We start from the raw sequence: 119,856 nt of genomic DNA on the forward strand, positions 1-119,856 counted from the left end.
GCCTCCCGGTAGCATCTCCTTCCAAAATTTGCTAGAAAGTTCTCTTTCTTTTGACTAAAGCTAGCCCTTCCTTAGGGAGCTTACATCATTTACCTCACCCCCACCCCGACCCCCTTTAATGTCCCCCTCACTACCCGTTCTTCTCCAGGCTCCGACTCACCATTCTAATCTCTGTGACACTGGCCTGTCACCACTTCCTTTTATAAAAGTCAAGTACTTACAAGTACTGTTTGCAGTCGGTGTCTCTGGGGGATCCCCCGCCCCTTCTCAGCCGTGATGACTCACGTACTCTCTGTCGACCCTTTGGATTGCACCAAGACTGACTTTTGCATCACAGGTCCGGTGGACTCTAGTTTTCAGGTCTCAAAAGCTGGGAAAGGCTCATGGAGGGCTGGTCGCACAATGCAATTCTGCCTTGCCTTCCGGCGTGACAGCGCCACCTCCGCCCTTGCCTGTGATTTCCTAGCTGGTGGTTTCCCCCGTCTCCCCGTTGTCCTTTCTTCCCTGCCTCACTGGAAGACTGGAAGCTTGCGGACATCTTGTGGAAGCTTCCGACAGCTTCAGTCTGCAGTGCTTGTGACATGAATCACAGTTGTTTTTCCTGCCTGGAGTAACTCCACACCTCTGTCTTTTTTTCCTTTATTACCCGTGGTCTTGGTAAATACTGTCTCCAGCTGCTCGAGGTCCACATTTTATGGGGACCCTGACCAGTGCTCAGCCCAGCTGGCCACGTTCACAGCTCCTTCTCGTTTTGGTGACTCCTCTTATGTGGTCACTTGTCCCACTGGTTTCCCCTTCGGACTGCTCACAAGGGCTCTTCTTGTATGCCCGTCTGCATTGCCTAGCTTCCAGCTCACAGCCTCTTTACAACAGCCACCTCCTAACTCTTTGGGCCCTCAGTTTACCCACAGCACAGTGGGCAGTGTCACTAAGAATACAGATATTATGGCGCTTCCCTTCTATTTAAAACCCACTGGGGCTCCCAGGCGTCGGGATGAAGTGTAAACTCCTCCATGGGGGTGTCCAAGGGCCTTCCCCACCACACAGTGCTCCTGAGAATGGGCTTCAAAGAGACCCCATTTCTTAGCCTAGCCACATTTGTGCTGTGTGTCTTCGAAGGAGCTGCTGAAGCTTTGTGAATCTCTGGGTAAGGTTAGGATGCCTGCCTCCCCGAGCACCCAGAGAAGAGAATGAAGTCACGTAGGTGTTTATCTTTCTGTATACTCTGTTGGCATCTGCCTCACTTGTAAGTGCACAGTGAGTGGGGCCCACTCTTTCTATTCCACTCTCCTGCCCACTCTTCCTGGTAGCTTTGCACCCAATGTCTGCCCCTCTGCTGCTTCTACCCTGAGGGAGTTGGTCCTTCCTAGGAGTGGACATTTCCCTGTCTCCATCTATATGCAGGCCCCATGCCCATTCCCCATCTACCCCAAGCCCATGCTTAGTCCAGCAGCTTCCTCTTCTTAACTGTCCTCACTACTTAAGGTGGTTTTCAGGAGTTATATGACGGAAGTCTCTCTGAGATGCTATTCCTAGATGGCCTCCCAAGACCTTCACTTCCCTATCTGGCAATTACCTTTCAGTCAAGTGTTATTCCATGGGCAAAGGCTCTCTAGGACAGGGATCATGTCTTATTTATCTCTATATCCCTAGGACACCTGGCATTGCCCTTGGACATGCTAGGCTATCATAGACACATGAAAACGAAGCAGTTCCAACCTGGCAATGTTTCTAGGAGGCGTTCAAACTTCTACTCAATTGTTTCTTACTCACTTCTCTACTCCTCTTGGCGGCAAAGAATGGTCAGCTCAACTTTAGGTGAAGGAACTGCCATATCAGCTCAATTTTAGAAGGGCAAGTCCCCCCAGGGCCAGGCCCACTGCAGCAGCGTGGTGACCTGGAGAACTAGCAGTGGGAAACTCAGATCACCCATCACTGGCTGCTTGGTTAGTCCCAGGAAGGAGGAAACTCCTGATTGGTGACACCGAGTTCTATCTAACCTTTGTCCTGATTGGATCCAGTGGCTCCAGAGGGATCCTGGGTTGGCCTTAGATGTCCCAAGAGAGGGTTGGAGGAAGGTGGTGCTCATGGGTGCAGGGAAGAAGAAGCATAGACATTTGAGGGTTGAGGAGAGACTGAGCAGCGTTGGAGAGCGGAGGGAGGCTTCACATGCTGGCTGCCTGGGGTTCTCTGGAGGTGTGGCGGATCCTTGATTTGCCTCTGTGTTCTCCCATGGACAATTTGTCACAGAGGTTATTAAGCCTCCATCCCGGACTTTGATTTTGTTTTAAAAGGTTTGAGAGTCTCTGTCATGCTAGCCACTGCTAAGCCTAGCCCCCTTGGGAATCTCTTCAGCTTTGCCATCTGGCTAAGCCTCCTAGCCAGACCCCACCCTATGGGGGCCATTATATCATTTCCATGTTGCTAGACATGACTGGTGTTTGCTGCTTGGGTCTCTAGCAGAAGTGAGGGACAGATAGATGGCAAGTCTTGATCTATATTGTCTTCCTTTATGTCTACTGTCTTGCAAGGACCCAGTGGTGAGATAGCCTCTGGCCACAGTGGGAAAGCCAAGCTACCCCCTGCCCTGGAAATGAGCAGCTAGGGCAGCTGATTCTTAGGGCAGGTAGGTCGGGTTTCAGCCCAGTATCCTCTCATTCTCTTCCAACCAAATCTTACTGTTGCCAAAAACGGATGTGGGGGAAGAGGGGCTGAAGAGTCAGGAATTTTGTGCCTCGAGTTCTCTTTTTAGACACCTTTCTCCATGAAAGAGTTTTATTACCTGTCATAAATAAAGAAGAGAGACAAGTCTAGATGCTTTAAAATAATCATGATCTGGAGGGAAGCCCCTCCTTTGGGTAGCTGTTCCTAAGAGCAGCTTTAATCCAAATTCACTTTCTCTGCCTTCCCAACACTCTGAATGTCCAGGACAAAGACCCAAACATTCTCCAGTCCCTCTGAGGCCGAGTGTTAAGAGTATTTGAAGGGATCTCAGCTCTAAGGGATCGTGCCACCTTAGAGACACCAGATCTTCTTGCTGGGGCAGTCGTGTGTCTGGGCGTGGGGAAGTCCTTTTCTCTGGAGGTCCTTAAGAAAGAACACAAGTTCTCTTCTCTGAAGGGTGCCTGGCTGACTCATGGCCTTGCTGGGCCATGGTGTCTGAGCCAGCCAGTCCTAAGTAGACCATTTCCTTCAAAAAGTCTGTTTTCTTCCATTCAGGAGGCCAATAAACACTGAACCAGGGAAGTGCCTGCTAGCAGGTCCATGCCACGGCTTTTACTCTCTTGGCCTCTGGACCTTGTTCCTATCTTGTTGGCATACACATTCCCTATCTTTCTCTCATAATCTCTTAAAGTAAGAGTTTGTCTTAGTGTTTTTTAGAGAAGTCGCAAGATAAGGCAGAACAGACAAGTCCTTGCCAAAAAAAAAAAAAAACAAACATTTTGTTAAGCGTACTCCCATACTCCATTAAGACAGAACATTAAATTTGACAGCAACTCCTTGGGTAGCTTCTCTTTCCTACCTGTAAAGCATCTGCAGCTACGGCTGTGGTTCTGAACGTAAGCATCTAAGCATGCAGCCATACTGTGAGCTGATGGGAACTGGACTGAGAGTCTGTCTATCTGAAGGGAGATGGAAGGAAAAGGCTCTGCCTCTGGAGGAGCTGGTCCTCAAGAACCCCACCTGGGGAACCCGGGGTGGCAATGTGGTGTGAGAGGGGTGGTGGCGGCTATGGGGTCCTCAAATCAATACTCTTAAAACTGATTTATTGACAAGGCTTCCTAGTCCAAAAGTGTTTTAGAGTAAGGAGAGGAAGGCCTAAGTTACTGATATGTGTTCATTCATTCATTCATTCATTCATTCAACTGGTAAATTAAAGCACCTACTATGTGCATCATGCTGCTTTGAGTATTGAGATGGATAAAACGAAGGTGTGGTTCTGCTCTCTGGAGATTATAACTGAGGCCGTGACCAGGAGCTTGTGCAACACAGGAAGGGATTGGCTGGCTAGGCATTCATCTCCACTTGCATCTTGATTTTTTTCTGCAGTGGATATTATTGTCTTCTAGTTGTCTGATTGTCATATAAGAAAGTCCAGAAACATTTTATACAAAGACGTAGGATGGGAGCTTCAAAAAAAGATCGCCCTACTCTGACTTAGAAAACAGAGTTCTCAGGACAGTCTTAGCTGCTTTAGATAATGTGGTCCTAATTCAACCCCTCTTTGAATGTTCCTGAACTTTTTTTAATTGTTGGTTCTGTGAGTCTGAGAAGCACAGCCACTGTATTCTCATTGTACACGGCTCTCACCGTGGCTACCTCCCAACGGACTATCCCCATTAAGAAATGGCGACGGAGGCGCAACTATGAGAAATCTGCTTTTGATTAAAGAGCAAACTTAAAGTTTGTATCCAATGCCAGGTGAAGGAGCTTTGGTTTGGTCATGATGAATGCTTCGTGGATAAGCATAGCCAATCTTCCCTTCCTGTGTATGCTGTCTAGTTCATCCCCACTGTCCATGTTTTCCATAATCAGAGCTGAAGGACACAACTTTAGACTAAGGTTCCCCAACACTTTTGTGTCAAAGTGACTGTGGTAGCATCTATATTGATGGGCCAAGTAGGGCAAGGAGAGAACCCTCGTGTGCTGAGAAGGCAGCCCCTAGGGAAGGATTTACAGAAACAAAACTAACGGGATCTAACTAAGACAGGGCCCGGATGAGTTGAGAGAGGAGTGACTCACATTTTCAAGACAAGGGTAGACTATACTCTCCAATGGAATCAGATAGCATCACTGCAAGATGTTCATAGATATCTTCATGGAGCTACAAAGTGATACTATGCCACCATGTTGCCAGTCCATAGCTAAGGTTCGTCCTCTGGATTCTGGGAATTCAGGGAAATGCTTATACAACTTCCCTACAAATTAAGTAGCGTGCCCCTCATATTCTCCTCTGCAAAAAAGTCGTTATATGTCCACTTTTTGTTGAGCAATTTCCTTCAGTGTGTGCATGTGTATCTGTCTTTTGGGACATCTTGGTCCTTGGCTTGCCCCCCCCCCCTTCTGTGAGATGCCACAGCACATTAGCTGGTTCTGACCGCTGCCTGGTCAGGGAAGGTGAATGACAGAAAAAAAGAAGCCCTACATTTGACATTTGCTCAGATGCTACAAAGTGAGACATGACCTTCGACGTGTACCTCAAAACAAGGCTAGAGACTGGTTTCATCTACTTCTTGTGCTACCAAAGACCCATCTCACCCCTGGAACCAAAACTCCCCTAATACGTTAGGAAAGTTAAAAGTTGGCTTTGCAGTTGGGAGCCAACACACAGGGCACCTGTTTAGTGCCCTTAGGGTCTTTGCCAGGTTTATCCATGGGGAATCCAGAAATCCTTGGAGCAATTTCTAGAGATTCATGCAAACAAAAAACCTTCTGTCTACCTGGGCTCTTAGGATCCTACTAAGTTCTGCACTTAATCTGAGTGGCAAGAGAGGCAAAAAACCAGTTCTGTAAGTTAATGAAGCAACAATTCTTTTTCAAAGTTGAACAACTTTTAAATAGCAAGGAAGCATTAAATCCATTTATCCATCCAACAACTATTTATTGAGAACATATCTAGTATTTTCACCCTAGAGGAGGGATTAAACAAAAGTGACAGCCTCACCTTTCCATTCAAATTCCCCCAAGGAAGAGCAGTGTATGTTTTAAAACTATGAACAGGGGAGAGAAAACAGGAACTGCCATTGATGCAGTAAAACTGGGAGAAATCTCTGAAACATGGAAAGTCCATGGAGTCAGTTTCTGAAGGAAGTATTGCTTTCAGACCATTGACACACGTGAAGAATGTGTGTCGGGCTTGTGACAGAGCACAGGATGGAGTGAGTGGCTGTGGCTGTCAAGACAGATAGTGATTGTCCCATGACTGCCCTGGACCTGGATTTCTCAGACCTTGGGTCTCAGGATCCAAGTGGAGCTCTTCAGTCTACATAAGCCAAAACCAGACACCCCTGCTGCCTCCTCACTCTACCAGTGACAGGCACCTTGCCTTATATTGGACCGAAGGAAGCAAAACTTGCTCACAGTACACACAGCACCTTTCTCCTGGTTGCGAGGCGCACAGAACCTTTTATGCACACAAACGTTATGTATGAGGATGTACTGATTAACCAGAGTTTGCAGCAAAGGAAAAGGTGATAGTGTAAGCAGAATGGAGCTTTGAGAGAAACGTGGCTGGCAGATGCACAGAGAGGCCTTGGGAACCAAACAGCTCAACACTGAGAACCAACAGATCTGTCCAGATAGCAGAGCAAATAGAAGTGAAGAGAGACTCTGTGGAAACATAGTCTCTTTGACTATGTCACCTGAGAAGATGAGGACATATAGGGCTGGAAAGTTCAGAGTTGAGATGGGAAGTATATCTGGCCAGTTCACCATTTCTCTGTAAGGAGCTTTAGAGAGTAGGGTGGAGCAAAGAAGTAAAAGCAGGCACAGCAGAAATGAAATCCAAGCATAAATATCCGAGCATAAATTGCACGACCAAGTATCCAAGTAGGAAATAACCATGTCTGAACACATCATGGTGCCAAGACAAGGTGAGAGACAGGGTCGTCGGGGATTGAGGCAGGAAGGGCTTGCAAGAAGAAACAAGCTGAAGAGTGTCAACAGACCTTCCACAGTGTCCATGAAAAAGGGCGACGGAACCATAAAATCAGCGGGACTGGGGAAGACATATATCCATCAAAATGATCGCCAAATGTGTGACTGAAAAGCTACGTCCAGTAACAGGGGCTTAGAGCCTACCATTCCTTGGCTTGCACACACAAAATCACTAAAGGTCATTATTAAAGAGCAAAACAATGGGAATCAAGAGGAGTCAAGAGGTCACTCTGCTAGTTGTACATACACAGTTGTGCTTTACAGACAGCAAAAGCAAGGCAGCCTTCTGTACTCAGCAGCGGGATGATGGCTGAGGAGGTGTGAACTGAGTTCTGTTCAAGATCAGTGACTAGACTGTAGCAGTGTTTGTAAAAGGTCTTAGTCTCCATCAGTCTTGCAGCCGCACTGTATGAATGAAAACTGTAGAAAGGATTTATCTCTCGCTTAGCACTGAGGATTTTTTTGCACCTGGTGTGGAAAGGACTGGAGAGACAGCTCAGTGTTTAGGAACACATACTGTTCTTGCAGGGGACCTGCGATCAGTTCCCAGTCCCCACATCAGGTGGCTCATACAACTGCAAGTCCAGATCCAGAGGATTCCTGCACACACGAGTACATATAATTAAAATAATAATAAAAGATACTTTGGGGGGAAAAAGTGTTACAACTGCCTGTCTAGAATTGTACCATTTGTTAGATGTTTACTGTCCATTAAATTTACTTTGGAGCACCTAGAAGTAAGATTGGAAAAAAATGTCTCTCCCAAGATGGAAGTTGTGGTTTGCAGTAAATACACCTCAATAGCTTTTCTTATTGAACGAAGCATAGAGGCAGACTTGAGTGCCCAGGACCATAGGTACGTACAGCACTGGACGGAGAGAGGCATCAAGAGAGGCTTTTTAACACACCCAGTGGCTTAGCATCCTGGAGAAGGCTAGCCCTGCTGGATGGAGGCAGAGGCCAGTCAGAAAGTGGTTTGGGGAGATGTGGGGCCCATTTGGGGAAGCCTCTCCACAGAGCAGGCTCCATAACAACTTTTAACTGTTTAATTAAAATAATTCTTCACCTTCAAATTCTGCCCTCTGCTTCCCGTTTGTTGTGTTTGGGAGAGCCAAGCGGAGCTGTGTTTCCAGCTTGAGTCTGTGGTTCCCCGATGGTTTCTGCAGTTCATCACTGGCCCCAGCCGTTCACTTTGTCCTCACCTGTCCAGATGTGAGGGCAAGCAGACACTGTGCATAACTGGTTGTGCTCCAAGTTGTACCGTGCCCCTGGCCAATATTTTTTATGTACAGTACAGAAGGCGGCTTCAGAGCCATGCTGTCTTGTCCTAGCTCCAGACAGAATCAACTTGAAAGCATTTTTCCCTTGGCCACATCATCACCTCCTTTGCTTTTTGGCTTTTGAAACTCTCCTAAGGAAGCAGTTGCTATAGTATCTACCGGGAAAGCTTGCCCTCATTTCTTGCTGTTAATGGAGAAATTGAATGTCTCCCGTGAAGATCCACTATAACTTAGGATAGGACCTGCATTAGAATTATCCCATCTATCCAAGAGGACTGAAGGCATGAGCATGGTCTCCTGCCGGCTTTGCCCTCCTGGTTATTGCAGTTGCTATGGAGTGTTGTACATTACACATTAGTGTCAAGTTCATCCCCAACCCCTGTCCCGGCTTTGTAGGCATGCTTCAATGTGCCTGAGCCCCACTGAAAAGCCTCTGATTACAATGTGGTTGTGGGTGTTGTAAAGTGGAGTAGGAAGATGAAAGGGGCTGCCTTGTAGGATGGATACCCAGAAGCGCCAGTCTCCAGATGCATGTCTCTAATATCCCTTCCAGTGTACATGGACAATGGTCCAATTCCACAGGGTCCATCTCTTCAAGTCTGACTTGACAGCAAGGCAGATTATTTTTCTGGTATTTAATTTTTTTTTTTTTTAGAAAAAAGATAAACTTTGAAGACAGGTAATACTTCTGAGACCCCAATACCTGAGCTCCAGGTAGTCAAGCTTCCTAAATACTGCCTCCTCCCTCTTCCCTTTGCCTGCCTTAAGAGCTAGGAACAGTGTCTGTACTTTGAACATCAGTCACAGGGCTCATGCTACTACTACTGAAGACTTGAATAAGATCCACAAATCTGGCTTGACCAAACACCTCTAAATGTTGAAGAAGTGAAACTTGGTAGTATAGAGGACCTCAAGGGAAGACCCAGACTGCTGCCAGTCCCAATTTCCCAGAGGTCTTTCTGTCTTAACTGACCCAGTACCTTGGGGACTTCAGCTATGTGTGGTATACAACTGGGACTGTAATTTGCCTTTTTTTTCTGCTCCTATTCAGTAACCTCCTATAGCTTCCTGCTTTGTCTGAAGCTCATTCACCAGGGTACAACTTAGCAGTTGGCAAAAGAATTTAGAATTATGTAACTACAATTATATACAAGTATAAGATGCTTTTATGGGTTTGGGATCACTTGTGAGCACCTTTGGAAACCACTCCAAGTATCTGATGCTTTATGCTGCCCCACCATTAGAGATTCATTCTTTTGTGGAGGCTGGACAGTCTTCCAAAATGTCTTCATTACATGTCGACCCGTCAGCAGCAGATGGGAGCGGCTTGCAGATAAAAAGGATTGTTTCCCCGGGAGTCACTAGGCCTTGGTGGTGGTGAGACAGAGAAGAAACCATGACAAGAGGATTTTGGAAATTGCAATAGGAATGATTACAGAGCTTAAGAGAGAACGGTCCCCACTCTAGAATTTTCCACAAATGGGGTCACCCTAGAAATATAACATAGAATGTCACCCAGCTACATTGGGGGGGGGGATAACTTGCACATTACCTGAGCAAACCAGAAACCCAGAGGGAAAAGAGTGGCCACACCCACAGGCAACCAGAAGATGCCCAGGGCTCTATCTCCTACATACGGAGCCTGAGACTTGATGAGAACCAGGCCTCCCCTCAACCCAAAGCATCGTCCTCTGTGATTTGTATGAGCATGACATCAGTTACTTTGCTCAATGGCAAAGTGCTTGACAAAGTCAGCATCAGGAAGGGTTTTGAGGGTACAATCCATCGTGGTGCTGAAGGCGTGGCCGAGGGAGTGTGAGGTAGTGGGTCCCACTGCCTCCATACCCAGGATGTGGAGTGAGGTGAATGCTAGCTAGGATTTAGTTGGCTTCCTCCTTTGCCCCAGGATCCCAGCCCATTGGATGCTGATGCCCACATTCCGGGTAGGTCTTCTGTTAAACCTCTCTGGAAACATCCTCAGACACACGTGGAGGTGTGTCTCGTGGGTGATTCTAAGTCCCGTCGCATCGACAAGGTAGATGAACCATTAAAGGCACTTTTGGGTGTGGCTGAAAAAGAGCAGTGTTTGTGTTGAGTCTACTGTGTAAATAGAAGACAGGAGAGATGTCCATGAGAAAGGCCACGTGTTCTCTTTGTGTGTCTTCTGGACTGTGGCGTTTGCACTTGTTCTGAGGAATGGGTTAGGGGCAGAGATGGGATGAAATCGGTAGTTTCTGCAGGATACTTTTTGAGCCTCAGCACACAGGTGGATGCTGGAGCCTCACTTGATCATCTCACACTTCCGCACCACATTCAGCGGCTAAGGGCCTCCATATTCTTATGAAAGGTCATTGTCAATGCAGGTGGCAGCCGGGCAATCTGAATTTACAGAAGGTGACCCAGGGGAGTTCAAGGTCATTGTGAATATGCATGGTGTGAGTCTCCTAAAAGCCCCCCTGGAAGACCTTTACAGGTACCACATTAGAAGAGGGATTGAGGGGGTCCCTGGAGCATTGCTACTTAGTGTGATACAAGCTCTAGTATCCTAGTGATGTCATAGATCTGTACCTGAGATGTTGGAAGAAAAAGACCCAGGGGCCCATTTGTTCACCTGCGTGACTCCTCACAGCCAAATGCAGGCTGTGAGTCTACAGGTCTGGCCAGGCTGGGGAAGAGGAGTGCCAAGAGTGGTTGCAAAGACTCCACTGCACAACCAGGAGAAGGAAGAGAAAAGGTTCCTCTTTGTCCTTGCTGTTGAGAGACTAAAAGAGGCAGAAGGGAGAAGGCAAGATCTGGAGAGTCTTTGGGTTGGAAACTTTGAATCGAATGTTTCAAGGCATTGTTCTTGGACCAGGAAGAAAAAGTAACAGATACTGAGTGCAGCCTATGGTGTCTGCAAGGGTTGATGTTAGATTAGTGAAGAGGAGAGGGGGAGATGGAGTGGGAAGAGAAGAATGAAGAGGGAGATAAGAGAAGAAATAAGAAATAAGCCAAGTAGCAGGACCGTCTTTGCAAGCTGAGAATGGGCATGCAGGGGCACAATTTGTCCCGACACCACCATCCTCATTCTTTCACCCTTTTGTCCACGTGCTGGATCTTTTTCTTCCTTCTTGTGACAAATTCCACATTTTTCAGGATACATTAGCTAAATTCTGATGTCTTTGGATGGGCATTGTATAAGCTGAATTTTCCCAACAGATATATATATATATATATATATATATATATATATATATATATATATATATAATCAAGCAATGCCTTCCATACCTGCAAAGATATTATGCAATCTGAGTAACACCCCTGAGAGCAGGAACTTACTAAGCAGATGTGACAGACAGTGCTGAGGGCAGGAATGTAGGTTGATAGGTGTCAGTTAGGTGCAGTTGCTCTGTCTATAGCCATTCCCAAGTTGACAGGTGCTCTGGCCTTGGGGATAGGGTAGACTTTTTTTTTTTTTTTTTTTTTTTTTTTGCACTTGTCCCTGTGTGCCATAGTCCAACAGAAGATGCAGCTTTTCGGATCTGTCACATCCAGCTGTATGCTGTGTGCCCCCGCTCTCATTTACTGGGGACCACAACGAGCTTGGTTCTGGGTTATGTGCTTCATAGCAGCCACAAACAGCAGGCTTTCCCAGCCCTCTACTCCCTATCGTAGGCAAGCATGACAGTGCTGTAGAGAGGTTAGTGATGTGTCCAAGGTCAGAGTTACACACCAGAGCCCAAATTTAAGACCAAGCTAGTGCGGCTCCAAAGTCTGTGACATCATGGAAAACAGACCCCTCGAGGAATGTGAGAAATGTGACCTGGTCCTTTAGCTCAAGCCTCTCCTCTCAGCCTTTCTCAGCCATCTATCTGCCTTTGACATACACAATGGCCCTTTAGACTGTCAAGAGGATCTGGAAGCAGGAAGTGATTGGGGGACATGCTGCAGAGAGTCCTTGCCACCCCCCCCACAACACACACACCCGGCAGTCTCCACCTTTATGATACCTCTGGGTGGGCGTCAGGGAGAACCCCAGCCATGGAAGACAGCTTAGATCTACTTGGAAAAGGTCCATCCCAGGAGAAGACAGTCCTTGGCTACGGCGAATTGGAGATGTACTTGGATTCAGTGGATACAGGTAAGCCCAAGAAACAAAATGTTGTTATTCTACTGTGTGGCTTTCTAGTGTCCTCACATTGTTGTGCCGTTTCTACCGTGGAATAACTTTAACTACTACTAACCAGGCTGGGAGTGCTGGCTGAGGGCTTAGCAAGGAAAGTAAGCCATGTCTGTTTCACCTTCAAGTAGGCTAGCTACAGGAACATTGCTTCCAGAAAAGGAAGTCACTGCCCAACTCCCTTACCATCAGATGGCTGCTACTGGGAGCATCTTTGATGGCTTTCATTGTGTACACAGGGCAATACGGATGCCTCGATGAGTTTTGATGTCAACAATGATTGATTGGCAAGTTAAAAAAATAACAGCCACAACTTTTATTTTTATGTACCCAGATACTTGAAACAAGTTAATCTGTGGATTACTTTGTGTGTCAACCTGTATCATCAGGAGCTGTTCTTAGGTCCAATAGCCCTTGCTGCAGAAAAAGCCTTCAGTTTTCCCACTGAATTCTACTCTTGACCAGCCACAGGGAAGCTTGGTTGCTGTTACTGATGCTTCTCTTAACACAAAAGAAAAGCCTTTTGACCTTGGGAAAGGCTAAGGCATGGCTCACTGAGAATACACACTTTGGTTAACAGGCAGCGGGACCTCCATCAGCCTCTGACCACACTGGAGTTGGATTTCCTTTCTGTATTGATCCCTTTCTTCTCACAGCTGTAACCAAATAACTGACGAAAGCAACCGAAGAGAAAGATTTTATTTTGGCCCAAGTTTTGAGGGTACACAGTCCATGGTGGAGGGGGCATCATGGTGACAGCAGCTCCATGGCAGTGCAACCCTGTAGCTGGGAAGCCTTGCATTTGCAGAACATGGGGCAGAGATCAGAATGGGAGGGAGTGGGGCCGGTGGATAGACCTCAAGGCCTGCTGTCAGTGACCCACTTCGTCCATCAAGGCTCTACTGCCTAATGGTCCATGACCAGCTGGCAAACAGGTGTTAAGACACTGGAGCCTGTCAGTGCCCTGACAGCTGGGAGGGAGAGAGGGTCTCTGATCTTCATCCCTCATTTGGACTACTGGGGTTGACTTGGAGTGTAAGATGTGTCTGGTCAGACTTCGTGGTGACTAGAACATATGATCAGAGTTGTGATTGTCACAGAAGGCATAAGGTGACAGCAGAAACAGAAGTGTAGGCCCTTCTCAGGGAAACCCCTATTCTGAAGAGCTGGAAATGGGTTCTAAGGTGTCGGGTGACTTTCCCAGATTCAACCAGCACACAGGTCTTGCTGTCAGGATGAGCTGCTCTTTCCTTTACCCTCTAGAGTAGATATTATCTTCTGAGAATCCAAAGTAGGAAGGAAACACGCCTGTCTGGAAACACTGCAAGGAGGATCTGTGCTGCGTGCGCACCTTATCCTGGGAGCTCACTGTGCCTCGCACCCTCTGATTGCCAATGTCTGCCGTTTCCCCACGGCACACGGGCACAGTTGACTCACTGGCCTAAGCCATAAAACTTTCTCAGAGGCTCTGTTGAATGTCTCCTTCCTCTTACCGTCTTCTACGCCTGACCGCATATTTTGAGGCATAGACTCAAGTGAGCTTTCCTTGTATGGAGAAGTAACAGATGAGTCACACCTGACAGGGCCACCCTAAATACAGGGAGCATTGCTCCACAGAGGGCTGGAGCACAGCTCTCCCGGAGGTAGAAAGCAGTTCTCAGTGGTGAAGTTTCTATTAGCTACAAACACTAGTGGTAGCCACCATTGATCTAGACACTGCCTCAGCCTAGCCTGGAAGAAAAGGGAGCGGGGAGTGCCTGACTGGTTCTGGCTATCTTTTGACATAAAAGATTAATGTCAATTAAAAAAAAAGTTTTTATTGTTTTTCAGATCACAGAAGGACTTGGAAATATCAAAACCTGTTGTACAGCATTTGGGAACACTTGGAGCTCTGGAAAGTTGGCCACTGAAAAGCACCGCAGTGGCTCCCCGGAATCTCCTTAGCACTGAGAGGCTGGAGCTATGGACACTCCTTTCAGACAGGCTTGTGATGTCACGGATCTTCTGCCGCCAGATCCTGATCTCAGTTTTGAGTGCAGTATATGCTTTTGCACATGACTTTAGGGCAGATAGGGATGGAAGGTGGAGTTTTTGTCTTTTGAGGATTCAGGCTTTACCTCTAGATATCAGTGTGGTTAAGATTTGAAAATCTATAGTAAGACAATATTACTTTGGGGAAACCATCACATGGAGATAAAGGCTCCCATTCTCATGGTGTGTGTACATGAGCATTTACTATAAATTTCTCAGGATGACAGGAAACAGTGAACAACTTGAAACGAAATAAGGGGTTGTTTTTTTTAAAGTGGGGTTCATCTATGCAAGAGCTTTACAGTTTTAAAAATTATCTTGAGTGTATATGTGACAACCTGGAAAGGGGCTTGTTAGGAAGACAATCAAGTTCCAAATGATGCAATTGCCATAGCAATTGTATGTACTGCACACATGCCCATAAGCCCATGTGCATACATGCATACACATACACATTCATGTGTGGATGCACACAACAGGCATGCATGCACACAATACGTACATATGCAAACAATATGCATACATGCACACATGTGCCCCTGCATTGCATATTATTTCAGGAATGAAACTCCACACAGGAAAATGTCAATGGTGACACAGAGAGGTGTGTTTGTGTGTGTGTACATGCAGGTGTGCATGTGGTGACCAGAGGACAACCTCAGGGTCTTCTCAGGAGCTGTCACTTTCCTTTTGGGGTATGTGTCTCTCACTTCTCTGCTGCTTGCTAAGTGGGCTAGGATGGCTGACAGTGAGTCCAAGTGGTCTTTTGGGCCTTTACCTCTGCAGTGTGGGGCTATAAGCAAATAGTTCTCTCTCTCTCTGTCTCTCTCTCTGTCTCTCTGTCTCTCTGTCTCTGTCTCTCTCTCTCTCTCTCTCTCTCTCTCCATAAGGTCTGAGGATCAGGTTCAGCTTTTTATGCTCGCAAGGCAAGCACTTCACTGACTTATCTCTCCAGTGTGGCAGTGTGGTGAAGTCTTCAATGAAAATCTAACACAGTTTAGAAGAAAGTGATCATGGGATCTAGACAGTCCATGAAGAAAATGGGTGAGCTCGTTCATGACTTTATTTGGCTGCATGGGCTCACTGAGTTTTCAGGCTACCTGAGGTCAGTCTTACAGCATGTGTGATGATGAAACAAACTCAGAGTCCTTTTGGAGAATCAAGGCTGTAGCACTTCCTAGGATTATATCTTTATAATGGAATGTAGGGTTTTATTGCTGTGAACAGACACCATGATCAAGGCAACTCTTATATGGACCACATTTAATTGGGGCTGGCTTACAGGCTTAGAGGTTCAGTCCATTATCAAGGTGGGAAAATGGCAGTGGTCAGGCAGGCATGGGGCAGGAGGAGCTGAGAGTTCCACATCTTCATCTGAAGGTCACTGGGAGAAGACTGGCTTCCAGGCAACTAGGAGGGTCTTAAAGTCCATGCCCACAATGACACACCCACTCCAACAAGGCCACACCTCCTAGTAGTGCCACTTCCTGGACCAAGCATATTCAATCCACCACAGAGGATTAACTATGTTTTTGGTACAGACCTTACAGTTTTTAGGGTCTCCCCGTTCATTGCAACACCTGATAAGCCATTGATCATAGCTGTATTTAAGCAATAAGAACTAATTCACAAGACTCCAGAAGGATCTGAGCCTATTAGAACACAGACTGTACTAGAGTTGGCCATTTGACCAAGTCTTCCCAGAAGAGTGCCATCAGGCCGGGTACCCAGCTTTACATCATTTGGTCCAGAGGGCCCTCACACATGTGTGACCCATAGTCATTTTTGTACAGGTTTCTTAAGAAAAATATGCATTCACCCCGGGGGTGGCGAATGGTTGCCAGCTTGTATTGGTGGTGATAGGGAGTGCTTGGGCTTGCTGTAAAACAATATGAATGACTTGAAAAGGAAAGAAGACATGGTTTCAGCAAGTAGAAAAAGCCACGTCTGTTGTGACAGCATGTTGGAATATTTTGGTGCCTTCAAGCTCTTCTGTGTCTCCAATGAAGTTTAGACTCCACCATAAACCATTGAGAAAAATGAATATGTATCTTTGGGCTTTTCTCATCCAGAAGGAAAGGTAGGTAACCTGGGTATTAGATTGCAGAGGGTATATGTGGTTTGGATGTGTTCTATGTGCATGTTCGTGGGGGCACCTGCATGTGTGTGGATGTGCATGAATGTCTACATGTATGTGGAGGCTTGAGGTGGATATCAAATGTCTTCCTTGACCACGCCCCACTTGATTTTTTGAGATAGGGTTTTTCATTGAGCTCAGAGCTCATCAGCCTGCTAGTCTTGCCCCACTAGATTCCATAGATCCTCCGGTTTCTCTCCACTCTCTCTTCCAGCACTGCGGCTATAGTTGCCTGCCAGTGCTCCCAGCTTGTACATGGGGTTCTGAGATCCAGACTGAGCTCTCCATACTTATACAACAGGCACCATCCAGTGAGCCATCTCACCAGCCTCTGGAATTGTTCTTTTCTTTTTCTTTTTGTGGTGTTGGTGATTGGAGCCAGGGCTTAGGCATACCCTCTTCCCTGAGCTGCACTTCACCTCCAGAGCAGCTGGACTTTTAAGAGAGCGAAGCACCAAAGATTACCCTATCCGTGCAGAGCTATAATAAAATGCCTCCCAAATATCAAGTTTCCAAACCAAATAGTGCCACATGCAACACCAAACCACAATGACTTAAACCAGACACTGTCAGGGGAAGAAAGAAGTCATATTCTGGTTTTAATGTCAAAAAGGAAAAGAAGAAAAGCAATTGCTTTGTAGGCCCTGGTGGCACTTCTGCAGGTTTTTCTTTGGAATGTGGTTTAAAAAACAGTGGGGCTTAGGTCAGGGAGAAAGGCAGGCAGGCAGAGGCTTTTATGCAGACCTACCTAGGTGTGTGGTTGCTTGCAAGCTTAGCCAGGTAGCTGGACTGCTGCAGCCTTGGCTGGACGCCATCTGGCCCAGACAATACTTGGAATGCTCGCTGCTGGGTTAGCTGCCACATGTGGTGATGGATAATGGCTGTGGCCTGATTCTTGAGGAGACATGGACGCAGCACTACAGTGTGTGTGCGCGTCCTAGCTATGTGTGATGGGACAAGGAGGATAGCATGGTTTGAACTTACATGCCAGAGCAGACCAGAGTTTGCACCTGAATCTTCCTAAGTGGCCTGGTCTGTAGGCTAGGGAAGCTGTACCCTGATGCTGGCTCACTGGATTGGTAGTAGTGGAGAGGTAGACAAGGAAATGTTTGGTTCTGGGATCCCAGCATGGGCTCCCAGGCAGAATTACAGAGTTCCAGAATAGGAAGAGTGGGAACAGATAGGGCTCCTCTGTTTACCGGTCACCTCTTCAGTGGCATCTCACAACACTAGAGAGTCTTTTCCTATGATACCCTTCCCCAAGGGCTTTATTCCAATCCTACATGTCACCCCAGTCATCAACACAACTTCACAGATCTCAAGAACCAGTACTGGTATCAGCATCACAGAACATGCCTGCAGTTCCAGCACCATGGAAGCAAAGGAAGAGCCCATTGTGGACCACATAGAGAGACCCTATCTAAAAAACCCAGGGCTGAGACTGAGGCTTAGTGGTAGAGTGCCGATCTAGCACCTCCTCTGGCTGGAACTCAGCACTGGAGGAAAACATAAAGGTATGTGTGCTAGAGGCAGATCTTCCAATAGTGGGGCAGCCCCTGTGGTGGGAAGGATTTTTTCGTACCTCAGAGACTGTCTACAGTTCCTGTCCTCAAATATCTGTGAATGTTTGTCCTAAACATGGCACTCCACTAGAATTATACTCTTAAAAACTCTTGATGCCCTGATTCACTGAATAACAATCCCTGAAGGAGGAAACCAAATGTTGGTGTGTTTAAATCTCCCAGGTGGCTCTGTCATGCAGCCAAGGTTGAGAGCCATTGTCCTGTTCTTTAAGCTGATTTAACTTCTCCTAGAGTTGTATATGGAGTCAGGTACCCCGGACTTCCATCTTGACTGTATTCTGAGGGCAATATTTTTTGAGTTTTGTCTGTTTTGGGGAATCTTCTCTGTGTTGTGTTCAAGGAGAACATAAAATCTCAAAAAGTAGCCAAAGGACAGCAAGGAACCGTGTGCAGATGCAGACTGCAGCAGGCGGAAAGCCCTCTGTGAATCTGGACTCAGGCTACAGGACAAGTCACAGCAAATGTTCGCATAATATTTGTGCTCTTGCACATCAGGTCAGCCATGTTCCGAGCCCATTAAGTGTGTCATTGGACACATTCTGTTCTGTTGAAGGTCTAGTGCAAGGGGAATGAGCTAATGGATCTTGGGGACCACTTGACCACAGAACACATCAAACATACACCATGACAAATGCTGAACCCCTTTATCATCCTCTGTCTTCGCACTTGTCACTAAACTCTCTCCAACAGCCTTCCATTCTGCTCTTCACAGTCACGGTGATGAGAGATTGAGAACTCGTCACAGTCTGATGTGTTCTGTCGCCTTGTTAAGCCCAGTTCCTGCTATGAACGAAGCACTAAAAGATGCCCAGTGAGGATCATGTGGATTGAGATAATTAAGCTAACTTGATAAGAGAATATTCTGATACTCATGCAAAAGAGACAGAAAAGGGCTGGCTTCTAATAGTCCTACTGTGTGTTTTTCATACATCATGGATTTTTCACAATCCTGTGAGGTGAGTCTTCAGGTAATTCTTGTATGTTTGTATGGGCATACGTGTATGTGTGTGTGTATTTGTGTGAGTGTGTGTGTGTGTACGCACGCACATGGAGGCCTGAGCCTCCACATTTTTACCTGCAACATTCAAGAGTAACACGTCACCCCAAACTCTACCTTTCAATGATTTGTGAGTTTTTAATTAGGTGGGTGCACAGCAGGGACCAAATCTCAGATCCAAGAGTGTTCGAGGAGGGTCATAGCATCAACTGTGATAGGTCGCCATGCTTTCCTCAGGTCACTGCAGAGCAACCTTAGTGGCCTAGATACCTCTGTGCCCCAGGCTGCCTTTGAGTTGGCATAGCAAACTCTTGCTGTAAAAACACAGCTCTCCATGTCCCTTTCCCATTCCAACAGGAGCTGTGTCTGTACTTGGGGAGAAGCCAAGCACAGTAAAAAGATTTCAACAGAGAACTGAGGAAACACCCCCACTGAGGTTCTCATAGCAACATAATCACGCACAACAGCAGCCTATTTCGGTGGGAGCCTGTTTCAGCTCCCCTCCTCCCCTGTTAGTCACAGAATGGATGAACAAGCAGAAGGAGTGTGGGGTGGGGACAGTGTTGGGTTGGAAGTCGAGAGGCTGGGGAGCTGGTTTACAGAAGCTCCTGCAGCTTGTCGAGGGACCTTAGACAAATGCCCCTTTCTCTTTCATCCGGAGTCCTTACCTGTAAGAGGACTGGCCCAACGTGTGGGTGGGGAATCTTGCTATTCTAGTCTTATTTGATTGCACACGTACTAAGCTAAGCCTCTTTTGATCCAGCATCTCAGAGTCTTTTTATCTGAGAGAAGACGCGTAGGGGAAGAAAAGCAGGAGGTACCAGAGGGTAAAAGTCAGTTTTTAGATGCACTTATGTCCCCTCCTTTATACAGCGTGTGGCAGGATGGCAGGATGGGAGTGAAGAAGGATCAGGCATTGCCAAAGACTGCTCATTCATGCCCAACTCGAATTCAGGTCTGTGGTTTGAGAAGGTTGAGGGGAATTTACTCTTGTTCTGGGATTATCAATGAGGTTAACCCAATACAGTTAACAAAATACAGCTTCTTGCTGTATTTTCTTTAATCCTTCTCAACTCCCTCCTCTTCCCGTTTTTTCACTCCTCACCTCTGCTCAAGGCTGTGTCTCTTCTCTTGCCTGAGGATCTTGGTCTGATAGAAGTATCTATCATGGTGAGCGGAGCTGGGTTTTGGACCTTTTCCTCAATGAACCTGGGTTAGTTGAGGACAGTCACTCTTACACTTCTTAGCTATCAAAGGTTATGATCAGACTAAACAGGGCGTTTGGTTTAAATAACTAAGGACTGAGATGAAGCGGGAAGAAAGCTCCTGGCACATCTGTATGGTCCCTGACCTTGACCTGTGGGCCAGAATGCCTGAAGGTTCAGCTTTCCCTGAGATAGCCAGCTACAGAGTCCTGAGTATGGCCTCCCTCCCCCATTGTTCTATCCCTCAATGCCTGACAGATGGCCCGAAAGAGAGGAAAAAAAGCTCTCAAAGTGAAGACAGGAATGCATTGTATAAAAATTCACACCCCCCCGCTGCCGCCCAAACTCTCCCTTAAAAAAGGATCGAGAGAATCCTAATGGGTACGTGACATCCTCTCGGCTCTCTCCCATAAAAGGGACGTTAGGAGAGGGTGAAGGTGGGGGAAGGTCTGTAGGGGAGGGGGAGAGACGTGTGGGCGGGGGAGGGGGGGGGCTGACAGGCTAGACAGGGGTAGGGGAGCTAGACCGCGGACCCTTTTATTGATTTGTTCCTGGTTGTTTTCCCAAGCCACCTCAGGCAGCCACCTTCACTTCAACCCGGTCCTCCTGAGAGGGGTTTGAAGGCCTTCTGGTCTTGGGTCCTGAGGGTGAAGAAAAGCTAGATAGAGAGGACCTCGAGTTGAAGGAGTTGAGAACTGCCCCCTCCCATCCAGACACCCACCCTTTTCATGCCCCAAACATTAATCCGCGCAGGAAGGATCCAGGAATCCACCGTGTGGGGGGTGGGGGTGGGGTGAGGGGCGTAGACATTTGGTAACCGTGGCTGAGTCTTGTCCGGTGCTTGCCTTCGTTAGAAGGACTTGCACTGACTGGGCTGAGACCCTCCAACAGCCTCGTGGACGCCTGCTTCCCGGAGCCTGGCGCGCGGCCCCGCAGCGTGCGCGCAGCCCTAGCCCCCGCGCCAGGTGTGCGCCGCGCCAGGAGCGCAGCGGAGCGCAGGCGGCCCCCAGACCCCGCGGTCCCGGGCACGGGGGCGGGCTGGGGGTCTCCGCCGTCAGCGCCCCGCCACCGCTCGCTCCCGCGCACCTCCCACCCCGCCCCCACTCACCGGCTCAGCCCCCGGGAGCGCCGAGCAGGACGCGTGTTGCTTCGCCCAGCGATCGGCAGAAGTTGGGAGAGTTGCCGTCCGCCTCCCGCCTGCCGGACTTCGGAGCCGCTGCTCTCGTCGGCGAGCCCGCGGGGCCGCCTCCCTCCCTCCCGCCCAGCCCGCCGCGCAGGGGAGAGGGGCGCGGAGGGGGTCGTGAGCGCGACCAGAACTTGCAAGTGTGCGAAGGGATGCGAGGCAGATGAAGAGCGAGGAAACGTGAACAAAGTGGCGACCGCAGGAGGGACTCCACAGAGCTCGATTGTCGCGGAGGACGCTCGGGGAGAGGGGCTGGCTGGGATTTTTCCCCCCTCCTCTTGCATTCTTAGGCTCTCTTTTAAAGCCACATCAGCCGTCTCTCGTTCTTTACTATCTCGAATCCCCAAACCCTTGTTGGCTCTTATGGGCATGAAACACTCCTCCCGCTGCCTGCTCCTCCGGAGGAAAATGGCGGAGAACGCAGTCGAAAGCACCGAGGTAAGGAGGCGACCGGGCCGGGGTTTTCAGCGACCCTGCCTCCCACCGGGACCCCTGTGTGCCGCCGCTGCTTGCTGCCACCACCACCGCCGTGGTGCCAAACTTTCCCCATCCCGCTTGTCCCTTCCGAGAGAGAGAGAGAGAGAGAGAGAGAGAGAGAGAGAGAGAGGAGTGTAGGAGTGTGTGTGGGGGGCGACGGTGCACGTCTCAGTTCCTTTCCCCCTTGAAAATCTAAAATTTCATCCCCATCACCCTCTCCTGCCACCCTCTGCTCCCTTCCTGTTCCCCTAAGTCCCAAACCTTGGGCAGCCCGGCTCCCCTGTCCCTGTGCATAGGATTCCGATAGTGATCCCGGATCCCGGCTTTACGCAGAGCTGGGGTGGGTTATATTAGAGCCAGGTCTGCTCCCTGCAGTGCATCGACTATCTCCCACCGCTACCTGGGTTTTACCCTTCAAGCTCGAGGTGGTCCCCAAGCTACGGGTCCCTGCAACACGGCGGAGAGCTCCCGGCCTTAGGGGGCCGACCTGGTGGCAATACTAAGCACCTGCACCTGACCTCCCCCGCAGTCCCCAGTCCACAGCCGGGCCGGAGGTCTGCAGTCCTAGGGTGCTTAAGGCGCTCGGAGAGCGGAACCCTGGGAGGGCGCACCGACCGCGGCCCCATTCAGCACCAGGGACAGCGCCCGCGCCTGCCGCAGCCTAGCCCGCACAAGCAGCGGGGGTTGTGCGCCCGGGGCTGCAGCGCGAAACGGGTCTGCGGCCACTTGTCCCGCAGCAGGAGGCCGCTCTAGCTCCGCAGACGATACTCTTGCCCTCCGTCTTCGGCAGTCCTTACGGCCGCCCGTTTCTGCCCGTTCTCTACTCTGGAGTTGGCCTTGAGCTGCAGAGAGCCCAGCGGGCGGGTCTTTGCGTCCCGAGCAAGTGTGTTCTTTCGCCTCGCTCTGACCCAGCTGTCATCACAATGGGATTGTTCCCTGGCTCTGGGCACCTGTAGTCATGGAGGGGATCGGCATGGGCAGCCCCCTTACCTTCACAGAGGAACTGTGCGCCGAGGTGGGGGTGGAGTGGGGCGTGTGTGTGATCATCCCTTATTCGGTGGCAGGAAAAAGACACAGAGCAAACTCCGGGGCTCTATTAATAGCCCAGTGTCTGGTGGGGCTGCCGTACATTTCACATACGGTAACCCATATGCAGCGTGGGGCTGAGATGGGGGTGTGGCGCGGAGACTGTCCAGGCCTTGGGGGAATGCAAAAACAACATGAAGACCCTTCTGGGCCTTCTTTCGAAACTAGAGGTCACAACTCATTCCCCACCTCACGGTATAGGCAGCAAAGCTTAAGAATCCCCATTCCTTGGACACTAGAGGCAGCATGCTTCTGGCAACTGTCGATTTTGAAACAAACACGATCTGGGGCTGGAAGATGCGGGGCATACAGCAGTTAATGTCTTCTCCTTGAGTTAGGGCAAAGCCATTCTGCATGTCGTTCCTTGGACCATCCTCTTCCCCACCCCAACCTGGGAGCAGAGTCTTTGAAACCGAGTAATAGCACCAGACGCTCAGCATTCCCCTCCCCCTCCGCCCTCCGATCGCCCACCCGCGGAACAGGTTTCTAAAAATAGCTTGGAGTCTCAAGGCCGCGCACTGGTGAAGTGTTGGGCCAGCCAGCTTGTAGCAGTCCCTGCAACCCAGTAGCTATAGTTCTTCCTTGCTGTTTCCCTATCCCACCTCATCTTCACTTGTCTTTAAAAAAAAAATAGAAAATAAAAATAAAAAAGTTTTCGTGGGTCCTCGTCCACAATCACTGGGACTGGCGCGCGGGGTCTAGTGCAGACCCGGGCCACGTTTCGCAGTGTGCAGTGGCGGCTGCGGCTCTCTCCACCTCGGTGAGGGTTAAAGGCGTCCGGAGCAGGCAGAGCGAGGCGCGACAGGCTATTTTTACTTGCTTCCCCCGCTGCTCTGAGCTCCCCCTTCTCAGCAGTCGCACATGCCAGCTCTGCTCAAGGCATCAATGAAAACAGCAGTAGAAGCGGCGGTGGCAGGGGCGGGGGGGGGACGACGGAGTACGGGGGGGGGGGAGAGAGAGAGAGAGAGAGAGAGAGAGAGAGAGAGAGAGAGAGAGAGAGAGAGAGAAGAGAGAAGAGAGAAGAGCGAAGAGAGAGCAAGCAAAGACCCAGCTGGGTCCCCTTAGATGACAATGAATCAAAGCGGGACATGGGAAGGTTCAGCTCTCAGCAACTTCCTTGGAGAAAGGATGGAACCCAGACTTGGTCAAACGTGCCCAGTGAGGCATACAGGCCTCGTGACTACTGCTTGGTTTTCCTCCAGGAACGGGAGGGCTGTTTTTGGAATAAGCTAAGAGCAAAGCGGTGCTTCCAAAGTGGGGTATTGAGGGGTTGCATTGCCTGCACATCTTAGGGGTGGCAAGAGCACACTTGTGGATGCATGGAGTGTGTGGGTGGGGGGAGGGGAGCGGGGCAGGGAATGACAACGGTTTCTGTCCAGTCTCTAGCAGGTACTCACTCTGTACCCGGAAAAGTAGGTTTCTAAGACCCTAGTGGCCTGGCTTTTGCCCTCAAAGAGCTCACAAATTAGTGAACACAGTTGTGGCTGGAGAGCCCGGTTGCATCTTTCCCTGCTTCTTGCAGGTGGTAGCACACTACTTGTGTTCTGTGCTCATACTAAGGCTATGAGAGAAGCGAAGGTTAGTATTTGTTTCTCATATGAGAGAATCGAAGGTTAGTATTTGTTTCTCATTTTCTTGGAGACCACAGAGTAGCCTGAGGTCAGGCAGCGACTCCGGCCAGCTGGTGGGTTAAATCGGGCTTGAGGTATGGATTGCCCTCACTTTCAATCCATTGCTCTTTGCTCCACTCTTGCTATTTCTAGCAAGATGCCATGTGTGAATGGGAGTGCATGTGAGTGGGAGGAGACGATTGCTTTGGAAGGGAAAGGCAGCAGGGAGGGAAAGTAGGGAGGGGAGGCAGAGAGGATGGCAGTCATCAGGCAGGGGAGGGAGGTGGTGGTGCTGGTGGTGGTGGTGGTGCTGCTGCTGCTGCTGCTGGTGGTGGTGGTGGTAGTGGTGGTAGTGGTGGTGGTGAGGCATGTAGTATTGAGACTGAGGCTGTGACTCTATGTACTGTGACCACCATCTTCAGACCCGGAACAAGGTGAGATACTAGGGTATGGAGCCTCCAGTGTGAGACGTTGTGGCTTGAGTGCACCTTCCACCCCTTTGATTTTGGTCTCTTAAACTTGTTCATGAGCTGATTCAGTTTGTGGCCAATAATCTGTGTATGGTGTAGGGAAACATCAGGGCAGTCCCCGACCTCACTTCCTGCTCTGTCTTCCATCTCAGAATCTCCTAGGGCCACTTTTTTTCTTTCGAGACAGGGTCTCCCGTACCCCAGGCAAGCCTTGAGCTCTTGAAGACCTTGAACTCCTTATCTTTCTGACTCTACTTTCTGAGTGCTTAGGCACGAAACCACACTGCAGTGGGATTTACACAGTGCTGGAGATTAAACCCAGGGCTTTGTGAATGTTAGGCAAACTCTGCCAACTGAGCTACATCTTCAGTGTGGTGCTGGGGCTTCCTGTGACATCTGTAGAGCCTCCACTCCCACTCTCTGCACCCTACCCACAGTGCCCCAGGCAGGCCCTTTATCTCAATGCTAGAACCTTAGCTCCCAGCATCTGGCCATGTCTGGTCCAGTCTCCCCATCCTTGCAGGGCTAGCTCTTGAAAGGACAAATCTGCTTGTGGTAGGTCAGCTCTCTGAAAACTTAGGAGCTACCTCGTTTCCTACAGGGTTCTGGTGTTCTTAGCATAGTAAACAAGGCCCTTGAATACTTGCCCTATGGGAGACTCCAAGGCAGCCGAATTTATGCCGAATACTTTGGTGATCCTCCATCCATCTGAAATGCTTCTTCCCGTTCTCTTCTCTGGGGGAAAAAAGTCTTCCTCAACCTGCAAGATTCAAATCAAACGTTGCTTCCTCTGGGCAGCCTTCCCAGATCTCTCATTTAACCTCTCTCCCGAGGGAGATCAATCCATGGTTTCTTCTTAGGTATTTGTGCTGCCTGTCTCTGACTTTTCCTATCACAAGGTAATTGTCTTTTATATATGTTTGTTTCTCCAATTGAATAGGCAACCTTGTTTCTTTTTCTTTTTCACTTGTCTTATTTTTAGCATGGTTTCTGCCACAAGGCAAATAATAACTGATTTGTGGGATTATAAGACATTTTTAAAGCCTTCTGACTTTCCAGAAATTGTAAGCACCTGTGTTTACTTACCGGGCCAAGGTCATCTGATATGACTGTAAGGGATTAAAGCAGGCAGGTTGGAGGAGCCACAGTAAGACTGAGGCTGTGACAATTTTACTGAGAGCAATCAGACTTTTTATAACAGAATATAATGGCAATTTCTAGGATCAATACAGTTATAGTTGCCAGGATACAATCATGCTTGCAAACTTTACAGGATACACAAAATTAAAGTCTAAGACCAATTGTTCTGTCAGGCTTCCATGCTTCCTTGACTTCTGGGGGAACATAGAGGAAAACAAAGTGGCCAAAACATGTCACTGACCAAGGACTGTGTCAGTCTCTCAGGAACTGGAAGGCACATTAGCCCAAGAGCAAGGGACCCCAAGATGAGAAACCTATGGCTCTCAAGGCAGCTAGGTCACCATGGTTGCCTGCACCCATCTCTACTCTCATGATGTGCTTGAGCCAGTCCAATCCTTTAAAACTCACAATGGACAAAGATTCTGGGGATCCAGATGTTGTAAATCAGATAAGTGACCATACAGAGGAACCTGTATTTCATGTGGTATAGGCATCTGGCTAGTCAGGATACCATCAGGGTATTCCTGAAAGACCTAGGAAATATTGAGGGGAAAATGTTATATTTTACTCCTACCAATGTAATAGCGAAATGAGCTTTAGCTCATATATCATCTACCGTGTAGCCTGAAAATAGTGTGGATCAGTGAGCAAATCCAGAGCAAATACTGCTCAAACCCAAAAGCATTCTGGGATGTTGTTGTTATTCATGGACCTATTCAATACTCAGTAATCATTGCCTCTTGCCATGGGGTATTCATCTAAGAGAAGATAAATGTGTTCATCACAAGGTCCTCTTACGAGCCAGTAGGTTAATGGGCCCTTCTCTGTTCTTCTTGCTTTACTGATTCTCGGTGAAAACCTGGTGTGTTATTAACGGCTGGTAACTCCTTGTTTGGGGATCCATCCCCCTAAAGGAGAAGACCAGGGATAGAAAGAATAGCTTTAGCAATCCTCATTTCAAAGAATTCTTCTTGGAATGTTCTGTTGACTTGCTAACCCAGCAAGAGCATCATCACAGGCTGAGGAAGACCCAGTGATGACTTGGTCTGGGTACCCATGAGCGCTCCTAGAGTTACAAGTATAAGTGAGCTGATTTTCACAGTGGTATATATACTTGGAAGGTCAGGCTAATAAATCTTAGCTTCCGCTTCAGTTTCAGCTGAAGTATGTGGCCCCATTATACCAATGTCCGAGAACTGAGAGGCGGGGTAAGAGGCAGGGGTAGCTGGGTAGCTGTTTCTCTTAGGATGGTCTGCCTCTGTGTCTCTGAAAACACCAACTCCCTGCACAGGCCCTGGAGTCCAGCTGCTGGCTTTTCAATCCAGTTCTAGGATCCCTAGATGTGTTGCTGTGTTGAATCAGTGAGAAGTTGTTATGATTAAATACATTCAGGCTTGTTTCTGGCCAACACTTGGTGTTTGACCGCTATCCTGCTGGCTTATAAGAAACTCGCCTGCTAGGAGTTTCAGTCTTGGTGGGCTCTCTCTTCTTTGTTTCTCTTGTTGAAATGACCCCCCCCCTTTCCATTACCCACATCCATTTCCCTTCTTCAGCAAACACCGATTGCAACCCTGAAGTGAGCTCGGGAGAATTAAGAAGATACCCACATGTCCTCCCCCCACCCCCTGGCAAAGTTGGCTTTGTAGAGAGTCCTAAATTGGCTTTTGGCTGTCAAAGAGGGTGAAACACAACACTCCTGTCTCTGGAGTGAGCTTCATTTCCTCCTCTTTGCTAACTGCGACGTGAAGTGATTCTCACATACCAGTGTGGAACATGCAAAAAAAATCTGTAAACCCACTACTTACACCTCGGACTGTACTGTGCCAGCAGGGAAGAAATGGGCAGCCTGACAATGTGTGGGCTGCCAAGGTAACTGCAAGAGGCTATTGTGTGTAGGAGACACGGGGGTTCCATCGATGCAAACTGAAGCAGTGAGTGGATGGACAGGGACCTCCAAAAAGTTGCTATGCTGTTGCTCTTGTCTCTGAATGCTCTTACCCAAGATACCTAGTGGCCCACTCACAAGTTTCTTGTCAAAAGGTTTCAGAGAAAAATGGTTTCCCAAGTTTTCTAGTTATCTCATTGATTGAGGAGTTCTTCCTGGAATTGGAGTCTCTTCTCTTATATTCTGATGGCAGTTAACTTTGTAAAACTAGGTGGTTTGGTTTCTAGCTAAGGGCTTAGCGACTGCCTCCTAACCTTTCTTCCTTTTTGAGATAGGGTCTTACTATGTGCTTCCAGCTAGCCTAGAACTCTTTATGTAGACCAGGCTGGGCTTGAAGTCACAGAGCTCCACCTGCCTTTGCCTCCCAAGTGCTGGGATTAAAAGCATAAGGCACCATGCTAAACATGTTAACTTCTTTTCTAGATTGTGTTCAAATCCCACACCCTCTCTCCCTGTTACACAGTGATCGACCTTCTCACAGGGGCATTGTAGGTGGGAGCGTGTGAGAAGACTATTCTCTTCATCATCCAGCTGGTTGGCTCTTTCACACATCAAATGACTTTTCACATTTCACTTGTTATTAGAAGTTTCTCATGCAACATGGATTTCCCAGATTTTTAATGGGCTACCCATAAGTAAAGATCCACATCATTTAATGTGTTATTTGATGAATACAAACAGTTTGATCTGCTCCTTTTTACAATGTCACAATCTTAAAGTGGAAAGAAACTCATTTAGACAAAGAGAGAACACTATTCCATGTCATGGCTGTTGGTGAACTCCTTTAGTCTTAGAGCAATAATGCTTTCGCCCCTTCTAAAGACAGCATCAGACTCATGGGTCCAACTTTTTGTGCATGTTTTTTGGTACATTTTGACCCATAGCATCATCCAAAGCTTGATTTTTGTTTCCCCACAAAGACCTTGGCAATTGTGCACAAAGAGAGCTCTGTCATCTTTACCTGACCCTTAGACGCCCTATTACACATTCCATCCTATAGGGCACTGTGAGACGCATGCTGTTCCCATTGTGGAAATTACTATGAATGAGATTGTGATGGGACTAAGACCTCAAACTTTGACTATCCAATCACCAAGACCCATATTTTGTCCACTTTTGAGTCTGGCAAAACATGGTAAAAACCTAAACAAGAATCGAAAGGAGTCTAAACAAGAACTGAAAGATGAAGACAAAGGAAGGGAGAAATCACTAGAAGAAATAAGGACTTGTGAGCTTGGGAGACATCTAGAGAGAGATGTTTGGCTACTTCTCTTTGCTAGGAATCCTCCTGTGGTCTACACCCCTGTCTTACCGCCTTCACTTCCACAGTCCTCACAATATCCCAAGGATACATCATAACGTGTGGTGGAGACAACTCTCTCCCCTTCCTCTATGCACTCATCCTGGAGACTGTGTTGAGGGATCAGGAAAAAGCACTCCTGTCTACTAAAGCACACCCCTTTGGAAGTTAACCTCAAGGCCGTCATCATTACATCCAGACTCTAAGCTAGCTGCTGTTTGGTGGGGAAGCCATGTACACTAGAGACGGTTTTGCTGTTTGGTCTTTGAAAGATCTTTTTGGTTTCACCACATATTTGCATTTTCTAGTGGTGTTGTAGCAGAGTACCAAACACTGGGCAGCTTAAAACAGAATATATTTGTTTTTTCACAGTTCTGGAAGCCAGGAGTCTGCAATCCAGATGCCAGTGGAGTTGGTTCAGTCTGGAAGCTTTGGCGAGCATCCTTTCCTGTTCCTTCCCTTTCTCTTAGCTTTGTGGGGTTGCCAAGTGTGCTGGGCATTCTTTGGCTTGTAGACATAGCATTCCAGACTCTGCCTCCATCTTTACAGGGAGTGTGTGTGTGTGTGTAAGTCTTAAAAGGTCATGTGCCACATAGGATTAGCTCCCTCCCCCCATTGTAGTGGGACTTCATCCCAACTTGATCATTTCTGCTCCGATTACAATCCCAAACGAGGCCACTGTCTTAGTTAGGATTTCTATGGCTGTAGTACAATACTGTGATCAAAAACAACTCAGGGAAGAAAGGGTTTGTTTCATCTTAAAAATCCCAAGTCACACTATATCAACTGAAGGAAGTAAGGGCAGGAACTTAACGAAGGAACTTGAAGGCAGGAACTGAAGCAGAGGCCACTGAGGAACTATGCTAATTGGCTCATTTCCCAAAAGCTGGCTTTCTTACATAATCCAAGACCACCTGCCCAAGGGCAGCACCACCCATGGTGAGCCAGAGCCTCTCAAATCAATCATTAATCAAGAAAATGCTCCACAGTCTTGCCTACAGACAATATGATCGAGGTCTTTTCTCAATTAAGGTTCACTTCTCCCAGAAAACTCTAACTTATGTTGATAACAAAATAAACACACTAACAATCAACAAAAAAAACCCCGAAGATTATCCAGAACAGTCACTTACATAAAAACAGGGCTCAGAAATACAAAACATCTTTTGATCACCCAACATAATACTCGCACCATAGTAAGCCTAAGACCTGGCTGATGAATGCCTGGATGGTCAGTCTGCAAAGCAGCTTATTTCGTCACCCCTCCCCCTACCTCTCCTCCCAGTGATCTCTTTCCCTTCACTAAGCTGCCCACCTCACCCAGGGTCTCTTATTGTGTTTTTTTTTTTCTCTCCCTTGAGTCATAGCAATTATCATATGCGCTATCATGTTTAGTTAATGTTTATATTTTCATTTCCATTGGGCACAGTAAATGCTGTGTGGACACCATTTTCCTTACCAGCAGCAGTGCAAAGCAGCTCTTACCAACTGCAGTTTGTAGATGAGGAAATCGTAGCTTGTGGTGGTTAATTGTCTTGACCAAGGGTATACAGTTGGTGGGAAGCTGGGATGGGATGCTTTGAGTTGGAATGTGCTCTGTGGGTGACACAGGACTGTTTCTGTCTCTCCCTCCTCACTGTGCTTTTGGCACACGTGTGTGGTGTATGCATGGGGATGTGTCCAGTGTATGTTGCATGTGTGTACATATGGAGACCACGGTGCCTGTGTCAGGTGTCTTCCTTTATCTTTCTCCACCTTATTTTTGAAAAACAAAAAACAAAACAAAACAAAACAAAACAACCCTTCCCCTAAACCTGGAGCTTGCCAACCCAGCAAGATCAACTGGATCCCGGCAAGGCCAGGGATCCCTCTGTCTCCAGCCCCTCTTTTTAACTTAGGCACTGAGGGTCCAAATCCAGGTCCTCGTGCTTGCACAACAAGAACTTTACCTATAATTGAACTCCCAACTCTGTTCTCTCTTTTATTCACACTCCTAACCTCCATCTTGCCTTATCTTTTTTTTTCTCCCCTCCCCCACCAGCTCCTACCCACCAGGTAAATTTGTAGGCTTGGGAAAGAGCTCACAACTGATTGAAATCTGTAGAGCCTGTATCTGGAGTGGCAGAGGATTTGTTTTGGATTTGCTGGTAGAGTTGCTTTAGTGGCAGAGTTGTGAGCTCTCTGAGTAGTCCAGTTACTCCTGGACTGTCAGGATCAGCCTCTCAGTACTTCTTAAAAGTTAAAGCACGAGCTACTGATTTCTTGGCCTCGAGTGAAGGTTGACTGCAGCTCTGGGCCTCTCTGCCTGAGGTATGACCTTATCTATTTGCTTCTTGTCAGCTCTCACAGGTGACTCTGTGTATCCATGCCCAGCGTTCACCTATGATCTATAACAGGCACTTCATCCCGTGGGGCCATTCCGAGTGTTGTGGGCGCGGTCATACAAATACAGTGTTTAGCATGAGGTTTGTGCTTAGGAGCACGAGCTATCATTAATCACCTGGGCTTATCTGGTAGATTCTTAAAGTGGGAGCAGACAAATAAAGAGCCTTAGCTGGTGACATCATACAGTCATGGCAGCGGAGGGGAGAGCTGAGCAGCTGAGAAAAGGCTCAAATTCAGGCCTGCTGAAGACAGCTGGAGACAGGACTCGTTTCTTGTTGCCCTAGGGTCCACTGGGCCGGTGATAACAGCCTCATCATGGGAAGATGAGGATTCTCTGTGACCCACAGGCCAGCCTACTGCACTGGGGGCTCATATTCAGCTCTGGAGGGTCAGCACTGTGGTACCTTGTAACAGCTACAACAGAAGTAAAATCCCTGCAAACTCTGAGGGAAATAGAGATGGGGTGTTCGTCTGCCAAACTGTGACAAGGCTGAGGAAGCATACAATGCCCTTCCCCAACCTGTCCCCTAAAAATAAATAAATGAACAAATAAATAGGCAACCCCTGCTTGTTCATCACTGCACAAATGTAGCACTTTCGTGTTAACAGAGAGAACTGAGGCATGAGAGGAGGGGAGAAGAGTAACAGGAGCGGGAAGCCCAGTCTCCCAGGACAGATTGGATGGTTCATTAAGGAATTAAGACCCCTCCCCTCCTGACCATAAACCCTTAGGAGAAAATACTGTGTGCTTGGCCTGGCCCAGGCTAGCCTGGTTAAGTAGGACCAAATTGGGCTAATGGCACTACAAAGGGAGTGGCAATTAGCAAATTCATCAATTAGGGCCCTATTTGCCACTGCATCGTGGGAGATAATTTCCTGAGATGAAGCAAAGTGGTAGCCTTTCAAGAGTGGGGCTCCCAGAAAATGAAAGACTGGGAATCCCCGCAGATGCGTCCCATTCAAGGACTCCATCTCTCCCTGACAAGCAGTTATGACAGCAATCCTCTGAAGAGGCTTAATCAGAGAATCCACAAATGATTACAGCCCATCACAAGTGCAGATAGGATCTTAACTGAGGACTACCCCGTGTTAATATTAACGTACAGATGATAGGATCTTAACTGAGGACTACCCCGTGTTAATATTAACGTACAGATAGGATCTTAACTGAGGACTACCCCGTGTTAATATTAACGTACATGCATCCGTTCTTTTGCCTAGAGGTGCATAGGCAAACTAGACGATCTGAGGCCTAGTTAGTGCCTGAGGGGCGTTGCATCCAAGCCCCACACATATGGAACGACCTCCTTTTGTTATCATCTCTTTTTATGTTCAAGTTATAGCTGAAGGATCCAGTGTGCAGTAGGGTGGTTTGGGGCACCAGTTTTGAGCTTTTATCTCGTTTTCATCCCTGTGGGATTATAAAGCACATTTTATGGGGTAGCCAGAAGCACCACATTTAATAACAACTTTGGACATAAAGAAGCCTGACAAATCTTTTCTCCTTTTTCCTTCCTGTTGGAACTTTACTTGCCCAGCTTTTGTTTTGCTGTTAGTGGAAGATTTATAGTTCAGAGTGGGAGCAGTTGCTTTGGAGGTTCTGGGAGAGCTGATATGAATGAGAGAACCCGGTTGGGCTGTGGGGGTGGGGGAGGGGACGCATCTGCGTCTGAAGGGGTAGATACAGGGCGCAGATGAGCTCCCTCGCATCCTCACAGACGAGCTCCCTCGAATCCTTACACACTTGCAGACGAGCTCCCTTACATCCTTACACACTCGCAGACGAGCTCTCTCGAATCCTCACACACTCGCAGACGAGCTCTCTCGCATCCTTACACACTCGCAGACGAGCTCCCTCGCATCCTCACACACTCACAGATGAGCTCCCTCAGATCCTTACACACTCGCAGAAGAGCTCTCTCGCATCCTCACACACTCGCAGACGAGCTCCCTCGCATCCTCACACACTCGCAGGCGAGCTCCCTCACATCCTCACACACTCACAGATGAGCTCCCTCACATCATTACACACTCGCAGACGAGCTCCCTCGCATCCTCACACACTCACAGATGAGCTCCCTCACATCATTACACACTCGCAGACGAGCTCCTTCGCATCCTCACACACTCACAGATGAGCTCCCTCACATCCTCACACACTCACAGACGAGCTCCCTCACATCATTACACACTCGCAGACGAGCTCCCTCGCATCCTCACACACTCACAGACGAGCTCCCTCACATCATTACACACTCACAGATGAGCTCCCTCGCATCCTCACACACTCACAGACGAGCTCCCTCACATCATTACACACTCGCAGACGAGCTCCCTCGCATCCTCACACACTCACAGATGAGCTCCCTCACATCATTACACACTCGCAGACGAGCTCCCTCGCATCCTCACACACTCACAGATGAGCTCCCTCACATCCTCACACACTCACAGACGAGCTCCCTCACATCATTACACACTCGCAGACGAGCTCCCTCGCATCCTCACACACTCACAGACGAGCTCCCTCGCATCCTCACACACTCACAGATGAGCTCCCTCACATCCTCACACACTCACAGACGAGCTCCCTCACATCATTACACACTCGCAGACGAGCTCCCTCGCATCCTCACACACTCACAGACGAGCTCCCTCACATCATTACACACTCACAGATGAGCTCCCTCGCATCCTCACACACTCACAGACGAGCTCCCTCACATCATTACACACTCGCAGACGAGCTCCCTCGCATCCTCACACACTCGCAGACGAGCTCCCTCGCATCCTCACACACTCACAGACGAGCTCCCTCGCATCCTCACACACTCACAGACGAGCTCCCTCACATCATTACACACTCACAGATGAGCTCCCTCACATCCTCACACACTCACAGACGAGCTCCCTCACATCATTACACACTCACAGATGAGCTCCCTCACATCATTACACACTCACAGATGAGCTCCCTCGCATCCTCACACACTCACAGACGAGCTCCCTCACATCATTACACACTCGCAGACGAGCTCCCTCGCATCCTCACACACTCGCAGACGAGCTCCCTCGCATCCTCACACACTCACAGACGAGCTCCCTCGCATCCTCACACACTCACAGACGAGCTCCCTCACATCATTACACACTCACAGATGAGCTCCCTCACATCCTCACACACTCACAGACGAGCTCCCTCACATCATTACACACTCACAGATGAGCTCCCTCACATCCTCACACACTCGCAGACGAGCTCCCTCACATCATTACACACTCACAGATGAGCTCCCTCACATCCTCACACACTCGCAGACGAGCTCCCTCGCATCCTCACACACTCACAGACGAGCTCCCTCACATCCTTACACACTCGCAGACGAGCTCTCTCGCATCCTCACACACTCGCAGACGAGCTCCCTCGCATCCTCACACACTCGCAGGCGAGCTCCCTCACATCCTCACACACTCACAGATGAGCTCCCTCACATCATTACACACTCGCAGACGAGCTCCCTCGCATCCTCACACACTCACAGATGAGCTCCCTCACATCATTACACACTCGCAGACGAGCTCCCTCGCATCCTCACACACTCACAGACGAGCTCCCTCACATCATTACACACTCACAGATGAGCTCCCTCACATCCTCACACACTCACAGACGAGCTCCCTCACATCATTACACACTCGCAGACGAGCTCCCTCGCATCCTCACACACTCGCAGACGAGCTCCCTCGCATCCTCACACACTCACAGACGAGCTCCCTCACATCATTACACACTCACAGATGAGCTCCCTCACATCCTCACACACTCACAGACGAGCTCCCTCACATCATTACACACTCGCAGACGAGCTCCCTCGCATCCTCACACACTCACAGACGAGCTCCCTCGCATCCTCACACACTCGCAGACGAGCTCCCTCGCATCCTCACACACTCGCAGACGAGCTCCCTCACATCCTCACACACTCGCAGACGAGCTCCCTCGCATCCTCACACACTCACAGATGAGCTCCCTCACATCCTCACACACTCACAGATGAGCTCCCTCACATCCTCACACACTCGCAGACGAGCTCCCTCACATCATTACACACTCACAGATGAGCTCCCTCACATCCTCACACACTCGCAGACGAGCTCCCTCGCATCCTCACACACTCACAGATGAGCTCCCTCACATCATTACACACTCACAGATGAGCTCCCTCACATCCTCACACACTCGCAGACGAGCTCCCTCGCATCCTCACACACTCGCAGACGAGCTCCCTCACATCCTCACACACTCGCAGACGAGCTCCCTCGCATCCTCACACACTCACAGACGAGCTCCCTCACATCATTACACACTCGCCCTACGTGACTTGAGATCCATTTCACCCGGTGCAGGAGGGCAGTGTGAATCGCTGGCGGGAGCCTCTGAGAATAGAGGCGGTGTCTGATGTCTCAGCATGGGGGAGTATGTTGCATGTGGGGCATGGTTAGAGTAGGCTGGTGAATTAGTTATCTTTCCTGTCGCTGTGATAAAAATACCGGACAAAAGCAAGTTAAGGCAGGAAGGGTTTATTCTGGCTCACAGTTTGAGGACACAGCCCGCTGTGGCATTGGGGGAAGGGGCGGGGAAGGGGCAGAGAAGGAATGAATTTGAGGCAGTGGTCCCACTATGTCCACAGTCAAGAAAAGGAGCTGGATGCTGGTGTTCTGTCTGCTTTCCCCTTCTTATTCAATCCAGGCCCCCAACCCACGGGACACTGCCACCCATTTTTAAACCAATCTAGAAGCTCCCTTAAGACCCTCCTGGTGGTGTTGTAGGTATTTCTAGACTCTGTCAAGTTGATAGTCAAGACGGACTGTCACAGGCAGCTGTGGGAACAGCTGAGGAACAGCCTCATGGAAAGAAAGCTGAGTCTGGGGTGCAGAAGGCTTCGGAGCCTTAAATCTACATTTTTGTGTCGTAAGGTGCAATGGTCCTCCTGAGGTAAGGGCTGGGGTCTGGGCTGCCTGCTCTCACTCCCAGGTTTTCTCCAGGTGACCTCATCCTTGCTCCTGGTTTCTCCTGGTTTGTGTGTGGTTAGTTACAGAGGTTCATGCATTTGGAAGCTTTGTCCTCAGAATGGTGATAAGAGATGATGGACTTTTGAGAGGTGGGGTTGGGGAATAAAGATGATCAAATCGCGTGATGGATGTAAAAGAAATTATCTTCGTGAAACTCGTCTCTATGTGACAGTTACAGAAACAGAAAGATGGGGAAGAGTGTGGGGGGGTGGTATTTGAGTCTCCTGGGAAGTACTCTCAGCAGACTAGGGAACTATGGTCTTGTTCTGTTGCCTAATTTGAGATGAAGTGGTTTACTTCTATGTGTACCACAGCCATAGTGTGTTTGAACTGGTCTTCCCTCACCAGAGGCCAAGCCAGTGTGGCAGCCAACCTCAGACTCTGAAGCTTGAAACGGTAAGCTGTCTAAGTCCCTTTTCATGAGCAGCCTGTCTCAGGTGTTTTGTTATAGTACTGCACAGCTGACTTCTGCAGCTTCCTTTCTGGTCCATCTGCAACTGCTTCTCAACCTCAGAGCAGCATCTGAGCTTTCTCCTCCGAGGTCACCCCATATGTCTGACACCGACAGGCCCTTTCCCTCAGTTGTCTCATTGGAACCCCAAAATTCCTGAAGGCTGTATGTCTGGCCTTCCTTTCCTCTAACTCATACGGGATTGTGCTCTGTGCGTCCTCATCTTGCTGAGTATTAAGTCATCAAACCCAGAATCCTAGACGCTTCCCCTTCTTATCTCATCAGCATCAGAATCCTAGATGCTTCCCCTTCCTATCTCATCAGCAAGGCCTGAAGACTCTGCTTAAGAGTCTTCTGTATGCATGCACGCATATGTGCATACATTCCCACACACATCTGCATACATGCGTGTACATGCATGTGTACATGGATGTGCGTGTGTATACATGCATGTGTGTGTGTTTCATAGGTATGTGTGGTCTATGCTCATGCATATGCAGAGGCCAGAGCAAGACAGGTCATGGGGTGTCTTCCGCTGTCCTTTTGTGCCTTACTGCTTTGAAGCAAGGTTCCTCACCGCACTGGAGGCTTATTGGCTAAGAACAGCAGGCAATCAAGCTCTCAGGATCCCTTCCTAGCCCCTCCCAGTGTTAGACTTACAGACATGCTCAGTGCAGTTAGGAACATTGCTTCAAGGCAGTAAGGCACAAAAGGACAGCGGAAGACTTCACTTTTTACATGGTGCTAGGGATTTGAACTCAGGTTCCGGAGTTTGCATAGGAAGTGCTTTTGCCCATTTTGTAATCAACCGAACCTCATTTAGGCATCTTAGGTACTTGTTACCCCAAAGTCGCAGGTCTGTCTTCCATGTTCCAGGAGAGCTGTCAAGACACAAGGGTCAGCAAGAACCAGTGCTTCATCTGTGGTGACTGGGACTCCCTTGCCCTTTGGCCACAATAAGAGGCATAGAGAAAACCAGAGAGGCCCTGGAAAAGCCTGGCTGGAGGCAAGGGGCTAAGAGTTTGGATCTACCGTATGCCTCCTCTGCTGGTCTAGCATCCCTGGCCACGTAGAGATTGGACAATGGGATCTGCATTGTCCTGAGGCTCTGCCCAGGGAAGCGGATGTGATGCCCTGCACTGGTCACTGTCCTTGTCATTCTGACTTATACAGCTTAAGAGAGGAAACGTTCGTTCTGTCTCATAGCTTCAGAGGGTGCCGCCTACGATGGTGAGACAAGCATGGTGGACTAGGTCTGTGCTTGTGGGAGCAAGATGCTCACATCATGGCTGAATTAGGAAGCAGAGAGAACCAGCCTGGACTTAAGGGTCAAATACAACCTTCAAGGTGTACCACCAGCAACCCACTTCCACCAAATAGGGCTTATATCCCCAAGTTCCCATGACCCCTCAAAACAGTGCAACCAGTTGGGGATCAAGTGTTCAAACACGGGAGCTTGTAGGGGCCATTTAATACAGACAACATCAGACTTTGTTTCTACTTTGGTCCAGGCTTCTTTGATTCACACCTGCTCTCAGTTCAGTATTGCTTTTTGACTCTTTTATCTGCATAGTTAAAAATAGATCTTTGCTACTCTTCCATGTAAAGAAACCCAAACTGCGTGGGCAGCTAGCACTGCAGAGCACTGTGATCTCTGCCGCAGGCCACTCTGGTGACTTGTCTCGTAGGCTCTGTTGAGCCTGCACCCTGCACCCTGCTACACCACATGATCTGGCGAAGCCACTGGGGACCTGTCCTGAGCCCCAAGGATGAACTGCCTCCACTCCCCAGTTCATTCACTCCGGTGATGTGGTACCTGATACTATAATCAAAGCAGAGAACCAACTAAAAGGCAGAAGCCCTACTCTGGTGGTCTGGATTCTGTTGTTGGAGGCTATCAGACAGGGAGCATGGTGGCTTCTCTGTGAAACACAGGCATGGTGGTTCCTATCCATCCTGCTTTATGGAGTGACCCTTTAATAGCAAGGGACAATGGCGTCAGAACATTTGCAAAGTGTGATGTCATGGAAGACCACTGTCTGCCAGCTCATTAAGCCTTAGTAGGAATCAAATAATTTTAGAACGAGGTCCACAGGATTCAGAAACCAGAGTTAGATTCCCACTCAACGACTGCTTACTCTCTGTCAGGCCTTTGCCGAGACTATGTTTGCCCTGCAGAGTGCTGTGAAGCCAGGGGTCTTGGTGTCTGAGGTTTGAAAACCTCTGGCCTGCCATCAGAGTTCTGATGCTAGCCCAGTACTCAGTAGAGCATGTGCCCTCTGTACGGGTTCTGCCTGGTTAAGTCCCCTTACTTCTGGCGAGTAAAGAAACTTTCGAGTCTTTAGACCTGCTTTACATCTTACTCAAGAGCAAGACACAGGTCCCATGGTTTCTGAAGCCCCCTTTTGGAGTTCCCATGCATGAATCCGTTCTTTAATCCCTAGTAGAGCAGCCACCTCTTCGTGGTGCTGTCTATCAGATTGCCTGCATGTACTTCATTGTTTCCAGGCATCTTTGGAGATCCAGCTCTGAGCTTCTTGCATGTCATTTCCCCACTACTGGCCCCTTTCAAGCATTCTGACAAAGGGAGCCAGAATCCAAAGAAAGAAAGCATCAAATGTCAGTAGCTCTGGGAATATGTTTAATAATGGTGGTGAATTCAGTCCCATGCCTGGCTCAGGCAGACCTGTGCCCTACCGTATATACCTTTCGAAAGGCTTTTATCCCATCCAGCTTTAGCTAGTGAATACGGCACTGTGGCGTGTCCTCTAAGGAGCCTATAGTGACTTAGTGGATCTTGGGATCTTTCTCCAGCCTCAGTCCAGAAGGACAAGGAGGATCTGGACAGAGAATGGGGCAGGGCAGACGTGACTGCCCCTTGATGACAAATTGCTCTGTCTGAGTCAGAGAGTTGGCTTTGGGGCCACATTGTCAGGTGTTGTGTTCATCTTCCAGGCCCTTCTGAACTCAGTGAGCCCTGCAAAGAGGAGGTAGCTTGTCCCTTTTTTGAGGCCCAACCAGGCTAGCACCTGGCTGGCTTAGTGTTGGGATTGGCTGTGGCCCCAGGACCTTCCTGGCTCATCTTGTCAGAACTGCCAGGAATGCTGGGGAACAGACTGGTGCTGGCTGCTGCTGCTGCAGAGTCAGGGTAGTGGGGGGGGGGGAGTAGCTGGCCTAGCCAGTGGAGACTTTCTGACTACATAGTTTTCATGGAAGGAAATGAAGCAGGCTTGTCATTTTAAGTCTGCTCCTCCTGTTCACCCTCCATCTGTCACCAGGACATTCTGTGAAACTTCCTGTGGAAAGCTGGCCCCTGACCTGGGTTAGGGGCAGCATCAGGGATGGAAGAGAGTACAGTCAACTGTAAATAGCCCTTTGTCCCTTCTCTGTGTGGTCCCTACAGATCACTTTTATGAAGTGAAGTCACCTAGCTCTTTCCCCAAGGGACGTGGGCTCTGAGTCCACCTGAGACCTAGGGGTCAACTGTGGAGCTCCTACAGCTCTGGCTTCCACTAAGCCACGTTCACAAACAGGAATAATGAGCCTAACTCACTTAGCACACTCTGGACTAGGAGCAGGAGCCTTTCAAAGCACCTGGTAGGGGTCACCCTGTTTAAATCTTAAATAATCCCATGAGTGGATATGCATCCTAACTCCAGTTTATAGATGAGGATGAAGCTGTGACCCAGATAGGTTCAGACAATTTCCCAAGATCTAGCAGTCATGTAGCTGGTTTCAAGAGAGTCAGTCACCTTCTAGAACCTGCATGGCCCCTGGTTGCCCTGGTTTCCCCTGTGTCAGTCACAACAACATTTTCTGGAGCTTTTAGAAAAAAAGTCTTTCCCAGAGCAGACTGACTGGATTCAAAAGCTCTAGAGGTGGGGTCAGAAATCTACTCTGTAGGTGGTTCTCATGGTCACTCGATGATCAGCTTACAACAGTGAACTGCAATCTACCCGCATCCATCGCTAGCCTTCATGGGAGCCCACTGGCTCCATTATGCTAAGGACCTATACCATTCTCTAGCCTACTTAAGGGGACAGATTATCTGAAAGGTCACTCCTTGGCCTTGACCGTGGCCTTGGCAGGTTCTTGAATCTTGTGGTTTCTTAAGATGGAGCTCAAGTCCTCCTATCTGCTAATGCTACGGCCTTGAGTTAGCGAGTTATTTTCTCTGGATCTCGTTTCCCCTTCTTCTTCCTTCAGAAAGATTTGTGTGGGGGTCAGATTTGTGTGAAGGGACATTAACAAAGCCTTTAGCGCCAGGGCTGTTCAGGGAAGGGCGGCTGCCATTCTGGTTGTGATGGCGACGGTTGCTCGGGGTTGCTAAATGCTTGCCTCTTATATGAGACTCAAAAAGCAGATCCAGGTTGCAAGCTAAAATTAAGCTCAAAGAAAGCAAAGGGCAGAATCTCAGCCCTGGCTCTCTGGGACGATGCCCAAGGAGTGAGGGAGAGAGGGTGTGGTAGATTCTGAAGATGAGGGGCTGGGAGTGAAGTCGCTTGGCCTCAGTCACCTCCTCAGGGCTATTTTCCCACCCATCCATTTTAGTACTCACCCATGTCATTTCTAATGATGAGAGAATGTGGTCAGAACTATCTAAGATAAGGCCCTATGCCCCGAGTGTGTGTGTGTGTGTATGACTGTAAGAGTTCATGTGTGTGTACGTATGTGTGAATGTGTGTGAGAGTGTGGAGTGTATGTGAGTGTGTGTGTGTGAGTATATGACTGTGTGTAAGAGTGCATGTGTGTGTAAGAGTGTGTATATGAGAGAATGTGTGTGTGTATGAGAGAGTATGAATGTATGAGGGTGTAAGAGTGTGTGTGTGTGAGAGAGAGAGTATTGAGTGTAAGAGTGTGTGTGTGTGTGTAAGAGTACGAGCTTGTGTGTGTGTAAGAATGCATGCATGTGTATGACTGTATGTAACAGTGTGTGTGTGAAAGAGAGAGAGAGAGAGAGAGAGAGAGAGAGAGAGAGAGAGAGAGAGAGTGTGTGTGTGTGTGTGTGTGTGTGTGTGGTGCACATGCATGTGTGTGAGATAGGCTCATTCTATCATCCAGGCTGGAACTTACTCTGCAACCCAGGTTGGCTTCAAATTCAAGGCAACCCTCCTGCTTCAGTCTTCCAAGTGCTGGGATTACAGATGTATTCTACCATGTCCTTGCCATTTTGAGACACATAAAAGCCACAGCAAGCCTTCCTCAGATTGACTGTGTTCAGTTGGGAGAGGAAATGTCACGATGTTCTCTCTGTGGAGAGGGGATAGTAACATACATAGAAGCGACCCCTTCATATTTAACTAACCTCCGTGAAAACTCAACAAGGGTATCCAGGTGTGAGCTGAACAGGTAAGTGGACAGCGGAGAGGGGGAAGGTGGTGTTTGTAAGCAAAGGAAGGTGCAGAGGCCACAAGGCCTGTCATGGTCTTAAGGGGATGTAGTGAAGGCCAGTGGAACCAGAGCAGCCTTTGAGAAGGGACTAAGCCCAAGGAAGAAGTCAACTTAAAAATCTTCGCCAATGAACTTAAACTTTGTCCATGGGTTTCTCTTGACTCCAGCTTCATCTCTGTCTTCATGGATCTGTATCTGCTGGGTAGGACAGGGCTCAGGCCAGCCGGGCACAGAAGAGGGTCCTTTGTCCCGATTGAGGCTGAGAGCATGTCTCTAGGGTTCTCAGCTCCTCTCTGCACCATCTCTCACGACAATCAGCTAAGGGATCCCCCATCCATTCACATACTGAACAGGGATTTATCAAACACTCACTCTGTATGAGGCACAGGGCTCAGCACCAGTGCATCTGCTCTGCCCCTGGATGCGGAGGAGTGTGTAGTGTGTGTGGAGCAGCAGGAAGGGCAGGGTAACAAAGGTCAGACAGCCCCAGGCGGGTGCGGAAGATGCAACACCTAAGGTTGTGTAGAGTTTACAGGAGTTTGCATGCCTTTGAGGTCTCAACACTCCAAGGGTTGTCACCGTCACTTCTGACCTTCCTAGGTCTTCTCCGCACCAACTTTACTCCACTTCCACTTCCTATATGACTGTCTCTACATCCAGGATCTGAGCTATTCCTTGGGAAAACAGTCTTTGAAACTGGTCCTTCTACTCCCTGCTCCTTTCAGAAAAGAGGCCTGATAAGTGTGTTCACCCTATGGTGTTCAGTCCTTAACTGGGGAGTTTGAAAGTGACTGAAACAGCGCTGCGATCTCAGGCTTCTCGTCTGAGGCCAGTTTATTTGAGTGTCTTTAAACCACCATAATAATAGGACTGCTCTATTTTTCCCTGTTATTCCAATCAGACTTTGTCTCTATACCTCTCTCTTTTGGTGAAATACAAGTAACCACATCATTTACCATCTTAACCTCATGTGGGGCACTACAGCACCAAGCTCGCTCAGATTGCGCTGCAGTCCTGTCCTCACTCAGCTTTCCCTGAGCTTTCTTCATCTTGCAAAGCAGAAACATTATAGCCCTGAGACTACACCTCTCTCATTTCTATCCAGCGTCTGGCAGCCACCATCCTTCTGTCTGTCTTAATACCATTGATTGCTCCAATGACCCAGATGGGTGGACTGGTACAGTGTTTGGTGTTTGTGACTGTCTTAGTTGACAGACCTCAATGTGCTCAAAATTCCTCTGTGCTGTGGCATGCGTTGAGCTTTCCTTTCTGACTTGCCTGCTTTTGCTTTTGATGGTGCTGGAGATTGAACTCAGGGCATTCCCCACACCAGGTAAGCCTCCTGCCATGGAGCCACACCCCTGGGCAAGATTCCCTTCCTTTTAAAAGCCAAATAACATTCCATCGTATGTGTGTACCAGCAGGCTCTTGTTGCCTTTCATAGTGTAGCCATTGTGAATGATGCTAAAGCGAACATGGATGCACAGATATCTCATTCAGAACCAGCTTTCAGTTATTCTGAGTGCCTGCCTAGAAATGAATCACTGCATTATACATATTCTATTTTTAACTTTTTTTTGAGGACCCACTATACTGTTCTCCATGGTAGCGAGACCATCTCCCTCTGTCACCAGCAGCACACAAGGTTTTCAGTTTCGTCACTGCTTGCTGTCTTCAGTGGGAGTGAGGGTAACTCACTGCAGTCTGTTTTGCCAGTGCTGGGGGTCCATATTGGTGAACCCCAGGACCTCACTCATGCCGTTTGAGGGCTCAGCCCCTGAGCTGCAGCTCCCGCTGCATTTTGATTCACTTTCTCCAAAATGATCATGTCAGGTTTTCCTTGATATCTTTTGCAACATTTTTAAAGATAGATAAGAGTATAAAATTGCAATATCCTCTTGGTAAACTGGCCATTGTGAAAAGATTATATTTCTTCCTGATGTTATTTACTTTCAAGTATGTGTTGCTGTTAGCATGGCTGCTGAACTTTTCTCATCCCTTCGCTTTTAACACTTTTAACATATTTTTACATTAAAATTCACCTCAAACAGGTTGTCTCTTAAAATCCATTATGACAACCTCTGCCTTTTGGGGGTTGGGGGACGGTTGAGACAGGGTTCCTCTGTGTAGCCTTCTCTGTATAGCCCTGGCTGTCCTGGAACTCACTCTGTAGACCATGCTGGCCTCGAACTCAGAAATCCACCTGCCTCTGCCTCCCAAGTGCTTGGATTCAAGGTGTGCACCACCAGTGTCCTAAAATATGTCTTTTTAAAGAGCTGTTTCAACCATTAACATTTAATGTAATCATTGTCACAATTAGGTATAAGTTTTTACCTTGATATTTGTTTCTTTGTCACTATTCTTTGTTACCTCAAATCTTCCTTTTCTACCTTTTGGGGAGACCATGTAGTCTATCTATTTATTCATTCAGTGGTAGTTTTATGGTTCACAGTAGCTTTAGGTTTCTACTGCTGCAATAAAACACCATGACTAAAAACAACTCAGGGGAGGAAGTTTATTTTAGTGTAGAGCTCTCAGGTCACACTTCATCACTGAGGGAAGTCAGGGCAGAAACTCAAGGCAGAAACCTGAAAGCAGAAACTGAAGCAGAAGGCACAGAGGAAAACTTCTTATGGCTTCTACTGACTGCCTTTTTTTATATCTCAGGATATCTGGCCCAGGGGTAGCACCACCTACAACAGGCTGGGCCTTCCTATGTCAATCACTAATCAAGAAATGCTTCCCATTGGCTTGCCTCCAGGGCAGTTTCATGGAGGCATTTTCTCAATTGTGGTTCCCTCTTCTCAGATAATTATCACTGTATCAAGTTGACAAACCAACAAAGACAGCAAGGACAGTTGACCCTTGTCAACCTGACACACAAGTATACCACTATTCAGCCATAACCTTTCCTTTCTTGTTAGTTCCTAAGATCTCTTACTAATCCTGCTATCACAATATAAACTATTCTGACTTTCAAAAACCTGAAAGTCTTTAAATTTTCAACACTTAAAAATCTTGAAAGTCTGAAGTTGTTTTAGAACATCCAAAGTCTCTCTTAAAGTTCAAAGCCTCTTTAAAATAATATCTAAAGTCTCTAAAATATCCAAAAAATTTCCCCAAACTCCAAAGAGTTTTTAAAAATTCAAAGTCTCTCTAAAATTTAAAGTCTCTCACCTCCTAGAAAAATCAAATAAGTTACATGCTTTCTTGCTCCAAGAGGGAGTAACCAGGGCACAGTCACAATTAAATCAAAGCAAACCCGAAGTTTAACAGTGCAAACCTCGGTATCTGACTTCTGGAACCTACTCACAGTCCTTCAGGCTCCAAAGGGCTTAGGCCATTTCTCTTGAGCTCTGCCATCCACAGCACACACAGCCCATTGGCTCAGAACAGCCACCCCCACCCCCCACTGCTGTTCTGTTGGTTGTCTTGGCTGTTCCTTTGCTAGTAGATTCTACTGGGTTCTCTTCAGGGACTCCAACCCTGCTACAGTCTCTTTCCATGACTCTTTCAATCCTGAGCCTTCAATGGATATTGAAGCTGCCCCTTCATCAATAACCTCTCACAGTGCTAAGCCTCAGCTGCTCTCCATGACCCTTTCATGCCTTCAAAATCATTCCTACTTGAGAGACTCTTATACACGGCCAAGTTCAACCATCTCTATGAAATGCAGCCAAGACAACCACTCTGGGACATAACTACTGTGTGCTAAACCTGAAGAAGTCACCCCAGATTTCACCCCAACAATGCTGGACTCTTATTAATCACTGCCACCTTCTCACACTGGCTGCCCAGCGTCAATCGTTCCCAGTAAAGCACATTTCCAGTCCATAGTGCTGGTCTCTTGATAATCACTGCTGGTTCTTCAGCCCCAGATGACCAGGATTACAGATTCTTAATTTAAAAAAAATCACACGAATGAGAGCTGGAGAATTGGCTCAGTGGTTAAGGGCATTTGTTCCTCCTGAAGAGGACCTGGGTTCAATTCCTCGCACCTGCATGGTAGCTCATGATCATTTGTAACATCAGTTACCGGGGAATCGGATGCTGTTGACTGACATCTAAGGCCACCAGGCATGCATATGCCTCATAGACGAACATTGCAAGCAACACACACAAATAGAAAATAAGTAAATCTAAACAATAAAAACTAAAACCAAATCACATTACTAGCCCCAATAGTCTTTGAGGTTGCCCCTCTCAATGGAAGAACTCTCAAACTTCTTTCAGAAACTCTACAAGCCTTGGTTGGCTCAGTTGTCTGCATTGCTTTTCATTATCTTCAAAGCTCCCACAAAACAGCCTAAAGAACTCCTTGTCCTCAATGGCTTCTACAACCCAAAGTTCAATCTTCCTAAAGATAAATGGCCTAATCTCTAGTTACCTGGTATCAATCTTGTCTTAGGTTTCTATGGCTGTGATAAAACATGACTAAAGCAGCTAGAAAGGAAAGGACTTATTTCGTCTTACACATCATAGTCATTGAAGGACATATGGGCAGGAGTCCAAGGCAGGGACCTGAAGCAGAAGCCAAGGGGAAGTGCTGCTTGCTGGCTTGCTCCTGATGGCTTGCTCAGCTTGCTTTCTTATACAGAGCTGGACCATATGCCCAGAGGTAGCATCACCCACAACAGACTGGACACTCTCACATCATCACTAATTAAAAAAATGTCCCCTAGGCCCCTAGGCTTCCTTACAGCCAGATCTTATAGAGGAATTTCTCTCAGTTGTGGTACCCGCTTCTCAGGTGACTCTAGGCTTTTTTTCAAGTTAACAAAAGAAGCCAAACAGGGCAACAGTATATACTCTAAACATACATGTGCCTCCAGGGAGTATTGAAACATGCATGTGTCAGGATTTGCTCCTAACTGTAGATGTTTTGTGCGGTGTTTTTCTGCTTCTTTGAAAGTCTGATTAACTTTTTACTGGATGCCGAACACTATGGTTTTTTGCTGTCGTGGTTGGATGGTGGGTATTTTTAGGTATTTTGTATTGGGGGAGTTAATAAATGAAACACTCTTCATGTTCATAAATTATGGACTTTCAACATTGATTTGGAGGGACAAGAAGCTCTCCAGACCCTGTGAACACTGCAGATTGGTAACCCTGTCCTTTGGGGGCTTCTTCTGGTTTTATGTGGCTCCTTCACATTCTCGATGTGGTCAGCCTTGGCAGAATCCTCGGGACCGCTCAGCAGAACTGCACATTCTCTGAAGAGTGTGCTTCCCCTGGACTTCGCTTTAGGGACTCTTGCCTTGCCGGCATGGGGGTCCTTATCTCCATCTCTCTCAGCAACAGTGGTACATCAGCTCTGCCTAGAGTGGACTCTTCTCTGCTGTGCTTAGATCCTTCTCCCAGGCCTCACTGGACAATCCATCTCTCAGGCTTCACCTTTTCCATTGCCTGGTGTCCAGTAACATGAAAACCGATATATCTCCTTTTGAGACGGGTCTCATTCTGTATCCCTGGCCAACATGGAACTGTGTATAAATCAGACAGGTTATGTCTGCCTCCTGAGTGCACCAGTGCACTCAGCCTAAACCTTTTGTCTCTTATCTTCCATTTGCCCTTTCAAATAGTTGTTGGGATTGTCTGGGAATGCTTTTTAAAAAATCTAAAGTTTGTGTTCCCACTGGTAGACTTCACTCCTCTCCAGTGTGTGCCAGTACCAAAAAAAATATACTCATATTAGATTCTTTGATGAAAGAAGTCAACATCTTCTGCTGGGATTCCAGGTGGAAATATGTTTATTTGAGGAAAAGAAGCTTGTTAGGATGGGGTGGAACATGTCTGAAGGAATCCATGAAAACCAATAACCGTCTAACCATGTGTGGCTGTCATCTGGGCCAGTCACTTGAAATGCCTGTCTGTATTATCACATAACCTGTAGCTCTTCTTTAAAAAAAATTATCAAGGGCCAACATGATAACATGCTACCAACTTTTATGACCCGAGTTCCCCAGGGCCCATATAGTGGAAGAAAAGGACCAGTTCCCACAAGTTGTCCTCTGAGGTCTATGCATGTGCATCATGTCAAGCACCACCCCCACAACACATGTACACACACACACACACACACACACTCACTAAAATGTGGTAAAAAATTAATTGACCAGGTATCATGGTGTGCCTTTAATTACAGCACGCAGGAGGCAGATCTCTGTGAGTTTAAGGGCAGCTTGATCTATATAAGGAATTCCAGGACAGTCAGGGCTACACAGTTAGATCTTATCTCAAACATATCCAGATCTTGTCTCAAAATACAAACCAAAAACATCAAAGCAAACCCTCAAACCCAAAGACAGTAAAATCTGAGCTCTCAGTTTAACAGCCAAATGATAGAGCCTGGAGGCTGTGAGGAGCCAGCTCCTGGGCTGAGCCAGCATGTGTCTCCTCTGCCTGTGCCACTGGAGTGTGAAGAGATGGTCGGAAAGGCCTAACAGATACACTTGAGTCTGCACTTGAAGCCACTTGTGGTCTATACGGATGGAGTTAGGAGTCTTAGTCTAAGCTAGCTGCATCGTTGAGATATTTGCCTCCTAGAAATTTCCTGGGGTGAGACTCTCCTGGTAAAATCTCCTGAGCGCTGTAGACCCTCCAAAGGGATTTGAGCCCATCACTGGCCTCCTTTCGATGATGCTAAATTTTGCCTTTCTCCCAGCACCTCACTGACTTCTCAAGGAGCGTCTGTTGTCTGGACCAGGCAAGGCTCATGGAGCTCAGTGAGCAGAAGGGATGTTGGTGGAGCAGACAATGTAGGTGTGTGTGTGTGTGTGTGTGTGTGTGTGCAACAGTTGTCATAACAGTCCACAAAGGGCAGTCACAGACGTTGTACCCAGTGCCACTGAAGGGCCCAGTGAACATCCAAAAACAGCACCATGGCATGCAATCGGGTAGTCAGAACTCTCTCTTTCGTGGTCCCATGTCTCACTTGAGAATTTCCTCTATCTGTTGGCACATTCAGAGTTTTTAGTCACCCTAGTGGCTCCAGAGAAGAGACAGAATGCATTATTATTACAAAGTGGAAGCCGGAGAGGAGGGGAAACAGCTTTGGAGAGTTGGTTGATAATGGCAATGGTCTGGCTGATAATGGCAATGCCAAGGCTGACCACACGAAAGTGAGGAGACCGTCGAGAGCAGAATCCACTGGTCTTGTGTCTGTGTCAATGGAAATCAATCTCAGGACAGACCCCCTCTGCTCAGACCCCAGCCTGAGAGGAGCAGACTCAGGAGTCCAGTATAGATCCCATAGGGATGATGTGACTCAAGTCTAGAAGTGAAGGGACTCCCTAACTCCCACAGGGAGAAGGCTGAGAGGAGACCATCTCTGTTGTGTGCATCTGCTCATAGTGGCAGAGAAGAAGCCAGGTGAGCACAGGCCACCTGGAGAGAGAGGATCCACAGTGGAGAGAGAGGATCCTATTGACCTACAGAGGGGAGAGAAAGGAGGAGGGGGTGCTAGCCTGGGAAATCTGCTTACAAGCCCATTGAAGAGGAAGAGCCAGGAGCCAAGCATCCAATTAACCTGACATCGTTCGCAGCCCAAATATCTGAGGATCTAAGAGGAGAATTTAATATGTGGATGCTTGGGAGAAAAGTGACTAAGAATGGAAAACAGCCCCGGTTTATTTAAAAAATAGGTCAGGCCCAACAAATCCAGGCGATGCTTTCGCAGCGGTTACTGATCCAGGAGACAGGGAGTGCTGTGTGGGAGCAGTGTGGTTTTGATTTGAGGCAAGCATTGCTGTTGTGCCACAAAGAGACAGCCAGAGGCTGACAGGAAGCACCGGGACACCGTGCACAGCACCACTACTGCCTTCCAGTTGCACTGTAAGGGGTTCTAGTGAGTTAGTCAGGGATCAGTCCGGGCCACACAGCCCCAAATGTGATGGAACCCATCCAGTCTCCAAGCACCCACTGCAGAACTAATGCGCTTTCTAGAACCTTCAGCTGTTTCCCTTCCAGGGTTCTGTGGCCTGTTCTGGCCTTGTGTCAATTCTAGTAGCACCCGGGTAGTGCTCAGCTTCCATGTTGAGGGCCATGTAGGAGCTCAGGGGCTCCGAGGGGCTGCGAAAGGCAGGTCAATGCCCAGGTTCATGAGTGTCATCATCCGGGAGCTTGGCATGCTTGAAGATTGTGGGGCTCACCCCACGAGTTCGGCTTCCATGTACTGCAGGGCTTGGGAGGGTCCACAGGACTGGTGTCTAGAAACTAAGCTAAATCACAGTCCAGGTTCACTCCCTCAGAACCGTGCTGACTAACCTCTTAGGAAAAGAGCATTTCCAGCCAGAAATTCAGTGCCAGGGAACATCCTACCCTCTTCCTCTGAGACTGACACTTCATTGTAGTACCATCACAAAGAATTCTTTTTAGCCTATCAGCTCAGTTGGCCATGGTTCTCCCCCCCCCTCTTCCCCTGGAGAGTCACTAATCTATAACATGCCAGGTGGGGACGTACCCACAGGGACCAGCAGTTCTCAGACCAGACGGACAGCACATCAGAATTCCCTGGGAGCTTTCTGATCATAAATGGCCCCACTGTAGATTCTGAGGCAGTGGTATCTTGAGCTGCCCAAGAGTTTATATTTCTTTTAAGCCCCCCAGTGGAGCCTGATACTGGTGGTCCAGGGCACACACTCTGAGCACCACTGCCCTTTGCCCTCTTATGCCCTTAACCCCAGCTTGTTTAGTGCAGAGGACAGAGAGCAGCAAGTGATGTGACACCTTGAGAGAACTGGCTTCTGGGAAGCCAGCGTCTGACTCCATGGTCACAAAAGGGCAAGTGAATAGGGGTGACAGGGTGTGGAGGGAGTGACTGTGCTCCTACTTCAGGGCCTAGGGAGAAAATCTGGGCCTGGCTGTGCCTAGGAGTCCATTTAGCGGGAACATGAGAAAGGCTGCAGGTGACCAATCTTGAGCAAACCAGAGATCCAGGGTGTGAGGAGGTGACAGTAGCAGGCAAAGCTGGAGGGTGTCTGAACATCACCACCCCAGCAATGCCTCTGACTCTTGGGGTTCTGGCAGTGAGTGAGACCAACCCAACAGAACAGTGCTTCCCTCCAAGCATACAGGCCCCGAGGTCTCTCCCCTGGGATCCAGGGGTCCCTCCTGTAGCCCAGCTGTCTATGGGAAACATAGATGCAGAACAACCAATGGGAGAATGCACTCTGGCCACCTTCGTTCTTGAAAGCTCTCTATTTCCGGGATGATCTTAGGACGTAGGAACGGTCCAGGAACCCGCTGTGAGAATGCTCTCCCTCTGAGTGGAGCTCAGGTGCCCCTATAATGATGACAGATGGCGATAGCACAGCTAACTGTTTATGTCATTATCAACGACTCAGTCACAGCTTAGATCACAGCCTCGGAAGTGTGCATAGGACGGCGGCATGAGGGTGCAGAGGGTGTCTACAGGTGATTCTGGTGGCAGGACCAGATGAGAGGATGGAAAAAGGAGGGAAGACTGGGGGATGCCAGGGCACCCCACTCGCCTGTAGGGTCTTGTCTCCCATACTCTACTTTTTTCCTTCCGTGGCTATCACAGGCCACACAGGCTGTTTGGGGGTGATGTTAGACTCTCTCTTGGCATTTGAAGAATAGAGCAGGAGACAGCTCCTGAAGTGAGCCTCTGTTTTCAGGGAGTGCTTGGGCTAGGGCCAAGAGGAGTCATTTATAGCCCGAGGGACTCAGGTCGGCTTTGACTGCCGGATGCAGGAGAGACTGACAGTTCTGTGTCCTGTGCCCTACCTTCCTGCTCCTGTGCTCGTCCTGTGATTTCCTTTGTCCCCTCTCCATGCCTTTCCTGCTTCTCACAGCTCCAGTTCCAGTTCACCCTGGACAGATTCCTGTCCTATGTGGGCCTCAGTTTCTCCATCTGTACCCATAAACCTGGGAGAAGTGTCTGCCTGACTCCTCTGAAGCATGTCCCCGGAGCTGCTCACTGACTCTCACCCGGTTTCTGCACCAAGTGCTGGACCTCCTTCCTGAGCTAGCATGCCCTAGCCGAGGCAGCAGCTGGGTTCGGCGTGGCTGGGCTGAACCAAGCATGCTGTGGTGTTGCCACAGACAGCATGGACCCTGGCATTACTGTGGATACTGGTTTACTGCCTGGCTCGGGGACTCGATAACTCTGGACTCTTGCCAGTAAGTCTAGAGCTTGAGAGCTTTAGTTTTTTTCTCTTTCTTTTTGGTCTGTGTATTTCAGCACCTTGTCAAGTTGTTACACCGTCGCCAAGCAATGTGTGCAAAGTGCTTAGCAGAGTGGGCCCTCAATCAGAACTAACCATCATCTGCCCCACCCCCATCACCTGCCATCCCCCTGCCTGTCTAGGTGGAGGTAGGGTTAGGTTGAAATGCCCCCATCCTACCCTCCCTGGAAGGATCCATTCAAAACCTTGTCTCCAGAAATCGTCTTCTTAGCCTTGGCAGGCAGTGGGCCTGGGTTTCAGCACAGTGAGACCATAAGCTGGGTGGAGAGAGCACCAAGAATTAGTGGCACCACAAGCATCTTAGAGGAGGCAGAAATAAGCCTTGCAGGTCCCTTTGCATGACCTGGGGCCCCAGCCATGGGCAGGGCCAGATGAGAGAGGACCACCCTACACAGGCACTTTCCCTGAGCAGGACAGCTGTTTTGAGCAACTAGAACCAGGGCCGAGGGTAGATTGGGCTCCATCCCTACTGGAGCACTACATGGGGAAGGGACTTGGGTTGGGAGCTACCCTGGAGCTTAATGACCAAGGCTATGGGAGACAAAGGTGCTGGCGTTGGGGGCTGGCTGGACTCTACACGCCACTCTATCCTCAAACCCTGCTGATGTCTCAGCCATAAACTCTACTAAATAGTTGAAAGAATATTCCAGAGCCTCTTTGAGCCTCCTTCCTAGGGAGGAGTCAGGCCCTCTGACCTTACAAAGATGACTCCCAGGACCAATGGCCTATGTTCTCCATGTTTATAGAGCCGCGTGGACAGCTGACCCTGCTCCCTGACCAAGTTCCCAGAGAGAACCTTCATTTGTGGCTAAACCCTCTTTTGAGACTGGATGTCTGCATAGCCCACCATGGACCCCTCTGTCTTGCCAATCTTTCCAAGCACATGCAGTGTCTGTAGCTCAGCAGGCAGTAGTGGAAGGCAAAGCAACACCCATACAGCCCACTCACCCTCAGACTCCTGGGAGAGGCCACACCTCTCTGGCCATAGGCAGAATGCAGACCTCCTCTCAGGAGGCTGGCAGACTTCAGAACCAGGGACAACCTGGTTTTTGTCTCCCCGACTGGCTATTAAGTTCATTGCTTCCCCTGACTCATGAACTCCTTTGTCTCGTGCATACAGCGGCAGCATGTGACAGATGCTTGGCTGTTGAGGAAAGGGACTCAGGGACCTCAGGACAGAGAACCTTGACCAGGAGCAATGCTTGAGCAAAGCTAGGAACTGTCTCTCCTATCTCTTTATTTGACTATGGTCAATATAGGGGACAACTGGATATATAGGAACTCCTTGAGTTTGGGGGGTGACTCTAGGCTGCCTGCTGAGCTCATAGGGTAGATGAAGGCACTGGCCAGGCTGCAGGAAGGAAGGCTTTGCTTTAGAGTCCCCTCCTTGAAGCCAACGCCTGGGTCACATGTCCCCAGAAGAAGGGCTGTCTGAAGACGTATCTTCTCTCCCGATTGTCTTCCTGTGTCCATGCCTGTTCCTCTGGGTCCCCTGAGCCCAGTCAGGTCCTCAAAGGGTGGTGTCTTTTTTCCTAGGTGTATCCCCCATTCTTTCCCTGTGGTCTCTCTCATGCAGGCCCTTATTTCACTCTGTCCTTCCAATGGCTCCCAAGACAGGGTCTCAGCCTCAGTTTCCCTCCATGGGTCTGGAATTGCATTTCACATTCATCTGTAATATTAACTTCTGCTATTTGCAAAAGTGGCGCCAGAAAGAATTAATTATTCATGGTCCCAGTCAATACCCAGTGACAACCGCTGACAATTCTGGTACCTTCTCTAAGTCTCCCCTCTTCATGCACCAGTGTGAACAGGTTTTAATTAAGACACAGCCACACAGTCTAGTCTCCCATGTGTCTTCCCCAACCAACAGTTTATTGTGCTCTGAAGCTTATGGTCTTAAACACCTTTCCTACACTTTCAAGGGCTACATATCACTCATGGCAAGATGCTCACCTCTTACTCTGATCAATTTTGTTTGGTGAAGCATCTATTGACTCGTTTTGGCCATCGTGAAATTCAGAGAGCTATATACTTAGGATGATAAATAGTTCTCTCCTGGTGTTACATTTAAGGAAAGCATTGGTGGGTTAAAGGATTTGTGCTTTTTAATGCCCTTAATGAATTTTTACCAAGCTGCTTTCTAAAAAGTCTCAACCTAATTACATTTCCACAGGACACGTGCAAAAGTCCCTCCTCTCCTCCCTCTCCCCCTTCCCCCTGTCCCAAAGAATCTTGCGAATGCAGAGATTGTTCAGTTTGAGGGATAAGGTAGGGTTTTGTTACATTTTGAATGTAGCTGCTCTCTAGTGGGTCCCAGCGTTTAAGCCTTGTGTTCGTTTGCTGTTGGTCTTTACTTGTGCATCAACAGGTGAACTTCTTCTTCTTCCCCATTAAGTTGGGGTGTCTCCCTCTTTATTACTGGTTTGTCAGCACTCTCTTCGTAAGCACACATTAGCCATTCCTCACCACATGTGTTCGGGTGTGCCTTTTCGTCTCGTAGAAGGTGTTTATTGACTGGACCCTCCTTCATCTCCGCTTGCTTGACATCTTTTCTCACGTGGCTCAATGGCATTTCAAACCCCATGTATCCAAATTGAGATTCATTATTCCCCCCCCCCCCCGCCCCAGCCTGCTCTTCCTGCTGACTTGCTTATTTCTGTTAATGTCACCACTATTTTCCTACTCATCCAGGCTTGAAATGTGGACGGCAGCTCGGTTTCCAGCTTCTGTCTCTTCCCCCATGTTCCGCCAGTTGCCAACCCTATAGGTTCTATTTCTGTGCTGTGCTGGCAGGCAGCCCCTCCAAACACCCCAGGGGTTCACATGTTCATTATTTCTTAACCGGACTTTGAAAAATAGCCTCCTACATTTCACCATAGATGCCCTTTGCTTTCTTGTTCCACACTGTGCTCTACAATCACACTCAGTTTCCAAAAGCGGTGTCCAAATATGGGGACGTGGGACCCTGCATACATGGGGTGCGGCTCTCCATTGTCTACCTATTTAATTCCACCCTCTTAGCCTGAGCATGGCTTTTTCTCAATAGACTCTTCTGCCATCTCAACCTCCTCTCCCCCATCAAGTTCATCACCTTCCCACCCCCTGTCCTTTTTGCTCCAACCACCCCTCTTACTCTCAGAATTCTCCCAGCTCACCTATACCTTTCAAAACCCATTGACAAAGCTCCCTACTCGTGGCATAGTCAACTCTGCTAGAATTTCTTGTCTCCCACTCGAAGGGAATTCACCTCTTTTGTGTTTGAGCCTTTTTTTTTTGTCAAGTGTGTTTTATTGAAGCCTCTGGGGAGGGTGCTAAAGGTCTCAGCGTCTAGAAAGCAGAACCTCTGGGCAATGCCTCCTCCCAGGTCCATTTCTTCTATACAGTGCCTCATAGCAGCAGGCGTTCCGCAGTTGTCCGTAAGAATTCAAAGCAACCCTTGTGTAGCTTAATGCTCAGGAATTCAAGGCCACAGTAAGAAGGGCATATCCGTCAGTCCAGGGGCAAGAACACAAGTCTATGTTGCAGAAGGCTGAGCTGGGCTGATGGGCGGCCTTTGGGACTATGCACCAGCCACGATCACCTCTTTGTCCTCATGTCTTGTAGCTATTTAATTCAACGTCCTTCCCTTGTCCTTGGCCAAGTAGTCATTCATCCCATTGCCTTGTACAGTGTGTGACATGTAGAAGCTACCTCCCAAGTTGACTGTGAAGATAGAATGTCAGTGAGTTCCAAGGAAAACAAGTCCTTGCACTTAGAGCTGAATGACAGCTGAAGGGTGCTGGAAGCCCCGTGACCTTGACACGCAAGTGACTGCACCAGTTAGGAGTTTTTCTCTCCCTAATATATTTAAATGGAGTCAATACTGGGGTCAACTGTGTGCACAGCTGTCTTCAGCTCTGGAGGTGACTCTGCAGCCTGCACGGGAGTGTGCAATTGACACGATCTATTTTTAGCCTTCCAGAGACCGTGACCAACATCCCAAGCAGAGGGTGGGCACACCTGCAGCATTTTAATGAAGCAGCCTCGCTTGCCAGACAGCCTGGCCTCTCCTCGACCCGAAGGCCCGTGTTGCTAACCTGGGAAGTCTGCTGTTTCCTAGAGGTGGCAGCCCAGAGGCAGCTTGAGAATGGGATACACCCCTTGCCCCACACAGCTCCTTCCTGTCTAGACTCAGGCACAGGACGGTCTTGAGGCTCTGTCTCATGTAGGAGTGTGAGTGGTGTCGCTTTCTATCTGCTCTGTTCCAGGGGTCACTTTTCCCCTTGACTGTAAGTCTGAGCTGACCCAGCTCATGGAGGGACAAATTAAGACAGGAAAATTATCTATATCTATATCTATATCTATATCTATATCTATATCTATATCTATATCTATATCTATATCTATATCTATATCATCTATATCTATCTATTCTATGTGATCCAGATGGTAGTAATAATACTGGCAACAGTAGTTAAGCCCTTATTGTATATATACTCTGCTGATGTCTAGTGCTAAGAGAAACTGAGAAACTAATTCTGGTATTTTGACTATTCTTTCAGAGAGGTTCTCTCTCTCTCTCTCTCTCTCTCTCTCTCTCTCTCCCTCTCTCTCTCTCTCTCTCTCTCTCTCTCTCTCTCTCTCTCTCTCTCGTGTGTGTGTGTGTGTGTGTACGTGTGTGCACATGCACACTGAACCTGAACTCCTGTGCCTGTACATGCACATACATATGTAGGTAAGAAGGTCAACCTCACGTCATTTCCCGGGAGCCATCTACCTTGTTTTTTGAGGCTTCTCTCTGGGTGCGGGGGTTCACCCATTATGCTGCTGTCTAGCCAAAGAGCCCAGGAATCCTCCTGTCTCCACCTCACCAGTGATAGGATTACACTGAAATTTTACATTCATAAAATATAAAGTAAAATGGGCGCTGAGCTCATGGGCCCTGAGGCCTTTTATATCCTGAGCTATCTCACCTGCTCCTTGGAACGTTTTATTAGGAATTTATTGAGGAGGGAACAGAGATGTACTGGTGATGTACAGCTTCCTAAGGTCGCACATCCAGGAGTCGGGACTGATTCCCAGCTGAAGAAAACCATCCTTTTGGAAAAACCCACTTGGCTATTTGTCTTGGTATTTTCTAGTGTGTGTCTTGCTTTGAGGCGTTTTCTGTGCCTGGCATCTGAGCATACACATTCTAGAAACAGGCAGTCCTCTGGCACTACTATCCTTCTTTTGGGTGACCTCTGACTTCCATCTCCCTCCTCCCTTAGCCTGAGGAGTGAAGACCAAGTAGCTGTGGTTGGGGCAGAGCCGTCAGGATGAAGACCCAGAGAAACAGTAGTTAGCAATGCTCAGGCAGGAGGTCAGCCAATGTGGGGGCTTGTGGTGCTGAAGCTGAGAATGAGAATCTAACCTCAGGGGCCGAGGCAACAGCCCTGGCATAGGAGAACACAGGAGAGCCAGATTTGAGGATAGCAAGTCTGACCGTAGCCTGGTATGATGTGGTGGGTAAGATGGACTCAGGGGCTTCGTTTCTGAAGCTCAGTCCTGTCCTGTCATTTGATTTGTTTTAATGAACATTTACTACGTGCCCAACATGCCCGGCCCTTTTCTAGGTTCTTTAAACAATTCCAATTTGTCTAATTTTCAGTGCCATCTTAAGACGTATGGGATATTTTGTTCTCTAAGGCACAGGGTGGGTGGTTAGTAACATCACCTGACATTGTGTAACTAATATAGTGACCATTTTCCCACTGCTGTGATAAAATATCCAAGGCTGGTACTTTATAAAGAAAAAAATTTCTTTAGCTTGTGGTTCTGAAGGTTCAAGAGCATGGTGTTATCTTCTGCTCTGAGGAGAGCCTCTTGACAGCAGAAACATACAAGTTTGAAAAAGAGAACAGACTGGGGGATGGGGTAGTGGGGTGGTGCTTATGCCTTTAATTCCAGTGTCATCGGGAGGCAGAAGCAGGCGGATCTCTAAATTCAAGGCCAGCTTGGTCTACAGGAGTTCCAGGATAGTCAGGGCTATACTGAGAAACCTGTTTTGAAAAGACAGAGACAGAGACAGAGAGTTGGGGAGGGGGGAAAGGCCTTGCTTTTCATAGAGACCCACTGTGGCGTTAATTATGTCCATGTACATGTCCCCCGTGACCTAGCCACTCTACCTCTTAAAGATTCCCCTGCCTCTCACTTCGCTACAATGCAGAGCAAGCCTTAACTACACGAGCCTTTCACAGATAAGCCATACCAAAATCACCGCTGTTTGAGAGTCAGCTCCACCTCCCTCCTTCCCCACGTATCCATCCTTCCCTTTGCTGAATGTTTCCTCCTGGTCCCGCTAAAGGATGACGGTGTTTCCCCATTTGACAGATATGGAAACTCAGACCCAGATCAGTTTAGTCCACTCAGTTTGTAAGAACTGGAACTGAGGTCAATCAGGGTCTGTTTGGAGCATCAGTAGGCTACTGTCAGTCACATGGTTGAAAAGTCATTTAGCCAGTTAGCACTGGGCTGGAAGAGAAGGGAGGGAAGAAGAATGGAAATCTTTGGAGCAGGATTGATGTGGGCACCTTCTCTCCCTTCAGGTGAGCAGCGCCCCCCCTCAGCCCCCTCAGCCTGTCATTCCAGCCAAGCCTGTGCAATGTGTCCACCATGTATCCACACAGCCCAGCTGCCCTGGACGGGGCAAGATGTCCAAGCTGCTGAACCCCGAGGAGATGACATCGAGAGATTACTATTTCGACTCATACGCTCACTTTGGGATCCACGAGGTAATGCACCCAGGCTGGGGACCAGTGGGACAGGTGTAGCCCTATAATTTTGTTCTTGTTTGTAGAGGTGGCAGAGCAGGTATGCCCAACTCTCTACCACCACAAAGTGCCCCTGAACTTTCTCTCCATCCTGAGGGTCCCTTTGGGACAGTCGTGGTTAAGACGGGGCCTGGAGCAGGTGAGTTTGTGTGTCCCATCTCTATATAAATCCCAGCACTTGAGAACTGAGGTGAGAACTGTTGAGAGTTTAAAACCAGCCTGGGCTACACTGTGGGCTCCTGGTCAAAGTAAACTACAAACTGAAAACAAATGAATGGCAACAAGTGTTGGGGGGAGGGTCAGGGAGCAACCAAGAGGTGCTTCCAGTTATTCGTTTTTTACCTTCTGGCCCCATGTCTATCGCTAACTGCCAGACCCAGACACCCCGAGGAGCCTGCACATCAGTGATGCTGGTAAAGAGCTGAAGTGCTCGAAGCCAATGTGGCCACCTGGAGGTCGTGATGCCTATTAATTTGTCCCGGTGGTGTCTCCAGAGCTGAGGCTGAGACCTCATGGATAGGCTTGCCTCTGACACTCTGATTCAGTCTTTGGAAGTTCTCAGGCAAATGCCCATCCCCAGAGCCAGAACAGAAGCAAACCCCATGGCTGTTGTGAGTACAGGAGATGAGTCCTGTGCTATGCCCTATTATATAATTCTCCAACATTGTCCCAAAACGCCCCCAAAGCTGTCAGTGTTGTCTGCTGCTTGCCACGTGGTGGGTATAGCTCCAGTCATGTCATCTGCGTATCTGTTGTACTCCATCCTGTGAACCCCCGTAAACGTAAACGGAGGGAAGTGGTGAGGTGAGGAAGGCGTGAACATTTGCTGGCTCTAGTTGTGAAGATGTCGCTGCAAACCAGCTCCTGGGGCTCCCTGGCGATGAGATGGCGCTGGAAGGTCTGCTTCCATCCAAATTGCCAGGCTGCTGCTGGGGAGATTTTTAATATCAGTCGTCAGCGGGTTTGAAGTTGTGAGCTCCTTATTGTGTATCGGGTGTTGTTCCAAGCATTTTGGATTATTGGCTCATTTACTCCCCAGCTTATCCCTATGCTGCCTCGGCTACTGCGTTCCCAGGTGATCCAAGGCCTCAAAACAGCCCGGTCCTTGTCCTAAATGTGGTTTTGCATGAGGCTAGAAACCAGTGAGCCAGAATGAGAGAGACAGAGAGACAGAGACAGACAGAGACACAGAGAGAGAGAACACCATGAGACTGGGCCTGGCTAAGAGACATAACTCTTCAACAAGGCCACATTTCCTACACCTTCCTAAAGCCTCCACCAACTGGGAGCCAAACATTCCAATATATGAGCCGATAGGGCCACTCTCTTTCAAACCACCACACTTGGGAATTATATCCAGGACCCAATGGCTGGCCTGCATGAAACTCTCCTGCTGGGAACTTGCCCCAGGCCCACTGAGGACAGCCTTCCCTGTATCTCCACACTATTTCTAATTCTTTCAAGACTTGACATCTCTGGCTTGACGGAGGGATTGCACATGTCAAGGCTTTGTGTGTGTGTGTGTGCGTTTTGAAACAGAGCCTCATTATATAGCCACGATGACCTTGAACTTGTGGTAGCTCTCATGCTTCAGTTTCCCAAGCGCTGGGATTGCAGACTAAGTTTCCAACCCTGGCTCTGACTGGCTTTGTAATCATCTGATGATCTGTCTACTTGTCACATGTGGGTGTGGGAAATTGGCCTGATCCTGTTTGAGAGAGAGCTGTCACGTGGATACTAGACCGGGTACCCTCAGTCAGGTGTTTGAGCAGAAAACCCAAACTTATATGTGCCATAGTGCCGACTAAAAGGGCCTACAAGTCACAGATAACACCTCTACCCAACACTGCCTTAGCATCCTTCTCATGGGGAAGTGCTTCTGCGCCTCCATCTTCAGTCCCTCCAATTGCTTCTGTAGGCCATCTCCAGACCCGGCTAGGGTTCTTTTAATACCAGTGTGACTAGACAGGTGGCCTTCACCCCTGTGATTGGCCTCCATTCCTGCCCTTTCTTGGATCACTGAATATGAAAGGAGACAGGAGCAGGGATGAGCTGAATGGAGCTCCTTGCAGAGAGACCTATCCCCTATGATTTAGCAGCAGGGATCTGCTTATCACCAGAAGGCTCCTAGAGATGCTTTTCCTGGACACTCTAGGCAGAGCCTCCAGGTCCCCAGAGTGAGAAAGCTGGCTGTGCTGTAGTCCACTGATCATCAACAGGGTACTAAAACAATGGCGGTCAGAGAGGGTGGCTGAATCACAGTGTGGGGGGTGAATGGACAAAGCATGCTTATTCTGTAAATACAGACAAGACAGGTGGCAGAAAGAGTGCTACGCAAGAGACGATCCTGGGCCTTTCTGTTCTTTTCATCCATGGTTTTACTTAGAGAGGACTTCATAGGAAAGGGCCAGGAGAAGGTGACCCAAAACTTCCAATGGAACACAGGGTGGGTGCTGTGAGGCCTTCAAAAAGGGAGGTCACCTTCCAGGTCACCAAGAACCAGCCCAAATTTCAGCATCTATCTGCTGGTTGGAGTTGGGCCTGCAACAGCAGCCTGGAATAGAGTCCCTTTCTGGGTATCTTTCTGGGTTTATGTCCGGATACTAACTTTTAAAGACGTGAACCACAGAGTTGCTGGGAGCTAAGGAGGACTACTGCTTAATGACTCCTTCTTGGATCTCCTGTGCTGCACTGTACTGATCCTTCCTTTGGGCTTTGGGCAACCTGGAGCTGAGTTTGGACACAAGCTCCTTTTCTTATAACTCTCAGCTGTCTTTCAAGTAGACATTAGAAGCAGCCTCAGTTTGGAATGAGCTGGGTGACCTTTACATACTACAGTATCCTCATTATCGACCCACCGATGTCAATAGTTCCAGGAGATGTCACTGGGATGATTCAGTTGTCTGTGATCCAGATGTGCTCCAGGGACCCAGATGTGCTCCCAGATGCTCATGAGTCCCCTGACCATATCCTTCTCTTCCTTCCACTGCAGGAAATGTTGAAAGACGAGGTGAGGACACTCACGTACCGGAACTCCATGTACCATAATAAGCATGTGTTCAAGGACAAAGTGGTTCTGGATGTTGGGAGTGGCACAGGGATCCTTTCCATGTTTGCCGCCAAAGCAGGGGCCAAGAAGGTGTTTGGGGTAAGCATGTCATCCCCCCCCTCCTGTTGGCTTCTTCTGAGTGGTCCCTGACTCTGGCTTTCTCTGGACCTTTCTACAAAGACCCACCCTGATCGACCACCTCTTTTTCTATTTGTATGGTGTTCTGTGATGGAACCCAGAGCCTTGTGCATGATAGGCAAGCATTGTTCCACCAAGCCACCTCCCTAGCCTCAGTCGATCTCTCTTGTTAGAGGAGCAGAGAAAAATCAATCACAGTGCAGTTCCAATACCATGACAACTATCACCACCATCACCACTATCGCTATCAACAGCAGCACCATCAACATCACTGCCACACCCCGTCCTTGCTTCAGACTTCCTTCTCTCAAACCTCCTCATCAGCACAGAATCCAGATGCCATGAATCTCAGTGGTCTTGCGTTCATCTGCTGACTCTACACCATCCCTTCCAGGGCCGAGACCTAAGTTAGTGCCAACCTTGGTGGGGCTGATCTGGGGACATTGTCCCTGGCTCCTGTGTCATCCAGGGCTACAGATAAGTTTCTGCCAAGGCTCCTGCTTGGTGCTTCACAGTGGCCACCTGGCATAGTCTGCCTGCCATAACTGGCTCTGCCCTGCCAGGTTTGACCAGCTTCTTTCTCAATAGCTCATCAATTGTTCCTGTTCCAGGCTTCTCCTTTGACCACAGTTCGCTGCTCTGGGGAGGGAGGGAGGACATGGGGTACACCAGAAGCCATGGTCAGAGGCAGGAAGTGGAACAGAAACATAGGAGGAGGTAGATGTGAGGTGAGAAACAGGCTAGAGAGACTTGGGGGAAAGCTAGAAGAATATGGAGTAGAAGTGAAGAAGAATGAAGCAACCAATGAGAGTAGAAATGGAGGAAGGGGAGGAAAGGGTGATAGCCAAAAAGGAAAAATAGGAGCCAAGGTCCACAGCCTGGCCTGTGAGTTGCCTAGGGTAGAGTATCTGTGTGCACGTGGCCCTGTATGCAGTTCAGCCTCATCTAACCACCTGAAAGGGACTGAAGCCTATTGTAAAAGGTCTGGAAGGCAGTTAGGATGTGGCCAGCTGTCTATCTGGAGATGCTGTGTTCTTTGATGCTCACCTCAGGAGCCACATGTGTGTAGGGTGACAGGGAGCCAAGAAGGAGAAGAGAGCAGGAACACTGCCCATTGAGAAATGAAACCTGAAAGCCAAAGGCCCGACAACCAAGGAAGGGTGGGTCCTCCTGGGACACAGAGCACAGCTGATGACATCTGTCCCTTAGGTCTCATGTAGCTGTCCACTTCTTTCCAGCCCTAAAGCTGGGCGTTGGCAGAGGCCATCAGTAACCCCCTCAGTGACCTTCTGCAATAACCTCTACTGACCCTTCCCGAGCCCCAGCACCTTAACTCTCTTTGTCAGAGAGCCAGGTAAAGCAGCAGAATAGGTCCTGGGAAATACCCTTCTGCTCCCAGAATCCTCTGACAACACATCCTAAGCTTCCAACTTCTGGGATGCGTCTTGACCTCCAACCATCCCCCATGAAGCCCTGCTCTCAGCTGATGGAAAATTTATTTCTCAAAGACTTTAGTCCCTTCTTAGAGATGTTGGGATCTTGAAAAGACTTCCAGGAAAAAGAGAATAGATTCTGTCAGACAAACGAAGACTCACAGAGGGTTATGCGAGTCAGCCTTAGTTTACTATAAGAAAATACCTGAGACTGTCAGTTTCAAAAGATGGGACATTTTGCTTCCCTCACAGTTTCAAAGGTTCCATTTCATGGTCAGTTGGTTCCTTGGTTTGGGCTCACTTCCTGGTGGAGGAGGGAAAAAAGGAAGGTAGAGGAAGGGCGTATAATCCTAATATCACATTCAACGACAGGCATCCAATATCCTAACTTTCTCCCACCACATTCCACCTCTTAAAGACTCCACCAGTGTCAGTTGCATCAGCAGGCTGAGGACTGAGCCTTCAACACGGGGACCTTTAGGGGACACTTACCCACATCTGCTCAAGGATTCAGAGTTCGCTTGTGTGTGTGTGTTCTTTGGTGGAAGGGAAGCTTATGACCAGTCCAGAGAACTGTCCTGAACTTCTTTACCCAGGCAGGACTTAGTGATGGGGTATAGAGGGAGACTTGTGGTAACCCTCCATCCCTCCTCAGAGGGTTAGTCCGTTCTGCCCTATTTCATCCCCCTCTCTGCAGGATGCCGAGATCACTCAGCCACTCCTCAGTCCAGCATAGACACAGGGTCTCCACAGTTGGTCTCTAGGCAAAGTAGCCAATTTAGTAAAACAACACTGGCTACCTGAGTAGAGGGGACAGATTTTAGTTTTCTAGCTATCACGCTTTCATTGCGTGGCTGTGGCCAAGATCGTGTATGTCTCTCTGAACATCAACAGTTTTTCCATCTCTTCAGTTGGTCCTGGGTGTTTAGTCAGATTACCATCACCATGGCAAAATACCTGAGCCAATCAACTCAGAAGGTAGACGGGTTTATTTTGACTCCGTTTCAGAGGTCTCGCTCAGTGCGTGCTTGTTGGTCCTGTGGCCCGAGCCTGTAGTGAGGCATATGTTACTGTAGATCATTTGCTGAAACAAAGCTGCTTCCCTCACGGAGGCCAGAAAGCCAAGAGAGGAAGAAGAGGAGGAACCGAGATCATGTCACCTACCTTCCTCTTACTAGGTCCCATTGCTTCCCAGGAGTGTCATGTGCTGGGACTCTTCCCATGAGCCTCTGGGGACCCTGAAGGCTCAGAGCTTTGGCCACCAACTGTGCTTTTTAAACCCCAGTCTCTTTCTTTCTGTGTACTTTCTAGATTGAATGTTCCAGTATTTCTGACTACTCGGAGAAGATCATTAAGGCCAATCACCTGGACAATGGTAAGGTCCACCTCTGAGTGGTGGGTTAGGGGGTTGCACTCACCAGTTCAGGTAGCACAGATGGGCAGAGGAGGAGGAGAGAACACAGAACATGTGGTTTGGGGGAGGGACAGCTTGCACAATTTTTTCTTCTAGAGTGTGACATTGTCCTACTGTCTTACCCTAGCTTTTAGCCAGCCCTGTCTATAACTAAGTCCTCGTCACCACACCCTCTGCTGTGCCCAGCTGTAGTCTGGCAAGTCTGTAAGGTGGCAGTTGGTGCTCTCCCTCTTCCTCATTCTCTATGCCCCTCTATCCTCTTCTGTCACCTTCCCAGGGGTATTGTCCAGAATGTCTGGCACAAGCCTCAGTATTGATAGAGTATGCTGTCCATCAGGTTATGTTGGGGGAGAGAAGCCTTGCTCGGGCTGGACTCCAATCACAAGGAGAGATGTGTTCTGTTCTTGTCCCATGATCTGTGACCTTCCCAGCCTCCCCCCCCCCCTTAGAGGCCCATCCTCAGTATGTTAAGACCTGCAGGGGTCCCTGACTAGACCACCTCCTCAGAATCTTTCTCCATCAGCAGGACTGACTATGGTTGCCATGCCCCATGGGCTCCAGGGCATTCGGCATTATGGGAACACACCTGGTGCTGGGTGGAGGTGGAGTCAGGAGAGTGGCAGGTAGATTAGAAGCCACAGTGTGAGGAGTAGGTTGGAACAGAGGCAGGGCTGGTAGAGTTCCAAAGGCTGGGGAGTAAGGAGCCTGAAGGAATGGGTGTTCCTGAGGGAAGTAGGTTGAGTGCATTGGCAGGCCTGGGAGCAGGGTAGAACAGAAAGCTGGGACACTGCACAATGAAGAGTTGGCTAGCCTAGCCTTCTTATCCTATAAGTGCCCTGGATACACATCCTATTGTACCCCAGAACTCTTCTGGTTCCCCATAAGGTGCCAGATGTCCCCATGGCTCTGACCTGAGAGACTAGGCTCCATGTGGCCCTCATACTACACACTACTTCGAAATAGGTCACAGACCTACTTTGGTGTGGACCCAGCCTGCCACCTGTGCTGTTTGCTGCTTGACCCAGTTGCTGCCGACTCTATGAAAGACAGGAGCATAATTCAGTCCACAAACTTCTCTGTGTGTCACCATGAGCCTGGCTCTGGGGACAGAGCAAGGAATAAGACAAGTGGGTCTCTGACTCACTTAGTCTCCTTCTGGTGGGGAGCAGAATTACAGATGCTAAAGGAAGCAGTGGCCAGTCAGAGAAAGTCACATGGTAACAAATGCTCTTCTGATCATTCGGGTGGCAGGGATGCTGGGGACCTGCCACTCAGGTTAGGTTGTATGCCCTCTGACCAGCACATTTATGTTCAAGTTTGAAGAACATGAAGGAAACAGACTGACCAACTGTCTGTTTTCTGTGGCTATAATGGAATACTGGAGACTGGGAAATTTATAAAGGAAAGATGTTTAATTTGGCTCACCATTTAGAATGCTTGGAAGTCCCATACTGGCTGACTGTATCTGGTAAGGGACTTGTATTTCTCCAACTCACAGTGGAAATGTGGGAGGGAAAAGAGGCCAAAAACTTGTTCTTGACATGACTGCCCCTTCTCTCCAGAGTAATACTGTCAAGGACACTAACTAAGGATCCTGCACATGAACTCCTAAGGCCATGCTCAACCCAAAATACCAAGTTCAGAGGGAGAGAACTTTGGGCAGGATTGAACTGGGCATGCTCAGGGCACAAAAGGCCCATTAGCCACAGCACAGAGAAGGAAGAGATGAGACAGGGAAGACAGAGTGAGCACAGCCTACTCTCAGACACAGTTGGATTTCTTTCTTCAGGTCAGGAGATCATTTGGAGGGTTTTTAAGCAAGGGTGGAGTCTTGCCGATGGCAGACACATCGGGACACAAACGTGCTTCAGGGAGGGGGGGGGGAGAGACAGAGACAGACAGAGACAGAGAGAGAGAGAGACAGAGAGAGAGAGAGATGCTGCACTAGAGGAAGCCATAGAGGTGGAGAGAAATTAGTTGTGTCTTAGTCTTAGCCTCAGAAGCAAAGACCCACTCCTGCTGGGTTGGAGAGAGACTGTGGGGAGCAACAGGCTGAAGGTGGCTGTCTGCAGGCAGAGGCCTCACAGGAGCAGCAGGAGTGAAAGAGTAACCAAGAGCTCGCTTTGGGTATTTGAGTGGATATGTTGAGGAAGACTTGAACTTATGTGTTTAGGGCTGCAGGAGGAGTCACCAGAGACTTCTATTCATGGTCATCACCCTGGTGGTGTTTACTCAAACCATTAGGAGTAAAGAAACAAGACAAAGATAGGGCTGATTAGCCACTCATTACTTGGACATTCTGCAGGAAGGAAGGGCCAGCAAAGGACCCAAGGAGATGCTTTCTGGGAGGTTGGTGAATATTCAAGAGCAGCCCAGGGAACGCTAAGAGGTGAGGTTGGATAATGCCAGAGAGAAGCAATGGGATTTGGCCACGTGGTAGGTATTGGCAGTTACCAATGAGTACTCAGTATGGCAGGGGCCAGAATCCAGTTGGAGTAAGACTAGGGGAGGCTGTGATGTGATACCTTTTTCAGTAATGAGGAATGGAGAAAAAAAATGAAGAGGTAGCTACAGAGGGTATAGGGGTCAAGGAGGAAAAGGAGCTGGGAAAAATGTGTGTGATTCAGGAAATACAGGAAGAGGTATGTGGTAGGACACTGACCTTGAAGGACTAGCTGCAGAGCCTAGGGGCAGGAGTGACCTTTATCACAGAGTAGGGACAGTTTAGACAGTAATGGGATCATCTAGATGGAGGTGGTTGGTGGCCCAAGGCCTCTAGTTTGTTATTGCCATTTATTCAGCAATGTGGATGCAAGACAGAGAAGATAGGGAGGAGGGAAGGGAGAAGAGAGAGGCTGGGAGCTCTTCCTAGGGCTTGCTGGGGTAGTGGGGGCTGCTGGGAAATGTGCTATTCTCCTAGCGAGCTGTGGGCTCCCCGCTGCGCAGAGGGCCCAGCTCTCATTGTTCTGTGACTTTTCTCTTTCCACACTCACTGGCTCATCTGTGTGGCACTGAGGCTGAAGGCAGCCTGGCTTTGATGAGAAGACACAGCAGCCAGCGTGAGGAAGGCTCCTGGAAACAATGACAATAAATTGGTGACGCAGTGTGGTTTTGTCAGCTTTTGTTTCCGGAATGAAATACCGGAGGCCAACTATCTATGACACAAGTTTGTAGTTCCATTTCTGAAGTTAAAAATAACAAGAAAGCAGAGGGGAAGGATGCTTGGGGGACAGACTTCCTTCTTTTTAGGGTGCCAAGAGATGTAGTCCATGCTTCCAGTGACCTAAGGATATTGCACTTGACTCCACCCCTTAAAGGGCCCACCACCTTACATTAATGCTATCCTGGAGACCAAACCTTTGATACATAGGCTTGTGGGGAAGCATCAACCATTTTCAAGCTGTAGCAGAATCTAGGTGGGTGAAGAAGGAAGCAGAGTGAAAGGGAGGGGAGGGCGTTGGTGACAGGTACAAGGTTGGGGCACTGTATGGGCAGTAGCTCTTATGGCTATGAGCAATGCCCTCAAACTGAACAGGGTAAATATTGCTTAAATATCCCAACCTCTGACTTCTGACCCCTGACCTTTGGCTAAATGTCTATCATCTCTTAGCTCCCTCAGCAGGGTTGGGGACATGTCTCTTCTAAAAAGCACTTAACTCAGATAGAGGGAGGACAGGTATCTTTTCTATATATGGAAAAAAATTGAAACCAGGCCACACTTTTTGTGTCTGAGTGACACAGCCTGCCTGCCATTCCCAGGTTCTCCTCAGTCCCTTCTCCATTCTTCTAAATAGGCAAGTGATTCTTCCCAGTTAACAAATGTCAACAGTGGGGCAAGGACAGGTGGAGACAAAGGGGTGGGAGTCAGAGCACTGGCCTGAGCACTTCTTCCTGCAGCCACTGTTCTGGAAGTGGGAACAGGGGTAAGTGTAGATAGATACAGAGTCAGGGTTTGTTGTTGTTGTTGTTTTGATTTTTTGGTTTTTCGAGACAGGGTTTCTCTGTGTAGCCTTGGCTGTCCTGGAACTCACTTTGTAGACCAGGCTGGCCTCGAACTCAGAAATCCGCCTGCCTCTGCCTCCCAAGTGCTGGGATTAAAGGCGTGTGTCACCATGCCCGGCTAAAGAATAAGATTTACTGTGAGGGATCTTGGTCATTCCTCAGCCCCAGGAGCCTTCCACTGTGCTCAGACTATTCCTCACCCCTCACCCCTCACCCCTCACCCCTCACCACTCACCCCTCACCCCTCACCCCTCACCCCTCATCACTCACCCCTCATCACTCACCCCTCATCACTCACCCCTCACCCCTCACCCCTCATCACTCACCCCTCACCCCTCATCACTCACCCCTCACCCCTCACCCCTCATCACTCACCCCTCACCCCTCACCCCTCACTCCTCACCCCTCACCCCTCTGTAGGCTTCTTTGTATGTATGTGACTTCCAACCTCTGGGGTCTATTTTCCCCCCGTACTTTTAAATTATTTCTTTTGCTGCTGGCTGAAATAATTTCTCTTCTTGCTATTGTCACAATATATTTGGAGCAAGTTAGTTCTGGGGGAGGTGCTTTGAAATTCTGTAAACATTTCATTCTCCATGTGTTCTATCTCTCTCTCTCTCTCTCTCTCTCTCTCTGTCATCTCTCTGTGTCTATCTATCTGTCATTTATCTATCTATCATCTATCTATCTATATGCTCTGTTTATGTCTATCTACCTATCATATCTCAGTGTCTAGCTATCAATCTATCATCTATTTATCTATCAATCATCTATCTATATACTCTATGTCTATCTATCATATCTATTTATCATATCTACCATGTATCTATTTTTTTGTATTACCCATCTCTACCATGTGTCTTTCATTAACTTTCTAGTATTTTTATATAATATAAACACATTATTTACACAGTCTATGGCTACTATTTGTCATCTATTAATCATCTATCATCCATTTCTATCATCGATCTGTCTGTTCACCATCTATCATCTTGTTATCATTTCTCTTTATAATTATTCACATTTTTACTTATTATCAACACTTTTACTGCACACCCATACTGTACTCGGTAGGTTTTATCTGGCTATCCGTACTTTGACCTCCATCCATCCCTGACTGGGTCTCTGAGAGCATCTCAGATCTGGCCCCAGTACTTTCCCCTTTTCTCCTAGATTCTGATTTCCCAATCCCAGTTGTTACAGGCTCATCTTGTGTTTCATGTGCCTCTGTTTTCAGTCAGCCATTTCCCCAAGGTCCTTGACTAGACAATAGTAACCAAAAACTAAGAAGGGGTATGCCTCTTAGCTTTAGAATGTCAGGATGTCTCACTGCAGAGATCCAGGGCCTGAGTATGTATGTGAAATATGTGTGTGTGTATATGTGTATATATGTGCATACATGTATGCATGCATGTGTTTGATATATGTGTGTGTGGTGTATGTGTAACATATGTGTATGTGTAGTATAGATGTATGTGTTTGTGTGTTACATGTGTGTATGTGTATATGTGTGTGTTGTGTGAGTATGTGTATATGTGTGCACACATGTCTGTGATGAATGTGTGTATGCACATATATACAATGTTCATTCCTATCTCTATCATCGTGTACTGTTGAGGCCGAGCCCATATGACTCCTCCCCTGCTAATGCAGCCCCAGGAGTCTACTCTCCATTTCCTCCTTTTTTATATTCAGACTTCCTTCCTCTGACATTGAAAAGCCATGGTCCTGTTATTGATATATTGGCTTACTGGATCACTCCTTTCCCATGTAACTAATCTCTCAGACACCGCCCCCGCCCCCCTACCTCCTGACTCACTTGGCCATTCTGTGCTGGACCCTCATCCTCCACCTTAAAGGGGGCCTCTCCCATTCCGGAGCACCACTGCCCCACCCACAGTGGTCCTCTGAGAATGTCATCTTCTTCCACCTTGGTGTTGGATGGCCAGGCTGAGCCACTGTCTCCTGACTCAGGCTTTTCCATCCCCCACTGCACCCCATAGCATCTATGCCTCCCCCTTTCCCCAGCAGCATGGGGGACATCTAGTTTGCTTGGCCCCAGCTCACTCGTTTCAATTCATTTCATGCTGGGGATTGTTACAGCTTATACTTAGCTCTGTTTGGTCTCATGCATAACTGAAGCAAACGCCCCGTGAAGGCTAGACTGCTGTCACTAAACCCACCCCCTGGGCTACGCCTATGTCTCAGGTCTGCCCACCCAAATACACTGTCCCAACAAGGGAGCCCCAGGCCCAGTGGCCTTCATTTCTTCCTCTCTACAAATTAGAACAGGTAGGTGGGGCTGGTGATACTGCAGCAGGCCACATCCCCTGAACCAGCTTACTCAGCCTTGGCATGTGTCCTCGACAGAGGACAGCTCGACTGAACGAGTGCTTCCATGGAGATGAGTTAGACGTGCCGCCACCGCCAGTTGTATGAGTGTCGGCAGTGTGGGCGGCAGGCCATAAATAACAACACGCACACAAAATACCTGCTCCCTCTCCACTTCCGTGGGGGCTCCTGGGGTGGGTTTGCTCACATGAAGACACACACCTACTGAAAGCCACCTGCACAGATGGGCCACCTTCACGCGACTCAATCCACACGTGGCTCATGCCTGTTTCAGCCACTTTTCTCTGACTTAAACACCAGCAACTATTATCTCCTCCACGGCAGAAGCCAGGGATGGGGGAGGGGGGCTGAAGAAACGCTGCTGAAAGTCCCCTCATTGTGCAGCTTGACCACAGGGCAGGGATTAAAGTTGGTGTGATTCTGTAAACAGAACACAAAGGTATAATCTGTTTCCTTCACCTTGGGTTTATGCCTAAGGATACATGTCCCAGATGGAAGAGATCTTAGGGTAGCAGACCCAACACAGTGCAGGGGACACAAGGGTCTCTGTAATCCAACCCTGAAGGACCTTGCTGCGTCACTGCACAATGAAGAGCAGACAGCTCTGTACAGGAGGTACACCCGAGGCATGGCTTGAGGCATAGATTAGGTACTCCAAAAAGGTTAGCTGTGTGTTATTCAGACCGATGGATGCTGCTGTAATTGTTGAGTTGCTTCTGTGACAGGCACTTGCACCATCTTAGGATCACTCCATTGACAAAACCTCACAGCTAGGCACCTGGGTTGCTGCGGTCATCAGAAAGCATCTCTTCACTGAAGTGGATTCTATATCCCTACTGCTCTCCTGATGTTCTGTGTCTCGTCTCTTGGACCACACTACCAAAGAGTTAGATGCCCCTTCTCCCACATCCCCAGGTTACCATCCTAGTTCTCTCTCCTGGTCTGTACTTCACTGGGCCTTGGCTGAGCCCCTTTCTTCTGGGACGGACACACACACACACACACACACACACACACACACATACACACACACACACTGTCCATGGTAGTTCTCACGAGTCCCTCGGCAAATTCCATATTGCATTGCTACTACTGGGAGGTAGATGACTGTGTGTGGGCGTGGTCTCCCCACAGGGCTGTCTCCTAACCTTTACCTACCTGGTAGACTCTCAAGTGGAAGCCTAGCTGAGACGTACTTTTTATTCATTTAAACATCCATGTTGTTCGGTTAAGTCTTCCCTACCAACTACCAAGATTCTCTCATTTACTCCTTGCCTGGGGTCTTGGCTCCCAGCAGCAGGTGAGCTGCATGTTCAGTAGCAACCCACGGTGAATGTGGAAGTCTTTGCAGGATCCCTACAGTTGTGTGCACCACGGTGATCAGCTCTGGAATAGCAGGCTGGTTGTGAGCCTGCAGGAAAAGCTAGCATGGACTTCTTGAGGATGCCTTTGAGCTGATGCTTGCCTGTCTCCATCTTGGGACACTGCATAGGGCCACTCCTGGCTCACACCCATCTGGGCCAACGCGGCTAGCCACCTAAGATGAGTTACTGTGTGTGTGCCTCAGTTTCTCCTTCTGTGAAATGGGCACCATGGTGATTCAGACCTCATAGTGTCACTGTGGGGACCAGGTGGTTACTGCGGTAAAGCTGACGCAGTCGGTAGCAGCTCTTTATGTGAGCCTTCAGGGCCATCGTCCACAGGCCCGAGGAAAGGATGCAGTCACTTCAGTGACTTGAAACTGGCCCTTGTATGTTTCCACAACCTGTACTGTGAAATTCTAAGGACCGCGTTCTCGTTCCTTGGAGATCCAGTCAAATATCTCTAGCACACTACTGTATGGAACAGAACAGCAGCAGCCAATTCCTGTTAGCCATTGTTATTATTATCATTTCATTTATTAACTTGACAAATAATGCTGTCAGAAGAAGAAATGAGATTAATCATGTAAAACTGTTTTGAATGAACCTGTACCCGAAGCTCCAGGCAATTGCCTCTCCTTTTCCTAACTGTGGAGAAACGATCCATTAGTAATTTTATTGATTCCGCCTTTCAAGTATTATTGTCCCATATGCCGGGCCCCATGCTAGGTATGACAGGAGTTGACCATGTGACTAGGAAAACAAAAGTCAGTGCTGTCACGAAGCTTCTAGCCTCGTAAAAGATGCATGGTCACAAAGGCAGTGAACAAAGACTACTGCGTCATTAGAAGTCGTGAATGTGCTTCGAAAGAAGAGGCGAGGCAGCTGGGGGCTGCTGTGCAGTTGCACGGACAGTCATGGAGACGTGGGGGAGCAGCTCACATGCCTGCTGTAGAGAGCCAGTCTTGCACACGCTTCTCTTAACCCTGCCCCGAGTGGCATCCTGTTCCCAGTCAGCTTCAGCAGGAAGGTTTATGACCTAGGCATTGGCAGATAGATAGGTTGTCAACCCCCACCCCCTGTACCCCAACTGCCCCCTCCCCTCACTCTCCCTCGGATCTCATTGTTAAGCATTGACAAGCACTAGCTGTAAAAGAATACTTTTTGGAAGAGAGGACTCTGAGGCAGGGACTTGACAGATTTAGAGCAGAGGCCAGCTAGGCTGTGGGGACAGGACAAGCATTTTACATAAGGGGGACTAATGTACAGTTGCCTTTCAATGTCCATGAAGGATTAGTTCTGGAACCCCCTGAGGATACCGAGAACCAAGCATGAGCAAGTCCCTTTAATAAAACAGCATAGCGGGTGTACTGTGTAGACTTTGAATGTTACTTGTGCCTATCCTCCACATACGTTAAATCCTCTCCGAATGCCTTAGAACATCTAACACCATGGAAACACTATGTAAATAGTTGTTATACGACCGCTGCCTAGGGAATAAAGACAACAACATCTGTGCTCTGCACAGACACCACTTGACTTTCAAATCTTGATTCCCGGGCGTCCCAATCTGTGAGAAAAAGAAAAGAAAAGAAAAAAAAAAAAACCTTCAGTGGTGGAGGGTCATCTGTGTAAATCTCCTGAAGTAAGGGGCATTTTTTCCTCTATCCTTTATTGGCTTCTGGTCTGGTTAATAGGGTGAGAATGAGATTGTGTGTGTGTGTGTGTGTGTGTGTGTGTACGTGTGTGATATTCTGGACACCTGAGCCTAGTGGAAGCCATTCTGCCTGATACCATTTCTTTCTTAATAATCGTGTGGGCCAGGCCTACCCTCAGCCAGTACACTGAGTGTGAAGCAGACTAAAGCACCCTTATGCTTCTCGGTGTTCAGGGATGGCTTGGGGTAGGAAGGAGTCCTTGGATGTCTTTGATGGGAAGAGCATGAATACACTTCTAGTAGGATACATAGCAGGTGCTGTCTTCAGTTTAAGAAAAGGCCTCTGGCTAAAGCCAACAGGTCTTTGGAGCCTAAGTTAAGTAGACTGGTCCTCCAAGTCCTGCAGCCATCCAGAGTTGGCTAGGATGGGAAGCATGCCTGCGGGAGGCGTGGAATCTCAAGCTCCCTGCTCTCCACTGAGTAGGGATTTGGACCAGGAAAGGGTATCTTGCTGAATGCATGGCACGAGGACCTACCTGTGCCATTTTAATGGGGTCTGTTGGATACAGTGCCACTGGATATGCAAATAAAGATTGTGATGGTTTCTTTTCCATCACCAGTGTCCTGTCTATGTGCAGGCTCTGATTCTATGAGGGAGATTTGTTGGGTACCTGTGTCCTGCAGAACACAGGACGCAGGGGAAAAGTGTGAGTTAATGTCAAGGAAGACTGGTCGTTCTGGCTAAGCCTAGCTGTCTGCCATTGTTGTGTCCGCCCTTCTTTTGTTTCCATGAGCAGCCATGAGAAGGACAGTACGGTGCTTCTCTTCTCTCCTCTCCATCTCTCATGTACCTGCTCCATGTGCACAACCATCGCAGGTGGTAGAAGGTCAGAAATGATTGTACCCATTCGTGAGGTAGGGGCAGGAGCCCCACTGAGGCTGTGTGAGTTGTTCAGGTGACTCAGCGAGCCAGGTTTGGGGTTTATAACTTGACTCTCCTATATCCCAGTTCTTTTGGTAGGCAGATGAAAGCAGGCCACAGTGTCTCTGGGAGGATGGCTAAGTTAACAACACGTGGGAAATCGCTCTTCAAGTTGCTTTCCAAATACTGATAAAGTTTTTACTCTTATAATTAGGACTTGTTTGTAGATCTTTGATTTTGTTTGCTTGTTTGTTTTTGTTTATTCATCTGTTCACCCATGTGAGAAGTTTAAGAATGATTTGTGAAGAGTCACGTGGTCTGCTAGATGTTAGAAACAGGAGGTAAAATGGGCAACTAGGTGAGGAGGCCATGGGCTGATGTCTAAAGAGCTTAATGGTGACTGTAGGTGTCACTAATACCAGGAGACAGGCAAAGTGCATGGAGAGAATGAAGAGGGATTTTGTGGTGGTTACAGTGACAGATGTGTGGGACTTCATGACTCACAATGGGTTTTCTGTCCTGGCGAACATGACCTTATTGTTCACTTTTCTACGGGACAGAATTAGCTCTTGGATTAGCATGTTGGCTCAATGCCTATAATCTAGTACTTACGAGGCTCATGCTGGAAGTTCCCTAGAACCTAGGACTAGGTTTGAGGCTAGCAAAGGATACATAGTGGATTTCAGACCAGCCTGGGCTACAGTATGAGATGCTATCTTAAAAAAAAAAAGTAAGTAAATTTAAAAAAAATTAAATAGATAATTAATTAAAACAGAATTAAATGGCAGACCATGAACTTCAGACTCTATGGAGGCATCTGATTTTGATGGATACATTGAAATCCCAAACTGGCTTAGACTGGTCTAGTTTACTTTGTAATAACCACTCAAATAAAAAGAGAGAGAATGAAAGAGAGAGAGAGAGAGAGCCCATTAAAAGCAACGACAACTAAATTCTGGCTTTCTAATTTTCTTACTGAAGCCACAGGGTTAAGGCTCCCCAGTCAGAGCTGAGGGGGCTCCCCACGGTACACTCAGCTATGATTAATCACTGCAGAATTTATGAGCCAGGGTCCTGTCACCGCTAGTTGAGCAAACTTTCCATCACACTTATGGCCTGGGAACACAGCTCCAGATAGCGACCTCAAAGCCACCTTGAACTTATGCTGCCCTGGTGATGCAGGACCAGACTGGGCAAGGGATCTGCAGCTGTTCAGAGCCTTGGGGGTGGGGTGACTGCTTCTACCCCTCAAAGAGCCTCTCTGTGGAAAAAGGAAACAGAGCTTTGTATGCCTGTCTACACCATTCCATGAGCTAGCCTCATGCTTCATGAGTGTCAGTAGTCCCCCCAGCCACTAATATGAGCCCTGTCCCAGGAGGCCACATCTTGTGACATATGACACTGAACATGGATGTGAGGTGTTACAGGTGTTGGCTATGGACATCTAGAGAGTATCTCTGGTGAACTGTATTTGGATCTGGCTACGTTTCTCATGGCTGTGACAAAATCCCCAACCTTAAGGAGGAGGGAGTTTGTGGCTCACAGTTTGAGGGTAACTTCCATCCTGGCTGGGAAGGAAGGCCTGGTGGTGGAGTAATATATCAGATTATGTTGCATCTGCAGTCAGGAAGCAGTGGGAGATGAATGCTCCTGTTCATTCTCCCTTTGAACTATCAGGGAACCCAGTCCTAGGATACAATTGCCAGCATTCCAGGGTCTTCCCTCTTCAGTTAAATCTTTCTGGAAGCATCCTCACAGACACACCAGGAGGTTCCATGCTGATTCTAAATCCAGTCAAGTTGATTATGGAGCTATAGGAAGCAGAAGCTGAGTGCTTTTAGTCTAGTCTGATAGACACACGTGTGTGGAATATTTCTTGGATACCTTCCCTGCTCCCTGGGCTAGCCTTCTTACTCATTAGCAACTATATTCTGATCAATATGGTTATAATAGGTAAGTATGCAGATAGGTAGACAGCTTAGGTAAGTAGGTAGGTAGGTGGGTAGATAGATAATACATATAGTATATACATGCATATAGACATAAATAAGTGATGGTTACTACTGTCTACTTGACTTAGGAGACAATCTCTGGGCATGTCCATGAGGGAGTTTCTATATTAAAGTAATCAACGTGGGAAGACCCATATTAGCCATAGGATAACCATCATCCCATGGGATAGAATTCGGGACTGAATAAAGAGAGGAAGTGAGCTAAGGACCAGTTCATCTCTCCGATTCCTGCCTGCAGATGCAGCGGAATGGGCTGCCTCGTGTTCCTGCCGCCATGGTTTCCCTGCCAGTATTCTGTGTCCTCAAACGATGGGCTTTCTTTCTTAAGTAGTTTCCTTCTTTAAGTATCTCTGAGGTCATCTTTGGTAGAGCCTGGCATTAAGCAGCCGAGTGGGGCTATAGCATCCCAGAGGCAGAAGTCGGTTTTATCCTTGGCCTATGGAGGCCATGCCATGTTACAGGGAAACAAAGGACCCACAGCTTCACACCTACATAGAAACATGAGGAAAGGGCCATTAACAGACATGCAAAGAAAAACAAACAAACAAAAACAAAAAGGAAAGTCTATTAAACAGTGTAAAACTGTGGATGGCAAAATAAACCAGGCTCTGCAAGCTGATAGGCAGGCAAAAGTCCGTAAGTGTGCTTGGTGGCTCTTTTTCAGTGAGAAGTAAGTTAGGGATTGTGTGGACACTTCCCAAAGTACTTGTCTTTGTTCCCTTTGGAATTATCAAGGTGTGCCATGGGTCCTTCTTTTAGCTAACTTCTTTCTTTGGGGTCTCAGGACCCCAAAGAACCACAGGCTTAACACTTGACTCTCCCACTTGTCCCAAAATTTTAGGGAAGTCTGGCTTTACTTTGCTCTTCCTTCTTGGGGTAAGGGGTCATGAGTAGTGCCCAGGTGGGGCACACAGGCATCCCAGGTGGGTGGTGAGGGTGGATAACTGTGAGTAATGTTGCACACTTTATAAAGTCTGATTAAACCTTGATTAACCCTGAGGAAGAGGGAGCTACCATCAGGCAGCTGATAGCACCCGAAACCCTGAAGACACTACTCAATGGCTCTGGCCTGTGGGCCTTTTTGCTATAGAGGAGCCTCCAGTCAAAATTGCCTTGGGTTCAAGGCAGATATGGTTTATTTGGTCCATGGCTCTGAGGTCAGGGCTTCCCTTCAGTTCTGTTAGCAAAGCTTGGGGATTTTGTGATTTCCCCAGGGCTGTCACAGAAGGAGGGCTTGAGAGCTTCAAGGTGTGGCCTTTCAGGAGAGATGTTCAGAAGGGACCAGGCAGCTGATACAACATCCCTCCAGTGCCACAGCACATGCTATGCTTGTGTTTTATCTCCATCTGTGCATCAAAGAATAAAAAAAAAATGTGTCCACTGATCGAAAGCCCAACTAAGATCACTCACTCTCTTGCTGCAATGGGATTGAAAGTCACTTCTCACAGGAGCCCTGTCCCTTTCTCTCCTTCCTCTATTGTTAAATAATGAATGTGTCTGCCATGTCTACCTTCCACTGAGCCACAGCTACAGGCCTGGCACTTTGAGGTGTTGTTTCATTTCTTCAATACAACCAGCCCTGACAGAGACCTCATGTTCTTTGGTATTCTTCAGGGAATTGCATTAGAGTTGCATGGACAAGTGTGTGAACTGAGACAGCTAATTAGAAGACCCAGCATTTAATCCTGGTTTTCTCTGTCTGCTGAATCCACAGTCCTGTCAAAACATCAGTTTGCTTCCTTCACAGACACTAGGTGGGCACCCACTGAGTGCAAGGCCTTCCTTGGCTGTGTGCAGATTCAAGAGCAAACACACACAGTGTCCTTTGCTCAATTTGCATCTGAGTTGTCATGGTCACCTCACATGGAGCAGAGGGGTGCACCCTAGGGATGATACAGGCCCATTCCACCAGACCCAGACTCTGATTTTACTGCCACCACCTCATCTCGAGACCTCAGTTTCCTTAGCTGTGAGAGAAGATGATAATGATAGTGTGCTCAGTTCTTAAGGCAGATTACAGGACGTGGTGTATCCTGGAGGCTTAGCATAGAGTCAGGTGCAGAGTAACTGTCCAGTACCTTAAATGGGGGGCACACTCCAGTGGCTTTCAAAGAGCTTAGCATTTTTCAATGACTGAGTCAATTCCCCTGGTTAAGAATAAGGTAAGTGACATCCTAAAAGCAGGCTGGGCTCTTGTTTTCTAGTCATCACCATATTTAAGGGCAAAGTGGAGGAGGTGGAGCTGCCTGTGGAGAAGGTGGACATCATCATCAGCGAGTGGATGGGCTACTGTCTGTTCTACGAGTCCATGCTCAACACCGTGATCTTTGCCAGGGACAAGTGGTTGGTAAGTGGTCCGCATGCTGGCCCTGTGTCACTCTGGTGGCTGTCTTGCCACATTTCTCGTGGCTTCCAGCCTGGGAGAAATATGAAAATGTCAGAGAGGAATGGGCTAGAGGATCACCTGTCTTTTCAAAGCACAAACGCTTCAGGGGATCGAGTGACCAACCCTGGTCCAATTGTACCCAACTGTCAGAATGTATAACATAGTAAGGTCTAACTTTGTCCTCTCGGGCTAGAGCAGAAACTCATTTGTTACAACTGCCAGAGTACCAGGGCTTTGCCTTGGTTTCTCTGAACCACAAGGCTGGTTCTCTGCCCCTCTTTGATTTGCCATCATTACTTCACTTGTCCTTTGAGCTCCCCTGGACCCTCAGATTCTCCCCTCTCCAAATAAACGTGGGATGTTCCTGCCATGTCCAGCTACACTGTCAGCCCACTGAGTGAGAAATGCTGGCAAGGGGGTGCTCATCCGGTGACTCTATGTGCAGTTCAAAAATGTGATGTCTTTGTCAGGTGAATAGATTACGAGACCCATTTCCCCACAATTCATCAACAGAAACCTGGAGGGCTTATGTTTCCAGACCGGGCAGCTTTGTACGTGGTAGCAATCGAAGACAGACAGTACAAGGACTTCAAAATCCACTGTAAGTCACATTCCAGGTTTTTGTTGCACTTTCATCATGGGGTGTGTGTGTTTGTGTGTGTGTGTGTGTGTGTGTGTGTGTGTGTGTGTGTGAAGAGTCCATGTCCTGGGATCCTTTCTGAATTCCTCTCTGGAGTCCTTCTCTCTGTTATCAAGGGTTGGAGCTCTACAGAGTGCATAAACAATGTGGCTGGTAAATCATCTTGGGGGTGAGAGCGGAGTGTGGCACCTGGGCAGTAGGGATGGTGTTTGTGCAGAGAACCATTATGTCTTACAAGTTAGAAGAGTATCTTCTCTCAGGCAAAAGAGCTCTGTGTGGTGGTACACGCCTATAGTCCAGCACTTAGAAGGCTGCGAAGGAAACATCGTAAATTTGAAGCTAGCCTAGATTACGTAGCAAGACCCCATCTTTCTCTCCCTATATCACTCCCAACAGAAGAGGCAGATGTAATAGGTAGCTCATTTCTATAATCTCAGCATTTGGCTGAGGCAGGAGGATTATCTCAAGTTCAATGCCAGCCTGAGCTACAGAGTAAGTCTCAAAACAAAAACAAATTTTAATAATCTTTGCCAATATTTTATTCTATTTCATTCTAAAAGATATATATCTTTGTGACATGGGCCTGGTATTTGGTGGAATGTTACCCAGTATATTCCTGTCAGGTGAGATGTGACCATGTCTCCAGGAACTGCACATGACAGAGGAACAAAGAGCCCTTTCAGCAACCCAGCACACCAGCATGCAAGTCAGAAGCAAGAGGAAAGAGGTCTAAGATGCACAAGCCAGTGTGTTCAGGTTTCTGCCCACAGGTTGGCCGTGGACAGTTCACAGCCTATTCATACGCCCTTCTGGAAGCTGAAGGGCAAAGGGCAAAGTTTAGAGTCCAAGTTCAGAAGGCAAAAATGAAGGAATGGCTTAAAACTCCATGCTCTGGAAACCTTCTAGGTCACTGTTATTTCTAATATTTAACCCCAAGAAAGGAGGACACAAGTCTCTGAATAAGAGTCAAGAGACGTGGGATGCCTTAGGGTGAATGTTGTGACACCTGCCCAACTCAGGATTTTGCACATGGGCTTTGCCATTTTCTGACTGAGCAACCTTGAGCTCGTTCCCCAACTTTGAGAGGTGATGTCTTCAATCTCAGTGATTCACAGGGGCTAAATCAGAATACACAGTCTGTGGTGTGTGTGGGAATAGAAACTTACTCTGCTCTGGACTCTCCCAAGCCTGCTGGCCTCTGGTGGCTTGGAATCTAGGCCATGCATCTTCCCATCAAAGACTGAAGAAGCGACTGAGAGGTCAATGGTGGTCAAGTGTATGTATAAAATGAATGCAGATCACACAAGAACTACATTTTGGGGCTTGCGAGTTGTAATTGTCCTGGGCAGCATGTAGAGAGAACGTACAAACACATTCTTCACTCACATCTACTTAAATATTTATTGTGCTCCTAGGACAGCTCTTTATGGAGCCGCCTTCTAGTTTCCAGAACAAATTCACCTCCTCCCCCTTCCCTCCCTGGAAGTAGTTGGAGAAGGCCCAGTTGGAAGTAGTTGGAGCAGGCACGTTGCAAGGAGCCATTCTGAACCCACGGAAGGAAGGGACAGTGGCTGCCACTTAGGGCCAATACAGAAATGGAGAACATATAATTTATTCTTGCAGTTCCTATCACTGTGTTTACAGTTCTGGAAAGGAGAAAGAGGAATCAACGACCAATCAAATAAAAACTGGTAACTGATGAACAAACCCAAAAGCCAGGCCCCGTTTCCCCCTATAAAGTGTTTACTTGTGAGTACTTTTTACAAAGGCTGACTATAGTTCTGTGGTAGAGGACTTACCCAGCTTCAGCCACCAGCACCACAAGAAAAAAAAAAAAAGAAACAAACAAACAAAAACGCAATAAAACAAAGGCAACAACAAACATCAGCAAAACCCTACACCCCCAAAGAACAAGATTCTAACATTTATACTTTATTTAGGATACAGCTAGGTTTCCTACTTAATTTTTTTTAAGATACATGTTTTTTTTAGGTAAAGGAAAGAGGCCCATTTACAGAAATATGTTTTTAAATAACAGCTTTTGGTTGCTGGTTACCAGGGGAACAGTTACAGGCAAATTTCAATTGGCCCATGAACCAGAAGGAACAGTGTGAACATAGGGTGGAAGAGTAAGGCTTGCCCATCCCTACAGAAAGTAAACTGTTAAGGCTGAAAGCTTTTTCCCCATCTCCTCTCCTTTTCCTCCTTTCCTCTTTCCCGCTCTGCCCCCCTCCTCCCTTTTCTCGGCCCTGTACATATAACAAAATACAGGTCCAACCCTTAGTGTATTGACCAGCTAAAGTGGGAAGGTGGAAGAAAGGGTCATGTGCCTTGCCTGCACTGGCTCGGAGTCTTCATGTTTTGTTAGATACAATAACCCATCAGAGGAATAGGCAGGCTGCCCTTGAATCTGAAAGAAGAGCAATCAGAGAAAACAGTCCCCCACTGCAGAGGCATATGGAGTCTCAAACTTGGGTCACTAATCCATCTCATTAATCTCCAGCCAGTGGAAGACCAGAGGGTGGGGCACCAGAACTGGCGTAGAGGCAGCCACACTGGCTGGGGGACTGAAGTATGGGCTCTCTTAGAAGGGCTGTTTGGTTTTTCCACTCTGGACTCCCTACATCCAGAGCTCTGTTCTTGGATCTATACAGTTTTTATGTGAGGAAATCCTCCCCCGCCCCTCTTGTTTGCTTTGCTCCTGGCAGCCTAAAATGCTCGAGGATAGTATATAAACACCTTCCATTCTGCATAGAGAGGCTGTAAATGGAGCTTCAAAGTACTCCTGTTCCCTGAGGCATTCTGAGCCAGCAGCCCTGGCCTTCAGCCCTCACAGAGAAACTCTTTCTCATCAGAGAAAGAGGAGGGGTAACTGCCTGCCGTGCTATGCACTATGCAATGAGTTTTCTGTTTGCTTATCAGGGATATGTATTTCTGTTTCTTTTGAGACATTCTCTCTCTCTCTCTCTCTCTCTCTCTCTCTCTCTCTCTCTCTCTCTCTCTCTCTCTCTAGGTTTATGTGTCTCTGTATCTCTCTCTGTCCTCCCCCTCCTGCTCCTTTTCCTCCTTCTCCTCTTCCTCCTCCTCTGTCTCCTCTCCTTTCTCCCTCTCTCAAGTTTTCCTTTGATTTGTCTGGGCGTGTTTTTCCATGTATGCATCCTGATTGGGGTTATTGTACAATGCTTGGGTCTGCAGGTTGATTACTATATCTGGAAAAAATGTAGGCATTATCCATACTAATGGGACTTTTTCTCTGTCTGATCGTTCTCACCTTCAGGGAGTTTCATTACACATGGGTTTGACATTATACTGTGGATGTTGGATTTTTTTTTTCTCACCCTGTTTAAGTTTGGGTTATTTTTATTGAACCAGTTTTAGGCTTATTGATTATTTCCTCAATGTGTCCATCCATTCCGCTAACAAGGTGATTACAGGCATTCTTCTTCTCTGACTACATGATTCTTGTTTAGAGAACTTCATTGGGCTTTAAGTTTCCCTCTCAGTGCACATCCTTTCCCCTCCCCCCAGGATTCCTTAGCATGTTTGTTACAGTTACTTTACAGTCTCTGTTGGTTGGGCAATTAGAGCATCTTTGCTATAGCTGAGCCTGGCCTATTCTTTCCCTTTAAATATTATCTTTTCAGTGTCTTGTAAGTCCTCGCTGATGATGGGTACTGATGCTGTACCCATCTTAAACAGCAACCCAGCCGGGGGTGGTGGCGCAAGCCTTTAATCCCAGCACTTGGGAGGCAGAGGCAGGCGGATTTCTAAGTTCGAGGCCAGCCTGGTCTACAAAATGAGTTCCAGGACAGCCAGGGCTATACAGAGAAACCCTGTCTCGAAAAACAAAACAAAAAAAGAAACAAACAAACAAAAAAAAAAAAAAAGAAAAAACCAGCAACACAGAGAGATGAGGGATAGTTATACCCAGCAAAGAGGCCTTTTCCTCTGACAGGCTTTGGGAATAGGGGTTTCAGTCAAGAGGCCTGTGGTCAGGGGCTTTGATGTGCTGTAATAGGATTTATTATGGTGTCTCAAGGTCTGTTTCAGAATACGTGTTAATCTGTCAACAAAAGATTTGTAAGCTCCTCTGATGTTACTGAGATAGGCACTGGCAGTGCTTTAACAGACAATGCATCCTCGAAATAGGAAATTAACACACCTGACTCACTTCCTCTCATCTCTGCTTCACTCTTGCTAAGAAGGCTAATGGGAAATGAATGGACAGCAGACTCCCCCCCCAACCCCAAAATGTTGTTTCTGAAATTGCTGGGTGCCCTGTCCCCAAATAGCTGGAGTGAGACCGTCTAACTAGAGATGTAAGACAAATATATTTGGCCCCAGGAGGGGTAGCTAGAAGAAGAGGATGCAAAGAAAGATAGCATTCCATTTGTGAATACCTTCTGCTTGAAAAGCACCAGGTCTAGCCCATGCTGTACCACATGGTGTGGGGACCAAGGACATGGAAGAGCCCACAGTAGCTGGAAGAGGACTCACAAAGGACATGAGCTCTTAAGCTCATGACTTCAGGACTCAAAAAAGACCTCAAAAAGATCAACCAGCATGAAAATTTCCCATCTCTGTGAAAGTCTAGCTTCCTGAGTCCACCATTTGGAGATCCTGGTCCAGTAGATCTGATCAGAGCCCAGCTTTTGCACTTTAAAAAGCATTGCAGATGATTCTAGAACACATAACCACTCAGCCAAACCCTCCCTTTTGCACATAAGACTAGAGAAGAGACTTGATCTGCACATGGCTTCCCATCTCCGTGTTTAAACCACATAATGAGGACTGCCATATATCAAGGTCTCTCTTTGTATATCTGGCACTGTCTCTGGTACTTTGCATACAGTGACCCATCAATGCTCATAAGGGCCCTGGTGGACTATCAACAGCTTCATTTTAAAGAAAAAGAGGCTGAGGCTGAGAGACACTCCATGCATTGGGTAAAATCATACAATAAGTGGAAGAGCACAAGTGTGAATTCCAGACACCCAGGCCATCTCTAAGGTCTGTGTTGACCACCTGTGAAGAACTTTTCCTGGAGGGACTGAAAGAACAGGTGCACAGCTATGGGGTTTCTCATGGAGGGGTGTAAACCTAAGGTAGGGTGTCTCAGTACATATGTGTCATCTGGAAAGAGGATGGATAGCTACCTCTAGATTCTTCCCACTGGATGGCTTCTTCTCTACAATGTGATGTATATATTTATGTATGTAGTATGTATGTATGTGTGTATCTACCTACCTACCTACCTACCTATCTACCTACCTACCTACTCACCCACCCATCCAATCCATCCTATCTATCTATCTATCTATCTATCTATCTATCTATCTATCTATCTATCCATCTATCTATCCATCTATCCATCCATCCATCCATCTATCCATTTACCCATCTATCTATTCATCCATTTACCCATCTATTATCTATCTATATTTATCTATCTTTTATCGATTGATTGATCTCCTCTATCATTTATATATCTATTTGAAGACAGAGTTTCATGTAATCAGGCTGGCTTCGAACTCACTATCAAACTAAGGCTGACTTTGAACTATTGAGTCTCCCACCTCTACCCCTGAGTGCTAGGATCAGAGCTATGTACCACCACACTTAGTTTTATGCAGTGCTGGCGATGGAACCCAAGGCTTCCTTGTGCCAGGCAAGCACTCTACCAGATGAGCTGCCTCCCCAGCCCCCACAATGTGGGTCTCAAGTTTGGCACCAGCCTCCAGTGATTGAATGGGCCATGACTGGCATCTTCCCTGCAGGCAGGAGCTCACTAGCACTTACCCTCTGGGAAATGATTGTTCTCCCTGACTGCTTCCCCCTACCCCAGAGATCTTTGTGTACCTTGGAAAAGAACAGCCATTCTTTCACTGGCCATTCTGTACCGCCCTCTTCCACACCCACGCTCTTCAATACACACACAGGGACCTGAGTTCCCCGAGGCCCCATTTGTGTGATGAACACTGAAAGAAAATTCACATTTAATGAGGTTTTAGACAGAAGCATCTTTACTTCAAAGCATTTCTAAGCCCCTCAGAATAAACAGATGAATGAGACCCAGCTTGCCAGTGACCAGAGCCCCTGCCCAGGCTCTCTCTTGGCAGGGAGAACTTTACATGTCCAGATATTGTTACCCCGGCACACAGCAGGAAGGTTAGGGGTCAGCTTGATGATTCCTAGGTTCGCGTTGATGTCATTGGGCTGGCGTGTAACTTTGGCTTAGGGTTTGTGCATGAGCCAGATGCCAACTTATCTGGGCCAGTTTTCTCATCTGTAGCCTGGAGGTGCCCTCCAGGGGTTGTTGGGTACATTAAGCAAAGGTAATTAATCAGTAATAGCAATTAGCACCAGCACTGAAGGGTGGTCTTAAGCCACCAGACTCACATTCACTTACCTACACCCTGAGTCTGCTTTCTTCCCAAAGCATTTCATGAGAAGCCCAAGCGGCCCAGAGCCCCATAAGAATGGTTGTCACCCACATAGGGTGATTTCTTATGCTATAAACCCTCAGTGAGTGCTTTTCAGCCCAATGACATGGAAAGCAAGTGAGCACTCTCCTGGATCCACCTGCTGGGCAAGCTGGGCTTCTGAGAGACCAGGGAAGGAATCTGCCCAGTACCCAGAGAGCATGCTATGGTGCCAGGTCTCAAGCATGACTCTTCATTGAAGAGTTAAGATTTCTCTCAGCTGCATTAAAGGTTCAGATGAGCCTTTAGGGGAGAAGACACTTAGGCAGAGGCCCAGGAACAAGAAAGCAAATGGCCTGGAGAGGAGACAGAAAGCACATGGCAGAAAAAGTAACACACCATGAGGGTAATGGCCCTAGCCTTGATGCCGTTCTTCTAGAGAACTTCTTGGGGCACGTTTCCAACCTGCCTGGCCTCTGCTGATCAGACAGAATGGGGTGTTAATGAGCAACTGGTTCACGACGAGGCTCCCCTTGCAGGGGAAGGATGCTTATAGTATTTTGATCGAAGGGAACAGAGGCTTCACCCTGCTCCCTTGTCTTAAGCAGGCTGCGCTGTAGCACCTAAGGGCTCGGGTGAGCTTGGAGGTCCTGCCGCCTGCCTTCATGACTTGGTTTATTTCCTCAGGGTGGGAGAATGTCTATGGCTTTGACATGACCTGCATCCGGGATGTTGCCATGAAGGAGCCCCTGGTGGACATCGTGGACCCAAAGCAAGTGGTGACCAATGCCTGTTTAATAAAGGTCTGGAGACTCATCAGGGTTGGGCCTGGGTATGCTAAGGACCTAGCTGTGCCACTCTGAATAGCAGAGTAATGTCAGTTCCTGCATGGCTTCCCACCGAGGGCACCAAGACCTCTTTGGTCAGAGCCTGGTGGCAAGTCAGAAGCTAGCGATCTTGCTGAGCAGAACTGCGGAGGCAACTCCAGGGTGGCACTGCTGGAAGTGGGGACCAAAGTGGTGGCCCTGGTGACGCAAGTGAGACTAAGGGGAGGAGAGTAAGAGACTGCACTGCTTGGGAGGCAGGAGGGATATGGAGACTCAAGATAGGTGGGCAATTCAGGGCTGAGTGTCTGTCCACCCTTCAGACCTCATGATACTGCCCGTCCAAGTACACATCAGGTTTGCGCAGACGTCTGCATCCCCATCCTGAAGCCTCCTCTTTGGTCTGTGCTCTAAACATTCTTTCTTACAAGGTTTTCTTCAATGCAGATGACTAACTGGTTAGCATCTTTGCTATACTGGTTTCTAATCCTCCTCCACAACTACCACCACCACCACCACCACCACCATCATCATCATCATTAAATATCCAAACATGCCTATTTAGAAAGAGTAACAATAAGCATTAAACCCATCCCCACCACTCTTCCCATCCCAGCTCCTCCAGGGAACCACCCCTGCTCAAGCCCAGGTTGATCTTTTCTGCTTTAGCACTCCTGTGTGCTAACGTATTATAGTGAAACAGATACAACTGATCTGTGACTGTCTCTAGTCTTTCAGGTTGAAAGGTGTCCACTTCATATGGTACAAGTTCATTTCCTGGTGCAAACCTGTGGCTCCTTATGTAAGCCTCACCAGCCCACCTGCCTCTCATTTTGCTGACACATCCTCTGCTCTGGGGCATCCCTTGTTTTCTGGAAGTTTGGAATTGGTGCCTTGAGGCACTTCTAGCAGAAATAAGGGGGCCAACTCGTGGTCTCCAAAGTTGAGGGGAAGTTTCGAAAGGCTGCTGTTTGCCTACACAAGGAACCCATTGTTTGGACACATGATCCACTGAAGCCCCTGGTCTTGACCACCCCTGTGGCATTGAGAAGGGCCACCTGATGACCCTCAGTTTGCACCATCCTGCCTAAGAGTTTGGCTTCCTGTCTGGGTGTTGGCCTCTCATTCCCAGGTTCACAGCACATCCTTTCCCCGGTACTGGCCTTCTTGGAACTCTAAAGAAGAACAAGGAAAATGAGGGAGGCTCACCCTCAGGCCAGGACACGCCCCTCAGAATTCAGAAGAGGTGCTGAGCTTCAGGGCTCAGGTCTCTGTTCCAGGAGGCTAAGGGAGGAGGGCAGAGAGCCCAAGGACTTCTCCAGCAACTTGGTTTGACTCTGTCTCAAAAACCAAAACAAGAAAGGGCAGAAATCCGCGCAGTGGCTCAGTGGTAGAGCACTTGCCTAGCACATGCCGGCCTCAGAGTTCAAACCCCCACCCCACTACCACAGACAGACAGACGGACGGACAGACTAATTTCAGAATATGTAGAAGTCAACAAGTGCTATTGATTTTCCGATATCACATGTAGCCATCATAGCTGCCATCAGTGGCTATGCGAAACAGCCTTAGCTTAGAGATAAATCTGTCTGTGTTCTGGGGCACCAGGTGGCCTTTTGCCCTTGTCCATTGCAATGTGGCCACTGTGTGTTGCCTGCTGGTGGCCTCACAGGTTGGTTAAGTTTTGCCCCATCCTCAGCCCCCTCTTTTTTCCTCCTCCTTGTTTTCCATCCTCCTAGATGGGTACCAGCAAGATCCTTGCCATGACCTTAGATACTGGGCATATTCACATGCCACGCAGCCAGACTAGATAAAGAAAGAGGCTGGGAAGGATGGGTGTCACATCTACTACCCTGCAACCCAGAAGTGCTCTGAATATGTCTTGGGACTACGGACTCCACTCTGTAGCGATGCCCCTTTGCCCACTTTCGCTGCTGCCCTGTGACCCTTCTTCCTCTCAGTGTTTCCTGAGATCGCTTGCCCCCCTCCCCCTGCCGTGCTCCCTCCCCACACCTCTCTCTCTCTTTGCAGCAGTATCTCACTGAGCCTTCTGGGAAAACACTTGCCCTTCTTCACACACTTAATTGCTGTTTTCATAGCTATTAACACTGCCGAGTGTGACACTTTATTATAATTAAGACTCTGCTTTGACCAGACTTCTGCCTGGAGACATCTATTTGTGACATTTTGTGACATTATTGAGAGGTGGGGTAACAGAGGCCAGGAGCTCTTCTGAAGCTTATTCCCTGAGGCTCCCTGTGCTATCTGGGGTTGCCTGAGGCCAAGGCAGTGAATTTTCTTGAGGTCTCAAGGGTACACATTCGAGACAAAGAACCCTTTCAGCAATAGCGCTAGGGCTCTGGAGCATCAGTGGGGATAACTGTGGCTGAGCTGTGTAACAGGATGTGCACCTGAGCCCTGGGCCTTTGTATCCCAAAGCAGCACTCGGTCTGATCTGACTCCCACAGATGGGACCCATCTGCCTCTGCTGTTGTCTCTATGATACACAGCTTCATCGCGCCCTTTGCCTGGAAGCCTTTTGTTCCCTCAGAGGCCCCCATTAAGATGCAAATGTCTCCAGGACCCATGGAACACTGTCAGCTAACACAAGATGTGACAGCTGACATTTGGTTGATGGATGGTCAGAGAGATTGTCTGGAGATAGGATTCCTGCTAGATGGTTTATGTGCATGGTGTGTGTGTGTGTGTGTGTGTGTGTGTGTGTGTGTGTGTGTGTGTATGTGTGTGTAACCATGAACCCAAGCTTGTTGCTCACTACTGGAAAGGCTAATAGTGCCAGAATAGGTTGTTAGGGCAAGGCAAAAAAAAAAAAAAAAAAAAAAACCCAAACACCAGCAGGATCATCTTGCCTTGGGTTTGCAGGCTGATATTGGAAACACAGGGCACGTGAGGTTAGTGGACTTCAGGACATAAGTCACTAGTGGTCTTCTCTGATGTGTAGACTGATGTTCGCTGTGGTCACTGGCTGTTTTAGGTTCTGTTATCCTGAAGTAAAATTACTGATTAGAAAGTCACTGCTGGGTATGATGGGAGACACCTGTAATTCCATCACTTGGGAGGCAGAAACAAGAGATCAGGGTTCAAGGCCAGCCTCATCTACTTAGTGAGTTGGAGACCAGCTTGGTCTATGTAAGACCCTGTCTCCAAAACAAAAAACCAAACCAAAGATAGCAAATCTATGACTCCTGTTTTTTTTAAATTCTTTTTTCCAAGAGAAGTTAATTCAGCAACTACAATTATAACATAACGTAGAAAGCATTGTTTCCCCCAAAGAATGGGAAAGAGGGCAAAGGGACTACTTTGCTGGAAGCCCCTTGGGGGGGGGGGCGTAGAGAAAAACACCTTACCTGGAGGGCCAGAGACAGGCAACTATAATCAGACTAGATAGTGAAATGCAATTTTCGCACAGCGGGGTGGCTTCATTCAGAGCGTCACTTATAGCAAAGCCCATGTGAAACCAGCAACACATTGATCGCTGCATAGCTTCCCAAATGAATGGTTTTAGAATCACCTAGAGGGTGTGGAGGTAGACGCTTATGTAAGTTCTCCCTAAGTAATGCACATGTATGGGTTTATGTGTCTGTGCATGCCTGTGTGGATGTGTGTGCACATGTGTTTATGTGCACAGTGACACACAAAAAAGTCATAGGTGGGGAGATTTATAAGTGTGTGTGTAAGTCAGAGGGAACCTCTGAAGGTTATAGACCAGGAGTGGCAGTGCAGTTTGTGTGTGTGAGTGAGTGAGTGAGTGAGTGAGTGAGTGAGTGAGTGAGTGATTGTGAGTGAAAAGCCAGGAAGGAAGGAAAGACTCCAGGAGGGGAGACCTGCTCTGGGAGGATGGTGAGCCTACGCCTGTTGGTGCTCAATTATATACCAAGGACACACAAGACAATGAAGTATAGCTTCTGTCCCCAGGAGGATCCATTCTAGTGGCAGGGGTTGAGAATGGAGGTGACGAGACCCCAGCATAAAAGCCAGAAGTCAAGTCAGGCTGGTGGCTGAGGATCACAAAAGAAAGATGCAGGGACCTTGAGAGGACCTGGAAGAGAAGGAGGCAGAAAGGCACCAAGTGCATACGCACACCCCCTGAATCACTGCTCAGCACCCCTGAGGCAGTATCTTGAGTTCTGGAGTTACAGGGGACTTGCGGATGAGGTGTGGCTTGGAGGGATAGAGAGGACTGAGAAAGTCTGTCAGACACTTTCCCTGAAGAGGGTTCTTTCCCTTGAAGAACCTCCTCAACCCCCCTGCACTCCTAGGCTGTGTCTCTGCTGAAGGGAGGGGGTGGGAATCAGCCTTGAATGCAGACAGACCCTACAGAGTCCCAGCAGGAGGGTAAAGGGTCTGATATGGTCAACATTACACGTTGGAAACGTTAGGCTGATGAGGGGCTGGATATCACAAGAGAAACAAGCAGGAAGCTGGGAGCAGGTCACACTTGGAGAAGGTTAAAGGGCCCACGTCAGCTGGAGTGGACATCCAATGTGCTCTGTGAGTGGAACTCAGGACAACGGGTCTGGGATCTTTCCATGACTTCTAAAAATGCTTGCATGTAGGCAGCACCGTACAGTATACACTGTGCTGTCAGTAAGGTCAAGATGGTGCTCATCATGATAGGAAAATTTACATCACCGATGGTGGTCCCTCTGACCCAAGACTCACCCTTCTGTTACTTCCCATTTTTCATCTTTGCTTTGGAACCTATGCAGTTTCCACCAAGTGGGAGGCTCCACCTGACCCTGCATCTCAGACTCTTGCTGCCAACTATTAGAGAGCTTCATTTTCTACTCTGGCATCTGCCCTCTTTCCAGTCAATTGGAGAGAGTGCTTCCCCTCCCCCAAGGGTAAAGAAGCCCTTTACCCACTGCCATTTTGTCTCTTTGTGGATCTTGTTGCTGGGCCTCTGGAATACTGCCTGGAGTCACCAGGCACACAGATGTCTGGTAATCTCCAGAGTCCCCCAGAGAGTGGTTCTTGCTACACACCCCACCACGAGGGAAGCTCTTCTTTGAGTCTCACCAGCCTCTGTCTTGATGCTTCTTAAGCCCCCAGTAGGATTTCCTGTCTCAGGACAGCCAATGATCAGCAGGTCCATCAGCATCCTTCCCACACAGAAGAACAGCACATGGGGAAGCGTCTCTCCATTATGCTTGCTTCCCGCACAACATCGATTTCCAGTCACTCTCCAGCTGAACTTGTGAGAATTATTAGTTCTTTGTGTTCTGCTTTCCCTGGTCCAAACTGAGACTTCCCACCTTGTGTTTTCCCTTCTTATTTATTTTTTAAACCCATTCAGCCTTATTATAAATGGTCAGTGGAACTTCCTTCAGTCCGTTATGCTTAGCTCTGAGGAAACACTTGGTGTTCCTGACTTGAAGAACTTGAACACACACACACACACAATGGAGGTGGCTGTTGGATGAGTCTTCTGATTCCTGGGGGGCCTTGCTGTTTTTATTCTTGGCCCCTCCAGGTAATAAAGATGCTGACCATGGGGGCCCCACACTTTGTGAATAACTGGAAGAAGGTAGCAATTTTCGATTGGCCACCAGAAGCCACTCCGACTTGCTTTAGGGACACGTGGTCTCCTAAATCACTCATGTCTCAATCTTCAGCCCCCGTAGTTTCCTCCCCCAGCACACGTACCTTCCTGGTTCACTTCTGCTTGGATGTGGATTCAGTTCCATTTGCATCATTCTCCCCTAGCATTCTGCACCTTAAGATGGAGGAGGTAGTTGGAAGGGTGGTGGGTGCACCTGGAAGTCACCCCAAAGTAGTGGCTAATCAAGTTTCTCTAGGGGTTGAGGCTACCGGGCCCTGGCATGGTAGAGGTTTTAAGCCTCTGGCTTCTTTCTCCTCTGGGCTGCAGGAAGTGGACATTTACACTGTGAAGACGGAAGAGCTGTCCTTCACGTCTGCCTTCTGCCTGCAGATCCAGCGCAACGACTATGTCCATGCCCTCGTCACCTATTTTAATATTGAATTTACCAAGTGCCACAAGAAAATGGGTTTTTCTACAGGTGAGCTCGCTACTGGATTTCTAGAACTTTCACTCCGTGCTTCCTTGTTCATGGTGTCTCTTCACAGTAACTAAGACTCATGATAACCCACCGATCCATTCATCCATAAATAGGTTTGCTTATTCATGAGAATAGAGTCTGAGACCAATTACCTCCCTCCCAAAGATTTCAACTCTCAACATCAATATACTCACTGAAGCCCACATTTCCAACACACGAGCTTTGGCAGACACATTCAGACCATGTCCTCTGCCCAGTCTGCCTTGAGAGGTGCCTCATAGCCTTTGGTCCTGGCAGGGGAGGGCTCCATGATTTGGCCCTAGCCCTCCAGTGGGTGCTCAGACTTCTCCTTTCTTGGCATACCCAAGCTCTTTCCCATCACTCCTATGTACAAGACGGTCACCCTGAGCTCCCTCCAATGCCTTAGGCTCAGGGGACTTCATCGCCAGGTCACTGCTTCTGCATGTTCATTTGGGAAGTGACCCAGTAATAAGAGGATCCTTTATCAAAGGGAACTTGTTACCCCTTTGTTTCTGTGGTAGTCTACTTAAGTTGCCAGGATGAAGGTCCACAGGTTGAGTGCCCTCTAAATGAGTTTCTAGTGGCAGAGAGAATGTTCAACTGTACGCAATTATTTATTTCTTAGATATGTGGGGATGGAGATTTTTTTTTAACCTGTGGACAGGAGGCAGAAGACTCCTGATATCCAATATCTGGCCAGATGTGGTGGTGCACACCTTCAATCCCAGAACTTGGGAGGCAGAAGCAGGTGGATCTCTATGAATTTGAGGTTAGCCTTGTCTACATAGTGCTTTCTGGGCCAGCCATGGATTTGTAGTGAGACCCTGTCTCAAAACAAACAAACAAACAAACTCAAACACACTTAAAACATCCTGCCAAAGTACAGAAAGTCTTGCTTTGGATTCAGTGGTTTGTTTTTTGTTTTTTTTTTTTTTTTTGACTACAAAGACTAGGGTCTCCTGGGCTGTATCATCTGGGCCAGGACTGGTACTCTCTTGCCTTTGGAAAAACTAGAGATGCCCCTGATCTTGGCCATTGTTGAAGGCAGTCCTCCTTTAAGGACCAGGAGGTGAGCTGAGCTCTTTTTCCCCTTGGGCAGGAACAGCCTGGAGATTCTGCTTTAACTTGAAGTACAAAAAGACTCAGTATAGCAATGGACAGGGAGAGTGAGTACGGAGGGTTGGAAGTGAGGCAGCAGTAGCATTTAGCTTTGTCTCTCCCATCTTCAGATGATGCTAGATCCAAGAGTACCCTGTGGGTGATGAGCCAGTGGGGGCATACTGGGAAAAAACTTTAGGTCTCTAAAACTTGAGTCCTAGTAACTCCAGTCTTCGTAAGGCTCCTCTGCCTATTGAACTTCTGTCTAGAGGTGATTCCCTGGCTCTGTGGTGGCAGGGTGACATTCTCATGGCCCCATGAGCAGGAGATTTGGTTAAAGCTCAGGAAAGACTCAAAACTGTTGCCTCTGGTTCCTTCAAGAAGGTAAGGGCTTGAAGTGTCTAGCCCCAAGCTCAATCTACTCTGTCTATTGACTATCCACCCTCATTACCCTGCCTCTGAGATACTATCAAGCCATAACCCCTCTTGGTTTTGCAGAACTCCATAAAGCTGGGCTTAGGAAGGATGCTTGTAGTCCTACAAGTCTCTGATTCCTGTGTCTTGTACAGTGACTTGCAACATGTAGTCTGTGGACTATAGCCCCAGCATCACTCCTATCTAGGAAGGCATCACCCTAGATCATCAATTCAGAAACTCTGAGCATCGCCCAGTTATCTGTACCTTGGCAAAACCTCCAGTTGGCCATGATTCCTACTTGAGTTTGAGAAGCTCTGCTCTCCTGCAAGTCCATCTTGAACAAGGCAGTTGAGAGTTGAGCTGAGCCTGATTCCCCTCTGGTAGGCCAAGCCTGTCTCCTCAGCAAGGCATGCCCTCTGCACTCACCAAGTCTCCATACCTCTTGTAAACGGTGATCCTGCTGGTTGAGAGCCAGAGGAAACAGTGTGGTCAGTTCATCTCTTGGTCTTCTTGGGAGGTTAGAATCAGTTTTGTTTCTAGTGTGTCAATGACTTCTTTATTAGACCCTATGGACTTGGCAGTGGACTCTACTCAGACTTTGCAGTCTCTCCCTAGCACAGGGATTTCTTTTGGTTTTTAGGATCACAGGTGCATACAAGTTGACCAACCCCAATGTTTGTTTCAAGGCAGCCCATCACAATTGGACCACCCACACATGACTCACTTTTGGCTTATTTGTTTATTAATATAATGAGTACTCATGAACTCCCCCAACTCAATAACTAGGATGGAGATGAATTATTAACTAGGATGGAACTAAATTATTAACTACAATGCAAAGAGTAGCTAGAAATAAATTTATTATTATTTCTGTTGGAATGTAAGTGCCCGAGTTGTTGAGCAAACTTAATTAAAATATAAATATCAGCTAAAATGGATAATGAATAAATGATATATGGCTATATTTATAATTAATAAATGTAAATAAACTAATTCATACTCACAGAAGAACTCCCTGCAAGCCCACCTCAGAACTTAGTGGCTTAGATGCTATGAATCTCTCTCTTTTTTTTTCAAAATCTAAATGTCCCACTTCTAGTCATCCAACCAATAAAGCGTCTAGATGAACATTTATCCTAAATTAAGTGTTCCTGTGTCCTGGCTATGGTATAAAGAGTTTTAACACAATCATGCATGTGTGAAACCAAGATATTGGTTGTGGGAGTTTGTGGACTCGTTCCTCCCTCCCTGGCAGGCGCCCCTCCCTGCTGATTCCCCACTGAGTTTTCCATGTTAGACTCAGCGCAGCCAGCTCTGGGGGACCCACTCAAAACAGCAAATCACATACTGTGTAGCTCAAAAATGATGCCCGCTAATGGTTCTGGCTGCTTTACAGCATCAGGCAGAAGCTATCTCATACAGGCAGAAGCACCCAAGGCTCCAGGCTCTGCCAGCTAGGAACACAGCTGTCCCTGTCCCCTTGAACTCCTACTATGTGGCTGTGGGAGGAGATCTGGTGCTGCCATGCAGTCCAGGAAGGCTGTGGGGTGGGTGGAAGCAGTGGCCCTAAAAGAAACTGACTTCAAACATTAGTTTTTCCAAGGTAGGATGATCAGCACCAGAAACGACCTTGAGCTGGAGACTTTGTGGGTCTCGAGCAGCTTCTCCCAGATTTACCACCCCGTGGCACTGAGTCATTTTCCAGGTCAAAGCAGTCTCTCAGCACACAGTCTTTCATTTCCAAAATGTTCACTAGGCAATGCAGCTCTAAATGCGCAGCTAGAACAATTATTATATCCTACAAAAAAAAATACTAATCACTTGGCCACTAGGAAGTGAAAGAGGAAGCACACTTCTCTTCCTTAACATACAGGAGGAGAACCTTAAGAGAGGCCACTCTCACTGGCTCTCATGGTTCCCTGCTGTCCCTCCTCACCCAAGACCAGAGCTCCCAAAGCTCTGCTTGCACTGTCCACTACTTAAGGTCTTCTAAGGGTCTAGGATCTTCAGGGAGGATGGGGGTGGGCATGCAAAGCTGTGCTCACCTTGAGCATTGTTGGACAAATTCAGAGCGACACCTGGCACATAACTGACATCCAAAGGCGTTTGAACGCCTGTTGTCATATTTGCAGCACTGCAGATGTTCACCCCAAAAGGCAGAGTGAAAGTCCTCAGTAATCTACAAGCAGGGTGGCTGGGCTGACACCCAGAATCTTCCCAAGAGGAACTCGTCCTCATAATGACTCAAAGCTGTGCCATCCTGGGTTATGGGTTTGGGCTGGGGAGGGAGGAAAGCTTAATCACCAATTGAGAGAGCTAGAGACATTGTGCATAGCCTCATCTTCACGGCACAACCTGAGTGCCACCCTGCATACTGCAGCATTCCAGATATAACCTGCATGTTCCAGGGCACCAGAGTCAGGTAGTGTGTCTTTGAGGGCATCCCTCCATGTATGGACGGACACTTGAGCACCAGTTCGTGTGATAACGCACCACCAGCTGCCATGGCTTAGCAGGTCCCTAATGTGGTTTTGTTATAACTAATAGTTTGTAAGTGGAGTGTCCCTATGATTCAGCTTTCAATTAGGGATGCTTTGGCAAGCAAAAGGGAGATCGAGGGATGACTGTGCTCCACAAACAGACAGGAACCATGTCTGCAGGCACAGAGGGATATCTAGTCCCTCTTCACTATCTCAAATATCATGTCATAAGTCTACAAATGATGGAGACAGGATGGTCTGTCTGCTCTATGTATCCCACATTCCCAGTCTTTACTGTACTAACACAGGAGCATAGGGAGGAGGCTTGCTTATCCTTCATGCTGAGGAGGCTTCCAGCATGCTAGCTGACTCCTGGTGGCATGGGAGTTTCAGGGTCAGAGTACAAACCTGCGGCAAGGAAGACTCTAGGACCAGGCCCTTTTGTTCTTCCCACAAAAGAAGACAACCATTTTAGCTATGGGGGCAGGTATTCTGTCTTGCCATATCTGTCCCCTATGTGTCCCACCTTCCCTGAATCATTGAATTAAAAATGCAAAGTGGATCTAGGAGATCTAGGAATTACAGTACTGCATGAACAGAGAGGAACTATGTCCACAAGCATAGAGGGATATATGGTCACTCTTCACTGGCTATCTTACCCATACAACACTACAGGGGATAAATATCATGCCATAAATCTACAAATGATAGAGATAGGATGCAAGCCTTTAAATTCTTCTGTTTCTATGGGACACGGTGGAAAATTCAGAAGAGAAACCCTGAGACAAACTGTGGCCACTGGCTCCACTATGAAAATGATATGTTTGGGGGAGGTTCTTAATCTTTTGAAACAATGTTTCTTCTACCCAGGGATGGCATGCATGCTTTGGGGCCACTCACTGGAGGCAGACTGGCCTCGCTGGCCAGCAGATGTAAGCCAATGAAGCTGGAAGGTTTCTTATTGGATGAGAGAGGAGGCAGTTTGACTCCCCTTCACTGAAGGTCTTTATGAACAGGAGAGACACCTGCCTGAGTGGGCGGAGGTGGAGATGGGGGCGAGGATGCTGTCAGTCACACTCCGGCATTCCGCACTCACAGCCAGAACTTGTCTTTTGACAGTTTATTTAGAGGTAATTGGCAGCAGGCGTGCTGAGAGCAGGTGGTCTGCCATCAGCAGCACACGCCTTGCAGGCTGGGTGCTAGGTGGGCTTGAGGCCCAAGCCTCTGCAAAGCACAAGCTGTGTGTGGCATCTCATCCCTCCACTCCCCCTCCAGATGCTTTGTCCTGTGACCTTGAGTTTTCATTGATTCCCAAATGCACACACAGAAGTCTGCTCTAGCCTCTCTCTGACCACTGACATTTGATAGAAGCTAGCTCATTGCAAACAACAAGGGGGCGGGGGAGGGGGAAAGGCCTCTTTGCTGTCATTAAAATAGATCTTGGGGTTTTTGAAAGATCTCTGAGGTCACCCCAACTGACTTGACGCATGACAGTTGAACTTATTTTCAGTGGTGTCCTCAACACCTGGGAAGGAGCCAGTAACTCAGTTCCTACGACTGTGAGGCAGCAGCTTCGTTTCTTCCTGCACTTGCACTTCTGGGTCCTAGTAATTCCCAAAGCCACGTTTAAGGCACTTATAAATCTCCCGTGCAACAGTCTCTGATGTGCCCGAAGGGCACCCCTGTCCTTCCCAACTCCTGTTGCTGTTCATGTTGGTTTTAAGCAAGAAGAAAAGTCCACTGAGGGGAAGACAACGGTCTAAGCCAAGAGGAGTTCACTATAAAGTGAGGCTTCTGCAGCCCACAGGTTTCAGTTGAGCATCTTTGGGCACATCACACATCATGGGATGCTGAGCTTTGGGCGCTTGACACTGTCCACTTGCCACTAGACTCGATGCTTCTAGATTTAACATGGAGAGAGCTTAGCAGTGCTAAGCAAGGCTGGCCTGGCCCCACTCTCTAGGAGCCTAGAGAGGATGCAAACAATTGAGAGGGAGACGTTTACTCTGAAGCTGACCAGACATTGTGATGACGTCAACTCTGGATGCCCTTGGAGTGCTGGATTTAGGTTAGAGTGGTCCAGGAAGGCTGGCCTTGAAGGAAGAGGATGTTGTGGGTAGGAAAGGAAGAGCACTCTTCAGGCAGTCACTGCCCGAGAAAAGGGCTGCATCCCAGGACACAGGACCCTCCCAGTTAGCTGGAAACTACATGGAATTCAGTGATAAATAACACAGAGGTGTGCACATCATAATGGTCTTGAATGATGCAGGAGGGGCGATCTCTGAAGTAACACTTCCCTCGCTCCCATTTCGTTCTGGTACTGTTGGGAAGGCAGGGCTGGAATCTTATACCAGGACTGGATCAAGGTGCTGGGTACCTCACAGGGCAAGCTCATAGGCAAGGGAGGCTATCTGAAGGAGGGAGGGGTAAGAAAGGGGGTGTCGGTAAAGCTGGGAAACTGGCTGAGCTGTAGAGTTAGCACCAATGATGTCATAAGTCTAAAATGATGGAGACAGGATGGCCTGCTCTGTACATCTTACACTCTGTACATCTCTACTAACACAGGAGCACGGGGAGGAGGTTTGCTTATGCTAATGAGGTTAGTTGTTGAGGGAGCTTCAAGAATACCAGCTGCTTCTTCTCTGACTCCTCACTAAGATCTGTCTGTCGGGCTAGGGTTGGGATGGGAGGTCAGGCATTGGGCTGAGTCGGGAGTTCTGGGTCTTGGACCTGAGCCCTGAGTGTTGGGATGTGGGCAGAAATCAGAGGCCTAGGTTCTTGGCTTCAACTGACTCTTGTTCATCTCTGACTCTCTCTCTCTCTCTCTCTCTCTCTCTCTCTCTCTCTCTCTCTCTCTCTCTCTCACCCATCTCCAGCCCCTGATGCCCCCTACACCCACTGGAAGCAGACTGTCTTCTACTTAGAAGACTACCTCACTGTCCGGAGAGGGGAGGAAATCTATGGGACCATATCCATGAAGCCAAATGCCAAAAATGTGGTGAGTCTAGGAATCCCTGCATGGCCAGGGCCAAGGGAAACACAGAGTTGACTCTTAGGGAGCTCTCAGAAGTCACCCACCTAGTCTAATGCCGTGTGTACAAATGGACAAACTTCTAGGGGAGGCAGACAGCAGCTGTGTTTGCAGGTGGCCAGGCCTAATTGGGTGACCTCAACTTTGACTCTTCCAAACTCCAATGGCTAGAGTCTTCTGACTCAACTCAACGTTGACTCTGAACTCAACCTTGAGGACAGCTCCTGGAAGCTCCCAGGAGAGCCTTTGAGAATAGATGTTGTATAAATGGGTTCTGCTTCATTTAGGGTGAGTTGAGCCAGGAAAAGCAAGTGTCTGGTTTATTTCTCCAGCTGGCCTGGTGGGACCTTTCTGAGATGCCTCTGTATCTGCACAGATGCTGAAGGTCTGCAGGGTGGTTGAGGGTAATATCAAGGAAGACCCACCGACCTCAGTTACTGCCTGGATAAAAGCCAGGGCTGCTTTCATGTGAGGACAGGAAGGCTTAGGTTAGCTACCAGAGCCCTTTCTGTGAGGAGAATGGGGTACCAGGATGGTTTCCTGAGGACTGGTCTTGGAGTCCCCCTAGCTAGAACTCCCATGGCTACCTTTCCCCATGGCACCATGAGAAGTTCTGTGCCTGGGAAGGGCTACAATCTCCTACCCAGACTCATTCTGTGACCCTTTGCTCTTTCCTCATAGCGAGACCTCGATTTCACAGTAGACTTGGATTTTAAGGGACAGCTGTGTGAAACATCTGTATCTAATGACTACAAAATGCGTTAGCACACGTGGGAAGCTGCGGAGAGCGAGCGAGAAGAGGCACTCACTTCAGTCTGCCACGCTGCCCCAAGGAATACTGTTAGGAGGACCACACTCGACAACCAGAGCTTTCCACTCTGCCTTGAAGATTGGCGAACTTGCCCAGGGCTCTCCTGGGCCCCCGCCATCACAGGGAGCCTCCAGCTCCTCTGCTCTGCCCCTGGAGCCCTTCACAAAGGCTTTGTTGTGGCCTTCCGTGCTATGGCTGGGGCTCTGAGGATGGAAGCCTACCCATGTGCCCCCATTGTTCTCCTAAACCGACTCTCTGGATCTTCCAAGTTTTGCATGCTGCAGACATCTAGGACAGGTTACTTCTGCTAGAACCTGGAGACATAGTGTCTTTGATAGCATAAGCCAGATTTTCTGTCTGTGTGGTGGTGCGTGTGAGTGTGTATGCGTGTGTGTGTGTGTGCCTGTGTGTGTGTGTGTACAGCATATATATTAATTTACTTGCCCACCAACATCTGTATATGCATGCATATACAACTAAGTGGGCATACTTGGGTGTTCATTCTGAGTGTGTGTGTGTGTGTGTGTGTGTGTGTGTGTGTGTGTGGTGAGTACGTGTGCCTAGAATCTATATTACTCTCAGAGGAGGTTCTGTTGCTTTTGAATAGGAATTTGTTTCGTGATTAGTTTTCCCCCCATCCTGATCCCGTAACAGATGTTACACAGCTATGAAACATTCTGTGGACTAGCTCTGGTCTCGTTCTGACTAGACTGTGGCTCTGAATCCTGAGCACATTCCACGGGCTCTGTCGGCGCTCAATAAACACACATGAGAAAGAAGCAATGGGTACCTCTTTCTTTCCCTGATGCTCCAGAGGGTAAGGGTGGGTGGAGGGGGACGGTGGGTAGTAAGAGGCCACAGGAGGACAGAAGATCATGGGGCATAGCTCCTACTAGTGTTTATATTTGTTCATGGAAAGTACACTCCATGGAAGGAGCACCTGATAAGTCCCTTAGTCTGAACACACCTTTCTGTAGATACCTAGGTCCTGCCCTGAGGAGACAAATGGGTCCTGGAGCTGTGGAGTTGAGGGTGCTGGGAGGGGGGATAGAAAGTGACCAACAGTGCTTTCATGTAGCCTGGAAGCCTCTTGTAGTCTGAACACATACAGAGAAGCTTCAGGCCTGCTCTGCATATGGAAACAGTATTTCCACAAGATAGGAAGATGTGCTTTGATAGACTTGGCAGAGTGCTTGGTCTTTGTTTCTAGGTTATTCTTTGGCCTCTGGAATGTTAGTCTCACGTTCGTAGTCTCCCATAGGAGAGACATTCCAAGTGTTGAGGAGCAAAGGGGCTCATTGAAAGATGGAGTCCTTTGTGGATTGATGGCGCCCAGGAGATGCAGAGGGGAGCCTTGGCTATGCAGGGGAAAGGCATACCAGTGAAGAATTGCTTCAGGTGGGACTGTCTGAATAGAATGGGTTACAGGAGGTGGTGGCAGGGACCACAAATCCCAGCATGGCCTGACTCTATGAGAGGCTCCCACAACCCTCTCCAGAACCTCAGCTTCCAATCTCTTGAGCACCCTACTAGAGGGATTTTAACACTTTTCTCTGATAAAGGCCAGCCCAAAGGCTATCTATCCTAGAGTGGAAGGAGCTGCATAAAGTCTCTGTCTCATAAAGTCTCTGCATGGAGAGTCCTCGATTAATAACAAGCAACCCAACGGTAGTGTCTCTTTCATTTCTAGAACTCTATTCGGAAATTTGTCAACTTCCCCAAAGCCTTGGAAGATACAAACAAAATCCTTATCACCCACTGTGTAGCTGAGGTTGGGACCCAGAGAGGAACCACAGAGTTTGTGCAGAGCTGAACCAGGCTTGAACCCATTTCCGCACGCCCTTCCCTGCCCTGGGCTGATTCTTCAGAACCTCGACCTAAACAGTCACACTCTTGCTGTCTTTAGAAAAAACACCAGTGAGAATTATATAATTTAATTCGTATATGCCAGACAAGAAATGCAAAGAAACTTAAGAGAGGGACAAAACCTTGGGTTAGAAAAAGAAATTTAAGCGAAAAGGGACATTCTGGGGACAGGAGAGGGAAACCTGCAGGACTATCAACTGTTGTACTAAGCTCTGGGCCTCTTATCCCGAGGCCTCTGAGATAAGCCTGGAAGATAAGCTTCCAAAGACTCTGGCCCAGGGGAAGCCATCAGCTCACACTTAGCAAAGACTCAGACATCATGTATTCTCTAATCAAAGGATTTTCCAAGAAATAATTGTTAGCTACGTAATGGGCCCGACTGGGGTACTTTGAACCTCTGAGCCCACAGGAACTTGATGGGACTCCCTCACCCTCTTAGTCTCTGGTAGATTTGACTCACTCTTGCAAATCCCAAGAAATAGTCACTCGGCTTTCCTTCGTGCTGGCTTGCCTGAGTCCCCTCCCTGAGAGTGTACGAAGTCTCAGTCCCTGGGCAGGACCAGTATGAGACACACTTGCTTAGTTACATTTCTTACTGCTGTGACAAAGCACTTGGGGCAAAGGCAGCTTAGGGAAGGGGTTCTGCTGTATTAAAAATAAATACATTTATTTTTATTTTTTATTTTAAAATTTTATTTATTTATTAATTTTTTGGGTTTTCGAGACAGGGTTTCTCTGTGTAGCCCTGGCTGTCCTGGAACTCACTTTGCAGACCAGGCTGGCCTCGAACTCAGAAATCGGCCTGCCTCTACTCCCAAGTGCTGGGACTAAAGGCGTGCGCCACCACGCCCAGCTCAATACATTTATTTTTAATGTGTGGTTCCTCTGACAGGGCAGACATGGAGGCTGGGGTGTGAACAGTTCATTATGGCAGGGGACTGGGTGGCAGATATGAGGTGGCAGGGCACATTGCATCCACAGTCAAACACAGGGGGAAGGGGGTGAATGCTTGCCCTTCCCCTTTATTCAGCCCAGGACTCCAGCCCACGAGATGGTTCTACTAACACTGAGGGTGGCCCTCCTTGCCTCAGTTAAATCTTTCTGGAAACATCCTTAAAGACACAGACAGAGATATGTTCCCATGGCTGATTCTAAATCCATTAGGATTGAGAGTGAAGACTGACCATGAGGCTTAGCTCATCTCACTCAGAGGGACTTCGGAAACATGCTCAGATCGCACCCATGGTCCATAAAGCCCATGTCCCAACCCATCATTTAGAGACCCACGATGATTCTGTATGCCAGCAGAAAGCCATTCTTCTCAAAACACCCGCTAAGGCAACTTTATCAAACATCTACCAGCACCTCAGCCTCAGGGCAGCCAGAGCAAACAGGGCAGAGAATCTTTCCTATATGCTGGTCCCAGACTCATACCTCTGTGGTCCCCTTTTCTGATGGTAGCCATTAGTTTATAGACACCTCTCCTCGAGACATGAGTCAAAGGACCCAGAAAAATCCCTGCAGTGATGCTGGCTGGTGAAGTGGCTTCTAGAAAGTAACCACTTACTCATGAGACTCTCGAGCAGTGGCTCTCAATTCCCATCATGCTGTGACCCTTAATACAGTTCTTCATATGACAGGGACCTCCCCACAACCATAAAAATTATTTTTGTAGCTACTTCATAACTGTAGTTCTGCTACTGTTTATTAATTCTAATGCAAATATATGGTTTCCTGGTGGTCTTATAGGTGACCCCTGTGAAAGGGTCATTTGACCCCCAAAGGGGTCACAACCCTCAAGTTGAGAACCATAGCTTTATAGCTTCGCCATTGGCCAAGGAGATGGCCAAGGATGAGATTAAATCATATAAAGCATTTAGGGAGCTTCAAAGACAAAGGAGACTCCAGGCATCCCCCACTGTCCTGATAGAGATGATACACGTGCAACATTCTACTTCCATGACACAGCCTGGATACCAGTCCTGAGGTCTAGGCCCATGAGGTCTAGGAGGGCAAGAGGCACTACAGGCAGAGCTTCAGTCAGTGATAGCTGAGGTCCCAGGCCTGCTGCCTTGGCCTTGAGTTTGGGGGCAGTATTATGGAGTGAACCAGAGCCCTGAGCAGAAGTGGCCTGCTTTGTGCTTTGCTTCATTAGTTCACAGGCTTGTAACATCCTTAAAACCCACTTTCCAGCCTCCTGCACATGATGGCTGGTTGGCATCCACAGACATATGTCTTTCCTATAACAAAGGAAGAGCCCCAGTCATGTGTCTGTCTCTGTCATCCTCCCCAGACACTGTGGACTGGGCTGACCTGCCACCAGGCTCCTTGCCCACTTCCAGTTTCACAGAACCTACTGTAACCCTGGGGTGCGGACCAGTCGTTTTGAGTGCCAGGGTAGAGCCATCCAGTGAAACGCAGGCGTATTGAAACACCATTAGGCATTAGCATTCAGAGCAGGCAGCTCTTCCCAGGGGAATTCTTCCCCTAGGCACATTTACTTTCAGTTAATAATGCATTGAGTTTGTACATACAGGCTACTTGTGCTTTTTGATGCCCAGAGTTAGAGGCTCAGCAGTTCATTCTATAAGCCAGTGGTGGAAGCAGGGAGGGGACCAGGGTGAGAACTTAACGCCGATTGGTCTCACTAACCCTGGAAGCCCTTGAAGACATGTTTGCCCAGTTTTAGTAGGAAATAACCAGTCAATTTCCAACTGCCATACATTGCTGTAATGTGACAAAGGCACATCGACATGGTATTCTGTGTCAGAAGAACTGGAAGACCAGAACTATAGTGACTCCAGGGAAGGCTAGAGAGGCCAGAGATGGAGTGAGTCTCCTGAGGACATGTGTATAGAAAAAAAAAATCAACACCTGGAGATTGACATAGATATTGGCTATGACAAATAACTGACACTGTGACAAAAATACCTGAGACAATCAACTTAATAAGGGAAAAGGTTATTTGGGATCCCGGCTTCTGAGGTCTTGACTCACAGTTACTTGATCTTATTGTCTTTGTACTCACAGTGGAACAGTATGCTAAGGTGAAGGGTACAGACAGAACAGGCTGCTTGCCTATGGTTGCTAGGATACAATCATAGAGACAAGAAGAGGCTTGGGCCCCAATATTATCCTACAACTATGCCCCCAGTAATTCATTATCTCCCACACCTAAAGGTTCTGCTACTCCCCACAACAGCAGAACAGGCTGGAGACCAAGTCGTCAACACAACGAGGCTTCAGAAAGGACTCTCCACATCCAAACCTCAGCACTACTGTTCATAAAACACAATGGCCTGGGAGTAGGGTCACCACGAAGCATAGATCTAGTTGAAGGCAGGAGGGAGGTACCTTGCTGCATGTCCCAGGGGTGTAGGACAATGCTCTCAGGTACAGCATGTGGCACTATTCTATCTTGAACCCCATGGTTTGTTTCCAGTCCCTGTTAGAATCAAGATGACATGACTGAAGGATGTCTCCCAGCATCCTCCTTCTTGAGCTGTGTCTTCATAGACTCTATGCTACGTAGGGGATATAGCTTTGGACAAACTGGGAAGCAGCTTGGTCTCCTGGGATTCCCCATGTCTGGGAAACAGACATGAAACATGAATGATCCAATCAAAATCAATACAGAGGCAGAGCGAGTATGAAGCTGTGAGTCCCAGGGTAAGATCAGGAGAGCATCCCCGAGGGCACAGCTTTAATCTGAGACTCAAAAAAGTGGGGAGCAGAGAGGAGGGTAAAGATGGGGGGAGAGGTGGAGGAAAGATCCATTGCAAACAGCATTGCTGAGGCCCTGCTGAGGCTTAGTATGTTAGGAATGACTCACACTGGCACCAACAGAAGGGGAGTCAAGTAGTCTCAGCTCCAAGGTCAAGGGCTTTGCAAACCGTGTCAAGGACACCTCTTCCTTAGGCAACAGGAAGACACTGAAGGATTTTAATCAGGAGTGTGACGGCAAAGGATTTGCATGCCACACATGCAATCCGCCTAATGAGCTCAATTTGCAGCCGTTTCCCCTGGAAATTGGTGATAGACTTAACCCATTGCCGACTTAAGAAAATGAACTCCCAGAAAGGAAACATCAAGTAACTGCCGAAGCTCCAGGGCTCAGCGGAGGGTGGCAAACCAGGCTGCCTAGGGGTTGCTGGGGTTGAAAACGGTTTGCAACATATTCATCTTAAGATTGCCTGGTCTGCAGAGAGGCAATCTGTGATGGACCAATTTGTGTGACTTCACTTGCTTTGTCCCTTCCAGTGTCATGTTACTGTGTTCTCCGGGAAAGGACAGCATCCCCTTGGCTCAGAGGGCATATCTATCTGGGAGGCAGATCTGTACAAGGCTGGATCTCCATCTGGGGACTGCCAGGCCATCTTCAAGACCCAGGTAGCTGTTTCCAAAGAGGTCTAATGCTTGGCATCACTGTTAACCAACAGAATGTATTCTTGAAGCATCTTTCAGAGGCTCTGTGGGTCATAATGGGTTTCTGATATGGTGACAATTGCTTTCTGGCCACGGTTGGTTAGCTCAACTGGAGAGCGCATCGTGCTTGAAGCCAAAGCACAGGCTTCTTAGAGTCAGCTTCACAGTCATGGGTGATGCCTTGAACTCTTGCCAGCCTTGGAGATAAACCTCCAGCACAGGTCTGTGAGACCTGCAGCGTGTTACTTGGCTTGTTGTGTCTGCTCCTGTATGGGTTCTTGCCCTGTTAAATTGGAATGATAATAACCCTTTTATCCTGGGGTTGTTCCAGTATCAAGTGATACAGCATGAGGAGAGGGAACGGTGATGCTCCCTGTGTGTTAAGTGGCTCACAACAGCTGCATGTAAAAAGGGACTCTCCCTGTTATTGGAACTGAAAGCTGCAGGTGAGACAGTACAGATAGATGCACAAGCTTCTCCCAGTGAAAGAGGAAGGAGCAGATAGCCCCAAGATAGATCTTCTTCCTACAGTGGGTCAGAAGGCTGGCTTGCTGTGGGCAAAGCTAGAAGGCATGTGACCCTCTGCCACCTGGAAACAATTCTGAAGGTGGCCTTGAGAATGGATTGGGACCCCTATGAGTTCAGATCAGGCCCAGACTTTGTGAGAATGCTAGGTCAGAAACACAGCTCAAGGCTGGGATGAGAGGCACCTAGCACTCAGTACCACCATGTACTAGGCAGGTTTCTTGGCAAACCTTGGATAGCTCAGCATAAGGGACACAAGCGTAGTTAAGAACATAGAGTGAGAAGACGTAGTTCAAATCTCCACTCTTCCACTAAAGGTTGTGTAACCAACCACTAGCAAGCTGTGTAGCCACCCTCTGTTTTGGTTTTCTTTCTTGGAAACTGGTGGTGACCCTGTTGTCTACCCCATAGTGGAAGGGGTGAGAACTGAATGTGAACCTAAGCACATGCCGTGGCTACTCTCTTGATACATACACAGGTCGAGTCCAGGAATTACATGTCTTGGTCCCCTCTGAGGGCCTTTACCCTGGTGCCCACATATTCCATGTTGTCTCACTAGAATGTTTTCATGTCTGTCTTCCCTCCATAAGTCAGACTGTCTCATTTCAATGCCTTTCAGTATTGAAAATAGAGCCTGGTTCATTCAAATTTTGTCCAATAAGCAGAAGATGTAGTGTCACCTTGATGCTTATGCCACTGTGCCCATAGTTCTATTTCTCCTTGGGAACCCACTGTGTGACCTTGAGTTATTTACTCACCATCTTGACCTCTGTTTTCTCATTTATGAAGATGAAGGTGCTAACCTGGAGTGATCTCCAGGTCCCTACCTAGATGGAGAAATCTTTCTGATTCTGCTGTTTTTATTTTGTGACAGTGTACCCAGGCCTTTCCAAGAAGGGCCTGTCTTCTACTTTGAGGAAGTACAATGGGTATTGGGATCTCCTTCCTCTTCCTCCTCCTCTCCTTCCCCCTCCTCCTCTCCTTCCTCTTCCTCCTCTCCTTCCTCTTCCTTCCTCCTCCTCCCCCCTCCTCCTCCTTCTCCTCCTCTTCCTCCTCCTCCTTCTCCTTCCTCCTCCTCCTTCTTTCTCCTCTTCCTCCTCCTCTTCCTCCTCCTCCTCCTAGAAATGGGTGATAAATAAAGATTCAAAGAGTGAAAGAAGTTTCTTCCAGGGTGGCTGGAGGGCATCCTGGAGGCATTTTGATGCATAGCTACAGGAAATGGAGATGGGTCAGCAGGCGAGTCTTCTGGCCTTGGTTTTGCTTATTAGTCTGGACTCCATGGAGATAGGCTATCTGGGGGAAAATCATTTTAATAACTGAGAGGAAATGGAATTAAGGATGCTGGATACTGGCTGGCAGCTCCTGGTGACTCTTCTGTGGGGAGTTAATTTGTGTCTGCTCATGTTGCCTATCTGATTAGAAGCTCACTCATGTGTCACCCTGCCAAGAGTTTCCATTGAGATGGTACCCTGTGATATGGTTTCAAGAGTTTTGTGAGGTCAGAAGACTGGGGAGGTACCCAGGGTAGGGGAAGGCAGAGTGAGGGATGCTTGGTCCCTGCAGGATGGGTCTAAATGTGGAGTGCACGTGGAGAAACAGAGAACAAACATGAGGCTCATTGGCCTCTATTTGGGGAAGGGCTGCCCCCCCCCACAACCCCCGCCACCGCCATTCCACAGAAGGTTGTGGCAATGCCCTACCTATATCTGCAGTTTGGTATGCACCTGGGCTTTATGACACCTGCTCTGTACACAAACCACAGCCAGCTTTGATCATTCACCTGTATGCAGGAAACTGTGACCTGTGTCCCTCCGGGTCAGAATTTAGTTTGTCTGGAGGCCTGTGGCCTGACATGACCTTATGCTAAGAAGGGGAGTCAGCAGGTGTTTCATCAATGTGTGTGGCGCACTCAAGGCTCAGGGCAGGCACTGAGCGCTCCATACTGTATGTGGGCAGTCAGAATGGACTGTTCTCAGGCTTGGCCACGGAGTGGGCAGGACAGGTGTGGGGAAGTTGAGGACCCTGTTAGGCATCTACTGTACTAACCTGCTGTATTTCACAGAGAAGTCACCAAGGCTCTCATAAAGAATCGAGACCTATTGGTCTAGACCTGACTGGACAAGGACAGTGACATCAAAGAGTAAACCCAAAGTCAAGGAGACATCCACACACTTTTGAGACCTTTCATTTTCTCCTAATCCATTCTGTTATTGTTGCTACTAATTCTAAGGTTGCTCTATAATTCTCTTCAAGCTGTATTTCTTTACTTTTGCATCCTCCTGGAAGATGAAACTTGGGATTTTAGACATGGAGGCAAACCCTCTGTCACATGCTATTCTCTCAGTCTTAAATATTTTAAATTTGGGACAGAGTACCGCTCTGCTGCCCAGACTGACCCTGAACTTACTTTGTAGCCTATGAACATCCTCCTGCCTCACACTCCTAAGTGGCTAGGATGACAGGTCTATGACAGGATACCTAGCCAGAGGTTGTTCGTTTGCTTGCTTTTGAGGCAGCTTCTAGCTATGCAGCCTCAGACAGCATTAAGCTTTTAAACCTCCTGCCTCAGCCTCCTGGATGTTAGGATTATAGGAATGCCGCCACCACTATGCTGGGCTTCTTCCAACATCTAATTAAATCAAAATCTCTAGGTGTGGGGAGTGACAAGGACTGATTTTTTTAATTAAGTAAAGCTATCAGAAGTAGCATAAAACTAAGCTAGTTAAACTCCCAGACGACTTGAGCACATGCACACCCAAGGTTAAGAAGAAGCAGAGCTAAGGACCATAGCCTGGGCTGGATGTAGTAGCTGTGCTGTGGGTCAGCACGGTGAAGGCTGGCTGGGGCGGGAGCAGTAGTGCTATGACCAGATAATGGCACATTCCTGATTTCAATGTCAGATGCGCTAGCTGGGTCACTGGTGGTCATCACAGACAGAAATCATTTGAAATGGAGTTACTTGTCAAGCCTCGAATAGACGAGACTCGGACTCAGAGTGGGTATGGTTTAACCTACAGCAAGAGAAAACTGGGTTAGGCTGAGGAAAGTGAATCACAGCCCTAGAGGCAACAGAGTGATGACGGCACTGCTGTGGACTACGGAACTCCAATAGATGCCTTACAAGAAACAGTAGGGCTGAGGCTCTCTGTGAGTGTCCTGGGCAGGGAGGGGTGTGGTGGTGGTGAAGCCTCTTTGCTAGAACACCAAGTGAAGACTCTGGAAGGCTGAGGACTGCAAGGGCTGTGGACCAGAGCCAGCTGCTGCTCACTGATTATAGCAGCCTGGGTAAATCCCTCTTCCTGATCAGGACATGGTCATGGTCCCCATGACCTGAAGGGAACCCATGAGGGCAGGTCATCTGGGTCTTCACTTGAATATAACAGTAATGAGAGACTCCAGTGGCCCCTGTTGGGTAATGGCTACCAGTCAGACCTTAGCTTTCTCTCTATGGTTGTCTATGGAGCCGAACAGAGACCAGCCCCAGGCTATAGATTTTTCTGTGCCTGAGAGGAGAGGGATGGGCAGAAGCAGGGTCTAAGATCTCATGAACGGAAACTGCTTTGGGATATTACAAGGTGGGGAAGGGAAGAGTTTCAGATAGGAGGACAAAGAGGAAGGAGAGAGGCCTCCCCTGCTTGTTTGTGTGTGTGTGTGTGTGTGTGTGTGTCTGCATGCAAGACGCCAACTTCTAGCATATTTTTAAATCCATCAGATGTGAAAGGCTGATTTAAATAGACCCATGGTGTGAAGCTGGTAATTCCACTTGCTACAATAGAGAGGCTGGCAAGGGCCCTGGCGGGGATTCAGCACCTCTGCCCACACCAGGAAAGCTGTAGAGCTCTCTGGGGGGACACTCAGGCCAGGTGCTTCCCTCTGCGACATGGGGCCCACAGGAAGGAGGGGACAGAGGATGGAAGGAGAGAACCAGGGTGTTAGGGAAGTGGGTGCAGCCTTTCCCTCCACTGGGTGTCAGGATGGGTAGAACAGGACTGTGAGCCTTGGGATTCATCCTTTCCATTGTTCCTGTTCCCAGGAGCAGGGAGCCTGGAGTGCTTTCTCCATTGGTGATCAGTGCTCTGTGAGGTCCATTCCCTCTGGAGATATTTCAGCCGTATGCTCTGCTTCCTGGCTCTAACTCAACCTCTGGAGCTGCTCAGAGCAAGCTTAATGCCAAAGCCTGCCTGTGCCCCTGGAGTATGCGCTTCCCTCCCCCCTCTCCAGCCTTTCTTTGCCAGTGATGGTTTCAGTGCAAGTCTCTTTAAAACACAAGCATTCCTGGGTGCTTCTGGATGCGTTTCTGCTGTGGATGGTGCTGTAGACTTCCAGAGCAACAAGACTCCCTTCAGTTGGCTCTTGAACTGTTAGTCAATACACTCACTCTCTTGTATACTCTGGGGCCCATAGACCCTCCTGTTGGGGGATTTACCCTAAAATGGAGGTGGCAAATGCACAATCAGAAGCTTGTGCATGGGTAACATGTATGCCTAGAGCTCCAAGGGCCTTCCTCTGCAGGGTCCAGGGAGGTGTGGAGAGTCCAGGTATTGGAAAAGGTCTGAGGGGTGGAAAGACTGTGGGTGCTATAGTGGGCTGTGCAGGGTATGTTCCTTGTGGGGTTTAGGGATTTATTTCCTTTGTGTGTCTGAGAGTTCCTAAGGCAGAAAGTGCTCATTTTCCTCTGCACTCCCTGAGTTCATCATGTACCCCAAGACCAACTATAAGTACCCTTGGGCTTTACTTACAGATGGGAGAAAAATCAATCCTTTCTTCATGGAGAGACAAATGTTTCTAAAAATGGTCTTTCTCAAATTGTGATGAAAATGGGTGCAAAATTTACAGTTTAAACCATTTTAAAATGTATAATTCAATACCTTTAAGTACATTTATAATATCACATGGAGCTATTCCTATTCTCCATTTCTAGAACTTTCTCATCCCCCCAGGGTGAAAGTGTTCTCTAAACCATGTGTATAAAGGTGGGTCATTTTGGAGGAGGCTGTCTGAAGTATTTTCTGGCCTGTCCACCCACCCAGAATCTATTTTGTACTACTCCCTGGTAAATACAGCACTGAAGGAGACCGGAACTCTGCTGGGGACACCTTGCAATTTATGATACCAGACCCGCACAGCTTCAAAGTACTGCAGAAAGAAACAGCATGCTTAGGTCAAAGTTCGGAGCTTGAAGAAACATGATTTAATTGATTCTTCAAGAAGTAATGGGAGGCGATTTTATCTGTGACCCCCCTCACACTTCTCTTGGGTATCTACAAGTGTGTTTCACCCCACTCTCTATCCTGCCAATGCTCTTGTCCCTTGTAATGTAATAGCTACAACTTGCTTGCAGCCATTCAGTTGATAGACTTTCTCCCTCACTCTTCACTTGCCTTTCCTCCTTGCCTACAGTGAGTAAAAGAGCCCACATAATTTGTACCTGGGGCCTTATTCTGAGCAGGCCTTTGCGAGCTAGAGAAAGCTTTCAGGATGAGCACAGCTGGGTAGGAAGGACTGGTTTCTTACTAGGAGGACAAAGGCGAGCTGGGCAGGGGAGCATCTGCTATGCACGGGGCATTGAGCCCAAGTCAATTGAGCCATTGGGCTGCCCAGGGGTAATGGATTGCTACCAGCAGCTGGGGCGGCTGTGGGGAATGAGCTGGAGCGCTCTGATGGGCATCACACTGTCTGAAAGGCAATCTCACCACAGCAGCTGGAATGCTCCCCAGCATGTCATTTTAAAGCCAGAAGGAGTACCTCATTTGAACCAGTGGAGTCTGCCCACACCGAGTTCCCAGCCTGTAGGACCCGGGCCTCCAGCCCAGTAGCTCCCCTGGGATTGGGACTTATTCTAAAGAAAGGATGCTTTACTCTCAAAAGCTCATGTAGACCAAACTGAGACTGTAAAGCTGGATAGACCTGTCCTTGGGACCTCAGTCCCATGTCTGTCATTCTCTAGAGTCCTGTGGTCAGTGTGTGAATGAGCATCCCACAGCAGCAAGCCATTTGACTAGCATCATTACAGAGGGGCTAGGAGAGCCCATGAATTGTCCTTGAGACCCCCAACATTGTCCTTGGCCTAGTGTACCTGCTTAATGAATCGTATTTCCATAGCCACATTTCCAAAATCTATGATGAAGCCCATAGCATCCTGAATCTCATACCGATGTATTTCAATTCTTGATTCCATACTAAAAGGAACAATCCTATTGCCCTGTCTGTAGTCTTCAGGTATTTTTGCTTAGTAGTGCAGAGTTTTTGTGAGTTGTAGTTTTTATAGGTCATATGGACCCAGCCATAATTCATCATGATGACACCGGTCTCACTGGTCCTCAGAGTCCTCATTTGTAAGGAGAGGAGCTTCCTGGTACCATGACAAGTGCCTGCACATAACCCTTTTGGATCTGAGCCATAGCCTTGATGAAGTCCCAGCTAGGAACAAGGGTCAGTTATTGGACTTGATTCAGCCAGGATGATAAATGGCCCCACCTCACCTGTACTCTCCAGTTTCCACATTGATTTCAGGTCCTCTGCCAAACACCATATGGTTTCCCCAAATCCCAACATTCTCAGCAATGTTCTCCTAAGTAGGACATTTTGATTAAATTGGCCCAAATGAATCATGTAGAAGGTCCTTTGGTGTGGCTGTTACTGGTAATGAATATGTCCTCTAATAGAAACACCAACAGAGGTAGCAAGGTAGGGGTGCTGCAGATTCAGACAGCTCTTGCATCCTCACATCCATCTTAAGGAGGGAAGGCTTAATTGATAAGAGTCAAATGCTTTGGATCCTGGCTGAGCATGAAGAGAGGCGAGGTATCAGAGGTATCGTACTCCCAGGGGCAGAGGAAAACCTGGAAGCCAAATAGGGGGTTTGATCCCAACCAGCAGCCACTTGCTTGTAGACTCTACCTTCATTGTTTTGCAGAAAACTACCTTTTGTTTTTCAAACTCCAGACCTGATTTTCAACCTTCCCACACTTGTCCTCTCCCAGCAGAGTTTGGCATGGTCTCCAATAAACATGGAGATCTGAGGCCACCCACATCCCTTCTCCTACCCCAGGGACTGAATACTTCCTTGGGGAACTCATCTCACCAAGGGCTTCTGCGAGCTCAGCTGGAGGGCAGAGTATCAAATGTCTAAATGCTATCTTTGCACGTTCAAAGCAGAAGGGAGGAGAGACTCCAGGGAGGAGCTGACAAGGAGACCAGATTCCTGCTGTACTATATACACTGTGAGGGAAGGAAGGAGAGACTTTATTTGCATGCAGGGATGGTTTGAGACTTGAAATCTAAGCTATTTTTAAACAATATTTATGCATTATTATCAGTGCTGTGTGTGTGTGTGTGTGTGTGTGTGTGTGTGTGTAGTTAGAGTGCATAATTGCCACACACATATATGAAAGTCAGAAGATAACATTCAGGAACCAGGTCTCTCCTTCCACCGTGGGTTTCTGGGCTTGAGCTAAGGTCATTAGGCTTTTATGGCAAGTGCTTTTACCCACTAAGCTATCTTGCCACTCTAAATGTCAGTCATTTCAAATATGCCCAAATGACCTGAGGGAAGCCATACCTGAAGAAGTAGAAGAAAGGGTGAGTCAGATCTTTCCAAGTAAAGGAAATCAACCAAGACAGAGGGATCCTAACAAGGAACGACATGGACTTCTGGGGCCATAAAGTACTATAGTGATCATAAAAATGTACCTACAGTCTGTATTAGATCAGGCAGAAGAAAGAACTGGTGATTTTGAAGACAGGCCAATTGGGGTTCTCCAGACTAAGGAACACACACACACACACACACACACACACACATACACACACGAGCACAAATGAGATGAAGAGAAATTAACAGAACTATCAAGAATGCCAACTTGATAATGGAAGTTTGGAAGCAGAGAAGGCATATGAAGAAGTAATGGCAGAAACCTTTTCAGACTTATGAAAACCATCACCTTAGTTAATCATCCAAGAGGCTCAACAGTATGTAGGCAGGATATACTAAAAGAAGCCTATAGCTGGACATGTAAATCAACCATGAAAGACAAAGTGCTTTGAAAGCACAAAGAGAAAAGAGATACCTCACACAAGGCATCATCAACGAGACTAAGCTAATTTCATATCAGAACCAATAGGAGCCAGAGGCAGTGGGATGGCATAGCCACAGTGCTGACAGAGAACAGGAAGTCAACGAAAAATTCTCTATCTCCAAAACGATCCTTCCAAACTGAGGGTAAACGAAGATATTTCCAGATCAATAGAAACTGAAAGAGCTTCACTCTGGTAGGTATTTCCTTCTGAGCAGCACTAAAAGGAGTCCTTCAGGTGACCATGGGAGACCAGATAACATGAGTAAACCTAAAGGAATAAAACACACTTCAAAATTATACACTTGGATTGAAAGAGGATATATATGCATTTTAATTGTAACTTTTTAAAAATAAATATTTTATTAATTCTTTGATTATTTCATACATACATATATTTCTGATCATATTCACCCGTTTTCTCTCCCAAATCCTCCCAAACCCACTCCCCATTCTCTCAACTTCTGGTCCCTTTTGTGTTTCTAGAAACTGAGTTCAATTAGTGCTGCCCATGTACCCATGAACATAGGGCCATCCACTGGAGCACGGGTGACCCCTGGTTCTCCCTCCCTAGAAGCCACCAGCAGCTCCTCAGCTGAGGGCAGGGGATCACGAGTACATCTGGCTCTATGCCAGGATTCTGACCATCTTGATCTTGCGCAGGTCTTCTACAGGCAACCACAGCAGCTGTGTGTTCATGAGTGCAGCGGGCCTGCCATGTTCAGAAGATGCTGTTTTGGTCCAGTCCTCCTCAACCTCTGGCTCTTACAATCTTATCATCCTCTCTTCTGCGACAGTCCCTGAGTTTGGGGTGGGTAGGGTGAGATATAAACATCCCAGTCATAGATGAGTATTCCAATGACATTTATTCTCTGGATGTTGACCACTTATAACTAACTCCCTTTAAAGGTCAAAGTATAGGATGAATGCATAAAACAATAATTATAAATTTACACGAGAGGATCAGGATATATGAAAATATAACTGTTGATTATATATGTGTGTGTGTATATATAATGCATGCATACATAAAGAAGATGAGAATAGAGGTATACATAATCAGAGTTTCATGTCTTATTAAAATAAGTTATTCTTGATCTAAACATATTATTTGAAATTGAAATGTTCATGGTAATCCTCACTGCAAGTACCGAAAGGATATATATTTAAAATAAAGCAGGGAAGATAATGAAATGATGAGCCAGAAAAATATCTATTTAATAGGAAAGAAGGCAGTGATGAAAAACAAAGGAATAAAATGTATATTATATATAAATATGAAGAAAATAGAAAAGTGGCAGACATAATCTTTTCTTATCAGATTAAATGCAAACAAAAATTCCAATTAAAAGATATTGGAAAATAGATTTTTAAAAAAAGTGCCAACTATATGGTGTGTACAAGAGACTCACGTTAAAGATACAGAGATTGAAGGTGAAAGAAAAATATACACCGTGTAAACAGCAAATAAAAGAGGGACCACGAAATAGACTTGAAGACAAACGTTTGTTACTGTTACAAAGGATGCTACTGTATCCTGAAGATGTCATGGTTTGAATATATTTCAACCTAGCAGTGGAGCCCTCAATACACGAAGCAAACAGATCTCTGACAGTAGTAGCAGCGGGAAAGGCAGCTTGGTCTCAAATACTTGACCCCCATATCCCAACTCTGTAGGAGCTTAAAATTCTACCACTAGCGACTCATTCAGAGTTCTTTGTCAAAGCACGTGAGAGCCCTGGAGCTGCTGCTCTTGTTAGCACCTTAGTCAGACTGGTTTAAAACCCTTGGAGCACTGCTCACTGTAGAGACAGCTGAGTCATTTGGCAAAGTTCATACGTATGATTAGAGGGTCTCCTGAGGAGAGTGGGAAGCCCAGAATTAGGGAGAAGAGTGGGACAGAGAGACTAAAGAGGGGACAAGGGAGAGAGAGCATGTCACAGGGGAACATGAAATACCCCAGAGAGACAAAAGGAAGCAAACCCTAGGAAGGAACGAAACACCTGGGATACTGGTTTGGTGTAGGACTTCCTGACTTGACAGCTTAGGGTTGTGGGTGGCAGCAGACACAAAGCATCATGGGTCAGCTAAGAACAAGAAAGTGAGGGAGCTGTGGGACTGTCCTGAGCCAAGGTCACTCATAGCTAAAAAGTCATGGACTGGCCCCAGGTCTCAGCTGCTGCCCCAGTCCTGGAGAACGACAGAGAAGAGAAGCAGAGACTGCCACCTGGAATCAGAAAGGGCCACTGCCGGGACAAGGGCCCTGGCAGGAAACCCAGGAATCCTGGGAGTCCGTGGGAACAAATGACAGCAAGGTCAAAAGCAAAGTCAGCTCTGACTCAGAATCCAGCCAATGGGCTGAGTGGAGAGATGTCCAAGTGAACTGGTTCCAGTAAGTGTACCCATTCTGGGCAGATGACTAGAAAGTAGGCTGGTTGTGACTCCATGCTACCTACCAATGAAACCAGGCCCTGGTACCAAAGGCCTGTGGAGTACTGGGCACTGCGCTGAGTTCTTCATGGCCATTGCATGAGACTCTTGAGCTCCATGTGAGGAAGACCCTGAAACTTTCAGTCTATGGTAGATGAAAGATCAACAGGGGTACAAATGGGATGGAGACAGAGGTTCTTCTGAGCACTCTGCCAGCCTCTGGGCCAGGGAGATAGCCCCCGAAGGTGGCCCAGATCCACCCAGTCTGTTTAAAAGAATTGGGGAGGAGAAGCTGAGAGCTGGGGACAAGGGACTCCTCAGAGCCCCACCATATTCTTCTCTTTCCTTTACAGTGGGGCTAAGAAAGGAACAACCAAGACCTCTCTGTCCCCGAGAACTCCCTGTCCCTACTTCTCCTACTCCTAGACCACTTTATTTATGAATAAGAATGATATCCTGTCC

The 119,856-nt window shown here is 48.0% G+C and overlaps 1 protein-coding gene across 1 annotated transcript; it reads left to right on the top strand.

The window, feature by feature from the left end:
• The first annotated feature begins 20,869 nt into the window (after positions 1-20,869).
• On the top strand, positions 20,870-102,832 carry Prmt8 (protein arginine methyltransferase 8). The gene is made up of 10 exons (XM_021165307.3): positions 20,870-21,673; positions 59,338-59,523; positions 62,555-62,710; positions 65,494-65,557; positions 80,107-80,249; positions 80,802-80,889; positions 88,038-88,153; positions 94,065-94,215; positions 101,108-101,229; positions 101,944-102,832. The coding sequence occupies exons 1-10, from the start codon at positions 21,599-21,601 to the stop codon at positions 102,025-102,027; spliced, it is 1,185 nt and encodes a 394-aa protein (XP_021020966.1). The 5' UTR covers positions 20,870-21,598; the 3' UTR covers positions 102,028-102,832.
• Positions 102,833-119,856: the final 17,024 nt, after the last annotated feature.

Source organism: Mus caroli, unplaced genomic scaffold (assembly GCF_978045245.1).
Source record: "Mus caroli unplaced genomic scaffold, Mus_caroli_1 scaffold_7, whole genome shotgun sequence".
Taxonomy (NCBI): domain Eukaryota; kingdom Metazoa; phylum Chordata; class Mammalia; order Rodentia; family Muridae; genus Mus; species Mus caroli.

Excerpts from the sequence above, each read along its gene's own strand:
- Prmt8 (XM_021165307.3), top strand. The coding sequence starts at position 21,599 with ATGGGCATGAAACACTCCTCCCGCTGCCTGCTCCTCCGGAGGAAAATG. Across the intron at positions 21,674-59,337 it reads ACGCAGTCGAAAGCACCGAG|GTGAGCAGCGCCCCCCCTCA; the intron begins GTAAGGAGGCGA and ends CTCTCCCTTCAG. Across the intron at positions 62,711-65,493 it reads GGGCCAAGAAGGTGTTTGGG|ATTGAATGTTCCAGTATTTC; the intron begins GTAAGCATGTCA and ends TGTACTTTCTAG.